This window comes from Arachis hypogaea, chromosome 3 (assembly GCF_003086295.3).
Source record: "Arachis hypogaea cultivar Tifrunner chromosome 3, arahy.Tifrunner.gnm2.J5K5, whole genome shotgun sequence".
In the NCBI taxonomy this organism is placed as follows: Eukaryota; Viridiplantae; Streptophyta; class Magnoliopsida; order Fabales; family Fabaceae; genus Arachis; species Arachis hypogaea.
Genome location: NC_092038.1, coordinates 124,931,619 through 125,075,797, shown reverse-complemented (window position 1 = coordinate 125,075,797; position 144,179 = coordinate 124,931,619). Strand labels below are relative to the sequence as shown.

The window sequence follows — 144,179 nt, the reverse complement described above, 5'->3', positions numbered from 1 at the left end:
GAAATTACACACACCAAGTCCAGACTCCATGAAGTTTTCAAAATTAAAGACATTGGGGAGCTAAAATTTTTATTGGGACTCAAAATTGCAAGGAACATCAAATGTGGCAGTACATCAAAGGAAATATGTTCTAGATCTCTTAGATGAGTATGGTATGACTGATTGCAAACCAGTGTCAACACCAATGGAATATTGCATTAAGTTAGCAAAGGACTCAGCGCCACCTTTTAACAACATTTCATCATATAGAAGACTAATTGGGAGACTTGTTTACTTGACAACTACAAGACCTGATATCTCTTATGCTGTTGGAAAGCTCAGCCAATGCCTTAACTACCCCACCATTGCGCACTATCAAGCTAGTCTCCGCGTGCTCGAGTATCTTAAACAATCTCCTGAATCCAAACTTTTCTTCCCAACCACTTCTGATTTGGCTCTCTCAGGCTATTCAGATGCAGACTGGGGGCATCGTGCACAAACACATGACGTTCCATTTCAGGCTACTGTTTTTACTTAGGTGCTTCATTAATTTCGTAGAAGAGCAAAAAACAACCAACAGTGGCAAGATCCTCCTTTGAAGCTGAGTATTGAGCTTTAGCACTAGCCACATGTGAAGCACAGTGGATCTCTTATTTGCTCTCTGATCATGGCATTCAACTCTTTAACCCAATTCTTCTATATTGTGATAGTCAATCTGCTTGTTACATTGCAGCCAATCTTCTTGCACCTGGACCCTTTCAGACATGCTTCACCAAACTTGGCCTCGTAGACATCTTCAGTCCCAGCTCAAGGGGGAACGTTAATTCCTAAGCATGATCTTTACTACAATTTTATTTTTTTACTGTACTTAATTTTGGTTGTACCAACTTCACAAATCGGGACTTGCTTAGCAAGCTATCATTTTATCTTAAAATGTAGTCTAAGGGAGAATGTTACTGATATGTGAATGTTACTAATATAAACATATAAATATAGTAGAGTAGAAAGTTGGTTACATATTTTTAGCCTAATCTCTAAAAGCTTCAGTTAGTTAGACTCAACTCTTTACACATGTGTATATAAAAAACTCCAATGTATTGTTAGAGGTTGAGGATTCTAGCTCCATCTCAGATCAATAGATGAACATCACTCTCTCCCGTTCAATCTTTGCTTTCACCTTCTCTCTAACTTCCTTCTTTTATCAAGGGACGAATGTATTGACAAAATGGTTGCCCAATACATGGAGTAATGATGGTGATACTATAAGATTTTAGTTTATATTGTATTAACAACAATGTTACGTGACTAGCAAATATTATCATTTTGGACTAACATTTGGCAAGCATTATTTAGACTCATATTTGCAGGTATTTGCATATAAGAATTAATACAATTTGTACCCATATTTTTATAATTTATACAAATTAATTAATAAAATTTATTTGTTGAAGATAATTTTATTAGTCAAATGATGGCCAAAATTACTAAAAACTATTGACCCCAAAGAGTTTCTGTTATATTAATTATATCAAAAGTTTTTTTATTTGCTATAGCTAAAAGTCATGCTTTGTTATAAGATCGTTCATTTTAAAATATAAAATAAAAAAATACTTAAACAATTAGAGAATTAGAGAAAGACCGGCCAAAAAGTGATTCAAAGTTCAAATCATTCATTTGGGATGTATATTGATTATAATTACAATCTTTACTTTATTATTGTTGTATGCTTTAGTTACTCTTGAATTTAAATGATCCTATATTGTTTTTTGAAATATAATATTGTGAAATGAAAAGGTCAAAAATATAAATATTTATATTTTTTTATTAGTTAAATTTTTTAATAGAAGTAATTTGATAATATGGTATCAAAATTTTTATAACCTAAAGATTTAAAACTTGATCTTTATTAATCTAAAAAAAGTATTTCAATATAAGGCCAATAAAAAAAATTCATATGCAAAGCATTCTCCTCCTATCATTTGACTCAAAAGCCATCTAAAATATTGATTTCAAATGTATATCAATGCTCTAATTTGTGATCAATACTATGCAGGGATGAATTTACTCATATAGGCGTGGGACAAGTTCCCCCAATAAAATTTTAAATATTACTTAATAACTCTCAATAATAAAATTTAGTTGCCCCCACTACAAATCTAATTTTGACCCCACCCTCAAATTCCAAACCCTTTTTTCCTTTTCTTCAATTTTCTTTCTCTGTAGCTCTGCCCTACTCCAAGCCTCCAGACTTACTATTGCCACTCCCGCCAGCTTCACTACCGTTAACGTCGCTCAACACTACCCCGTTCTGGCGTTCTCCCCGTCAAGCTTCTTCAACACCTGCGTTGCTGCCATTCGACATTTCTCCTTGCATCATTGCTCCACACTTCCACTGCCATTTCTGTTCTGCACTTCTGCGTTCCTTTTTGTCGATGTATCTCACCACTTCATCTTCGTATCTCGCCACTTTGTCTCTCGCCATTCCGTCATCTCCAATTTCCTGTTACTTCAGGCATTTTCCGCATCGCACCTCTTCGGCTCTTCAGTCTCCACTCTTCAGCCTTTTGAGTAAGTATGTTCGTCCCTACTGCCTGTTGGGCGTCACACCGTTGCTTGTTGCTGCCTCCTGGAGTCTTGCAATCTTGGTACATTCATTAATCTGTGACCTGCTTGTTTTATTGCTTAGATTTAGCAATTTGTTTGGAGTCTTGATAAATTGGTATCATACTTGATACTTTCATTGTTTTGTTTGTTGATTGTTTGTGTAATTATGTATTGACTTATTTTAAATTAGAAATTTAGGATATTATTCTTCTGTTCTTCACTTTCTTATTGTTGTTGAAAATTAATTTGAGTGACTTGTTAATTGTGTGTATCGACTCATTTTAAATTAGGAAATTCAGATATCGTTCTTTTGTTCTTTACCTTTTTAAATGATCGTTTAGTGACATATATTGAAAGAGAGATATTTAATTGTATTAAAAATAAAAATATTATTCAATCTTTTTAAAATATGAAACTAAGAAGGATGGAATTATAAATTATTTGTTATTATTTTGATTTATTATTTTAGTTTTTAGTTTGTTGGTTAGATAATTTAAAGAGTAATCATATTTTACAATATCATAATACAATAATAAAAAATTATTATTATATTATGTATATTTTGTCCCACTGTCAAAATTTTTTGAATTCGTCACTGACACTATATTCATTACAAAAAGGTTTTACTACAAAATTTTTTAATTAAAATGGTAATTTATTTTGTTAATTATGATGATTTTAATGGCCATTGTCCCCAAAAATTAAATGGCGTATGCAAGAAATGCTATAATCCTGGATTATGGTTATTTCGGTGGTTTCCAAAAATGGCCACAATTACTATAGTTAATATGATGATTTTTACCATTTTAAAATGGTTTTGAAATCATAGTTGTCAGAAGTGAACCGGTAATTAAATTGGTTAGTTATTGATTTACTGGTTTAATTGATAAGTTATTAGTCCAACAGTAAAATCAGTCATACATAAATAAAAAATAAAAAATAGTTAAAAATTTAAAATTAAAATTTAAAATATATATTTTTATAACATTTTAAGAATAATTAAGTCTTGAATTCTAAAAATAACTAATATAAAGATAAACATAAAATTAGTTAGTACTATTATAATTGTATCTTAATTGAACACAATAAGAATAACAATTCACAAACTATCACTACAACAATATAGATTATTTTTTAGGGTTATAATGTGTAAAAGAAAATTAAAATTTGTCAAAAAATCAAATTTTGACACTATTTTAACTATGAAAATATGTTAATAAAAGTTTTGTCGAAAATAGTATTTTTAACATATAAGCGATTGTGAAAAAAATTTAAATCTTATTTTGATAAATATTGGCTGTAAAAAATAATTTGTTAGAAAATTTTGAGAACATATTTTCTGTGTACTTATTAATTGTCAAAAATACTATTTATTTTGACACTTATTGACTATAAAATATTTTCAACAAAAATTTTAACAAAGAATGAGATGTGATCTTGAAACTAAAGAATAAATTGAGATTTTGAAGATAAAGAATGAGTAGTATAATCCTAAATTGAGAGAAGTGTGATGTCAAAATTAACAGAGCCCAAAGAAGAAAAAAAATAGTAGAGTAAATTGAAAACAAATGAATGTCAAAATTGAGGAGTAATTTTCTACGGTCAAATTTTTCGTCAAAAAATATAGAAAATTTGACATTTGTGATATTTGTCAAAAATATATATTAATTTTGACATTTAATTATGGTGTTAAAAAATAAAGTGTCAAAATAATTCTATTTTCTTGTAGTGTATATCCAAATAGTAATTTCAAAATCTAGATATCTTTACATAATTAAATAATTATATATAAGTTTATTTTTCTTCACAGAATAAGTAATTTTTATTTTATTTTTATATCAATTATTATTTTTATTTAAAATTAATTAATTTGTACTTCAATTAAAAAACTAATTAATTTAAAAAATGTTGAATATAAAAATTAATAGTGAGAGATCACACTTTACTCCTTCAATTGTTAAAAATATTGAAAGGATCCATTCTCGTTGTCAGCATGCTCTTCATATAAAAGAGTCAGCCCCACCTCAGTTTAATGTGTTTTTACGAATTTCTCAACCCCGTATTGACGTCAGCATGACATCATTAGCGCACGAGTTGACCTTGCTTGATGACTATTTGACCGGATCGATTCGTACTGATTTTGATTAGTTTATTTCCTTAAACGGTTAGAACACTAACTCGAACTGATACAAGATCCAATTTATTGGCTTTTCAGTTGAACCGATCGATTCGGTCCAGTTTTAACAATTATGTTTAAAATTATCGTTTTAACCAGATAAAACAATAGTTTTTGTTGTTTAAATCGAAAATTCAAATTGACCCTTTTTACTAGTATAATTTTTTATTTAAAACGACATTTAAAAGCGTCATTTTATTGAGTAAAAACAACAATTTTAATCATTTAATATAACAGCTAAAATGCAATTTTTGTCATTTAAAAAAAAAGTTAAAACCATCATTTCTATCTAATTAAAATGAAAATTTTTTGTTCATTCTAATTGATTACATTAATAGTCATTTTTATGATTAAAATGGTGGTTTAATATTTTTTTATAGTTAATATTCACAAAGACTCAAACATCGACGTGTAGTACAACCAACCACAACAATTGAACAGAAAAATACCACATGGAACTCATCACCTCAACAAGAGTTACAAAAGAATCGACACGTTAATAAGTTTATTTGTTCATTAAATGTCACTTAGAATTGATAAATTTTTTTTGTTAAGAATCTTATTATCTTTTGAGATAATTTTTAAAAATATTTAAAATTTTTTTATTTTTATTTATATTTTTATATACATTAACTAAATTTATTGTGTAAATATTGACATTACTAATTGTTGTTATCAATCTTATTTATTTTTACTATTTATTCCAAAATTTTGTACTTTGAATCTTTAATTTTATATCTATTTAATTAGTCGACATAAGTATTTTCATTTGTTGTATTTATTTTAGATAAAATAGTACATCAACTTTTTCATTAGCTATTTTAAAATAGAATATGCACCTCTTCTAATAATAATAAATTTATATGAATTAAGATGATTAATTTAAATTGAATACACCTAAGATTTAATATAATTCTTATAATATAATATCTTAACAACTTTTCTAAGCAATAATAAAAAGATTAAAAGAAGAATATATCTTCTATTTAATTTCTATAAGTAAAAAAAGTTAAAAAAGGTACTAACATTTTTCAGTTTTTACATAGTGAATTTAATCAATGTATATAAAAAAGATAAAAAAAAAAATTTTAAACAATTCCTGACAATTATCCTAAAAGACAATAAGATCCCCAATAAAAAAAATTGTCAATCTTAATTGATACTTAATAGACAAATCAACAGTCCTACGTGTCACATATGTATGTATTTCATTAACCTAGAGTGAAAACATTAACGAAATGCCTAACCACTCTTACGGAGGTAAATATCAAAGGTTGAAAAATAGCTTTTTTTTTATTGGTGCCTCATTATCTTTCTGAATAATTATTAAAGGCCGTTTAGGAAAGGAAAAGATAAAGAGGGTGGATTCATGAAAATAAACTTTTTTCTTATAAAATATGAAGTTTAATTTTGATATGCTAGTTGTGTAAAATATTTTATATAATCGTATAATTTTATCTGTTCTTTTAGATAATTATTTATACTATCAATATAAAAAATAATTATTTTTGTTGATATAACATTATATAATTGAATGTACATATAACATTATTTTACACTGATAATGTATCAGATCAATAAAATACATAAATTGTTTTAAGTAAAAAAAAATATATTTTATATTCATAACATTTGTATTTTTAATTTTACTCTTAAGTTTTATTTTATTTTAATTTTACTTTAAAATTTTAAAATAATTCTTAATTATTATCTTTATATCAAAATATTTTCATAAATAATCACCTAATTTTAATATTTTTGGTTCTAAAATAGATCAGGCAACATAGTGTGAATCATAAGCTAAGCAAACCAATTTGGGCTAGCCTTTCATTAGGCCTATATTAACGTGAATTAAAAGTCCACTTTCTACCTTATGAAACATTTATATAAATGAGCCTCTCATTTTGGCTCATTTCTTCGTACCTCTACTAAATTATTTCATTTTATCTTCATGCTTCTGCATGCATAATAGCATAGTTTCTGTTGGCTAGCGGCATACTAAATTCGCGACGGATTATTCTTTGACCTGTTGGGACTAGAAATACTGTGAACCAAAAAAAATATAGTTTCTATTGAAACTTGAGAATGAAAAGAACAATAACAATGTCATAATTAGGGTTTTTTTTTCTCTACTGTTTGGCACTGACAAAGAAAAAAGCTAGCTACTAATGAAGGTAAAAAAATCTATATGTAGTAAGAACTATTAACTACAAGCAAGAAAAAAGAAATCAAAACACGAGTATGTACACACATTTATATTTAATTCTTCTCACATTGAGAAATCAACATTTTTTTAATTTCTATTTAGCTTTCAAAATTCATAATTTTAAAAATTCTCAAACTTGGCTCAAGTATCAATATTTTGTTTTACCAAAACTATTTTCTCTCTTCTTGCTCTCTTTTTCTGGAAATTTTTTTAAATTATTGCTTTGTGTTAGATCAGTATTAGGAACTTGTTCACTTTTATGTAATTTTTTATGAGGATGTTTGTATGTATTTATTATGCATAAGTGAATGTCGAGATGTAATGTAATTGGAGTGAAAATTTTATATTTTTATTTCAGATATTTTATACTAGATCATCAGTTTGATATATGAATAATGGATTACGGTTGAAAAAATTGAATAAAAAATTTTCTAGGGTTAGGACTTCAAGTTACTATTTAACTTTGCTTTTGTCATTTTTCTTATTTTAGTGATATAATTGATTAGATTGATGCCACAACACAAGAAGGAGAAGAGAAATAATTGGTGAAATTGGGATCACTAAAATGGCAATAATTATAATCTTCATTTATGTATCTTGCTATTTAAGATTTAATAAAGACTAGACTTCAATGCTACTAGAAGGGTGATGATTAACAGAAAAGAGAAGAAATGGATTATTATTGCCATAAGAGAAGTCTATGAATTACAGAGAATAAGAAATGGGAAAATGAGTGTCATAAACTCTAACTTGCATGCAAAGAAAGTAATATAACAGTAAAGTATGAAGTTTATGTGAGGAATAGAAAGAATTCAGGAACCTAACATCGGGCATGAGAACCTCTCATAGAAGGAAGGAGAAGAATTCTTAGAAGGGCCAAAGAATGCAGAAGAAGAATAAAGGAGAGAGAGAGAGAGAGAGAGAGAGAGAGAGAGAGAGAGAGAGAGAGAGAGAGAGAGAGAGAGAGAGAGAGAGAGAGAAATTGTTAGAGAGAAAAAGGAGCAATACCAGTAATTTAATGCCAAGCATAGTCTTGTAGCCTCCTATTTAATATTCTCTCTCTGTTGCTTTTTGTAGCACCTGAATTATTTTGATCGGCTGCCATGTGTCTCTTGCCTTCAACTGATCTTTCTTCATTAGTTAATTTCTCACTATTTCCATCCTTTCCCTCAATAATCTCATCGGCAACAATTTTCTTCCTTACATTACTTCCCTCTTTCACTTCGACCTTGCCCTTAAGGTTGAACCGGAAAAAATTCTTGGTGAACTTTACTGCACTTTCTCAAGTGACCTCAGCTGCTTCACCAATGCCCCACTTTACTTTGAGTTGTCTTTCCTCCTTTCCATGCTTAAGAATTGTCTGAGAATCTAAAACTGCTGCGAGCTCCAGGATGGGTCCTAAGTCACTTGATTGCAATGGTAACGGTAAGTAATATGCCTGAGAGTCACCATTAAACTTTTTAAAAGTGCTATATAAAAAACATCATGAATCCTAGCCTCAGAGGCCAGTGCTAGTTTGTAAGAAACAACACTTAACTTCTTAATGATTCAGAAAGGGTCAAAGAACCTCATTTCCAGCTTTTGACTTTTGCATAAAGCCATTAAATGCTGCCAATGGGATTGGAGTTTGGCTAGAATGAGATCGCCTTTCTCAAATTCAGCATCTCGGTGAATCTTATCAACATAAGCCTTCATGAATTGTCGGGCCCTTGTGAGATTAGCCTTAACCTATTCCAACAATTTGTCTCAAGTTAGCAACAAATCTTGAATGGATGGCTCGTCGTGGGAAGAAAATTCATAATAAATGAGGCTAGGAGGATCGTGGCCATATAATGCTTTGTAAGGAGACGTCTTAATAATGTTATGTTGAAAGGTGTTGTACCAATATTGCGCCTACAGAAGCATGTTACCCCATTTCTTTAGATTCTTAAAGCAAAAGCATCATAAGTACATTTCGAGGGTTTTATTCAACACCTTACTTTGTCCATGGGTTTGAGGATAATACGCAGATCTTATTGCCAAGGTCGTGCCCTGCATTTTAAATAATTGTTGCCGAAATCTACTAATGAAAACTTGATCCCGATCAGAAATTATGGTATGAGAAAAATCATGTAACTTCACAATATTTCTGATAAATGCTTCCGCCACTATTCTACGACAAAATCCCTCTTTAAGGGAATAAAATATGCAAACTTAATAAGCCTATCAATGATTACCATGACCACAAAATATCAATGGGAGGGGGGAAGAACAGTGATGAAATCCATGCAAATTGTTTCCCATACTTCCTACGGTACTGGGAAAGGGTGTATTAACCCAGCTGACAACTTAGTATCTACCTTGGCCTGCTAACATATGGTTCAAGAAAGAACATAGTCGCGGATATCGTGTTGCATATTCGGCTTATAAAAATTTGAGGCAATTCGTTCAACTATCTTAGCAACCCCGGAGTGCCCACCAATCACACTATCATGGAACTCATGTAGAAGTAGCTTGATCAAGGGGCTTGCCAAAGGTATCACCACCCTATCACTCCACAAGAGAATTCTATTCCTTATTGAATAATGACCAATGTCATGCCTTCCCTCCAAAAAGACTGCATGATGGACCTGAGATTCGGATCAGCTTCAACATCTACTTTGAGATTACATAACCAATCTACTCTTGGACAAGACCATGCTCTAAGGAAGCTCTGAAATAAGGCGTCAGTAGCAACATTATCAATATCCAACATGTATTGAATTTCAAAATCACAGCCAAGCAACTTATGTAACCACTTGTGTTGCTTCAAAGTATGCAGATTTTGATGGAATAGTGATTTCAAGATTTGTTGATCCATCTAAATAATAAATTTTTTTCCAAGCAAATAATGGCAAAATTTAGCAATTGCCTCAATGATGGTGTAAAACTCCTTTGTGTAGGTGGATTGACGTGGCATGGTTGGAGAGAACTTCTTGAAAAAATAAGCAACATGGTGCTTCTACTGAATTAAAATAGCTCCAATCCCAAACCCTGAAGCATCCATTTCAATGATGAAGGGTAAGTCAAAATTCGGTAGGGCCAATACCGGTTTGGACGTAATGGAAGCCTTTAAGAGGGTAAATGCAGAAGCTACTTTGGCACTCCACGTGAAAGAATTTTTCTTCAAAAGGTCCGTGAGAGGGGCAGTTATGGAGGCATAATTTTTAATAAAGCATCTATAATACCCTGTGAGATCCAGAAAACCTCGAAGTTGTTTCAAATTTTGAGGAGCAGACTAATCAATTATGGTTTGAACTTTCATCTTATCCATGTGAACACCCGCCTCGTCAATAGTATGTCCCAAATAGTCAATCTCATTGACACCAAAGGAGCATTTGGAAAGCTTTGCATATAAAGTTTCACGTTGGAGGATCTGCAACAATAATTCAAGGTGTTGTAAGTGTTGAGGCCATAAGAGACTATAAATTAATATGTCATCAAAGAAGACCAACACAAATTTCCTCAAATAAGGTCAGAATATGTCATTTATTAGGTTTTGAAATGTAGCCAGGGCATTCGTAAATCTGAATGACATGATAAGCCACTCATAATGACCTTAGGGAGTGATGCGTGAGCATCTTTTCTATCTTTTCTTAGTGAATTTGTATTTAATTTATTAAGTTTAATCAAGAATTAATTATCTTTTAGCCACTATGGATGCTACTTTGAGTCTTGTGCAATTCTGTTTATTTTAGGTAGCATTCGGCTGGATTTGATGAAATTTTTGTAGCACAAGAATTAAAGGAGAGGACAGCAAAGAGCGACGCACCCGCGTACCCGATGCATGTGCGTAATTTGGAGCTTTCCATGGCGACGCGTGCGCGTACCTAACGCGTGCGTGTGAATTGGAGATTTGTGCAGCGACGCGTACGCGTACGTGTGACATGCGAAGAAGACCATCGATACGTACGCGTGACATGCGCCACGTGCAGAAAATGCAGAAAATGCTGGGGGCAATTTCTGGGCCCCATTTTGGCACTCAAGTAAGGCTCAGCTCTCTGCCAAGTTAGGTGCAGATCCAGTGAAGCCAAGTGGTCCCCACATTACAAGGCGTGGATTATTTAATTGATTTTGATTCAAATTTGAATTTTAAAATAGGAAAAGATATTATTTTAATTTTAGAAATTTGATTTTAAATTAATTAGGATTAGTTATAAAAAGGAGAGACTTTTCTTCTAGTAGGGGGATTCCATTAGGAAATTCTATACCAATTTACATTCGGTACTCTACAGTTTTACCAGAATCCTTATTTTCTCTCTGAGCCATAAGCAACTAAACCTCCATCGTTAAGATTAGGAGCTCTGTCCATTGTATGGATTGACATTATTACTTTTCTATTCTAATTCATGTTTTGATTTATATTTCAAGAATTGTTTTCGTTCTTTATTTTATAAATTTGGTTGGAACGAAAGTATGACCCATGTTCTAATTGAGTTCTTGTATAACTTGAAAAAGTTCTTTACTTAAACAACAGCTTGAAAACATATTCTTCTGAATTTCTAATTGTTTGTATTTAACGGGATACGTGACATATAATCCCCTTATTTTTAGATAATTAGGATTCTTGTGGCATATAAACTGGAATTTGATCATCACCCTCTAATTGGAATTAATTGACCAAGAAATTAGCAGTTAATGAATTTTAGGGAGATTAGGAAGGTCTAAGGAATTAGGGTCTAGTCACATATAGTTTGCCATGAATTAAATCTTCCATGATTAAAATAGTTAGTAAGAAAAGTCAATCCAAGAAATAGATAACTCTGAAGCCTTAACTATTCTCTCATATTTTATTCCAAACTTATTCACCTGCTGTCTTTAAACTCTTAATTTACTGTTTAATACTCTTTGAACATCCAACACTCTTTTTTTTGTTTGCCTAACTAAGTGGTTTAACCAACCATTGTTGCTTGATCCATCAATCCTCGTGGGATCGACCTTCACTCACCTGAGGTATTATTTGGTACGACCCGGTGCACTTGCCGGTTAGTTTGTGGGTTATAAATCCCGCACTAGGGAGCCTGGAATGCCGTTTTGAACCTATCCTCAAACTTTACTACAATTTGGTGATAACAAGACTTGAGGTCCAACTCTGAGAACACCCTCGCACCAAACATCTCATCAAGAAGCTCATCAACTGTTGGTATAGGAAAACTATCCTTCACAATAATATTGTTCAATGCGTGATAACCTATGCAAAACCTCCAAGACCTATACTTCATTTTTACTAATAAAATAGGGGATAAAAAGGGACCCTTGCTTGGTTGAATAATGCCTTCCTCAAGTATTTCCTAGACTATAGCCTCAATTTGAGCCTTTTCACTCTGAAGATAACGGTAAGGTTTCACTTTCACAGGGACAACCCCTGGAATCAATGGAATGCTATGATCTCGGAGGCGTTTCGGGGGTAAACCTGAAGGGTGTTGAAAAACCTTCGCATATGCATGCAATAATGTTATCAGTTCAGGCTCAATTTGTTCTGACAGTTGAAAGGTAGGAGAGGATTTATCGGGTGGTTGATGTAATTCCAAGGTGAAGACTTTAGCAATGGCATCCATATGTAGTAACCGTCTTATGTGATGAAATTGGGCCTGCTATGGTAATGCTAGTTTTTCACCATGCACCGTGATAAAATTTTCTTCATGTAGAAAGCAAATAAAAGATGCATCATAATCCACAATATGAGCTCGCAAATGCCTGAGCCAAGGTGTGCCAATGATTAAGTCACCACCCGCTACATGCAGCACAAATAGACCATGGAGTTAAACCTTGCAACCAGTCAACCACCCATTGAAATTTCAATAGTAGGAATATATCCCTCCACAATCATAACAACAAAATTACCAACTATTACCTTCACCACTGGTGCAGGTTGAATAGACAGATTTAAGAATTTGACAATTCATAGTTGTATAAAATTGTCAGAACTACCTCCATCAATGAAGGCTTTAACTTCCAAGCCTTGAATGAGAGTTATGAGTCCATATTTTCTAATATATTTTGACTTGATTTGAATGGATTCTAGCATATGAACTCACACTTAAGCACCAAAATAGCATACTTTTGTGTTTGATCCCTAATTTGATCCTAAATGTGAAAACATACAATTTTGTGCTTTAATAAAGCAAATTAATTCCACTTTTATGTCATTCGATGTCGTGATGTGGTTTGTGAGTAATTTCAGGCCTTGAAGGCAAGAATGGATGGACAAAAGTGGAAGAAAGCATGTACAAGGGAGAAAGCATGAAGAAAACAAGAAAAAACACACATAGCGAAGTGTGTGTGTGCACATCCCTGCATGCATACGCACAAGCAAGGATTTTCATGTGTGCGTGCACACGAGAACCTGTGCGTACGCACAGGAGCCAAAATAGCAAAGTGTGCGGACGCACACATCTGTGCATTTGCACAGGACCCAACACGTGATTTCATTAATGAAACACGTGCAACGCGAATTTTTGGGACTTTTGGCCCATTTTGGCAGGCTGAATTGCTGAATTGAAGTGCTATATAGGGGGAGAATCAACACATATGAAGGGAGCTCACTTTTATTTTAAGTAGTAGTAGTATAGGAAGCTTTCATAGGAGTAGGAGTAGTGTAGCACTGCTCTCTTAGGGTTTATGCAATCTCAATTATTGCATTTTATAGCAAGCTTTAATTTTAGATGTTGATCAACTCTTTTGTAAGTACTCTTAATTTCCTCTTTAATTACATTGTCTTTATTTTCATTACCTCTTGGTTCAAGTGCTTGTGGTTTGAGTTCTTAGGATACTAGAGTCATAATGCACAGGTCACTTTTCGAACATTAATTCGAAAAGAAAGGGGACTCGCGCTTCAGTTTCCTCCCACCACCCCAACCCTTTCCTTCTCTTATCTCTGAACCCACACCACCACCTAACCCCTCTCAGCCTTCTTCCTCCACTCCACAACCGAACACCACCGGCGAACACCACGCTGCCGTCATCCTACTCTCTCTTCCCTTCTTTCTTTTTCTTTCCCTTCTCTCACCTACATTTCGCCCTCCTTCTCCCTCTGCCCCTATCTCTGCCTCTGCGCCAGTGCCCAGCCATTGCCGCGCCCTTCTAGCTCCGGCGACACCACCAGCAGCGGCGGACCCCTGTGCCGTTGCGGCCCCCTCTCACCCTTACCTTCCCTCAATCCCTCTCCTTCTGCATTACAGGTTTTGACCCCTGTTTTCCCTTGCCCTATTTCCTTTCTTTTCTGCTTTTTTTTGTTGCTTATTTTTACTTCTGCTTTTTAATTCTGCTTTAGTTCCTAGGTGGTTTTAGGTTAGATGACTTCTAATTTTCTAGATTGAGTTTATGTTATGCTAGTTGACTGTTATTGAATGTTGTTGAGACTGATGATGCTGCTGAGTCTGAGCCTAAATGCTTTGGTTCTTTTGCTTGATTTTGAATGCTGTAATGCATAGTGAACTATGAGTGATGCTGCTTGTAACTTCTGCACATAATATGCTTCACAAATTGCTTGAATGGAATTTTTTATTAAACTTCTAGGTCTGATCATCTTAGATTTTAAATTTCCCTCCATTTGGCATTGTTACTCTCTAATTGTGCATGTGATGAGCGGATAATTTGTACGCTTTTTGGCATTGTTTTTAGTATGTTTTTAGTATGATCTAGTTAGTTTTTAGTATATTTTTATTAGTTTTTAGTTAAAATTCACTTTTCTGGACTTTACTATGAGTTTGTGTGTTTTTCTGTGATTTCAGGTATTTTCTGGCTGAAATTGAGGGACCTGAGCAAAAATCTGATTCAGAGACTAAAAAGGACTGCAGATGCTGTTGGATTCTGACCTCCCTGCACTCGAAGTGGATTTTCTGGAGCTACAGAAGCCCAATTGGCGCGCTCTCAACGGCGTTGGAAAGTAGACATCCTGGGCTTTCCAGCAATATATGATAGTCCATACTTTGCCCAAGATTTGATGGCCCAAACCGGCGTTCAAAGTCACCCTCAGAATTCCCAGCGTTAAACGCCGGAACTGGCACAAGGATGGGAGTTAAACGCCCAAACTGGCATAAAAGCTGGCGTTTAACTCCAAGAAGAGTCTCTACACGAAAATGCTTCAATGCTCAGCCCAAGCACACACCAAGTGGGCCCGGAAGTGGATTTTTACGTCATTTACTCATCTCTGTAAACCCTAGGCTACTAGTTCTCTATAAGTAGGACCTTTTACTATTGTATTGATATATCTGGGTAGCTACCTTTGTTCTTATGCTATCTTAGATCATTGGGAGGCTGGCCATTCGGCCATGCCTAGACCTTGTTCTTATGTATTTTCAACGGTGGAGTTTCTACACACCATAGATTAAGGTGTGGAGCTCTGCTGTACCTCGAGTATTAATGCAATTACTATTGTTCTTCTATTCAATTCCGCTTGTTCTTGTTCTAAGATATCACTTGTTCTTCAACTTGATGAATGTGATGATCCGTGACACTCATCATCATTCTCACCTATGAACGTGTGCCTGACAACCACCTCCGTTCTACCTTAGATTGGGTGGATATCTCTTGGATTCCTGATACACGATGCATGGTTGATCGCCTGACAACCGAGCCAGCCATTCCGTGAGATCAGAGTCTTCGTGGTATAGGCTAGAACTGATGGCGGCATTCAAGAGAATCCGGAAGGTCTAACCTTGTCTGTGGTATTCTGAGTAGGATTCAATGATTGAATGACTGTGACGAGCTTCAAACTCCTGAGGGAGGGGCGTTAGTGACAGACGCAAAAGAATCACTGGATTCTATTCCGGCCTGATTGAGAACCGACAGATGGATAGCCGTGCCGTGACAGGGTGCGTTGAACATTTCCACTGAGAGGATGGGAGGTAGCCACTGACAACGGTGAAACCCTTGCATAAGCTTGCCATGGAAAGGAGTAAGAAGGATTGGATGAAGACACTAGGAAAGCAGAGAGACGGAAGAGACAAGCATCTTCATACGCTTATCTGAAATTCCCACCAATGAATTACATAAGTATCTCTATCTTTATTTTTATGTTTTATTCGTATATCACCCATATCCATTTGAGTTTGCCTGACTAAGATTTACAAGGTGACCATAGCTTGCTTCATACCAACAATCTCTGTGGGATCGACCCTTACTCGCGTAAGGTTTATTACTTGGACGACCCAGTACACTTGCTGGTTAGTTGTGCGAAGTTGTGTTTATGCCATGGTATTGAACACCAAGTTTTTGGATTCATTACCGGGGATTATTTGATTTGTGAAAAGTATTGATCACAATTTCGTGCACCAAGTTTTTGGCGCTGTTGCCGGGGATTGTTCGAGTATGGACAACTAACGGTTCATCTTGTTGCTTAGATTAGGTGTTTTTCTTCAGATTTCTTTAAAAATGAATTCTAGAGTTTCATGATGATTTGTTGAAATCTGGCTGGCTGAGAAGCCATGTCTAATCTTATTGGACCGAGGTTTCAACTTATCATCACAGGAGCTTGTTGATTTCTATCAAACTTGCTATTGGAGCAATGATCTGCTGAGGCTTGGCTGGCCATTGGCCATGTCTAGTGTTTTGGACCGAAGCTTTCTTTGAAAGCTTGGCTGGCTGTGAAGCCATGTCTAATTCCTGGACCGGAGTCTTAGACTAGCATTGCAATGATTCCTGGAATTCAAATTAAGAATTCTGAAACCTTTATTTTCTGTTTTCACATAATTTTCGAAAAAAGCACAAAAAAAATTATTACAAAATCATAAAAAAAACCAAAAAAAGATTTTATGTTTCTTGTTGAGTCTAGTGTCTTATTTTAAGTTTGGTGTCTTGCATGCATTGTTTATTTGATCTTGGTTCTATTTTCAAGTCAATAGTACAGGGAACTGAAGATTCAGAACATGCAGCAGAAGAATTACACAGAAAAAGCTGGGCGTTCAAAACGCCCAGTGAAGAAGGACAGACTGGCGTTTAAACGCCAGCCAGGGTGCCTGGCTGGGCGTTTAACGCCCAAAAGGGTAGCATTTTGGGCGTTAAACGCCAGAATGGATACCATTCTGGGCGTTTAACGCCAGGATGGCACAAGAGGGAAGATTTTGTTTTCAAATCAATTTTTTTTCCAAGTTTTCAAAGTTTTTCAAAATCAAATTTTTTCAAATCAAATCTTTTCAATCAAATATTTTTCAAAGTGTTTTCAAAATTCTTTACTTAATTTTCGAATACTACTTCCCTTCTTCTCACATCCTTCTATTTATGGACTAACACTATTCCTTAATGCACAATTCGAACTCCATCTCTATTGATAAGTTCGAATTTTCTACCTCTGCCTTCTATTTTTCTTTTCCTCTGACACCTCAAGGAATCTCTATACTGTAACATAGAGGATTCCACATTTTCTTGTTCTCTTCTCTTTCTTATGAGCAGGAGCAAGGACAAAAGCATTCTTGTTGAGGCTGATCCTGAACCTGAAAGGACCTTGAAGCAAAAATTAAGAGAAGCTAAGGCACAATTCTCTGTAGAGGACCTAACAGAAATCTTCAAAGAAGAAGAACACATGGCAGCCGAAAACAACAACAATGCCAACAATGCAAGGAAGGTGCTGGGTGACTTTACTGCACCTACTCCCGATTTCTATGGGAGAAGCATCTCTATCCCTGCCATTGGAGAAAACAACTTTGAGCTTAAGCCTCAATTAGTTTCTCTAATGCAACAGAATTGTAAGTTCCATGGACTTCCATTGGGAGATCCTCATCAGTTTTTAGCTGAATTCTTGCAAATCTGTGACACTGTCAAGACTAATGGGGTTGACCCTGAGGTCTACAGACTTATGCTATTCCCTTTTGCTGTAAGAGACAGAGCTAGGACATGGTTGGACTCACAACCTAAAGAAAGCCTGAACTCTTGGGAAAAGCTAGTCAATGCCTTCTTGGCAAAGTTCTTTCCACCTCAAAAATTGAGTAAGCTTAGAGTGAAAGTCCAAACCTTCAGACAGAAGGAAGGAGAATCCCTCTATAAAGCTTGGGAAAGATACAAACAATTAATCAGAAAGTGTCCCTCTGACATGCTTTCTGAATGGAGCATCATAGGTATTTTCTATGATGGTCTGTCTGAACTGTCCAAGATGTCTTTGGATAGCTCTGCTGGAGGATCTCTTCATCTGAAGAAGACACCTACAGAAGCTCAAGAGTTGATTGAAATGGTTGCAAATAACCAATTCATGTACACTTCTGAAAGGAATCCTGTGAACAATGGGACTAGTCAGAAGAAAGAAGTTCTTGAGATTGACACTCTGAATGCCATATTGGCTCAGAACAAAATATTGACTCAACAGGTCAATATGATTTCTCAAAGTCTGTCTGGAATACAAAATGCACCAAGCAGTACTAAGGAAGCTTCATCTGAAGAAGAAGCTTATGATCCTGAGAACCCTTCAATGGAAGAGGTGAATTACATGGGAGAACCCTATGGAAACACCTATAATTCTTCATGGAGAAATCATCCAAATCTCTCATGGAAGGATCAACAGAGACCTCAACAAGGTTTCAACAATAATAATGGTGGAAGAAACAGGTTTAGCAATAGCAAGCCTTTTCCATCATCTTCTCAGCAACAGACAGAGAATTCTAAGCAGAACCACTCTGACTTAGCAACCATGGTCTCTGATCTAATCAAAACCACTCAAAGTTTCATGACTGAAACAAGGTCCTCCATTAGAAACTTGGAGGGACAAGTGGGTCAGCTGAGCAAGAAAATTACTGAACTCCCTCCTAGTACTCTTCCAAGCAATACAGAAGAAAATCCAAAAGGAGAGTGCAAGGCCATCAACATGGCCGAATTTAGAGAGGAGGAAGAGGTAGTGAACGCCACTGAGGAAGACCTCAATGGACGTCCACTGGCCTCCAATGAGTTCCCCAATGAGGAACCATGGGAATCTGAGGCTCAAAATGAGACCATAGAGATTCCATTGAACTTACTTCTGCCATTCATGAGCTCTGATGAGTATTCTTCCTCTGAAGAGGATGAGTATGTCACTGAAGAGCAAGTTGCTAAATACCTTGGAGCAATCATGAAGCTAAATGACAAGTTATTTGGAAATGAGACCTGGGAAGATGAACCCCCTTTGCTCACCAAAGAACTGGATGACTTGTCTAGGCAGAAATTACCTCAAAAGAGACAGGATCCTGGGAAGTTGTCAATACCTTGTACCATAGGCACCATGACCTTCAAGAAGGCCTTGTGTGACTTAGGGTCAAGTGTAAACCTCATGCCTCTCTCTGTAATGGAGAAGCTAGGGATCTTTGAGGTGCAAGCTGCAAAAATCTCACTAGAGATGGCAGACAACTCAAGAAAACAAGCTTATGGACTTGTGGAGGATGTTCTGGTAAAGGTTGAAGACCATTACATCCCTGCTGATTTCATAGTCCTAGAGACTGGGAAGTGCATAGATGAATCCATCGTCCTTGGCAGACCCTTCCTAGCCATAGCAAAGGCTGTGATTGATGCTGATAGAGGAGAATTGATCATTCAAGTGAATGAGGAATCCTTTGTGTTTGAGGCTCAAGGATATCCCTCTATCATCATGGAGAGGAAGCATGAAGAGCTTCTCTTAAAACAGAGCCAAACATAGCCCCCACAGTCAAACTCTAAGTTTGGTGTTGGGAGGCCACAACCAACTTCTAAGTTTGGTGTTGAACCCCCACATTCAAACTCTAAGTTTGGTGTTGGGAGGTTCCAACATTGCTCTGAGCATCTCTGAGGCTCCATGAGAGCCCACTGTCAAGCTATTGACATTAAAGAAGCGCTTGTTGGGAGGCAACCCAATGTTATATTTTATCTATTCTCTTTTGTTATTTTATGTTTTCTGTAGGTTGATGATCATGAGAAGTCACAAAATCAATTGAAAAAGCAAAAACAGAAAGAAAAACAGAAAGAAAAACAGCACACCTTGGAGGAAGAACCTGCTGGCGTTTAAACGCCAGTAAGGCTAGCAGATGGGCGTTTAACGCCCAGTCTGGCACCATTCTGGGCGTTTAACGCCAGAAAGGGGCACCAGACTGGCGTTAAACGCCAGAAAAGGGCAAGCACTTGGCGTTAAACGCCAGAAATGGGCACCAGCCCGGCGTTTAACGCCAGAATTAGCTCAAAACACATTTTTGCATGACATTTGGTGCAGGGATGACTTTTCCTTGACACCTCAGGATCTGTGGACCCCACAGGATCCCCACCTACCCTACCACTCTCTCTCTTCTTCACCCATTCACCAATCACCTCAACACATCTTCCCCAAAAACCCTTCACCTATCAAATCCCATCTTTCTCTTCACCACTCACATCCATCCTTCATAAAACCCCACCTACCTCACCATTCAAATTCAAACCACTTTCCCTCCCAAACCCACCCATACATGACCGAACCATCACCCTCTCCCACTCCTATATAAACCCATCTTCACTCCTTCATTTTCACACAACATAAACACTCTTTCTCCTCCTTTGGCCGAACCACAAAGCCTCCCCCATCTCCTTCATTTCTTCTTCTTCTACTCTCTTCTTTCTTCTTTTGCTCGAGGACGAGCAAACCTTTTAAGTTTGGTGTGGTAAAAACATTGCTTTTTGTTTTTCCATAACCATTTATGGCATCCAAGGCCGGAGAAACCTCTAGAAAGAGGAAAGGGAAGGCAAAAGCTTTCACCTCCGAGTCATGGGAGATGGAGAGATTCATCTCAAGGGTGCATCAAGACCACTTCTATGAAGTTGTGGCCTTGAAGAAGGTGATCCCCGAGGTCCCTTTTTCACTCAAAAAGAGTGAATATCCGGAGATCCGACATGAGATCCGAAGGAGAGGTTGGGAAGTTCTTACCAACCCCATTCAACAAGTCGGAATCTTAATGGTTCAAGAGTTCTATGCCAATGCATGGATCACCAAGAACCATGATCAAAGTGTGAACCCGGACCCAAAGAATTGGCTTACTATGGTTCGGGGGAAATACTTGGATTTTAGTCCGGAAAATGTAAGGTTGGCATTCAACTTACCCATGATGCAAGGAGATGAACATCCTTACACTAGAAGGGTCAACTTTGATCAAAGGTTGGACCAAGTCCTCACAGTCATTTGTGAAGAAGGCGCCCAATGGAAGAGAGGTTCAAGAGGAAAGCCGGTTCAATTGAGAAGGCATGACCTCAAGCCTGTGGCTAGGGGATGGTTGGAGTTTATCCAACGCTCAATCATTCCCACTAGCAACCGGTCCGAAGTTACTATAGACCGGGCCATCATGATTCATAGCATCATGATTGGAGAAGAAATAGAAGTTCATGAGGTTATATCCCAAGAACTTTATAAGGTGGCGGACAAGTCCTCTACCTTGGCAAGGTTAGCCTTTCCTCATCTCATTTGTCACCTCTGTTATTCAGTTGGAGTTGACATAGAGGGAGACATCCCCATTGATGAGGACAAGCCCATCACTAAGAAGAGGATGGAGCAAACAAGAGACCCCTCTCATCATCAAATCCCTGAGATGCCTCAAGGGATGCACTTTCCTCCACAAAACTATTGGGAGCAACTAAACACCTCCCTAGGAGAATTGAGTTCCAACATGGGACAACTAAGGGTGGAGCACCAAGAACACTCCGTCCTCCTCCATGAGATTAGAGAAGATCAAAGAATCATGAGAGAGGAGCAACAAAGACAAGGAAGAGACATTGAGGAGCTCAAGCACTCCATAGGATCTTCAAGAGGAAGAACAAGCCGCCATCACTAAGGTGGACCCGTTCTTTAATTTCCTTGTTCTTTATTTTTCTGTTTTTCAAAAATTATGCTTATGTTTATCTATATTTGTGTCTTGTGATCATTAGTGTCTTAGTGTCTATGCCTTAAAGTTATGAATGTCCTATGAATCCATCACCTTTCTTAAATGAAAAATGTTCTTAATTGAAAAAGAAAAGAATTGCATGAATTTTGAATTTTATAACAGTTTAATTATTTTGATGTGGTGGCAATACTTTTGTTCTCTGAATGTATGCTTAAACAGTGCATATGTCTTTTGAATTTGTGGTTCATGAATGTTGGCTCTTGAAAGAATGATGAAAAAGGAGACATGTTACTGAGGATCTGAAAAATCATAAAAATGATTCTTGAAGCAAGAAAAAGCAGTGAATACAAAAAAAAAAGAAAAAAAATTCGAAAAAAAAGAGAGAAAGAAAAAGAAAAAAGAAAAAGAAAGAAATAAAGTTGTGATCCAAGGCAAAAAGAGTGTGCCTAAGAACCCTGGACACCTCTAATTGGGGACTCTAGCAAAGCTGAGTCACAATCTGAAAAGGTTCACCCAATTATGTGTCTGTGGCATGTATGTATCCGGTGGTAATACTGGAAGACAGAGTGCTTTGGGCCACGGCCAAGACTCAATAAGTAGCTGTGTTCAAGAATCATCATACTTAACTAGGAGAATGAATGACACTATCTGGATTCTGAGTTCCTAAAGAAGCCAATCATTCTGAATTTCAAAGGATAGAGTGAGATGCCAAAACTATTCAGAGGCAAAAAGCTAAAAGCCCCGCTCATCTAATTAATACTGATCTTCATAGATGTTTTTGGAATTCATTGCATATTCTCTTCTTTTTATCTTATTTGATTTTCAGTTGCTTGAGGACAAGCAACAATTTAAGTTTGGTGTTGTGATGAGCGGATAATTTGTACGCTTTTTGGCATTGTTTTTAGTATGTTTTTAGTATGATCTAGTTAGTTTTTAGTATATTTTTATTAGTTTTTAGTTAAAATTCACTTTTCTGGACTTTACTATGAGTTTGTGTGTTTTTCTGTGATTTCAGGTATTTTCTGGCTGAAATTGAGGGACCTGAGCAAAAATCTGATTCAGAGACTAAAAAAGACTGCAGATGCTGTTGGATTCTGACCTCCCTGCACTCGAAGTGGATTTTCTGGAGCTACAGAAGCCCAATTGGCGCTCTCTCAACGGCGTTGGAAAGTAGACATCCTGGGCTTTCCAGCAATATATGATAGTCCATACTTTTCCCAAGATTTGATGGCCCAAACTGGCATTCAAAGTCACCCTCAGAATTCCCAGCGTTAAACACCGGAACTGGCACAAGGATGGGAGTTAAACGTCCAAACTGGCATAAAAGCTGGCGTTTAACTCCAAGAAGAGTCTCTACACGAAAATGCTTCAATGCTCAGCCCAAGCACACACCAAGTGGTCCCGGAAGTGGATTTTTACGTCATTTACTCATCTCTGTAAACCCTAGGCTACTAGTTCTCTATAAGTAGGACCTTTTACTATTGTATTGATATATCTGGGTAGCTACCTTTGTTCTTATGCTATCTTAGATCATTGGGAGGCTGGCCATTCGGCCATGCCTAGACCTTGTTCTTATGTATTTTCAACGGTGGAGTTTCTACACACCATAGATTAAGGTGTGGAGCTCTGCTGTACCTCGAGTATTAATGCAATTACTATTGTTCTTCTATTCAATTCCGCTTGTTCTTGTTCTAAGATATCACTTGTTCTTCAACTTGATGAATGTGATGATCCGTGACACTCATCATCATTCTCACCTATGAACGTGTGCCTGACAACCACCTCCGTTCTACCTTAGATTGGGTGGATATCTCTTGGATTCCTGATACACGATGCATGGTTGATCGCCTGACAACCGAGCCAGCCATTCCGTGAGATCAGAGTCTTCGTGGTATAGGCTAGAACTGATGGCGGAATTCAAGAGAATCCGGAAGGTCTAACCTTGTCTGTGGTATTCTGAGTAGGATTCAATGATTGAATGACTGTGACGAGCTTCAAACTCCTGAGGGCGGGGCGTTAGTGACAGACGCAAAAGAATCACTGGATTCTATTCCGGCCTGATTGAGAACCGACAGATGGATAGCCGTGCCGTGACAGGGTGCGTTGAACATTTCCACTGAGAGGATGGGAGGTAGCCACTGACAACGGTGAAACCCTTGCATAAGCTTGCCATGGAAAGGAGTAAGAAAGATTGGATGAAGACAGTAGGAAAGAAGAGAGACGGAAGAGACAAGCATCTTCATACGCTTATCTGAAATTCCCATCAATGAATTACATAAGTATCTCTATCTTTATCTTTATGTTTTATTCGTATATCACCCATATCCATTTGAGTTTGCCTGACTAAGATTTACAAGGTGACCATAGCTTGCTTCATACCAACAATCTCTGTGGGATCGACCCTTACTCGCGTAAGGTTTATTACTTGGACGACCCAGTACACTTGCTGGTTAGTTGTGCGAAGTTGTGTTTATGCCATGGTATTGAACACCAAGTTTTTGGATTCATTACCGGGGATTATTTGATTTGTGAAAAGTATTGATCACAATTTCGTGCACCAGCATGTCTTCTGTTGAATGTAACTGCTGCCTGAGATGATATAGTTATGCACTTTGTGTTTTGCTGAAACATCAAACTAAACTTCACATTAGCTATGCAATTATCTTGTTTGAAGTCAATTGTTGATGTGCATAATATTCTCAGCCTACCAACCATGCACTTCATTGTTGATTTTGTTCTCGAGACAAAATTGGATTGAATTTGATAGTATTGATTATTCTGTTTGGTACCTTTAAGTGCATAGCATGCTGATTCACTGCATTATATGTGAATGCCCATTCCTTTTTTTGCTCACACACCAAACTAGCATTAAACTTCCAATTTTGAAATCTATTTGGTGCTTTTTGTCAGCAGTACATATGATGTTTGTTTGGTGAACTGACTAACTGCTTATTCATGTGTTCTTGACCATAAATGATCATGTACAATTACTTTTCCCTTGTACATCTTTTTTAGCAATGAATCTTATTCCAACTGACATTGCTTTTGGGAACAAGGATTGACTATGTGACCATTTTACCACTTTATTCCATGAATAAGCAGGTGCTTTAAATTGTCAAGTTGATCATTGCCTTTTGTGTCAATTTTTACAAACTTTTTCAATCCTCAAGGCATAATCTCAATGAATCAATTTCTTTTAGTTCAACTCACTTACATAATGCACCTAGGAAATGCACATGCTTTCATCGTTTGACCAATTCACTGCTGCATACATGTTTTTCCCTTGATTTAGTATCTGTTTACCTCACTGGCTCTTAATTAATTGTTTGATTATCTCCTCTGAATTTCTGTGACTTTTATCTATTCTCCTGAGTTGTATTCTATTTTTCCTTATTCAGGATGACTTGCAAGGGGAAGAAAAAGCCAACCCTTTGGCAAATCCTCCTCCTGTGCCCCCAAGTGACCAACCAGACACGTTCATTAACTCGAAAGCCCAAGAGCAATACAAGAAATTAGAAAAATGTGCCTGTCATTATGAGAGAAAGCTAAACCTGCATAAGAAATATGCGGATGCAATCCTTAACCGACTTGATTTTTATCATTGGGGATTCGTAAAATCTGACCCGGTGGAAGTAAATGAACACCACGTCAAGGAATTTTATGCAAATCTCCTAAAGAGGGATGCCAAAACTGTTTTTCTAAAAGGTGTCACCTTGGACACCTCTGATACTACTTTAGAGGCCCTCTTGGATATTTCGCATATTCCTCTGGCTCGCAATGCTTACACTCAAGTAATGAGGGACGTCTCAACGGGCAAGATTTCTTTGGATGTGGTCCTAGAGAAGATAAGCCAGCCTGAAGCTAGATGGGAATACAGTAAAGGGGACAGTGCGGTTCCGTTGAGCATTGCGTGCACTGACTGCAACCCAGAGGCAAGGATCTGGCAGCAGATTATCGCTAACTACATTCTTCCGAGCACGCATGTCACGCATATCAGAGTCCAGGTGGCAGTGTTACTTTGGGCTATTCTGGAGGGGAAGAGAATCTCTGTTCTTCCCCTTATCAAAGAGTCGATGATGAAGGTGAACCAACAGCTGAAATTCAACGTTTCCTTCTCATCATTGATCACCAGATTTGCAGCCTTATTTGGTGTAGAGAGACATCCAACAGACCGGACGTCTGTCTACAACAGTAAGCAGCCCTTTCTGCCACACAGAGACTTTGAAGGACCACCTCAGAAAAAGAGGAAGACCTCTAAGCCTACATCAGCAGCAGCAGAGCCTTCAGCACCTCCTTCAACACCCGCACTCGTACCCTGACTCCAGTCACCTCGGTCAAGAGATCTTGCAGACTCTGCACCACATTGAGCGCCACAACTCTCGCTGCTTCCAGTGAATAGTGGTGAAGTTTGACGGTCGCGACCCTGGGCCACCTCCTCCAAATACACCAGAGCCTGAGGCCGAGGAGGCTGCACCTGAGGAACCAGCAGCTGAAGCTGGCCAGGTAGCCCAGACACCTGAGCATAGAGCAGAGGAGCCTATAGATGAGATGGCTGATGAGCCTGCGGATCACATGATTGAGGAGCCGATAGTTGTAGCCGAGCTGATAGCTGAGACAGCATCAGAGCCAGCTGGCCACACAGTTAAGCAGCCGAGAGCTGAGACCACCACACAGCCATCTAGTGCCATCATTATTTACCAGCGTTACCACCACCCACCACCATCTCACGGTGGAGTTTCTCATGGTTGATTCCCCCCTATTGATTGACTATTATGGGCACTGAGGACAGTGCATGACTTAAGTGTGGGGGAGGATCTGCGATATTTTTGGTGTAAACATTCTCTCCTTAACACTTTCAATTAGTTATTTTTAGTTTTTACTATGCTTTTGTGGATACTTTTAGTACTTTGACTTATGCACTTTTGCTTGGGTATATATATCAGTTACTTATAGTTATATCTAGTATTGTACTTTTCTGTTGGTATATATTTACATATTGCATTTGATATTGCATGGTACATAGTATAGATGTGGATTGTGATTGGATGTTATGAATAGCTTATGCCTAGCTCATTTTGATCCTAATTGTTCATCTTACTTTTTACTCGTTGAAAATTAGGAGAAGAACTAGGAAATTTTGAAAAAATTTGCATCCATCACAACATACATACATACATACATAGGAATAATTTTGGTGAAAAACAACATGACTTTCCAACAATTTTGGGCTTTCTATTGAATTGATTAGAAAACTATTTTTAAACTTGCTTGAATGAATTTTTATGGAACATAGAAGAGTAAAGAACAATTACCTTGTGAGATTTGAGCCATAATGAGTGGTTACACATTTTTAACCACTAATTTTGTTCATTGTGTGACATACCTCTTTTATGATTGTGATCTTGGTTTTGCTTGATTCTTTATTTCCAATGATTGATATTTTGAATTGCATTGAGCATGATTGAGGTCATCTTTGTTTAAATATTACTTTTCCCATATAGCCTACCCTTTGCATATACCATTGTAAACCCTTTTGAGCTTTATCTACCCCATTGTTCTTAATATCACCACATTAGAATCATAAGTGAAAAACCATGAATAACATTGGATTGTATCCTTGATTAGCTTAGGTTGGAGAAGTGTGTTTCATTTAAGTGTGGGAGAATGTTGGGAAGCATTGGTAGTGATTGAAAATATTACTTTTGGGTATTTATTAAAAATCTTGGAAAATGGGTGCATTCATGTATGAGCTACTAGAACCATATGCATTTTCACTTTCATTTCAAAAAAAAAAAACATTATCATCACAAAAAGGGGATGAAAGTACCCCTAAGTGAAGGAAAATGAATAAAAAATGCATATGTGATATGAATGATGAGCCATACATGAGTGATTGTGAAAAAAAGAATTGATGGAAGGTTAGGATTGCCTTTTGTTTTGATTTGGTTGAGATAGGTTGATGTGGAGACTTAAACTAATCAAGGATTCAATCATTCTAGTCTACTTAGCCATATCTATCTCACCTTTACCTTAACTCCATTACAACCGTGTGAAGTCCTCATGATAATTGCATTCATGGATCACTCATTGTTGATTGTTAGATGAAAAGAAATTCATTGAAAGTATGATTAGAAGAGACTTGAGTGATTAAAACCCTAAACACCTAGTGATTAAAGTGTATACACACCTAGTGAGGGTTCAATTACTCAACTCTATGTTTCCATGCTTCTTATCATGCATTCTTGCAAGTTGCTCCGCTTTAATGAGTTGGATCAATTCTTTAGATTTTTTGTGGCACCGGATTATTCCTTTACTTTGCCCTAATTGTCTATACTTACTTGGAAATTTGATTGTTTGTTTTCACCAATTTTATATAGATAGTATAGATAGATATATAGGTATAGATAGTATTTACATACTTGCATGCATATAGATAGTTGCATTTAATAAGTTGATTACCCCTTTTGATCATTTTCCTTGTTGGTTTAGCATGAGGACATGCTATTGTTTAAGTGTGGGGGAATTGATGAGTCCATATTTTCTGATATATGTTGGCTTGATTTGAATGGATTCAAGCATATGAACTCACACTTAAGCACCCAAATAGCATACTTTTGTGTTTGATCCGTAATTTGATGCTAAATGTGAAAATATGCAATTTTGTGCTTTAATAGAGCAAATTAATTCCACTTTTATGTCATTCAATACCATGATGTGGTTTGTGAGTAATTTCAGGCCTTGAAGGCAAGAATAGATGGGCAAAAGTGGAAGAAAGCATGTACAAGGGAGAAAACATGAAGAAAACAAGGAAAAGCACACACATCGAAGTGTGCGTGCGCACAACCCTGCATGCGTACGCACAGGAGCCAAAACAGCAAAGTGTGCGGACACACACATCTGTGCATCCGCACAGGACCCAACACGTGATTTCATTAATGAAACACGTGCAGCGCGAATTTTGGGGGGTTTTGGCCCTTTTGGCAGGCTAAATTGCTGAATTGAAGTGCTATATAGGGGGAGAATCAACACATATGAAGGGAGCTCACTTTTATTTTAAGTAGTAGTAGTATAGGAAGCTTCCATAGGAGTAGGAGTAGTATAGCACTGCTCTCTTAGGGTTTATGCAATCTCAATTGTAGCATTTTATAGCAAGCTTTAATTTTGGATGTTGATCAACTCTTTTGTAAGTACTCTTAATTTTCTCTTTAATTACATTGTCTTTATTTTCATTTCCTCTTGGTTCAAGTGCTTTGTTTATATTTGCAATTTTGAGTTATTGAAGTTTTGATTGATGAATTTAGTATTTTATGCTTTCTTTATGCTTGATTGTTTGTTTATACTTGGTTTTGTTGATAGTTGGTTCTAGTTTTCTATTCTTCTTTGCAATTTTCCATACTTTACTTTTATGCACACAAGGTGTTTGTGAAAATGCTAACTCTAGATTTTGAGTAAATTTTCACACCTTGGCTTGTGGTTTGAGTTCCTAGGATATTAGAGTCATAATGTCTGACATTTAGTGGTAATTCTTGGGGAGTTAGTTGCTCTTGTTTCCATTGACGCTAGCCTTTTATCAACTAGTTTGGGAAGTTGGCTAGGACTTATGGATTAAGGTCAATTATGCTTGCTTGACTTACTCCTTGATGGTTGGGGTTGACTAGGCGATACTAACTCATGTCAATTATCATAGTTGTAGTTATGGCAATGATAGGATTCTTTGGATCCTCATTCCCAAGTCAAGGTTTCTTTTACGCATTAATTCACAATTTTGTTCATTCCTTAGTTCTTTGATTTCTTAGTTCTTTCAATCTTTAATTTCTTGCTTGAAAACCTTCTTTTTTGTCTTAACAACCAAGGAAGTAACACTTCAATTGCGTCCTAGGGAGAACGACCCGAGGTTTAACTACTCTCGGTTTAATTAGAAATTGTAAACTTTGACCGAGCATTACTCGTTGGTTGAGAGCTATGCTTACAACGAGGTTATATCTCTCCTTTACCAAGAAGGAATTCTTAACCGACGGTTTTGACCGCATCAGAGAGCATTGATGCAGATAGTGGCTGTGCCTGAGGTCCCACGTATGGCATAGTAAGACAAGTGGTGAGCCATGACCTACAGCTCTAACTGCAGTAAGGAATTTTTTGTACCTACATCATCAGTACTAGGCTCGACAACACTTTGCTCTTCACCCTCATGAAGTTGATATAACAACGAATGTTTGTTAGAATATTTGTGAAAGGTTGTGAACTTGTCATCATACCAAAAACACAAATCCTTCTCCCTTTTGGCCTAAAGTTCAGTAGGGGAGAGCTTCTTCCTAGATCCCAATTGGTACTAGTAGGGTGTCAAAGGTTTAGCGAGGGCAACGAAGGGGATAAGGAGTTACGTTGCGGTGCTCTAAATTGGGTGCCATTGGCAGAAGGCTGAGCACGATAAGAGCTAGGACCCCAGGTGTTTTGCGAAACTATGGAGAATTTATCTTCATATAACCGGGCGAGACTCATAGCACATATCAAGGATTGGGAACGTTGTGCCTTAAGCTTCCGTTTAATATCGGCTCAAACCACACTAATGAAGTAATCACCTAAAGCATCTAGAGGATCTATGCTAGTTCTATTAGCAAAAGTCACAAATTTAGAATAGTAATCAGTTATTGACCCGTTTTGCTAGAATTTAAAGAGTAATTCACGAGAAAATTAAAAAAAACGATCCAAACTCTAGTTTGATTGCATGCTTCAACTGATTCCACGAACAAAACTGACTTGTGCGTTTCGACATTTGAAACCACAGAACGATCATACCAGACATGTGGATGGAAGCAACTTGATTTGCTTCTCCTCCAAAATGCGAAAGAAATCAAAATATTGATCCACAGCAAAAATCCAACCTAGTTCATCTATGTTGTCGAATTTGGGAAGATCGAAGCTCACCCTTCAGTATGTGGGTAGATTGCGCTAGACTGCACTGTGGATGGTCAGCCCCTGAGTGCAAACCATGGGGTGAGTGTAATTCATGGAATGACTGCGGCAAGGGTCACTGAGAATTTGTAACTCACCCTTCTTATCAGTAGCTTCCATCACTCGTATGCGTTCCACTCGGGACTCCCCCATCACCAACTCAAGCATTTGGAACAAGCGTTTAATGTATGTCTCCATACTCTTCAAGTGAGTGTTATCCACCACTGCCATGGTCAATGAGAGTACCAAATAGAAGGGTGAAAATTAACAGAACAGAGAAGAAATGGAATATTATTGCCACAAGAGAAGTCTTAGTCATAGTTATAAAAATTGGATTGGACCTCTTAGGCCTCTTTATACTGTATGCTCCCCTTGCCACCAGGGACGGATCTACTTATATTGTAGTGGGGGCAAGCACCCCACTACAATTTGAAATTATTTTAAATAGTACATGATAATAATATTTATTTGTTCTCATTAAATTATTAAATTTGATCCACAATAATTTTTTATTCAATTTTTGACACTTGATAATCAATTTAAAAACTTCATATTAGATGTGCATTATAATGATAAATTCTCAAATTTAAATGAGATTGGTGTTCTTTCTTAAAAATTAACTTGAAAGAATATTATCTATCCATTAGTGTTTTTTTCTTTTGAAATTAGTTTTAATTTTTTTCATAACGATTACACTAATTGAATGAACTTTTTCAACTATGATATCATTAAAATTAGAGCTAATTGTATGAAAGGTGGGATTTAAATATTTTTAAATAATTATTTAACAACATATATATAAAAAAGAGACATTTTGATTGTATTGTTAATGAAAAATTATTCAATCTTTTTAAAATATAAAATACAAAAAAATAAAATTTTAAATTATATGTTATTATTTTAGTTTTTTAATTTGTAATTGGATATTCTAAAGACTAATCATATTTTATAATGACAAAATATAATTATACTAACAATTTGTTATGTATACATATAATTATTTGTACAAAATAAATTTTAAAATACAAAATATATATTGAAAATAGGTTAAATAATATATATATATATATATATATATATTTATACACAAATTTATAGTAGATAATTTGCTAACTAATTTTTTATGTAAACATAATATTTTTATTATAAAAATTATCATGCTATATATTTTACCCCACAATCAAAATTTTCTGGATTCGTCACTGCTTGCCACTTAGTTATGTTATTCCTTGTTATTTTATATACTACTTATTAATTATATAGTAAAATCGTATAATAATTTTTTAAATATTATTTTAATTTTATACTCATTTATATTTAAATTAATTATATTTTTTATTATTTATAATCATTAATATAAATGTTATTAAAATTGTATAAATAAAAAATATCAAATATTTTTCTTAATTAGAATATAATTATTTTTTATGGTTATATAATATTTATTAGTATTATTTTTCAATAAATACATATAGTATATAAAAATATTTTAATATAAAAATAAAATTAAAAAATATTTATTATGAAAAAATATTAAAATTTTATATACTTATTTAATAATAACCAGATTATAAATATTAGTAAAAAGATATGTATTTTAAATTTTAATTTTAGGTTTTTGATTATTTTATATTTTTTATTTATATGGGACCGGTTATGTCAGTTTATCTTAGGAATACACATAGATCGGATAAAACCGGGTTTGATGTGATCCAGACCCGACCCAAAATATACACTGGGTCTATTTATTAGACCCGAATCTGGCCCTAGATCCCATGAAACTAATACACTTTTGGGTTATAATTATATCGGGTGAAAATCGGACCGTTAAAATTACATTACGTTGATACCTTCTTGTAAGCTAGCATGTAAAAATATCCAAATTTTCAAGACTCCAACTATTATTTAACATGGTAAAATTTACTTAGAAAAATATAACAAGAACCAACCCTTCTTCAAAATTAAAGCATAACCACAATCAATACTAAAGCATAACCACAATCAATACTAATATTGTCTAATAACACCAAATATTTAAATCAATACAAATAACACAATATTATGCATTTGTCTAAAGTCTTATGTATTCTAAACATAAAACATTAACTTATAGTCTTATAATGACTAATAACAAAATATTAAGGTTTACAATACTTAAATTTCACATAAGAATAGTCATGATCCATCACTAATAACACAAAATATTAATTGTGTATGACCGGACCACCGGGCCGACTTCGGATGACCCGAGCTATGGCCTAGACTTGACCCGAAATAATGACCGGGTCTATTTTTGAGACCCTTACCCGACCCTAAACCCGATGAAATCACACCAAATTAGCCCCTAAAGTGTTCGGGACCAGGTCGGGCCTTTGGGCCGGGCCGGGTCATGTGCACCCCTAGTTCATCTAATAACTCATCGGTTGAAACAATAAATCAATAAACCAATAATTTGATTAGTTCGATCTCTGGTTCGATTCTAACAAATATACTATGAGTTACAGATAATTAAAAATGGGAAAAACAAAATGCTGTAAATTATAACTTGCAGGAAAAGAAAACAATGTAACAGTAAAGTATGAAGGTTATGTGAGGAATAGAAAAAATTCAAGGACCATCATCATGCATGAGAACCTATCATAGAAGAAAGGAGGAAAATTGTTATAAGGTAGCCAAAGAATGCAGAAGAAGAATACAAGAAAGAGAAAAAGAAAGGTCATAATAGAATTTGTCAGAGGGGAGAACGAGCAATACCAGTAATTCATTGTCAAGCATAGTTTTGCAGCCTCCTATTTAACATTCTCTCTCTGTTGCTTTTCCTAGCACCTGAATTGTTTGGATCAACTGCCACGTGTCTCTTGCTTTCATCTGATCTTTTCTCATTAGTTAGTTTCTTATTATTTCCATTCTTACCCTCAACAATCTCATCAGCAATAATTTTCTTCCTTGCTACTATCTATAGAATTCTATTAGCTTTGACATTCTTAGTTCATTCTACAGAAATAAAAGTTTCTATAAATTTTATCTGATACATATATTTAGCATTAAAAGTGACATAAATTTGAAGAGTGGAACTGAGTTGAAACAGATATAAGAAAGTAACTTATGTCGCTGCCAAATTTTTGCTTTAGAATATTGAGGTCTAAGATTAATTTTATTGCCACTATAAAATCTTTTTGCCATTCTTCCTATTGGTTTTGTTGTTTACTTGTTTAAATCATTCAACTTCTCTCATCCCTGCCAATCTCACATTATTACCTCCTCAACTTAGTAGATTTTTTGGGCTACCAATATGTTCATTCAATGCTTCGACGAATCAAAACCAATGAATCAAAACCAATGATAGATTGGGGACACTTACTGCTGTTCTAATATTCTATATGGTTAGTCTTACAAACATTTGCTTATGAAATCTTGTTTGGATTTTGACAATGCAGTATGCAAGCATATGTCATTGGAATTTGTTTGGACGTTATTTCTAAAAAAGATTTTTTTAAAATAATATTTTTTTAAAAAATCTTTTATAAAAATAAAAGTGATTTTATATTTGGATATCTCATATAAAAAGATCTTTTTATTTATTAATTATGTTTGGATAAAATAAAATAAAAATATTTTTTTGTTTATTTATTACGTAAAAAACATCTTTTTTTAGAAAAAAGATCTTTTAAAAAAAGATATAAATTGTAACTTTTCAAAAGAGATGTTTTTTCTTTTTTTTAGTGTCTTTTACTATTAGAATTTTGCCAAACACATTAAAAAAATATTATCGATTTAATAGCACCAAACCAAATACGAATAAACATAAATAAAACCTTTGACATTTCCATGACTAAAATCATATAAATTCATTATAATTAGAGTATTACTGTATTAGTATATGCTTAAATATGCTAGCTATTATGCGATTTCTTCTTGTTTTCTTTCTTCTTCTTCCCCTTCCCCCTCCCCCTCCCCCTCCCCCTCCCCCTCTTTTTTTCGAAATCATACAGAAATGATTTAGTACAAATTATGCAAAGATTCCTGAATAATCCATTTCTTTGGTTACAAGATCAGTCACTCGACTTTTATGCAATGTGTTGTTACTGGTACTCAAATCTTCTACCATAATATAAAGATTTATCCCAAGCTATATGCTTATTTATTTATTTTCCTTGGTAATTATATTTTTAACAGCCAGGAAGTATGATATCTATCTGGTGAATGATCCAAAGTTGAAAGTTGCTTAACTTTCTCTGTTCTATCCCCAATTCTAGATGCTTACTTGCTCTGCTCATAACATGCATCTTGTTGTAAGTGTAGGGACACATTGACCCTATTCATTTCATATTTTATGAAATTGACAATTCCATTCAATGTTGTTCTAGATGTTAAATTAACGAAATAATCAACCTCTTGAAAGAAAAATATTTGTTATCAATGAGTAATGTGAATATTGCAATTGTCGGAAATCAAGTAAGGAATCATCATCATCATTCATCTAATCGTAAAAGATACAATAACACAGTAATTTCAGTGAAACTTAGATAACGTAAATTCATGATTACTCACAAAAATTCAGGATCGTTTATAGTTAGCATAGCACTTCCCCATGCATGCCAAAATCTCCCAGATGTCACCTCTGTGCTTTCTCAGACATGAGTCCAGACACTTGTCTAGTTTTGTTTCATCATCATATGAAATATAATTAGATTTATCCTGGAATTCAGCAATGCCATAATAAACAATTGCTCCTATCATTAACATTGTTGATAATGCATTTCTCACAATATTTCTACCCATGTTTCTAGCTTGATCCTTATACTGAGACTGGTTCCTTACCAATATATATAAACACAAAAAAAGGAAAAATTCTCATCATAGCTTAAGTGTTAATTTAGAGGGAGATGCTCCCATAAAACGTTTATTTATGTGTCCCATTATTATTGGACGTATTAATGAATCGATTATTTTTTAATTTTTTAACAAATTAGAAAAAACTGATTTTTTATAACAATAACAATAAATCTAAATTTTTTTTAAAGATTTAATTGTATTTTTAAATTTTTAAGAATTTAAATGTTTGCAAAACAAAAAATCAAGGATATATTTATCTTTTTATCAAAAAATTTAAAGACATCCGGTTTAGATTATATAATTCGATCGAATCAAATTGGGTCTAATAATTATAATGCAGACAATTAAATTTATTATTATTGTTATAATAAACTGATTTTATTCTGATTTATTAAAAAATAAATTTTAATTAATTTAATAAAGATGTCTAATAATAATATAATATATATGAACATCTTAAAAAAATATTTTAAATATTTTTATTGAAGTGGTCTTCTAATTTAGAATAGTTTATTATTATTATTTTTTTTTTCGGTCATATACTGGCACACATTTGCACTCTCTCAGACACTAATTTCAACTACAACCGAGCTTTTGTTGGATATCGATGTGGTAATTTAAGAGGCCAATACATCAGCCCCTCTTACCCATGTCTCGACCACGAATAGTTTATTATTTCGGTTAAGTTTAAATGTCTTTTGAATTTGATGAATATTCGTTATATAATGATTCTATTTAATTATATTTGTTGTCATATATCGTATTGAATATTAAATATAAGCCACTATTTACACTCAACTGAAAAGCTGCATACTTGATAGACAGAAGAACGCATGCAACATATAATATAGTTGAGGCGAATTAATTAATTAATTAATTACTTCAATTAAAGGCGAGATCCAACTATAGTCTTTTATGTCGTGTAACCTTAGATGCTTTTTTGTTTTTTTTTTTATAGTATCAAATATGAATATTCATATATGATAATCAACTTTGATAGATTCAGAAATTTTAAATAATTGGAATAAATATATAGTATATAAAAATAATAAAAAAATCTTATAAATATATTAAATATATAAAATAAATAATATGAAAATATTAAATATTAAATAATTTTTATTTATTTATTATTAATATTAATATATTAATAAAAAATAATATAATTATTAATTTATTTTTTTATAAATTAAATATATAATAATGATAATAATAAATGAAACTAATAATCAAGATATAAATAGATTATTTTTTTAATTAATAATAAAAGTAAAACATATTTTTTTATGAATTATGTACGATAAATAGTATTTTAAAAAAAATTATGTATTAAATTTCTCATCATATCATCATTATATATTTTATAAATTATTTAATAATTATTTAATAAAAGAAAGACAAAAGTTAATTTCAAAAAAAAAAAATAATAATAATAATAATAATAATAATAATAATAATAGAGTTAGTTATTTAAATAGATAAAAATACAAAATACGTTAATGTTTTAATTTATTTAGATAGATAAAAATACAAAATATGTTAATGTTTTAATTGATTTTTATTTTAATTTATGTTTGAGAACTAATTATCAAAATAGATATTCAATACAAAATTTTTTAATTTACTAGTAAATAATGCTACAATAATATTTTTTTATTATGATTTAATATATAATTTTATCTTATATTTTTAGATAGAAATTAGAATTTAATTTTAATGTATTAATAGTATAAAATATTTTACATAATTGTCTAATTACGTCTATTTATTTTAGATGATCATATAGATAAATACAATTAATATAAAATATAGTTATTTTATGATATAATATTATATAATTAAATACATGTGTAAAACTACTTTATACCAACAGTGTATTAAAATTTAATTCTAAAAGTTTAGAAATATATATAAGATAAATATTTTGACACAAAATTAATATGTATTTAAAATGTTAGTGGGTACGTCCTCATAACTTAACACATGCATTCGTTTTTGTTGATATTTGTAAACTAAAATTAGTTATTAATATAAAATATATATTAGAATATAAATATATATTAAAAATAAATTAAATTATATATATATAAATATAAATATATTAGTAGTTAATTTTAGTATATAAATATTGAAAATATTAACTCAACAAGATTCACAACAATTCAAAACTATTAAGATATTTACCGTTACTATCGAGCCTTATACTATTAAGAATTAAGATGGCAATTCCGAATGTATGCCATCATCTTCAAAAAGTCATGTGCAAGCATTCTTTCGCATGAGCTGATACACTTTTTCAGCTTTCTCTGATTATTAATAGAAGATGCAATAATACTTTCAGGATTAGTGTTAGAGAATTCAGCCATGGTGGAATAAATAGCCACTTCAATCAATAATACTTCTACACTTGCAAGTATAACGCCATTCTTAGCCATATCTATTTCTCTCTCACACACACACACGAGGTTATAATAGATTAAGTTTTATATAGATTTATAATCTTACTTAATATCATTTTATATGATTATAAATTAGAATATTTCTTGCATAACTTGTGGTCTTTTTTCTTACACTAAGCGACACATTACAAATAAGAAAACAAAACACTTCTTATAACAAATGATGTTTTAGGATACTTTACTATTTCGGTTAAGTTTTATTTCCTCTTGCATTCTATGGGTTTCGGAGAATATTCATATATAACAATGCTATTTAATTGGGTAAGAACATATTTGATACATTGGTCTTAAATGGTGTCTGATAAATTTAGGATACAATAAGGAAGTGAAAAATTGCATACCTAAAATCATTGCAAACAAAATATGGAGGCAGAGTGCCATGTCTAATGGATACACATGTTTCGTTTATATCTTAGCTTGTTTATTTGTAATCGGGAGATGTATATATCTATTTAGATTATAATGGCAAAAAGATAAGCAATAAGTGTACAAATATCAAAAACTTGCAAAATGCATGTAAATATAGAAAGAAATACTAGAAGATTAATATTTTTTATCAATATTAGCTTAATATTTTGGGTTAATATTTTAGTTTTGTATTATTAGAATTTAAAATTTAAAATTCAATCTTTAATATTTAGTATTTAGAATGATCAAGAATTAGTAAAAAATAATAAATTTTATTAGTTATATAATATTATTTAAATATAAATATAAAAGTTGAACTTTTTTTCTTTAAAAAAAATCCCCAATGAATTGAACAACATTCAAGGAGAAAACATGTCTTAATGCATTTGTCTCTCACTTTTAAATCATGTGCATAATTCTGCAAATTTTATCACAATCTTCATTTCAGATGAAAAATAACAAGTTTATAGAACAAATCATTATTTTCAATAGGTATAAAATTTTTAATGAAAAAGAGAACTGTTTCAATGAGAGTTGAAATTAGTGAATTAGTTTTATAGGGTGCTACAATCTGTCAATTTAACATCTGAGAGAGAGGATAAGATAGTATGAAAATTTAATAGATTAGACATTCTACTAACTCTTTTATACAGGTTTTGCAGGCTGAAATATTATCGGAGGACATTTTCAGTTATCGCTTCACTTGTTCTATTTGGAGGGGTTGGTTCCACCAAGAGTGGAATTGTTCACCTGATTTGCATTAGTTAATAGAGTCAATACTAAGAACAGATTAAGTAAATTTGGCATTGTTGGTCAAAATGATACTGATTGTGTGTTGTGTAAAAAAGATTCAAAGAATGTTTACCATTTATTCTTGAGTTGTGAGTTTACTTGGTAGGTGTGGTGTGCTTGGTTGTTCGCTTATAAAAAACTATGGTCTATTCCAGGAACAATTAAGTAAAAATTCGAGAGTTGGACAGACGCTCCTACTAAGAAGGACGAATACAATAGGTGGTTGATTAGTTTTTATGCTATCATCTGGAATACTTAGCTGGAAAGAAATGACAGAATACTCAGAAATCAAGAAGCAGGTGTTGTGGATGTTATCAACTAGTCAATTAGGAGCTACAAAGAGTAAGCTGATTTTGATCCTTCTAGTTGTTGATGACAATGTCGAAGATGACTACAGTTTAATTTTTTATTTTGTTATCTAGTAACATTGTACTTTCTAACTGTTCTATCTTATTATGTTGAGCTTTTTTTCTTCAAAAAATAGAACAAATCATTACTCCAATCATCAATAATACAATTGCATGTGATCCACCATTCTTAGCCGCAAGTCTCTATTTTTTTCGGTCTTGCAAACATAAGACTGACAAAGTATTGGTGGGTCTCCAACCTCAAGTGGGACTCACACATATTAAAACAAAAAAAAAAGAAAGTGGCATAAAGCCACGAGGAAGGGAGAGAGAGAATTGAAGCCTCGTTCATTTTTGAAGGAGAGAAAATGAAGTAGAGCTTCGGCGTGAGGGAGAAGAAGAATTTGGGGAAAAAGGGCAGTTACAATTTGATCCGATTGAGCCGGTAAATTTGCTCCATTTCTTATGAAATTTTAGTATGTTACTCTTAGTGTAGAGATGAACATTAAGATATAACTTGCTAGTTGTATTGCCTTCTCTTTTACCTGATTTTAGATACCCTCTTTGTGGAGGGTTTATGTTGATTCCATCAGTTTTGATGATGTATTTTGTTGATTGTTGAGATGTTCTAGTGTCACTAGGAAGACTGTTTGTGTACTCATTATTCTGATAGTAGAAGATTTTACTGGACTAAGTCCCGTGGATTTTTTGTCCCTCTTTGGAGATTTTTCCACGTTAAAATTCTGGTGTCTGATTATTTAATTTCTGCCATTATATTTGCTGCTTGGAGTATCTTTGATATTGCCTATTTAATCGCACAGGTTGTGAAAAAATTATTTTTGGTACTTTCGCTGTTAAACAGGTTCTTATTTTGAACCTTTGTTGAGTTTTCCCAACACAAGGCTAGCTTTATACGCAATATGATTATAAAATTTAGGGATAAGTACTGAAATCGTCCCTAACGTCTTGGGTCAAAATCAAAATCGTCCCCGACCTTTTTTCGTTATTAAAATCATCCTCAACGTTAAAAAACGCTTTAAAATCATCCTTTTTACCAATTTTATTTTTTATTACCAAACTACCCTTATTAAAAAATTATAAAATAAAATAAATATAATTATAAAATAAAATAAATATAAAATAAATAAAAGAAAGGAAAGAAAGGGATAGATAAGAGAAGGGGGTGGGGAGAGAAAGAAAGAGGGGGCGAAGGGGAGGGGCGAGGGAAGGGGACCGCCGCACCATCGCCTTGCCGCCCTGCTACACCGCACCACCACCACCTTCTTCTTCTTCTTCTTATTCTTCTTCTTCTTCTTCTCTCCTCGTCGCCGCCACCGATCTCTATTACCGCCACTGCTCTTCGTTGCCGCCACCACTCTATTCCTCGGGGAAAGGGGGAAGGGAACACGAAGGGAGAAGATGTGGGAGAGGGGTTTCGGGAAGAAGAGGGGGAAGGGGAAGGGTCCTCGCCACCGCCACTGCTGTTTCTCGTCGTCTCTGCTGGATCTCCGCCGTTTCTGCTCCTCCTCCTTGCTCGGCCGCCGGTGTCGCTACTCCTCGCCGGTTTCTGGTTTCTTATGGTTTCTTCTGGTTCTGCTGCTTCTGCATGCTTCTGATTATCAATCTGGTTTCTGTGTTGTTGTTCTTTTTTTATGATTGACTGCCTCTGCTTCTCCTTCTGCTTCTGCTTGAACTTTTTCCACTGGTGAAGAAGATTCAATTTACTGGATTTGTTGTTGTTGCTGGTGAAGAAGAGAAAAAGAATTGTTGTTGTTGCTAGAATTGTTGAACTGCTAGATTTGTTTTTTCCCCATTGTGTCTCGATTTTGTTAATTGGACCAGTGATTCTAGATTAAGTATAATTGATTAACTTGCTGAATTGGTTTTCATATTTGAGGGAGAAAAAGAAGGACCTTGCAAAATTTTTTACAGAAGTTGTTCTCCCAAGTTATTGGTTTATTCATATGAAATGAGCTTGTTCTCAGCTGGGTTAGATTCATTCATGCCCCCATTTTTGTTCTTGGTTCCATCTGATGGTTCTGACTCTGATTATGATTATGATTCTGATTGGTCCATTGGGTGGTTGGAGCCACTTGGTTCTGATTTTCAGAGTAGTGATGTTGATGATGATGACGATGATAGTTTTGCAGTCCTGGTTCCTTGCTATAGACATGGCTGCAAGGAGGTGGAAGAAGCTTCAAACAACGTGTGGGGGTGGGGGTGGGGGTGGGGGTGGGGGGGAGGAGTTTTTGTTTTTGTTTTTGTTTTTATTTTTTATTTTTTTATTAATAGTTAAGGGTAATTTGGTCAAAAAATAAATTGAGATAAAAAAATATGATTTTATAACGTTTTGTAACGTTGGGAATGATTTTAATAACAAAAAAAGGTTGGGAACGATTTTGATTTTCACCCCAGACCTTAGGGACGATTTCAGTACTTATCCCTAAAATTTATTCATTGCCTAGCTTATGTATGCCCTCTTTTTATACCGAAAATTGTAAATTACCAATATAAAAAACAAAAATTTCTATGTTGATTCATGCTCTTTAGCTAATTTTGTAGTTATTCTTAATAAAAAATTAGATTAAGACGGTTAAATTAATTATATTATATGGTATAAATTTAAAAGTATTATATTATTTAAAAATTGAACTATCTATTTGTTTGTCGATACTTTTCAAAAAATGGTGTTCTTTGAGGTCATTTAATTTTGAACCTTTTTCTACACTACAAGAAATTACTAGAATAGCAATTAATTTAGCGACCGATTGTGATGGTCGTTAAAACTTTGGTCGCTAATTAGAAAATAGCGAGTCGCTAATCGTTAGTGACTTATTTTCAACCAATACTATCAAACTAGTACCAAACGATATTGGTCACTAAATCGATCGCTAATAAAATTGGTCACAAATAGCGACCCTTTTTTTTGTTGCTAAATTGGTCGCTGAAGAAATTGGCCGCTAAATAGCGACTAATTTTCGGTCACTAAATCGGTCAATGATAAAATTGGCTACTAAATTGGTTGCTAGTGTCTGGTCTAAAAATCTAAAATCAATTACTAAATCAGTCGCTGTTACTAATTTTCTAATTATAGATTTTTACTAATTTCACATATACCACTATTAAAACTTGATTTTCATAAATAATTTACTTAGTCAATTGTTAATTTTTTTTATAAAAATACTAATTTATCCTTGTCTTTTCTTATAAAATTATAAATTTATCCACACTCTCTCCCATCGTTACCTACCACCATTCCTCCATCCTTCATCCATGTCACTGCACATCCTACCCCTACTTCCACTTCTGCTTCCAGCACCACCATAACCAATCTCCAGTTCTCCATTACCTCAACCAAAATGAATAAAATATTAACTTAATAACCACCACCAAATTAACCAGAAAAATTCCAAATAGCAATGAACAAAACAAAGTCCCAAAAACTGATTTCATATTAATTAAATAATGGGTGATCAAATCTAATCCAATAATTAAATAGGAGAAAATTAAAACACAATAAACTCAACAGCAAAGAGTAGTGTGAGGTGTTGTGAAATTAGATATCTATAATCGCAAGTTAAGGAAAAACCAAGAATAGATATTGACCCAGAATTTCAACAGAAAACGATAAAGAATTCAAAGATGGGGAAGATGAAGACAAAAAATAAGAAACAGAGGAAGAAATACCTGATGAAAAAGAAAAATAAGATTGTTTTCTGGATGGTATGGAAAATGAAAAAAGGTATGGGTTTTGCAGAATTTGGTTTCAATCAAATTCACTTTGCAACTTCCTCGAAATGAAAGTGGTAGATGATGAAGAAACACGAGGTGATAAAGAAGCACGACGAAGTAAAGTGAATCACGGCATAGAGAATGATGATTAAAGAGAGGCGATGATGAGTCATGAGGTGAGGCTGGCGATGAAGTGGGGGTTCTCTTGCAGTACCGACCATGGCGACGACAGATGAAGTGGGTGTTCTTTTTGCAGTGGTTGTGGTTGGTCGTAGGAGAGAGAGAGAGAGAGAGAGAGAGAGAGAGAGAGGGAGAGGGAGTCATGGCGATAGCAATGGGAGAAACAGAAGAAATGGAATTAGTAGCAGAACTTTTCTGCTTTGGGAAGATTGGTATTAGTGTTGAGTTGTTGATGAAAACTACTGCAATGGTGATATGGTGGAATAGTGATAGACTGACAGTGAAAAGAGAGAATTGAGGAAAGATTAATAACTTTACAATAAGTTAACAGTTAACTGTTGACTTAATGTTAGGGTTAATTTGTCAAACATAATATATATTATATATTTATGAAGAGATTAGAGAAAGCAGGGTTTTCTTGACAATAAAAGAAAACGAAAGAACTTATATAATGTACACAAAAATATAGTAGTGATGGCTATAAGAATAAAATCTATTAGAATAGAAAATAGATTTTATCCCCAAAAACAGGAAGCTCAACAACAACTCTATGTAACAAATTAACTATTTTTGCTAACCAACTCTTCATTTTCACTAACATCCTCCCTCAAACTGATTGCTGGTCATTGAACAACTCTCAGTTTGCATCGAAGCTTGACAAAAGATGATATAGACAATGGTTTAGTTAGCACATCAGCAATTTGCTCATTGCCTGGGACATGAACCACATGAAGCAGCTTTTGACAAATCAGGTCTCTTACAAACTGGATATCAATCTGGAAGTGCTTGGTTTTTCCATGAAGAACAGGATTGGACGTGAGAAGTACTATACTCAAATTTTCACAGAAAATTGTTGGAGAGGTTTTAAGCTCAACTCTAAGTTCAGACGACAAGTTCTTGAACCAGATGACCCCAGCTCCATAGTTTGCTAAATTCTGAAATTCTGCTTCAATGGAAGACCTGCTGATCGTGCTCTGCTTCCTGCAAGATCGTGAGAGAATATTAGTATTAGAAAACACACAGAACCCCGAGACATACCTTCTACCTTCAAGATCTGATGCCCAATCTACATCAGAAAAACCATACAGCCTAAAATCTTGACACTTGTGAAGCATAAGACCCTGATCCTTGGTCCCTTGTAAATATCTAAGAATTTTGTTTAACTGCTTTCCAGTGATCCAATTTAGGAGCATGCATGTATTGGTTGATTTTACAAACAGCAAATGACAAATTTGGTCTGGTAATTGTGGCATAATGGAGAGAGCCTACGACAGATCGATACAACTTGACATCTTCGAAATCTTCAGACCCAATTCTTGTTAAATGCAAGGAGGATGACATAGGAGTTGGCAGAGGGCTAGCACAATGCATCCCTACTTTAGATGGAAGATCAGTCATATATTTGGTCTGATACAAATACATCCTACCTTTACAGTCCTCAAAACTTCAATTTCTAAAAAATATTTCAAATTCTTAAGTCTTTTAAAGAGAAAATGTTATGAAGTCGTTTGATCATTAAATCAATTTCAATTGCATCATTCTCTGTTATAATAATATCATCAACATAGCAAAGAATATAGATTACATAAGTAGTAGCAGTTCTAATAAATAAAGACATATCAGATTTAGAATTAGAGAAACCAAAAATTTGAAGAGTAGAGCTTAGTTTAAGAAACCACTCCCGTGGAGCTTGTTTTAGACCACAAAGAGATTTGTTAAGTTTGCAAACCTTTGATTCAGTATCTATTTCAAAACCAATTGGTTGAACCATATAGATTTCTTGATGTAAGTCTCTATTGAGAAAAGTATTGTTGAAATCAAATTGTCTCACCACCCAATATCTAGACAGAGCAGTGCTAAGGATTAACTTCACTGTAGCTGGCCAAATTGCAGGACTAAAAATTTGATCAAAATTAAAACCTCACTTTGATAAAAACCTTAAGCTACCAAATGAGCTTTATGTTTTTTAATCTATTAGTTTTTTGTATTTGGAGATAATTAAAGAAAATAATTAGAAAAAATTGATTGAGAATAAAAATACAAAAAAATATAGCATAAAGTTATAAATAAATTTTATTAATCATGATATATTGGAATGTCTAAACAATAAGTAGATGCTGTTATGCTAAAGTTGAACATGGTTAAAGATATTTTGAATAATTTATTTTCAATAATATATTATATTAGAAAGAAAAAAGATAGCAATAGAGAAATTATTTATGTCTATTCAAATTGTATGGAATGATACAATATAGAAGGGTATCTATAGGTGCTAAGAAAATCGAAATAATAAAGATGTAATATCTTATAGTAAATATTCAAATATGCTAAATAATTTTAATGAAAGCTAATTGATCCTAATATATTTTAATATCCCCTCTCAAACTCAAGTGAAAACTTAAGTTTGAAACTTATTTAAAATAGCAAAATTAAAAAAAAACTACATAAATTAATGGAACATGTACATACAGGACTGTCGCAAGGAAGTGCAGATGGAACTGTCGAAAAGATAGTGAATTACCCAAAAACTGCCCAAAAAGTGACTAACTACAAAGAGATGGTAAAATGTTGGAGGATGACGAAAAATATTTGGTTTCTCCATGAGAATAGGTTAGTAGTGAATAACATTGGTGTTTGATTTATTAGAGTCGGAAAGACACAAAACAAAGAGGATAGGCTAATCAGTGAGGTGAAAAAGCATTAAAGGAGTGACAAAAGGAAAGAAAAATGGCATAAAGAAAAAGTGTAAAAAATACGGTGATTACACTAGAAGAAAAATAACCTATTCTCTTCAAGGATGATACATAACTCTGAGACCATGTTAGAAAAATAAGAGAGAGCAGTAGAGAAAAGGCTTGTGCCTATTCAAATTGTATGGAATGATACAATATAAAAGAATATTTATAGATGGTAAGAGAATTGAAAAAATAAAGACGTAATATCCTATAATAAATATTCAGATATGCTAAATAATTCTAATAAAAACTAATTGATTTTGATATATTCTAACATATTAAATGGAGTAATAATAGCAACAATGTTACTAATAAACATGTTTATTGTACTTTGAGTATTTGTAACTAAAAATTGTTATTATTATAGTTTTAATATAGATGTTAATTATATATAATAATTATTTTTTAATTTAATTGAGTAATAATAGAGATTAAATTTAATTGATTAGCATGCTTAAAGTTTTATATTATTTTATATAGAATTCCATTATTTTTATATTGCAAAATTGTTATCTATGCAAAGTTATTAATATGACACAATTACTAAAATATATGGTATAAATTTGTTTATATATATAGTATGCTTTTTTTTGTGAGAGAATGGATCAAAGGACCCAACAAAATAAGAAAAAGAAAAATAACTAAAATCTCTAGACAGTGTAACCGAAGCTACATCAGTTACAAGCAAATGAGCAATATCATCAAGGGCATAGTCAAATATATGTAAATTAATGAAAAGATGTTATCTTTTTTTTTTTTTTTTGCTAAGTGGTCAGCCACAAAGTTTGTTTCACGTGGATCATGGGTCCAGAACACATGAGAGATATGGATTCGCTTGTAGCTTTATGTATTCAATGAGAGAGGAGTATGGGTGTTCAATTGGATAGTCTTGGATAATGAATTTCAGAGCTGTTGCGAAATCAGATTCCGCAATTATACAAAGAAAATTCAGAGCAATAGCAACCTGAAGGCCATGACTAATTTTTTAAAGTTCTAAATTTAGGATAGAGAAACTTCCAAGGTTGTAGGAGAAACCTTTGACAAAACCTCCGAGGTGGTTTTTAACAATCCCAACGCAAGCAACATTATTGATGGGCGCCATGTAAGATCCGTCTAGATTCAATTTGACATCTTCATTGGGGGCCTCCTATAAAATCTGGTAAATTAATTATGAGTAAAAAAAATAGGAAATTAAATTTTATAATTTGAAGAAGTAAAAATAATTAAAATGCGAATTAAAACACTAATTTTAAAGATTTTAGCCTGAAATTGAACCAACAGACTAAACCGGTTGAACCAAGCTCATGTTAGACCAAGCCCAACCCTTAAACCATCACCCCTTTAAGCATTCATCCTTCTTCCCTTCCCTATTTCGTTCCACGGTGAGATTGAAGAAAAGAGAGCAAAAACCTAAAACCATTTTCTTTTCCAAATTTCAATTGCTCATTATTTTCAATCCAAAGCTCCGATCGTCGCACCATTTGCGGCCATGCGTTTATCTCACTGAGCTCTTCAATTCTATCTGAACAAAGTGGCAAGGCACTTGAGTTTTTTGCCCAGTTCCCTCTTCCATTTTGATTTCGTGATTTTGGTTGTGGCTATTGAGGATTTTCATAATTTTGATGGTTTTGGTGTACTCTAGTATTGGGTAATTGTTGGATTTCGTCCCAATCATCCGTGGGTAAGGTAAGAAAACTCTAATCCTTGTGGTTTATGGATAATTGTAAACCTTATTATTGATTTTGGAATATTATGTGGAACTAGATTGAATTTCGTATTGAGTTGGTATTGAATTGGCAATTTGAGTATTTGGAACTAAGCTTCGGTGGCCGAAAATTGTTAAATTTGGGTTGGAGTTTTGGAAGTTGGTGAAAAAGAGGTTTGGTGGTGTCTTAAAGCTTGGGAAAAATCGGTCAAGGTATGGTTTTAGTTTCTTGTAATTAATATATAATATTGTGTGAATCTTAGACTAGTTGCCTTAAGATAGGTTTGAATCATATGAATAAGTAAGTTTGATTGATTAGATATGGTATGTGCATGTAATGTGAATTGTTGATGTTTGATGTTGAAATTAGTGGAAATTATGAGTGAAATTTGTTGAATAGATTGAAGAATTTATGTGTTTATATGTTTTTAGAGTGATTGAGAAGTATGTGATAATGGTTAGGAGTAATTGGTATTGATTTGGTTGTGGTTTGATTGGTTATGAATTGAGAATTTTGGAAAACTAGGGGATTTGTAAGTTTTGGTAAAAACTGATTTTTTACCAACTTCTGCAAGAGATAACTTGACTTTCGGACTCCTAAATCTTGTGAAACTTGTCTTGAATAAAAATTGGGTTCGTGAAGTTTATAACGCCTGAAGAATGGATTGAAAACTATTTTTAACGGAAAAGTTATGTATGTTTAAAATTTGGTGTAAAAAACTGATTTTCTAAACTTAACAGATTTTTTGAAAAATCAAGCACATGCGTATGCAAAAGGTTTCATGCGACACGAGTACTGGACTCTGCCCATTACTCCCGCATACACGGATGGATGCATGCATACATGGCACTGTTAGTTTTTCAAATCGCGCGTACACGGGTGGCATGCATACACATGACCACGCTGTTTTGCCAAATCGCGCGTACGCGGGTGGCATGCGAACGCCGGACCACCTTGCTTTGCCAAAGTTATATTTTTTGTATTTTTAACCATTTCTCTAGTTTTCAAACCTCTGTAAACACTGTTTAAGATTTCCTAGTTAGTGCTTAGGCTTTAGGACGAGCGAGAGAGTATTGGGTGAAATAAAATGGGTATTTTTTATTATGAATTTAGAGCCGGTGACTTACGATTGTAAAGTATTGTGGATGGATTAGCTAGAATATTTTGTGGAGTGTACTAAGTAGATTAAAGAAGACATATCGAAGTATAGTGAAGATAAGTTTGAAGAAGCATATTTTGATTATGAAACTATATTTTGATTGTGAAACTGAATTGGGAATGATTGTTTCATCTTGAGCACTCTTTCTAGAAAGTGCGACCTTATTGAGATGGTGGAAGGTGAGGATCCCCTTCTTTGTTCGTCCTGATATTGTAAAATCATCTCCAATGACATGGTGGGAGGTTAGGATCTCTTCCCTTATTTCTCCTGGATATATGAGAACGTACCTCCTAGGTAAACGCAAGATGTGGTTTCGCCCTACTTGCTCCAGGTTGGTTGTTGAGGCTTCCCGGATAGATGCAATGGTGTGGTTCATCCCACTTGCTCTGGGTTAAGATTATTTGAGCTTCCTAGGTATATGCAAGGGTGTAGTTCGCCCACTTGCTCCAGGTTGGTAATTATAATTTATCTGCATCTCTCTGGGTAGACGTAATAGCTCGCCCCCACTTGCTCCAAATTGAGATTTGAGATTCCCTTGTCCCTGCGTCGCAAGTGTGGCCGGACACTTATACCTTTCCGAAAGATCTCCTCCAATGAGATGATAAATGAATATATATATATATATATATATATATATATATATATATATATATATATATATATATACCCTTGGGGATGCGCACACGTAGGGACTGTCCAGGGTTTGCTACCTGACATGTCAGGTTTAACTGGATAACCGACATATGAGACTAATCAGCCATAGGACAGACATGCATCATGTGTATTTATATGATTTGTTTGAGTATGCATATTGTGTTTGGGTTTGCCTAATTATTTATCTATATTAATATGCTATGTGACTTAAATGTTGTATCTATTTTCTTAACTGTGTATTACTTGTATGTCTTGTATATATTTGCTTTGAGAGATCCCTCATGCTGGTAGAGGTGACGGTGAGGGTTGTTCCAAATTGAAAATTGGAAGGTTTGTAGAGAACTGGAATTGAAGAGATAGATTAAAATCCCCAGGTAGAATTACCATATTTTTTGTTAGTGAGAACTCTAGGGTTTGATTTGGGTTGTAGATGTTTAGGATTGCCTTTGGCTGTCCAGAGCCTTATATCTTATCTATTGGGTACAGTTACAATACTGAGAATTTTCGGTTCTCATTTCATACGTATTTGTTATTTTTCAAATGCAAAACGTAAGGCACCTCGCTGAGCGTGCTGGAGACTCCTTCAGAAGTGAATGTCTATTTTGGGGCTTTCATTTTATATACTTAGTTTGTGTGTGTATGTGTGTGTATTCTCCACTCTTGTATTAAAATTTGTATTGTATTAAAATTTGTATTGTCCCTCCTAGAGATTGATTCGGAGAATCAGCATTGATATTTTATCTTTTGGTTTGTTTTTTGATTGTATATATATATTTCTAGCCAGCCTTTGCTTTGCAGGTTGAGTTTAGAGCTTGATTATGTATTTTTGTATTAGAATTATATATATATATATATATATATATATATATATATATATATGTCTTTTCGATTTTTGTGTATAAGTCTTCTATCTTAACGCCTTTCGAGTGTGACGCATTTTTGGTCTTGTTTTGTTTATCTTTTTCTTCCAAGGCTCCTAGATATACTATCTTTGCTTTATGTATGTATGTATGTATGTATGTATGTATGTATGTATTTTTGTTTTAGAGGTCGTAGCGTCTCACCACCTTTAGTTTACGACCTAAGCGTAAAGCTCTGTGTGGTAGGATGTTACATCTCCAGCAAATGTTTCTATCAAGGCTCAATAAAGGTGTTTTAAGGCTCAATTTAGACTTTGAGTATCTAAGAAATTCATCACAACAAACTCGAATTTGAACAAAGGTCGAAAAAACTAATGTGGCACTTCCTTCGAAGATCAACCCACTCCGAAAGAACCACAAGAAGGACCTTACCACCCCAAAAAGGCACTGTCAATTGCTAGAGTTGGAGAGATTGGAGTTAATCTATTCCTGCAAGTTACGTCTGAAGAAACTTTGTCTCCACATCGGGGGTAGCAAAGCTTCCCAAATTTTGGAAGAAAAGTTACAATCTCTTAGTACATGCAATACATATTTGGTCTGATTGTTGCAATGAGGGCATATAGCATGATTTGACAGATGTCGTTGTTGCCTTTTTTTATTAGTTAGAAGTGCATCATCTGCCGCTAACTAAAGGAAAAATCTTATGCTTTCGGGTCTGCACCAATGCGAGATTTGGTTGAAGGTTCCAATAAACTTAGGAGTAGTGTCACACAACACTAGGTAAGTTTGTTTTAAATTGAAAGATCCATCATCTGAGAGGTTCCTGCCACATAATTCGACATCTTCTAAGGGGACGAAGGGGAAATAATGATAGCAATCTCCTTAACCACATTCTCTAGCAGTCATTGGTTGAGTTTATAGTATGCCTTTATGAATTTCAATATTTAAAGTTGGAAATCTAATTTTTGTTACAAACTACATTATCATTAAAATTAGACATACAACACATTTGAAAGTTTTTTGCATTCTTCAATCTTTATATAATATATATAAAGTGTATGTGGAGTATGGTGATTCTTTTACTCTGTTTGTTGAGTGATAGATTTTATTATATCTTTTTTCGTTTCAATACTATTTAATTTAGGTGAATTTTATTCAATTCTCTCCGTTTTAAAGGATAAGTTACTGTTTGTTATATATCACAATATTATTGATTGAAATAGATTAATTTATTATAATTAAATTTAACCATTCATCTAACTTAAATTTTGATAACTTAACTAATGAATTATAGTATAATTCTTTTTACAATTTATGAAAATCATTGAAAAAGTTATATTTTGTAATTTTTTTTTCAAATCACATATTTATTAATCATTTTCAACTAAGTAAATCTCAAAAAATAAAATAAATAGATAAAAAAAATTAAAAAATATAAAAAATTCTCATAACGCTATCGCTTGATAATTCTATTTTACTTTTTTCGTTTTTTTTTAAATATATTTTGCATATAGAACTTCTTCGTCCAGAGACAGACAATTTGAGAATGAAAAAATGATTATATTTGAGATTATTGACATAAGAAGAAAAAAATGGAAGAGATAAAGAATTATGCACTCTACACGAAATTTGAAATTCAAATTCAATTGAATGAAATTAAGGGAGTTTATTTTATAAAATGTTTTATTATTTCAAATTTTTTTATGATTTTACGTGCTTATATATATCTCAGTTTATTTATTCAGTAAGTTCATTCAACATACACAGCTCTAATTGAACTATAATTGAAAATAAACTTTAGGGTAAAGTATATTTTTTATCCCTGAAATTTGGCAAAAATTTTAAAAATATTTCTAATTTTTATTTTGTTTCAATTTTGTCCTAAAAGTTTTTAATTTGCATCAAATATACCTTCAACAGCTAAATTTTTAAAAAATTTAAGACCAATCTAATAATAATACATAAAAATTATACTTAATTTGCTTGTGTTGAGGGTTGTTCTTATAAAATTGTTGATGAATCAGTCTTAAATTTTTTGAAAAATTAGCCGTCAGGGGTATATTTGATGCAAATCGAAAATTTTTGGAACAAAATTGAAACAAAATAAAACTTAGAGGTGTTTTTAAAACTTTTATCAAACTTCAAAGACAAAAAATATACTTTACCCTAAACTTTATTAGATCGAAGGATTTTGTAGTAACTAAATATACTATATATAAAGAAGTTTTTTGAAAAATATGAAAGAAGCAAGAGAGAATTATCAAGATATAGTGTTTTCAGAAAATTTTAATGTCTCTTGAATTTTCTATGAACTTTTTTGAAAATGATTAATAAATATGTGGATTGAGAAAAAATAAATTACAAAATGAGATTTTTTTAATGATTTTTATAAATTGCAAAAAGAATTATATCATAATTAATTAGTTAGGTTATCAAAAATTATATTAAATAAAAATTTAAATTTAATCATGATAAATTAATTTATTTTAATTAATAATACTGTGATATTTAACAAGTGATAATAATTTATTTTTTAAAATAGAGAAGGTTAAGTAGAATTCACTTTTAATTATTTAATGTCAATTAGGATGAACATGTAATTAACAACTTCAAGTAACAATTATAGAGTTTCAAAAGTTGGACGATTATTTCATATCACAACACAATATTTTACTACATTTGATTGTAACTCAAGTAGTTATTATTATTATATATTGTCTTATAAAAAGTAAGATTAAGTTGTTGAAACTTAAAGATAACTGAAGCACAAAAAAAACCCATAAATACATGCATTAAATGAAACACCTAATTAAAATCAGCCACATGGATCACTTCTTGATCTCAATAAAGAGCTCAGATCTTCAATTCATTGGAAGATTTATATGAACATTGTCTGGTAAAAAAAAAAAAAAAAAAAAAAAAAAAAAAAGAAAGAGGTTTAAGTCTTAAAATACTACAAATTACATAAACTAAAATATTCACAATAAATTAGATACATACGTTACTTGTTACTTAAGGAGGTAGTCGCCGATATTGTTCATAGCATTGTGCAATGCAAAATGCCTTACTTATTGACTCATGTGGAAACTGTCTTCGACATCGAGCGATGCATATATCCAACTCAAATGCAATATAATAAGACCTAGTCCAACGTTGTTTAGAAATAGTGTCATGTAAATTGGTAATGGCAGAACATATAACTACTCCTATAATCAACAATATTGTAATTGCATATGACGCACAATTTCTAGCCATAGATAGATTCTTCTTTTTGGTTGTCTTGAAATCATAAAGTTTATCTTGGAGTTTTATAGAGGTTTTAAAGTCTTCAATAATATTTTTATATGCAATATAATTCTAGAATTGTGTCCCTTCGTTGCACTAAGAGATACAAATTACCGTTAAACAAAGAAAAAGTTTTTATATAAATTATTCACTTTAAATTTTGCTACGTTAAAAATAATTTTTCAATACATACATTAACTTGAGTTAAAGTTAAATGAATAATTTATACGAATTTAAAAATAAATTTAAATCGATGCAATGCAAATTGTAATTGTTCGAATCAAATTGGATAAGATTATAAAATAAAATCAAAGCAATATAATCAGAATCGTATGGAATTATATTGATTTTACCTTTTAAATTGGCTAAAACTAAATTATAAATACTTATTCTTTTAGTTATTTAATAATTTTATCTCATTATTATTGTAAAAGAGATATATATCTACATATATTATTTACTGTAGAAATGAGATAAATAAGTTACTAGAATACTGTAAGAAAATTAAATTTGTGCTTTTTACTCCTTTCCTTCAAATCTTGGTCAAATGTCCTTTTTATATAATTGATTGTTTTCAAAATTTGAAGCTGTCTTTAATGACAATTTCTGGAGCATAAGAACGAGAATGTGATTGCATTTCTCCTTCAGCAAATGAGAGCAGCAGGGGTAGTGGAAGTGCAAAATAGCATAAAAATATTGTTGTATATGATAGAAGATTGTGAGAGGAGTGTGTTGTTCTTGTTCTTTTTTCTTCTGTGTTGGTAGCACATTGTCATTTGTTGTACTAATCAAATTCGCACCATTAATTTTTAACTTTAGCACAAAATTTTATTTTATTTTTTTCTCTATCAAAATGATGAATAGAAACAAGTTTTGCTTCTTAGCTTTTACCCAAATTGTGTGCATTTTTTTTTTTTTGGTTTAGGCCTAAAGCCACAAAAGGAAATCGGATTGGAAAAACAGCCTCAGTTCCACAATGTACGCTGGACCTCTACAATTAACGAAGAAGATGAGACGGATGAAGAGCCATGGTGACCTCCAATGCATGGTATCTGAAGCCACTGTTTATAGCTCTTGTGATTGCTGTCATACTTCTCTTGAGACCATGAACATTCAATGATGATTCGTCTGAACTTCTCATTCGTTGTAGTTCAGCACGATTTTCCTAGGCTCATTGCCTTGTGTCGTGGAGCTGCCTCTTAAATTCGAGACAGAGTGAATAATCTCGAGAGAGAAAATCTATGTTGCTTCAATTCAATTGCGAGCTGGTCTGTGGCTTGATTTTGGTTCTCCATGTGGATCTGCTGCTCCTACCTTGTTCTATTTCTCTCAATTTTTTGCCTCGTGGAGTTTCCTCGACTGATTGAGGTTAGGTGGTCGAGACCAAAATTGACAGTGCAACCCAAGTAAATTTGTGTGCCATTTCCCCGAAGCCCCAACATAAGTTTTTTTCCTCGATTTGTCTGCTACTCATTGATTGTTGAAGGCTGCGTCAACCTACAGATGGAATCAATCCTATCCTGCTAACTAGATGAGCCTCCTTCCCAAGTATGTCCTGTATCGGTTTTGGCAGGTTCTCGGGCTAATTCCTGTCCAGCTTTCGATCAGCTTCCATTGCCGCCGTGTGTGCCAGGTGGTTCCCATCCCTGGGAGTCTAGGTGAGTCCACAATTCTTCACTTTCTTCATCCTGTCTAAAATATCTCTTAAAATGGGTTTTGCTTCATCTCCTATGTTGTTTGATTTTAGAGCTTGTACCATGAGAAGACTGTCTGATTCAACTAATACTTTTTTAGGCTAAGATTCCTGGCTATGATGACTGTATTTCTAATTGTCGTTGCCTCTACTGTTAGGACTGGTCTTGCCATGATTCTGTTCGTAGTACCCACGAGAAGTCTCCCCCTACTGCCCCAAATTATGGTTGTTGTTGCTCATTCTCCTAAATTGCAGTTGAAAGCTACATCCACATTGGCTTTAATCCACTCCCCTGGTGGTGGCTTCCAGCTGGTTGCTTTTCTTTTCCTTACGATGTTAGTATTTGTTACTGTTTACTCCTCTTTGGTTGCTGCTCTAAATTCTTTCTCCATTGCGATGGCTCTTCTGATTAGGATCAGCTACTAAATTCTGAAAATAAGTTTTCTTTTTCGCTTTGCAGATTTTTTAACATAAATAAATAAGTTTACTGATCATTATATCCTGATTCTTGTCATTGTTTGCTCTAATTTTTCTCACATTCATAAGAAACCAATTCCCAAAAGTAGATATCATTTCTGTTGATTGACTGAGCTGGTATTGGGCCCTAAACCAGGCGGTCATGGTCCAGGAACATAGCAAGAGGGTATGTTCTATAGTTTCGACGCTCTCATAGCAAATAAGGCAGATGGGATTCCTTGTTAGTTTCCTTTTGAATAGGTTGGCCCCCACTAGTAAAATATTCTGAGCTGCCCTCCACTTAAACATTTTTATTTTCTTTGGTACCTGAAGCTTCCAAATTTCTATCCAAACCTCCTTGTCTTCTCCACTTGTCCACGGTGCATTCAGATTTTGTTCCTTTTCTTCCTTTCTAGCAGCATGATAGCCCAACCTAACCGATTAGCATCCGTCTGACTTATACGGCCATTTCAGAGTGTCCTTTCTAGCTATTAAGCTTATTAGGGTTCTGAGAATCATGTTGGCTACATCACTCGCAAAAATCCATTTGATCTTTACTTCATCCCAACCTTCTTCCCACTTTATCAGCTCTTCTACTAAGTTTACCTCCTAGTTTTTCTCTCTAAAAATCCTCCACATGCCGTATACCTAGAAATCCTCCCAAATATTGATAGTTATGTCATTACCACCCATCCACCTTCCCTTTCTTCTCAAAAAATCTCTCCTCTGTATGATGCTTTTCCATACCCAAGATTCTCTTTCTTTTTCTCTCTCCTCCCAAAAGCTTTCACTTGGGAAATAGATGGCTTTGATTATTTTAACCCAAGTTGCTTCTGGTTCTTGTAAAATCCTCTAGGCCTACTTTGCCAAAAGGGCCATATTTTGGTGTTGAAAATATTTGAAGGCTAAACCCTTTCTCTTTTTCTTTCACAAATCTTTCTCCAACTTCTCCAATGGATGCTAGAGTCCTTTTTATTAGAACTCCACCAGAATTTTGTAACTTTGGCACTTAGTTTTTTGTAGAACCCTTTAGGAAATAAAACCACATTTATAACATAAGCCGGAATGGCTTGAACCACTAATTTGATGAGGGTTTCTTTCCCAACTTAATTGAGTAAATTTTCTTTCCATCCTTCCAGTTTGCTCATTACCCTCTCTTCTATCCAAGCTAAAGCTTTGCTCTTTGATCTCCCCTGATATGCTGATAAACACAAATATTTGCCCGGGTTGTCCCATGTGCTCATGCCCATAATCTTCTCGATGTTGACTCTAACTTGTAAGGCCACTTGCTTGCCAAAATTGATACCTGATTTCTGGAGGTTTATTTTCTGTCTTGATGCCTCAGTATATTGGTTGAGGATAGAAATAATTTAGTATGCCTCCTCGACCTTTGCTTCAACCAAAACAATGCAATCGTCTGCAAAAAGTAGGTGTGTGAGCATGAATGTCGATGGCGTTATCTTGAATCCTTTAATCCTTCCTTGCTCTTGTGCTTCAATCATCAAAATAGTGAGAACTTCCGCCACTAGGATGAATAAGTAAGGAGATAACAGGTCACTCTATTAGAGCCTTCTGCTAGGAATGATTTTTCTTGATAGAGTCCCATTCACTTTAAACCGGTAGGATGTCAAGCTGATGCACTCCATAACGAGCCTGACCCAGTTCGGATGAAATCCAAAGGCTTTCAGCACCGCTTGAATAAAATCCCACTGCATCCGATCATAAGCTTTATTCATGTTGAGCTTAATCACCATATTCTCTGACCCTCCACCTCTTTTTTCCAACCTATGATTCACTTCTTGTACGATTATTATGTTATCTTGGATGATCCTATTACTCAAAAAAGCACTTTGGATAGGTGAGACAATGTCATTGAGCATTTTTTTCAGCCTTGTCACCAAAATCTTAGTAATTACTTTATAGATGAAATTACAGTAACTAATAAGCCTCACTTGATTGAAATTTTCTGGTCTCTTAACCTTGAAAATGAACACAACTGTGGTTTCACTTATGTCCTAATAGATCTTTCCAATTTCAAAAAAATCACTCACCACCATAATTAAATCCTCCTTAACCACTTTCCAGTGGCTTTGGAAAAACTTTTCATTTAAACCATCTGGATCCAGGGCTTTGAGGCCTCCCATATTGAAAACAACTTCTCTTCTTTTTTCTCTACCTCTCTTGTGAGTTCCTCATTCTCTCCTATGTTACTCTTTTTGGCACTTTTTGGATGCACTAATCAACTCCTCTTATGGACTTAAAGAATAGGTTGGAGAAGTGATCTTCTATCATTTTCATGATGGCATAACTGTCCGTCACCCAGTTTCCATTGCTGTCCTTTATTCTCTCAAGTATATTTCTATCCCTTCTTTGCAGAGTTGTAGCGTGAAAAAAGGTCTTGTTTGCTATCTCCCCATTTTAACCATTTGAGTCTTGATCTCTTGTCCTAATATTTCTCTTCTTGCTTTCATAGTTGTTCTATCCTCTTTTTTATGGTCTGCAATAGTTCCTGCTAATGCTTGGTTATGCTTGAGTTTTGGAGGTTTTGAAGTTCTTCATGTAGTCTTATTATTTTCCTGTCAGCTTTAGCAAAATTTTTCTGCTCTAATTTTTTAGCTCCTTTTTAAAACCTTCCACTCTCTCTATCAAGTTATTCCATTTGTTTTCTTCTCTTTTGCTTCTATTCCAACCTCTTCTAATCACTTCTTCGCATTCTTGGTGATCTTTCCAATATACTTCATACTTGAAATATCTTGTACATTTTTTCTTTGACTTTAGAGTGAGAACAAGCGGCCAATGATATGAGCTTATATCTGGCCTAGTTTCTAACCTAGCATGTTGATAAATAAGCCTCCATTTCCAGTTTGCTAGGTCGCGATCAATCCTTTCTTTGGTAATAAAGCCATTCTTTGGGTTGCTAAACTAGGTGAATCGCCTCCCTTTCAATTCCAAATCCATGAGAGAGTTGGCATCAACAAAATTTCTGAAATCGACTATTTGACTGCTTGGTTTGGGGTGTAGACCTTTTTTTTCGTCTTGGCTAATAATATCATTAAAATTCCAAATAAACAACTGCGGTATTTGCTCACCGTCTCAGTTTTCAGCCATTTCCTTTCATAGAAGCCTTCTTTGAGCGAATTTTGGACTACCATATATAAATTTACATTTTCATTTATTGCATTTCCTGTCATTCATATTAGTAGCAATAATATTATGGGACCAAGAGTAAACATCAAGATCAATACTTTTATTCCAAAATAAACAAAGGCTTCCGGACAATCCTCAGAGTTCCACATTAAAGTAGTTAGAAAACTTGAGTTTCTTCTTAATGCTCCTAATTCATTTCTCCTTAGCTTTGGTTTCCATTAAAAACACAATGGTTGGCTTTATCTATTTGCATAGATTTCTTAATTCAAAAACTGTCGCGAGCGCCGCCAACCTACGACAGTTCCAGCTTAAGATGGTCATGGTTGAGGGCGGGGCATGGTAAAGCCTGCCTTCTCAGCCATCATTTGGTTGTCGGCCACCCTTCTGATATGTTGAATCATTCTATTCTCCGCTCCCGTGGCTCCATCCATTAGTGTTCTTCCTTTCTTGCAGCTGCTCATTTCTTCTTCTTCTTTTGTTGCAACTCTCTGGTTACCATTTTCTATCAGCATTTGGTTTGCTCTCTCTCTCTCTCCCTTTTGAGCTTTAGTCTGGCCTTGATGTTTTGCACTAGTTCCAGTTCCCAAGCTTCTGTCATGTTCTTCTTCTCATAGTCTTTTTCTTTTTCTTCTCCCTCCTCCTCAGGTAATTCAACGAAGTACATCTCGTCTATTACAGAGTTATAGATTTGGGTTTCTGTTTTGTTGCATTTCTCTAAATTTCCAGTTGCTCTTATTTTTTCTAATATCCTGTGTCATCCTTTTGCTTTCCTCTTCAGCCGCTTCTTTTCCTTTTCCCCATCTTATTAATAAAATCTGATGTACAGTAAGGGCCTTAGATTGACATTCATCGCTTACTTCGTTTTCTGTCATGTATTGTTACAGAGGCCCACCGTGTTGATGTTTTGATCCATCTTGGGACTTTCTAGTTTGTGGTTTAGAATCTCTCCTTAGGTGTCCAAGTTTTCTTTTCATGGCCAGGCCTATATAGTTTCCTTTCCTTTTTCCTTCATATTCAAACTTTTTTTGTTTTGGGCCAGTTTCATGTTGGCCCATGTGCTTGGCCCTTCTTTTTTCAAATAGGTTATGTAGAATGTTTCCAAGTTTCTCTATGATGACTTTTTTTTGTCGACAGCTTTTTCTCCTTTTCCATTCTAATTTTTCGCAATTTTCTCTCCTCTTTCTTTCACCGTATATTCAAGGATTCCACCGCCATTCTCATCTCTCCCCAATGCTTTCAGTCTTTCAGCCTCTTTCCTCCCGTAAATTCCTCCTTCTCTGACTCTTGATGTTTACTTTTGGATTCACCTACTTTTCTGCTTTCTATATTCCTATTTTCACTCTCCATATTGTGATCGTGTTCTTCACGCGCTTTTTCTTTCACCTCTTGCCCTTCTGAATTTTCTTCTCTATTCCTCCTCGTCCTTCTATTGAAAACTACTCTAACTGAGCTCACTCCCAACCCTGGTTCATATCTGGGTCTCAAAGGATCCCAGCTAAACATTGTCAGCTCGTTTTTACATTCTTTTTTTTTTCATGTCCTATGATACCACATCTCATGCACTAGCAATCTTGGAGTCTTTCATAGTTGAACTCTATCCATATTTTTTGTCGTTGTTCTCTAGTCATCTACAAACCCGTAGGAAAGGATTTTGAAATGTTTATGGCCACTCTAAATCTTAGGAAGGTTCTGACAAAGACATTTTTCCTTTTCGGATCCTCCACTATTCCAAGCATATCGCCAATGGTCTCTGCAGTATCTCTTTTCATGTATTTGAAAGGACCTCCATGTATTTGTATCCAAAAATACATAAACTCGTGACTAACTTCATAAATTGCCGCATTTTGCCCCCATAACTGCAGGTTAAGGAGGTGGCCTTTGACACACCAAGGCTCCTCTTAAGAATTCGCAACCCTCTTTCCTAGTCCCTGAAGCTAACTAGTAGTTTGTTCTTCGGTACTTCAGAAATGAAGATATCCTCCAGGTTTTTTCATATGTTCAGAAGTGCATTTTTACTTTCTTGAAGTTGATTTTTCTATCTGCTTCTATTTTACCCACTAGGTTGATGCAGTCTTATCTATATTCCTTCTTTTCCTTTTTGTTAATTGTGATAGTCATTCTTGTAATCTGTTGTAGTTCATATGTTGCCTTTGCTATGACTCTTTGCTAGCTTGCTGACCCTTCTTCGTGATGTTGTAGGTTACTGTGGGATTTCATGTGTTTGGTTTGATGGTGTAAAAGAAAATCTGGTAGTTATGTGTTACATTGAAGTGGAGAGGCTAGTGTTTGTTTGTATAAGTGAAAATTGGGGGTAGAAGGTTTGGGATTAGGTTGGATGATTGATGAGCGGATATTTTATACGCTTTTTGACATCATTTTCATATAATTTTCATTATGTTTTGTTTAAATTTTATTCTATCTGTGTAAATATTGCGCAATCAATTTCGTGCACCAATGATATATATTGGGAGTAAAATGAAAATGTTGGTTATTGAAAAAATATTTTGATGAGGCTAACCTCACAAGGATTAGAACCAGAGTTCTACTTCAATCTCCCTGAGAGAGAATTGACTCTAAACACATCTTAGGACCCACTATTACTTCCACATATCAGCATGTTTATCTTTTATGAAGTTTGTTTGACGTGTTTGAGGCTTGTCCAAGTACTTAACCTAACCAATCACAGATCTGCACCAATAACACCATTAATGCACTATGGTGTTGCCATTAGCTCATTGCACTATCAAAATGGGCTTATACAATAATATGCTCAATAAACAAACATTTGAGTTTTCAGATTTAATCAAATAATATTTGTCACCATAAAAAATAAATATTTCTTAAAGTCAATAATAATTGTATCTCTAAGATTGTTTTGCTAATTTTATTACGTTCAAATATAAGATATCGTCGTTTATTGAGATTGGAACACCAACCCGAGTTGCACAAATTGAGAAAAGAGTTTTCTGTTCAATGCAAGAGAATTTCTTGAAAAAGACTCAATACAAAATAATTTGAGATTAAAGTTCTTATAGAGATTTTTATACATTTTGATTAAATTATAAAATTTTATTATACATCTGTTCATACCCTTCCCCAACAGTAAAGGCCCAGGTCCAAACAAAAGGCCTAATCCCACGGATTGAGCCTTACCCAATACCAACCTTCGTCCTATGAAGTCGGTTCTCACCACGACTTGCTCTAAAGAAGTCGGGCACAAGGATTAGCTAGCAGATAAACACTCATTCAAATGAGTAACTGCCCCTAGAATCTCTCTAACCACTTCCAAGAGCCATATCCTAACCTCCCTAAGATAATGGGACGGTTAACACCCTAAAAAGCTGGCACTACTCCAACGGTGGTTATTGGTTCACCACTATAAATACACTGACACCCCTTAGGTATCTCCAAGTCCCAATACTCTCTAGACCTGCTCACACCCTTGCTGACTTAGGCATTGGAGGGTCTTTGCAGGTACCACCCCCATTCCTTCATACGCACAAGTCGGACGGAGGCCCCCGAGTAGCAGATCCGCTTGAAAGCCTCCTCCTTCATACGTTTGGGCCAACCAACGCCATCCACCCCATTAATCTCCGGTTACCCACCGTAACATTGGCGCCGTTGCCGGGGACCCGAGAGATCGACCAGTGATGGCGGATAGATCCCCCGAAGAGGGTCATGTGGAATCAGATTTTGAACAAGAGAATCTTAACACCGGAAACAATGATGCAGACTTGACCCTTCACCAGGGAACCAACGATCAGCACAGAGAAGGTACCTCCGGAGTAAAAAATCCGAAGGCGAATTCTTCAGAGGGGCGCGAATCAGAGAAAGATGGACCATCCCATGCAACTGAACTCATGGGATTAGTCCACGTCCACCAAAGTCGCCTAAAACAGTTAGAACAGGAATGGGAGCGACAGAGGGAGACTGAAAAGAACCTAAAAGAGGAGATGGAACGACGAAAAGAGTTAGAAAGAAAACTCTTGCAGTTAGAATCCTCCCTCAAAGGTCGAAACTCCCGTGACGAACGAGAAAAACCGCCCCTAGGAGGAGAGGATCCTTTTAGTGAGGACATAATGAGGGCAAAAGTTCCAAGGAACTTCAAAAGCCCCGATATGGACCTCTATGACGGAACCACGGATCCGAAGCATCACTTAAGCAATTTCAAAAGTCGGATGTACCTAGCTGATGCTTCTGACGCTACGCGATGCAAAGCTTTCCCGACCACCCTATCGAAAGCAGCGATGAAGTGGTTCGACAGCCTCCTTCCAAGGTCGGTCACCAGTTTTGAAGACCTCTCGAGGAATTTTTTGATGAGGTTCTCTATCCAGAAAGACAAGGTGAAACATGCGCCGAGCCTCCTGGGAATAAAGCAGGAGGTCGAAGAATCCCTACGAGCCTATATGGAAAGGTTCAACAAAGCATGTTTAGAGATTCAAGACCTACCCACCGAGGCAGTAATAATGGGGTTAGTCAATGGGCTTAGAGAAGGTCCCTTCTCACAGTCCATATCCAAAAGACACCCCATCTCCTTAAGTGATGTGCAGGAAAGAGCTTAAAAGTACATCAACATGGAGGAAAATGCTAAGCTAAGAGACCTGAGTTGGCGACCTGGGCACCCTCCCTCAACAAAAGAGAGGGAGAGGGAAACTAAGAAGAAGGAAGAACTCGGTCTCGATAGACCAAGGAAGTATCACTCTTATACTCCTCTAAAAGTTTCTATAGTGGATGTATACAGAGAGATCTGCAATACTGAAAGACTGCCACCTCCCAGACCCATTAAAAACAAAAAAGGGGGGAGCCGCAGCGACTACTGTGAATACCATAAAATATATGGTCACTCCACAAACGACTGCTACGACCTTAAAAATGTGATAGAAAAGCGGGCTAGAGAAGGTCGGCTTGACAGATATCTCATAGAAAGGTCGGACAGTCATGGGAAGAGAAAGCGAGAGGATATGGACAGAAGAGACCCACCACCACAGACTCCGGAGAGACATATCCATATGATCTCAGGGGGGTTCACAGGAGGGGGACTCACCAAATCCTCTCGCAAAAGACATCTCAAGAGAGTCTACCAGGTCGGAGGAGAATCATCCGACCTCCCTACCATTTCATTCACAAAAGAGGATGGGCAAGGAATAATCCCTGGACACGATGATCCAGTAGTAATAACTATGATCCTAGCAAATGCCCATCTCCATAGAACCCTAGTAGACAAAGGAAGCTCAGCGGACATCCTTTTTAAGCCCGCTTTTGACAAACTAGGGTTGGATGAAAAAGAATTAAGAGCCTACCCCGACGCCTTGTACGGATTAGGTGACACGCCAATAAAACCACTGGGATTTCTGCCCCTCCACACCACTTTTGGAAAGGGGAAAAATCAAAGACTCTGAGTATAGACTTCATAGTCATCAATGTGGGGTCAGCATATAATGCTTTAATCGGCAGAGCCACCCTTAATCGACTCGGAGCAGTGGTATCTACTTCCCACCTTTGTATGAAATTCCCGACTTCAGCGGGGATAACAACGATAAGGGGAGATCAGAAGTTGGCTAGGAAATGCTACAATGAAAGCCTAAACCTGAGAGAAAAAGGCAGAGAGGTTCACACAATAGAGCTCGGTGGTGCAAGGGCTAGAGAAGAACTGCGACCACAGCCGGGAGGAAAAATCGAAGAGATACAGGTCAGCGAAGAGGAAGGAAAAAATACTCACATAGGAGCCAACCTAGGGGGAACCCTAAAACAAGAATTGACTAAGCTCCTAAGAGACAATTCCGACCTCTTTGCCTGGAAGGCCTCCGACATGCTTGGGATAAACCCCGAGCTCATGTCCCATAAGCTCTCGATCTACCCAGGGTCCCAACCTGTACAACAAAGAAGACGCAAGATCGGCCCAGAACAAGCCCTAGTAGTAGAAGAACAAGTACAGGCGCTCCTAGAGGCTGGCTTCATCAGAGAAGTCAAGTACCCAACATGGCTAGCCAATGTAGTGCTAGTCAAAAAACAAAATGGCAAATGGAGAATGTGTGTCGACTATACCGACTTGAATAAGGCATGTCCTAAGGACCCTTATCCACTGCCAAGTATTGATACTCTAGTAGACTCCAGCTCGGGGTATCAATACTTGTCGTTCATGGACGCCTACTCGGGGTATAATCAAATCCCGATGTATGAGCCAGATCAGGAAAAGACATCCTTCATCACGCCCAGAGCAAATTTTTGCTATGGGGTCATGCCATTTGGATTAAAAAATGCAGGGGCCACATACCAAAGGCTGATGAACAAAGTGTTTGCTCCTCACCTTGGGAGCCTAATGGAAGTATACGTCGACGACATGCTAGTGAAAACCAAGAAAGAAGTCGACCTCTTATTAGACCTCTCGCGAGTCTTTGACACCATAAGGTTACACGAGATGAGACTAAATCCCGCAAAGTGTGCCTTCGCGGTAGAGGCAGGAAAATTCCTAGGGTTTATGCTAACACAAAGAGGGATTGAAGCTAATCCTGATAAGTGTAGAGCTATCCTGGAGATGAAAAGCCCGACTTGTTTGAGAGAGGTCCAGCAACTAAATGGCCGACTTGCAACCCTTTCCAGATTTTTGGCAGGATCAGCACTAAAATCCCTTCCACTGTTCTCCTTATTGAGAAAGGGATGTCAGTTCGAATGGACTCCTGAATGCGAAGAGGCGTTCCAGGAGTTCAAAAGATTCTTGAGCCAACCTCCTATTTTGACTCGACCTATAGCTGGAGAAGACCTCGTCCTATACTTATCTGTAGCAGACAAGGCCGTCTCATCGGCCCTGATAAGAGAAGACGAGGCCGGTTAGTACCCAGAATATTTCATTAGTAAAGTTCTACAAGACCCCGAGCTAAGGTACCACAAACTAGAGAAGTTTGCCTACTCCTTAGTAGTAGCCTCACGAAGGCTACGGCCTTACTTTCAAGCTCACACAATAAGAGTCCGCACGAACCAACCCATGAAGCAAATCCTCCAAAAGACGGATGTTGCAGGGAGAATGGTTCAATGGGCAATAGAACTCTCCGAGTTCGACTTGAGGTATGAAACTCGGACGGCAATTAAAGCCTAGTGCCTCACCGACTTCATTGCAGAATACGCAGGAGATCAAGAGAAAAAGCAAACTACGTGGAAACTCTATGTAGATGGATCCTCAAACAAAACAGGAAGCTGTGCAGGCATAATATTGGCAGATGAAAGAGGAATCCAGATAGAGGTTTCCCTCAAATTTGAATTCCCAGCTTCAAATAATCAGGCAGAGTATGAAGTCTTGATTGCTGGATTGAAGCTGGCGGAAGAAGTCGGTGCTACAAAGGTGATGATATACAGCGACTCACAAGTGGTGACCTCCCAGATAAGTGGAGGGTATCAGGCAAAGGACCCAAATATGAAGAGGTACTTGGAGAAAACTCTGGAGCACCTTGGGCGCTTTGCAGAAACCGAGGTCAAACACATAACTCGGGATCTAAACAGCAGAGCAGACGCCCTATCCAAGTTAGCAAGTACCAAGCCAGGAGGGAATAACAGAAGCCTGATCCAAGAAACTCTCCAGGAACCCTCCGTGGTAAAAGTAGAAGATAAACAAGAGGTCCTTGAGGTAGCCAGATTGAACCTCGGATGGATGAACCCTTTGGTCGATTACATAAAATTTGACATCCTTCCAAAAGAGGAAAAAGAGGCCAAGAAAATCCGGAGGGAAGCACAACACTACACTTTGGTAAGGAATATTCTCTACAGAAGGGGGATATCAACACCATTGTTAAAGTGCGTACCAACCTCAAGAACCACCGAGGTATTAGAAGAAGTTCATAGTGGGATCTGCGAAAACCATCTCGAAGCAAGGTCACTAGCCAAGAAAGTGATCCGAGCTGGATTCTACTGGCCGACCTTGCAGAAAGATGCCACAGAATTTGTGAAAAAGTGCCAACCATGCCAGATGCATGCAAATTTCCATGTGGCTCCCCCGGAGGAGCTCATCAGTATCACTTCTCCATGGCCCTTTGCAAAATGGGGAATGGATTTGTTAGGTCCTTTTCCCCAGGCGCCAGAACAAGTCAAATACCTGATCGTGGGAATAGATTACTTCACAAAGTGGATAGAAGCAGAACCATTGACCACCATCACTGCTCAAAGAAGTCGGAGGTTTCTCTACAAAAATATCATCACGAGATATGGAATACCTCATTCCATTTCTACAGACAATGGAACCCAGTTCACCGACTCTACCTTTAGAAGCCTAGTAGCCAGTATGAAAATCAAACACCAGTTCACCTCGGTGGAGCACCCGCAAGCCAATGGGCAAGCCGAGGCAGCCAACAAAGTCATACTGGCAGAGCTGAAGAAAAGATTACAAGATGCAAAAGGAGCATGGGCTGAAGAGCTCCCACAAGTGCTATGGGCTTACAGGACAACCCCCCAATCCGCCACTGGAGAAACGCCCTTCCGACTGGTCTATGGCGTAGAAGCCATGATACCAATAGAAATCAATGAACAAAGCCCAAGGGTGACTCTCCACGACGAGATCGGGAATATACAGGGGCACAAAGAAGAGCTCGACCTGCTCCCCGAAGTACGAGAACAAGCTCAGATAAGAGAAGCAGCGCTGAAACAAAGGATGACCAGAAGATATAACAAAAAAGTCATTCGAAGAACATTCACCCCAAGTGACTTGGTCTTGATCAGAAACGACATTGGAGTCAACAAATCAGGGGAAGGAAAGCTCGCTGCAAATTGGAAGGGACCATACAAAATCGATGAGGTCTTAGGAAAAGGCTATTATAAAGTGACCGACCTGAACGGCACCGAGTTACCGAGGTCGTGGCATGCTTGTAATATGAAAAGGTACTACAGTTAAAAGCGAACTCTACTCCCTGATGTACTCTTTTCCCAACTTCATGATTTTTTCCCCAAAATAAAAGGGTTTTTTCTGGAGATGGGTTTTTAACGAGGCATCATAGTAGGGGCTAAGGGAGATAGATTGTCGAAAACCCTTAGTAGCAATAAAGTACCTTCCCCAATTAATAAAGATCTTTTTCATCTTACAAATATCTCTTATAAATTCATTTCTTGTTTTCTCTTTCTTTCTACGAAACGTGCCGACTTAAGCTCGACAAAACGTGAAAATCCCATGAACCGACCTAGATGGTCGTCAAGATAAAACGACGAGGTACAAGTCGGCGTAAAGATGTTATAAAAGTTGATCGTAAGAAACTCGGAAACACTCCGACCCATAAGTCGAAATGAAAAACTGAGTAGAAGAAAAAACGCATCACAAAAATAACCTAAAGTCATAAAAACTCAATAAAATCACAGAGTTGAGTATAGAGGAATAAGCGAAAAAAGAGATCAAAAAACTATTGAAAAGACTGTCCAAGGTTCTTAAAGCGAAAAAAGCTCAGAAGAACAGACAAGTCAAATAAAATGTTTTTAGGAAAAAGTCGAAAAGACTTCCTAAAAATATCAAAAGCAGAAAAGCATGCACGCATAAGGTAACTTAAACCCTTATCCAAAAAAGTGTATTTATTTTTTAACTTAAACCCTTATTAAAAAAGGGTATTTTTAGCGTTTTGTTTACGGCCTTAAAAGGCCAAAAGTAAATTGTTCAAACACCACCAAAAACAAATAAAGAGTTCAAAAAAAGGGGGGACCCACAGGCCAGGCCCCCAAATAGCAAACAAATTACTTTTTTGGAAGAGGAGTAGACGGATCACCACCACCAGAGTCAGGAGGAGCGCCACCAGGACCGAGAAGAGAGGCATCCATAGGAGATGAAGAGGAAGTCGGAGGAACCTAGGAAGAACCCGAAGCGTCATTCGAGCGAGGAGGGGACTCAATAATCCTCTGCCCCCGAGTCTTCAATTCTGACTCGGAAACGATCAGGGAGCAGGGGATCCACTATGGCACCGTCGATAACAACTTTGTCAGGATCCAAAGGAGAAAGATCCAAGTCAGGAGCGATGACTCCGACTTGCTCCTTAAAAATCCTCCAAGCCTCCTCGGCCCCCTCAGCAATAGAGTCCTCCAACTCGGCATATGCATTCCGAGAATTCAGCAGATCCTTCCTCACAGACACAAGATCTTGAAATAAACTCTGGTAACTCTCCTGTGCTGCTTTCCTCAAACCCGCCTCCATATTGCATTGGGCCTGCAACTTACTCTCCTTCTCCCGAAGGCTATCTCTCTCCTCCCTCAGCTTGGCGATCTCCTCCTTCAACTCCCTCTCCTGCTCTTGATAAGTAAGAAGCCTTCCTTCCAGCTCCTCAACCTTCGAGGTTAACCCCAAAGAGCTGAGAGGAGTCTTCTCAAAAATATCTAAGAGTTTGCCACAAACACCCGCCGCCCTGAGACTCTCCTCAGCCAGAGTAGTAAGGTGGTTCCGAACAGAGACATCATCCATACTTATATGAGGGTAGATGTTCTTTTGGACGAATGCAAGAGCATCCGCCTTAACCCCACCGTCAAAAAAAGAGCCAGACTCTAAAATCTTGCGCTTCTTCTTCTCTGGCTCAGGAAGAAGTCGGGCGGATGGGAGCGGCCGAGACAAAGCCGAAGAATAAATCACAATGGTCTGGAAAGGAGTCCCCGTGTTCTGGGGAGGAGGAGGAGGAGGAGAGACGATCGCCCTGGCGCCACCAGTCCTGGCCCGAGACCTTGCCTTAGCCTCCTGGACTCTCTGGTAAGATTCCTGAGCATTCTTCCTCGCCATATCTGCAAAAGAAATAATTAGCAAAAACAACAAGTCGGCACACCTCAAGTCGGCGGATATAAGTCGGAAATAAGAAATATATATAAGCTACCTAGTTGCGACCGAACAAAAGTCGGCGATCCCTGGAGAAATTTTCTAGTATCCAAGTATGGGGCCCTCCCCCACACTTCTCGGAAAAATCCCACAATGGCCGCCTCCACCTCGTCCAGGTCGTCCAGACCATACTTCTCACAGGGGGAGGCCTCCAACCAATACAGGGAAAAGCGAGGGGAAGAACTCTCATCCAAGAAAAAGGGGTGGTGACCCTCTACAGCTTGAACTTTGAAAAAATAATTTTTGAAGTCATGGAAGGATTCGTCAAAAAGGGTGAAAATTCTCCGACCTTGTATGGCTCGGAAAGACACCCATTGCTGCTTGTTATTTAGCCCACTGAAGGGCTTAGTCATGTGGAAAAGATAGAAGAAAATCCTCAAAGAGGTTGGAAAGTCCAAAGCGTGACTAATAAATTGGTAAATTTTCAGAAAACCCCAAGAATTGGTGTGAAGTTGAGTAGGGGCAACTCGGCAATGACGCAACACAGACATCTCGAAATCTGAAAATGGAAGAAAAACACCCAAACGGGTGACCATGCACTCATACATAAAGAAAAAATGAGGGGCCGCCTCATTGGCCCTCCCGAAGCAAACCCGGTCTTCTGGACCCGGGACTACCAACTCATACTTCGGCTCATCCTCCTCAGAAGTACAAATTCTGTGGCGGGTACGAAGGTGGGTGATAAACTCAGTATCAACCGAAGGTTCCTCCCCTAGGACTGTGACATCGACCCACTGGGAAAGGATATCTACGGAAGCCATTTCTTTTCTTAAAAAAGGTGACAAAAACCTACAAGGAAAAAAGAAAAGAAAAATCAAAAAAAAATTACGGTCTCTAAAGGGAGGGAATACGGAACCAAACAGAAATCTACAAACCAACCTACTTATCTACAAAATAAAAGCATGCAAATATAAGGCATGTTACAGAAGAAGAAAAAGCTAACCTTTATCTGAAAATGAAGGTTGGAAGAAGCGAAAGTCTTCGAACACAAGAATGCAGCACGAACAAAGGAAGAAGAAATTTGAAAATCGCAAAAACGAAACAACGAAAGAGAGGGAAAGTATTTATAAATATGCTAGGGGCACAATGGTAAAAGCGGGGCAGTCATTAATGAGAATGCACCGTTACCAAGACCATCAATCCCTACGTACATTCCTAACGAACACGACGCTTAAGGCTACGAAAAGTCACGTCGGTTTCAGACCATCATGTCGGTCCTCCAACAAGTCGACTACGACCCCAAGTAGAACACTCGAACCCACATCTTGAAAAGAAAATTGGGCTCGAGTAGGGGCACTGTTCATACCCTGACCCAACAGTAAAGGCCCAGGTCCAAACAAAAGGCCTAATCTCACGGATTGAGCCTTACCCAATACCAACCTTCGTCCTATGAAGTCGGTTCTCACCACGACTTGCTCTAAAGAAGTCGGGCACGAGGGTTAGCTGGCAGATAAACACTCATTCAAATGAGTAACTGCCCCTAGAATCTCTCTAACCACTTCCAAGAGCCATATCCTAACCTCCCTAAGATAATGGGACGGTTAACACCCTAAAAAGGTGGCACTACTCCAACGGTGGTTATTGGTTCACCACTATAAATACACTGACACCCCTCAGGTATCTCCAAGTCCCAATACTCTCTAGACCTGCTCACACCCTTACTGACTTAGGCATTGGAGTGTCTTTGCAGGTACCACCCCACATTCCTTCATACGCACAAGTCGGACGGAGGCCCCCGAGTAGCAGATCCGCTTGAAAGCCTCCTCCTTCATACGTTTGGGCCAACCAACGCCATCCAGCCCATTAATCTCCGGTTACCCACCGTAACAACATCATTTTTTTAAAAATGTAATAGTTTGGTGACACTATTATAATTTAAACTAAAAAAAGTTGGGAAACAGTTTGTGTAACCATTGAAACACTGAAAGGATTTTATCCTGGAAAAATCTTGGAAGTACACATTATTCCACGTTCATAATTTAAGAATATCTAATTTATTGAGGCTTTTTACTGATTTTAAATTATTTATTATTTATTTGAAAACAATTACGCATCTAATTTTTCAATATAATGTTATTTCATATCATTATAATAGTATTTGATAACAACAAACTAAATTATTGTTTCAGCAACATATTAGAGATGTGTTATTTACAGTTTTTTGTTTTGAGTTGATTTTGTTCTGATTTTTTTTTAAAACTAAAGAAACATATAAATATTTGATTGTGGATTTAATTGTTACTCACTGATTTAATTTGGCATTAGATATATTATATCTAACTTACTGAACAAAATAGATTAATTAAAAATATTAATAACCATATTTGAATTAATACCCTTAACATTAGATTTAAAAAAAAAAGAACAATACACATCATGTCACTTGTTTAAAAAAATTATTACAATTCACATCAATTTTTAGTTAAATAACTTAAAATTATAATTTCAATTTTATCGTGTGCATAATACAGGTTATTACACTTGTTGAAACTTAAAAATAACTAAAATTCATGACAAGAAAGTAAATATCACATTATACATTCAAAGAAAATAGACAATAATAACTTAAAAAATTATCATTACTAAAGTATAGGAAGAATTTTAAATATTTCTAGAACATTGATGTTTTAATAATTTTAGCCGTTGATCTCAAATATAAAAAATAGATAATATAAAAAAAATTAAATATTTTTAAAATATCAGTATTCTAGTAATTTTAATCATTAATTTCAATTAATATATTATGTATATTTTTTTATAATTAAAATCAACTGCCAAAACTAATGAAATACTAGTGTTTCAAAAATATTTAAAATTCTTGCTATAATATATATTAATTAAAATTAACTATTAAAATTATTGAATTACTGTTCAGAAATATTTGAAAATTTTTCCTAAAACACTAACCATAAACAGCATAGCAATGTTTAGCGCATTCCTATTTTTCTGGCTCGTTATTTGCATAGCGACTTCGGCATTCGGCGAGACAATGATTAAGGCGACATTGCTTTTTGCAAGATTTCACCTTTATTGTATCATTTGCATACATTTTCTCGCATTTTGCAAGGCACTCTCGGAGCTTAGATGATGTAATATGATAAGACATTTTAGTCCAAGGACTTTCAACAGCAGTGTAATGAAATTCAGCATTTGCAGAACAAATAATTATTCCAATCATTAGCATTGTAATTGCTTGTATCACACCCTTTCTAACCATTGTTCTTCCTTTTTTGTCTTGCAATCACAAGTTACAATAACGTTTGTTATGATCTTATAATTTTTCTTAATATTTATATGCAATTAATTAATATTCCTCACTTAATTCATATCCCTTTTCTACGTTCTAAGAGTTGTATCAATATGAATAAAAGGAAAGCGGCGTTGTGAACTAATTTATTATTTTGTTAGTGTTTTTTCGTCCCTTGAATCCAATGAATTCAGAAGGGAAAAGAGTTATTATATAATAAAAATAATACGTAATCACTAATGGATTTTATCTACGAAATTATATAATATATTCGGTATATTCGATATCAAAATATTCTAAATATTGGTTATACGCTACAAATAAATGAAAAGTTACATCGTTGATAAGATTAGTGAATATGAAAAATGGGACCGCTGGTACCTTGTATAATGATTATGGGGAAGACAAAGAAACTATACAAATTATTTATTGCGATTGGAGAAATTAGAATCTCGAAAACAATTGGTGACAACCTTCTTTCAAGTTATCTACTCCATATATCTTTTTAAGATTATTGATTTTAGTTCAAATGTAAGTTCTTGTATGTCAATTATTAGGCTTAGCTTTCTTTCCTTTATGGCTCCTCTCTTCATTGGGAGAGTACTCGACCGAGAAGAAAGGAAGAAAGGAAGAGAGAAGAAGAGGGGAAAGGGGTGGGGTTCACTCAAAATACAAACACAAGGCATTACGTGAATTAAGAGTATTTGTGGTAGGATTTAGATCAAATTTGAGTCAAAAATTTATTCGAACACTAATTATGGTTTGGATGGGATAAATTTTAAAAAAAATCCAATTCGATCCCATCTAATGTCAAACAGTTTAGATCGGATTAAATTTGTAATTTTGTAAAAAGATTATATATATATATATATATATATATATATATATATAACAAATATCAACACCAAATTTTAAATAACTAACATTGATATATATAACAAATATCAACACCAAATTTTAAATAACTAACATTGACATAACAAATCTTAATAATATTTTAAAAAACAATGATAACATAACAATAAAAATAAAATTATAAATTAATTAAAATAAATAATTACATTTTAAACATAAAATATTTATTAAATAATAATATATAATAATATAAAAATATATAATAAATTAAATATATTATAAATATAATTATAAATATAATAATAAAATAATATTATAATAAATTAAATCCGTTATAAAAATAAATCTAAAATTTGATTCAATCCAACGATTTATAAAAAATAAAATTCAATCAAATTCAAATTAATAATTACAAGAGTCAAGACAACAAAATCACCCTTCAACAAAGCAAGAACTTTTGTTTTTTTATATGGAGAAGAGGTTGTTTTTTTATATGGAGAAGAGGATGCAGTAATACAACAATGTGGAGAAGAGAGATATTTTATATATATGTGGTGTTAGCAGAAAACGGATCCTCCGTTTTCAGTTAGAAAAAAAAATAAAAAAAGTTAAAATTACAATACGGACGGTCCGATTTATAAAAAAAAATTTAAAAGTTAAAATCGGACCGTCCGATTTCCATTTCAACAAATTAAAAAAAATAAAAAATACAAATCGGACCCTCCGATTTCGTGTTTATTTTATTCTTCAAGCAAATCGGACCCTCCGATTTGTGGTTTATTTTTTTTATCAAACAAATCGGACCGTCCGATTTGAATAAAACACCATATAAAAAAAAACACCTAATTTTCCCATAAGAATGTATTACACCTATATTTAGCCAATATAAAAAAAATTAGCCAACAAAGCAATCAATCAAGATAAGTATTGTCCGTCTAGAAAATTTTACTGAATATCAATAAGATCAAATTTTATGATTATTTTAAAACAAAAAAATTTATTCAGTCAGATGTTAGTATATAACCTGATATTGATAGGGTACAAGAATCTAGTAATATATATATATATAAACCTAATTTTTTTTATTTTACCAAAAATGGAAAAACTCGATACCATTTGAGCTGTAACATATATAAACCTAATTGAAAATTACAAAAACCCACAGAATAATTAATAATATAATTCCAGTCATGTCCCACTAACTAGACAGACAGCACATTCCATTTTTCTCTCGTCAAACCTGAGAAAATTCTCCTGAATGTGGAACGGGTGAATTTTGGTATCCTGGTCAGTCCTTGCTTGATTTTCTTTCTTAGGTGCTTTCAAGTATGCACCCTCTAAATAATATAGCAAGGAAGATCTTTTTCCATAAAAGTAAATAGATGAAATAGCAAACGGTGTAAAAGGAAAGGTCGGAGTCCTACTTGAATTAGTAAATACTACATAGTGCAAACATATCATTTCCTCAGTATCAAATAATCAAATGCATGTATTTCGGATTTTTGGCCCAAAGAAAAACTAGAAAACTTAAAACACTATAGTTAAGTGCATCAAATGGTAAACTTTCATAACCATAAAAAGATTGTCCACAAGCATTCTTCCCCCAGGAAGAGCAAGTCAATCATTCAAAAGGAGAGACTTTCATCAGACTAAATTAGAATTGAAAACAAAATAAGAAAAAGAAAAAACAACTATATTTCAATATTTCCCACCTTGCTCCTAACTCTCTTGTAAGTAACAGAAGCAATCTGCTGCTCTGCAACAAAGTAGATCTAGATTTACAAGATAGGAAACAACCAACCAACCAAAGAAAAAGAGATAGAGAGAGAAGGGGAAAAGAAATTTAAAAAGAAAGAGGAAAACAAAACCCAAAAGATATAAACCACCTTAAGCAGAAACCTAAAACCCAAAAACCCTAGGAGTAAGGAAACCTGTTAGGAGCTAACCACTGTAGAGGCAAAACCCAGCGAAAAGGGGTTGCTGCTAGCATTCTATGAACTAACTCTGCCAGACCAATCACAATTTGGCATGACAGACCCATTAAAGGCGGAACAAGGTAGCAATGTCGTATTGCTAAACATCAACATAGGCCATTGAATTCAGGGTTGGACCGCCACCGTCAAATACAGTAGAGCTTAGCAACCATTAGCAACCCCATTGGCTACAATCTTGTTCTCAGCTACAACAGGCTTAGCACCCTTTGCTGCATCACCAGCTTTAACAACAGATCCATTCTCAGAAGGTTTGTGGCCATTGTTGTCCTTCTCCGCAACACTAGACTCCTTCAGTAATTCCGAGGGAACATCAGATTTTTGTGCTTTAACTTCTCCATTCACCTCAACCTTCTCCTCAGTAGGCTTCCCTTCCCACACCTGTAGTAGGTTCAAGGAAAAATAAGAATATGCAAAAAATAACAAGTTATATGCAGACATGTTCCAAAACCAACACATAGTAGAGTAGCAGACAAGAATGCTAGAAAGATGCCTTGCCTGCTTTGGGAATTGTTGTTTCGCTTTCTTCTCCAAAATCGTCTTCTGACGGGCCTCGTAGAAACCAAAATCATCCAGAATGCACGTCTTGCTTGCGTATTCCTTGAAAATTTTGATCAATTTCAGCCCGGGCTCCAACATTACCTGCATGAGGAATGATTAATCAAAAGGAGCAAGCAAGTAATATAAGCTCAAATCTAAGAGAGAAACATTATCAGAAGAAGCTCATCAGTAACAATATATAATGAACCACAATTACCTCTTGCGTATCCCTACTGTTGGTGACAGGTTTGTTCTCATTGTTATCCAAGGTTATGTGCCTTAACAAATTATTAGGAACATCCTTAACAATATGCCATTTGAGAGGGAAACAACCATTCCACTTGTCTTGCTGCCAATACTCTACACTCTTGTTAAAATCAACAGGACCAACCATCTCTGCAAGCCCAACGAATTGCCCACTGGTATTAACCTGCAAAAGAATTTAACATAAGATAGAAGTTGCAGAGCAAATAAAGAAATAATATTGACAAGACCAAGATGCTTACCGAGAAAAAAAGGAACACAGGGCAGCCTGGATGTTTCTGCTGGGCCTCTTGGTAAGCAGCATCAAGCTTCTTGTTGCCATTTTGTGTACTGGCCCAAACATTATACTTAATGCTCTTATGGATATCATCCTCACTGTAAGACTTGATGATGAAAAACTTGGCATCAGCATATTCCTCTGGAAAATCAGCTTTGTTGTATTGCTCACGGTCTGGAACACCACTGGTTTTATCTTTTTCCTCATCTGTGCTTAGATTTGTTGGCAGATTCTGCCCCTTGACTGCCAAAATTGTTGGAGTGAAACCCTTTTGGTTCTTGTTGCCCTTGGCCCTAGGGCCTCTGTTCAGTTCATTCAAACCATCCATGTTCTCGCTGCCATAACCAAAGTAACCACCACTTCGTCCTCTAGTTTTGTATTTACCATCAACAGCTAACCAGGACCGTCCATTGGTGCGAGAATCATACCCATGTGTTCCGTAGCCCATTCCCGATCTAACAGTGTTTCCATACTGACCATACAATTTGTTTGGATTTGGATACATCCTGTTAATGAAACCATGGGTGGCTCCAATGGCGGGCATTGGTCTTGGATGGTGCAAACCCTGAAAGGAGAATTCAAAACATGCGATAAGAATCAATAGAACAGTTAACCGGAATAACACCTCTGACTAATCAGGTAGACAAGCACCAATCCAAACACACTTGAAAGATATCATGCATACCATAAACTGTGAATTGGGGCGGAAAGTCTGGTTCCTCGAAGCATGATTATTTCCACCGGATACTGAGGAAGTCACTGTCGTGCTGCTAACAGGTCTTGCCTGCCCATCTGAAAATAGTGGGGCATCAAGCCAGGGAATAGGGGAACGAACTCCATCAAAGCCAAATCTTGGATCCTGATAACCTGAAGTAGGTACACGACCTGCCACAATGCCAAATTCACATGAAGGACTTGAACTAAACACAATATTTAAGTGTTATCCTTAGAAAGGAGCAGCACCTTTGTTACCTTTAGTGCTTCCACCATTAGCAGCACTGTTAGAATTTCCATTCGCTGCTTCCACAGGAACAGGAAGAGGTTTCTGATCGGCAGCTACAGAGGTGGGAACATCACCTTGAGCAGGGACGGTAGCAGTAGGTGTAAATGGTCCACTGGTTGGAGTCAATGGCTGAAAATAGGGAGGATACTGATAGTGTTGAGGTCCATACAATTGGCCATCATTTCCCATGGTTGGAACTGGGGAGCCTGCTGGTGAATAGGGACTGTATGGCGCATATCCATATCCATGATGATACAATAGAGAACCGTTGTCCCCATAAACACCCTAGCGGAAAACAAAAATAAAATTGATGTTAAAAACATAGTAATTTTATCAAGTATTTCCACATTAATATAGTCATCCCACTTACAGAAGAATGATAGGAGGAACTTACAGAAGTCATATCAACTCCTTCAGTATTCACATATCTGGAATAGTCATCCCACTCATTACCAGTCCCATCATAACCTACAAGAAAAACAGAGTCAATAAGAATTCTAATTATTCTGTTCTATTATCCATTTTACAGATTTCAATCAAAATTTCACAACACATCCAAAAGTCAACATTATGAAATAACTATAGACAAACCTACCGCCATAGTAGTAGGCAGTGGACGGGTAACCATTCGGAAGGTAACACAAGGTGGGATCCATGAAATCTTGTAACACGGGAGTTACAGACCGATCATATGAAGGGATCTGGCCGTTTGCAGCATTCCCCGAATCAACTGGTCCATATTGATTGCCAGTGGCCTATAGAAAAATGGTTAGAAAGTCAACTCAATTTACCGAGACAACACAAAACCTGCCACGCACATGTTTCAATAATCTTATGACATAGCTGTAAAAAAAAATCAAGTTTTTTACCTTCTTGGTAGGCTCTGGGATTTCCAAGGCCTTTGGCTGGGTATCTAACGATAACTTCTGCAGCAAATCAGTTGCTTCTGTGTAACAAGAAAGTGAAGGAACACAAGACACTCGCAAAATCAAAGTTTTAAGCGCGAATACCTAAGAGCCACAAGTTACAAGCACAATAGAAATCAAGAAAACCCCCAATACCGACAACCCTAAACAACCCAATTCAACCAGGATGTCAATTAGTAAGCCGTAGAAAGTCAATACTAAATAGCTAGCAGAAATTCCGCCCATGTATAATCAATAATATATACAAACCCACAAAAGTGCCAGAAAATCTTTACGAACACAGAACATATCTCAAAATCGACCACCAAGATTCAAAACCACAAGAACCCTAACACACCGCAGCAAAACAAAAACTCTCCGATCCCAATCCAGAGCATACGAAAATACAGATCAAGAACAGAAACAAGAAAGAACAAGAATTTCACAGCTGAGTCGAACCAAAAGCAGATAAAAGGATACGATCCGCGGGATTAGCAACGGTGGCCATGCTTCCAAAATAAAAAACCACTGAGATCTTCCCTCGGTTCTTCGGATGCAGAACAACAAAGATAGAAGAAGTAAGGCGCTCCCAAAATCCGAATCTGAACCCGAACGGCGCGAATCGAAATCGAGGGTTTTAGCCCCAAAATCGAAGAAAACCCTAAAGGGGAGAGAGAAAGAAAGAAAGAAAGAGAAAAAAAAGAAAGAAATAGAGAGAGGGAGAACAACGGGTCTCGCAGCCGCCAAGGGTTTGGGTTTTTGGGAAGAGAGGGTTTTGTTCATCCAAAAGCGGTGATTCAAATAGCACCACAACGCTCTCTATTGGCACTCTGAGCTTCGTCACCCGCAGGTCACAGTTGTGATCTCATCGGGGCTTTATAATTGGTGAATATGAACACGTGGTGGAAGGTCATTGGGCCTCTGTCTTGTTAAAAGTGGGGCGGGCTGGGGTTCTTATTGGTCTGTGGCGGGTGTTGGTGTAAGTCGGTGGGTGAGGTTAAGAAGTGTTGGTGATCTGAATCTTGGAGATGCACCCTTGGGCGAAAGATGGAAACCCTAATTGGAAAATGACACGGATGTCCTCGTCCAGCTGGACTTGTGGTAACCCCTTCCTTTGGTTTCTTCTTTTGGCACCTTATGTGAATCACTTCTAATATCATGTTTTCCTCTATTCCAAATTCACAAATATTCAACATATTTAGCCATTTAAATTTTTTTAATAAATTACTTATTTTATTTTATTCTTGGATATATGTGTAAAAGGCTAAAAGCATTGAATACTAAATTGGATTAATTTGTTATTTCGTTAGCCTTTTTCTCCTTTCTATCTTAATTCTTAAGTTTCTTAACAATTTGAAGAACTGTTTGAGCAAATATTTGAATAAGAATCATTGAACACTATTCATTTTAAATTATTTGATCTCTAAAAACGTCAACACCAACAATAATAGCCGTTTCGTAATATTTTATTAAATTTAAAAAACATATGTCAAATAAAATGTCCAACATACTATAAAAAGAAAATGATATAATTTTTTATTACTAATTAATAAATTGGAGAGACTATTAAAGTATTAGTTTAATAGTTTTGATAGTCAATTTGAATTAGTCCAATGATTAATTTATTATTTAGTATTAAGATTCAAATTATATTTTTATATTATATCTTTTATATGTCAACAATAAATTTTTAAGAATTTATTTGGGTGAATTTTTAAGAAAATATTTTTTTAAATTATCTTTTTTTAAATATCTTAAAAAAAAGTAAGAACTTATTTGAGTGAGTTTCTAAAAAAAATATCTTTTTTCACGTTATCTTTTTTCAAAAGATCTTATAAAAAAATAAAAATAATTTTATATTTAGATATCTCATATAAAATAATCTTTTTATTTATCAATTGTATTTGGGTATAGCCATATTAAACTACTTTTTGTTTATTTATTACATAAAAAATATTTTTTTAAAAAGATATCTTTTAAAAAAAGATATAAATTGTAACTTCTCAAAAAAAATATTTTTTTATTTTTCTAGTACTTTTATTTTTACTACTAAAAATTTACCAAACACACTAAATAATAAAAAAAGAATCTTTTTTTCATTGAAAAAAAAATTTATTCACTTAATGATACCCAAATAAGCACTAAATAGAGTTTTGAGTATATTATTAATTTGTCAATTTAAGAAATATTATGTGAAACCAAACTCAATAAAAAAACTTAATAATATAAATTATATTTTATTATTTATATTTTGAAAAAAAATAATTCATTCTCCTAATTTTTCTATAAAGAAAATTTTTAAATTTTTTTATATTTTTTAAAAATAATATATATTTAAAATTATTATTCTTTGAAATATTGAAAAAGTAATTAAAAAAATTAAAATTCTCAATCATTTATCCAATCTTCGTGGTTTATTATATCTTATTATATCTAACATAAAATTTTCGCGGTTTCGATATATTTTTAATTTGGATTTTAATTAGATTTACAGTTGCCATTGAATTTTATTCAATGTAAACACTAAACACTATGTGTATAGAAATAGAAAAATTAAATATTAAAAATAATTTTATTAATCACCTACATCAGGGAGTGTTTTTCGTTATCACTCCACTCAAAGATATTGATTGAATCTTTTGCCAATTGCCACTGACCAACTCTCAGGTCAATTTTCTTCATTGACCTTTCTTATCTTCAAACTTCTGTTATATATATATATATATATATTATATATATATATATACATATTGTTAGACAACTTCAGTTCAACTAAATTAAAGAAGAGGGAATAAAAAATCGTGAGTTTTATGATCAGTGTCGGATTAGGGGTCAAGCCCATCATCCAATAACAATGGACCATATGTGTATGTTTCGTTTAACCCTTTTAGTCCATTAACATAAGGCGGATTTCGATACTGTTTAGGAACATCATCTATTTCTCTAGATTTTTTATTTAAATAAATATATTAATTATTAAAATAAATAATTTTAAAAATTATTACCAAAATTCGTCTCCAAATCTTATATTATTTATAGTGTAAATGAAGTAATTTTGCACGTATTTATATTTCATTTACGCTGTAAATAAAATAAGACACATGTGTATATCTCGTTTACAGAATAAATGAAATACATTCAAAATTATCTGTTTACACTAGATAAGACTTGGGGACGACTATAAATATATATGTCGTTGACAGCAAGATTTTGGGTCCAGTTTAAACCTTTCGACCCCTTTCTATCTATATTATCGAGTAATACAATGATGACTCGCGCAAAAGGTAGTAATCGGAACATCAACCAGCTGAATAAGACTTGGCATTACGCGGGGGTAGAGGACTTTGAGGTTAGTTTTATTATCTTAACTTTTATGTAATCCCGTATAAATATATATGTATATATGTAGCCATGGTTAGAGTACTTGCCAATAACTAGAATACAAATTGTATCACTAGGAATAGGTCACTGATTGAAATTTGGAACTCTAGTTTATTTTTTCTGTATTAGGTTGTTACTATATAATTTTTAACTTAGTTAGTAACTAGCCAAGTTTAATAATTAGATTATTAAGTTAAGTTAGACTTTGTTGGTTACATTGTTAATGGCTTTATTGAATGTTTTAAATTCACGTAACGAAATGAGGAAATATGTATTAGTTAAGAAAGTAAACAGTCACTGACAATGTCGTATCTGTATAACTCCAGCTAGTACATATGTGTAAGATTCTGTTAGGATTATGTGTAGAATAGTGAAGACAATTTGTTATGTTGATGGACCTATCCAATTATTTATTTTTTAAAAATTGTAAAAATTGTCAGAGGCTTCGTCTTCTCCTTCCTCAGCGAGTGAATCATATCCTTCCTCCACCCGACGCTATCGTCCCGTATCTGCAAGACGTGGCGTACCACCTCGAGCTACGCTCACACGGAGACCCAATTGGGGGTGTTTTCGTGATTTCTACAGGTGGTACTGCATGGAGACGTAGGAGTTGGTGGAACGGCTACTCGGTGTCAGGCCTCTGGTGGTTCCACAGCAGGCAGCGTAGAAAAAGGATTCGTTCTCGCTGAAACTTGTATGGCTGCGGGATCGTGTCCGCTAGATGGCGCCGACGGACTACCCAAAGACCCTCCGACAGTATGCTAGGTGTTAAATCATGTTACTGATCAGATGCTATCTGATGACGGACAAATCGAACAACTTGGTCCATCTGCGTTGGTTGCCGCTGCTTCAGGACTTTGGGTAGTGCCGGGCATTGTCTTGGAGCTCGGCTGTGTTGGCTTGGACGTACCAGTCACTGTATTCGGCAGCACACCAAGGTGTCACGGACATCGCTGGCTGTACTCCGCTTTTGATGTCCATGATATACCAAGAATTTTTCAGTGGTGTCCACCAGAGTGAGGAATTTTCATGTATCTTATTGCTGTGAGGTAACAACTGTTTATATTTTTACTGTGTTATCAATTTATAACTTTTTTTCTATTTTTCTGCATAATGAACTGTTGTTATTCTATTGATTGGTGTCAAGTTGATAGGATTGCAGCAGCAGAACAGAGATCAGCATGAGAGGAGGGTTCTGCATTGGAGAGTGGTGATAGATCGGTTATGATTTAATGATGTTAGCACCACGGTTGACACCACCTCTTTTTTAATTTAGTCCTCTACTTAGATTTCGTTTTTTATGCAAACTATAAGTTAGTACGCACTCACTGAATTATTAGGTTTCGAACATTATTTACCTTTTGTGATATCAAAAGTTTATACATTTATAACTGTTTGTTCAGTTTGTTTGGACGTCGTACGACGACCCTGCTCTGCAGGCTCTGTGCCCCTCTTAGTTTGTCGAGGAGGAAGAGTGGGAGACATGCATGTCAGTTGTATCCCTCGTCTGCTTCAACATCATCCAGTTTCACCAGGTTGATCGAGTGAAGTGTCAGTTCAATGGCGAGCATCCGGTGCCTGGTGCTCCCGTGAACCTTGACATGTTCCGACTTTTGTCTTATTTATCCCTGTTTTTTCTAATTGTCGACTTAATTTATTACAATCATAACTTTTCTATAGGTCGAGTGTACAGAACCACCACCATCAACATCTCCAACATCGGCGAACAGCTCCATCACTTGTTGCCATGATTTTTCCGTGGATGTCAAACATGAGTCACACGTGCTCGTCCCCCAACGGTGCTAGCAACCTATATCCCACCCTTCCGACCTCCCTTATCCCTGTGCCACCAAAGTTGTTCAATAGCAAACTCTTCAACTTGGACAATGAACTTACACACCAAGTGTGCAAGAGTATCGGATTCTCACACTCAAATATCACCCCATTGTCGCCATTTCTCATACGACAATTGGGGTAAACACACACAACTATGTATAAGCTATTATTGGTCATTTTTGCCTTCTTTTTGTGAGAAAAACGGGAGGAAAAAAGATGTGAAATATATGTGGAGAATGTTAAGAGTTGCACATCCTTTTATAGATTTTTAAAATTTGTCTTATTGTATTTTGTTTACACTGTAAATGCAATTATTGACATGTATCTCGTTTACAGTGTAAATGAAATAACTTTGTACATATCCCGTTTACAGTGTAAATGAGATAAGGTACGTGACACGTATATATCTCGTTTAAAGTATAAACAAAATACGTGCAAAATTATCTCGTTTATACTGTAAAAATGATAAAATTTTGGAATGAATTTTGATAATAATTTTTAAAATTATTTATTTTAGTAATTAATATATTTATTTAATTTATTTAAATAAAAAATCCCTATTTCTCTTGTCGCAATTTTCTTCTTTTATTTTATTTTATTTTATTTTTTTGGGGACAAGATGCCAATTATCTTCTAAAACAGTATATAATACTGCCTCCTTTGGAGTTGCATCAAGACAAAAGGGACTATCACTAAACTAGTAAACTTTCACGGTGCCTACAACAATGTTACGTGACGTTTTAAGAAATCATAAGGTGTACTAGTTTGTTCCATTGGAAATTACGAACGAAAATGTTATTCATGACGTTATATGATTAAGTTATTTTAATAATTAAGTTAGCCTAATAACTTATTGATATAATAAAAATCAATTAAAAAATGAGACGCACAAAAGGAAAAAAATTTGCTTAAATTTAGTTTACAAAAATAACTTGTTTATTCATCATTTTTCAAAATATCATGTGTTAGTGTGTATATATTTCGTGTGATAGCATTAGATGTTATTAAATGCGATAAATAGAGCATTTTATATTTAAACTAGTAAAATGATCAAACCTTTAACGGTAATAAATTAATAATAAAATTTATTTATAGCGGTATAATAAAAAAATTATGAAACGCCAAATATATATTTTTATTTAATTAATAGCTGATTTTTTAAATATAGTTAACATGATTTGTTTATGTTATGTAATATAATCATAACAAATTTGGATTTATTCCATACTATGGTGCCAAATTTCTAGATCTCTCTCGTCTGCTTATGTATATGACATAATTACAAAATGTCCCTTCTTTTCCTCTTCCCCGCAAAAAAAAAAAGGAAATTATGACTCACATTTATTGGGTTAAATGTTGACAGCAATCAATAGCTACCCATTATACATGAATATCCAGTGATATAACTGATATTACACTATAGATAAGAATATTATATATTATATTAGTGAAAATAAGAAAGACACGTACACATTAGGAAATGTTGTACTGTACACAAAATAGTCCACATCATCATATCTCATCTTCACTGCTATAAGGCCCTTGTAAGAATCCAATTATCCTTGAAATGGTAACTTGGATCTTTTTTATCCATCGTATGCATCGGCAGAAAAATTGTTGCTTCTCAATTAGGAAATGTTGCACTAAATATAATCAACTATAAACTAGTATAATGATGTGTACGAGTTAATTAACAAATTTTGGTTGGCCATTTCTGATACCAAATTTTTCATATATATTTTGTTCAAACTTCGAATGTTTTGTTCACTTACATTCACCATTATCTCTTTTTGTTGTTTTATTTAAAGCTTTCAAATCCTAATTTGAGCAAGAAACACTGCTTGCCTTAATAAAGCTTTTGGTGTCATTCGAAAGTGTATACATATAAGCTAAGCCATTATCTTTTTTTAGAGACTTATGCTACGGGACTACCTAACTAACTAATAAATTTATTGTCTTCAAAGAAAATTTATCATTAAACTTATTCAATTTGGTTAAATAGCTTAATTAAGTTTTTTTTTAAAAAATAATTTAAACAGTAAATGACTATATTAAAAGTAGTTTATAAATAAGTTATTTTGTGTTTAGATTTTTAGTTCTAAAAGTACTTATTTTATAGAAATGTGATAAAAAGTAGTAGTATTATGAGAGAAGTTATTTTTTAACTTCTCTATAAGCTCCTAAATAGCTTCTTAGAAAGTTGCAATTTGATTTTAAAAATTGTACCAGACATTAATACTACTACTTTTTATAAGTCAAAAGTTCAAAAAAATTATTTTTGAAACTTCCCAAATGGGCCCTGACTAATGTATAAGCGGCTTTTGCTGCGACAATTATTTTTAAAAGATTATGGGATGTTTAAAATATCTTTAGTTGCTCAAACAAAGTTTAGAATAATAGCATAAGAATAAGGATATTGAGATACTGTAAAATATAATATTAAGTACAAGTTCTTAGTTAAGAGAGAGTTTCTTAGTATGAGGTACCTTCTCCGTAGAAAGATTGGGTTTTAAGTTGTAGTTTGTTCCATTTGGATTCTGAACTTTATATTTTCGTGAGATGGAGCAGTAGAAACGTAGCTTTTGAGTTTGACTCCACCCTCTATTATTAGGATCAGCTATCCAGTAGACGACCAATTTTTCTTTTCTTCTCCTAGCAATATGCTTAAATAGTGGCCTCATGAGAGGATACAAGTACCAAGCTAGGAGAAGATACCAGAACCAAGTTTTCACTTAGCTTTGATACCAACTTTTATTAGGATCTTATAAATAATGTAAATATGTAGTTCTATTAGATATAAATTAAAAAGGAGTAATATCAACAACAAAATAACATTTAATAAACTAATACTGAATAATAATACTCACAATATGATCGAATAATATGAACTTGTATTGTAATTCAGAAACTTGAACGAAATACAAGGATGTTTATTCAAGATACAAAGATTGCAACGAAAGTTTAAATGTGTTTCAGAGTATGAGAGATAGATTGTACAATACTTCATTGGTACGGGTAGAAAGAAGGATCAAGGACTCGCCGGTCTTGGTGGTGACGGGATCGGACTTCTAGAGCGGCAGAGGGTGATACCTGCAAAGACATTCCAACGACTAAGTTAAAATGGATCTAAAGAGTACAGGTGAGGATTAGGATTATGTAACGTACCTGAGAGAGCTCTTGATTTTCTTTATATAATTTATGTCATTATCTTATTTTATCTTATTGGCTAAGATAAAAAAATTATTTGAATTTGAATATTAGTTAAGAATTTTGGATCTCCAGACTCGTTTTTTGGGCCGTGTGGCGAGAACCTAGACTCGGGAAGCCAGGTTACTACTTGGCCGTTTAGGAGATCCAGAAACTAGGGCCAAAATCAAGGGCGGAGCTAGGCTAACTATTTAGGGGGGCGGTGTTTAATAATTTACTAAAAATATTTTATATTACTATTTCTATTGATAAAATAATATATATATATATATATATATATATATATATATATATATATATATATATATATATAATCTCAATCAAAGTAAGACAATAATATATAAAAATTACCACTTACAGTTTTGTATCATAAAAGGCTATTCGACATTTTTTTCTATTTTCAAAATCATCAATAATTGAATTTGTGTCGAAAATAGCTGCTAGTTCTTTTTCTATATAGATGACCAAATTGTCTGCAAGAAATTCATCAGCCATCTTACTTCGGAGTCTTGTCTTAATAATTTTCATTGCTGAAAAAGCTCTTTCTGTTGTTGCTGTAGACACTGGTAGAGTCAAAACAAGACATATTAATCTATCAACCATGTGAGAAGTTCTTGATTTTTTCGTTTCTTGCAACTTGTTGCACAATTCAGAAAGTGTACCAATGCCGTTCAAATGATTTGGTATATCATGCTGATAATGTTGCAACTAAGATTTCAAAATATTTAGCTCATTAAAAAGAAACTCAAGGGGATAAAAATTCTCTGCTAACTTGCTAATTTCTTCAATATTAAATGATTTGAAATTGTCCTTAGGATTCAAAGCACAACTCAGAGTCAAAAACTCTATTGTTTGCTCATTAAATCTACTATTCAACTCTTGTATTTGAGAGTCAATTATTGCCAAGAATATATCTATTCGATAATGATGCTCAACTGTCACACTTGGTTGACGAGATCGACCTCTTCCAAAAACATATTGTGCACTCATATTAGGGACTTCAATTTCATGCTTTTCACAAAAATCTTTAACATTTGCTAGAAAATTTCACCATCCACCATCTCTTAATTATTGAAGAAGTAACTTTGATGTAGAAACAATATGCATTGCATTAAGAATATCTTGAGATTGTTGTTGCAGTGCTTGGCAAAGAACATTAGTGATTCCCATAATCTCTTTCATCAAGTTCAAAGTGAAAACAAATTCAAATGACAATAATATTTTACTAACACCATAAGCCTCACCTCTTTGTGCATAAGTTGTCCCGTCTTCAATGATATTATTGAGAACAATGTTGGTAGCAGTAAACATTTTTACCAAACTGTAAATAGAATTAAAGTGAGAGCTCCATCGAGTATCCCCAGCTCTTTGTAAAGTGCTTATTTGATTCGCACATTTGCCTGTTTCTAATTCATTTTGAGCAACTAAGTTTACATTTTCAATTGTTTGAACTTCTTGTAATTGATCATGTCTTTTTGAAGAAGCACTAACAATAGTGACAATAGAGTTTAATTGAGTAAAAAATTCATGAATTTGAAGTACCTCTCTTGAAGCTGTCACCAATGCTAATTGTAACCTATGAGCAAAACAATGTACATAGTATGTGTTCATGCCCTAGGTCGAGCTGTACGACCCAGGCTGATTGACGACAAATCAACCGACCTGTTTAGATCAGGTTTACCCGACCTCTTCATAAAAGAGGTCGGCCAAAATGCTACAGAGGCCCAAGAAGGCCCAAATAGAGGAACATGACCCAAATCTAAAGGCAGCCCAAAGCCTAGAAAGATGAAGGCGGTTCCCTTAAAGATAAGATGACTTCACTCAAAGATAAGATAAGATAACTATCTTATCCCAAGAGAAGATCATTTCACACCATTATAAATACACTGGAGCACCCAGATATAAGTCATACTCTGATTCTACAAAAAACCTGCTTAATACCCTTGCTAACTTAAGCATCGGAGTCCCTTGCAGGTACCACCACCCTCCGGTGACAAAGGATCGGCACCACCACCAAGTCCAACAAGTCGGACACAACAGCTCCGACCAATACAGAAGATCTCATCTGAGATCGACCTACAGTTTCAGGTAACCCTCAGAATATTGGCGCCGTTACCGGGGAAACTGGAAGTCATCCCATCATCATGGCAGACAACCTTGACAACGACCACGACTCTGATCTAGAGGACAGGACGCCGCACAAGAATGCAGATGCCACACCAAAGGATACTCCTCAACAAAACAAGGATAAGAGTCCACCAAATGCAGAAATCCTAGAGGCACTTCATGCTCAACAAGAACGTCTCAAACAACTCGAAAAAGAGGCCAAGTATCAACGAGAAGCCGAGAAGGACCTCAGAAGGGAAAATAGGAGACGCAAAGAGCTGAAAGACAAACTATTACAGCTTGAAGCAGATCTAAAAAAGACTACTCGATCCAATCACGAGGATAATCCCCACAAGGATCAAGACCCATTCACTAAAGAAATTATGAAAGTCAAAGTCCCAAAAGACTTCAAAGCCCTAGACATGACCCGTACGACGGCACATCAGATCCAAGGCATCATCTCAGTAATTTTAGAAGCAGAATGTATCTCACCGATGCCTCGGATGCAATCCGGTGCAAAGCCTTCCCAACTACCTTAACTAAAACGGCAATTAAGTGGTTCGACAGCCTACCCCCGAGGTCCATCTCAAGCTTTGACGACTTAGCAGAAAAGTTCCTTGCTAAATTCTCTATCCAGAAGGACAAAGCCAAGCACGCCCCAAGCTTATTAGGGATCAAGCAAGGAGATCGAGAAAGTCTTCATAGCTACATGGAAAGATTCAATAAAGCATGTCTGGACATACAAAGTTTGCCAATCGAAGCAGCCATCATGGGTCTCATCAATGGCATGCGAGAGGGACCTTTCAGTCATTCCATATCAAAGAAATATCCTACATCCCTGAATGAAGTACAAGAACGAGCAGAAAAGTACATCAACATGGAGGAAAACTCTCGACTAGGAGAGACCTCAAAATCCGGATCTTTTTACTCCTCCCGAGATAAGGATAAAGAGTCCAAGAAAAAAGAAGATCAGCATGGAGAGAAGATCAAGAAATACCATAACTACACCCCTCTCCAGGTGTCTCTCGTAGAAGTATACCGAGAAGTATGCCACACTGAAAAATCCCACTACCTTGCCCACTTAAAAGCAAAAAGGGAGGAGGAAATCAGACAGAATACTGCGAATACCATCGAATCTATGGACATCCCACCAACGAGTGCTTCGACTTGAAGAATGTCATAGAGAAATTGGTAAGAGAAGGGAGAGTAGATCGGTACCTAGCCAGCAAGACAGATGAGCCCAGAAAAAGAAGAAGAGATGAAGAGGGCGGGTGAACATAACGACCACCTCGTACCCCAGAGAGACATGTTCACATGATACATGGAGGATTTGCGGGAGGAGGAATCTCCAAATCATCTCGCAAAAGATATCTCAAAGAAGTATATCACGTCGAGGGAGGAGAAGGAGCACCCGACCTCTCTACTATTACTTTCACTAAAGAGGACGCAGCTGGCGTCATCTCAGGACATGACGATCCCATGGTCATCACTATTATATTGGCCAACGCTAACCTCCACCGCACACTGGTGGACCAAGGAAGCTCAGCTGACATCTTATTCAAAACCGCCTTCGACAAACTCGGCATGGAAGAAAAAGAGCTCCGAGCATATCCAAACAGCTTATTCGGATTAGGAGACACTCCAATCCAACCACTTGGATACATCTCGCTACACACAACCTTTGGAAAGGGAAATCGGTCAAAGACACTCAACATAGACTACATTGTGGTTGATGTGAGCTCAGCCTACAATGCCTTACTAGGTCAGACAACGGTAAATCGGCTCGGGGCAGTAGTCTCAACTCCACATCTATGCATGAAGTTCCCAATTACAGAAGGGATCGCTACGATAAAAGGAGACCAGAAAATAGCGCGTCACTGTTACAATGAAATTCTGAACCTTCGAGGCAAAGGAGAAGAAATCCACACCATCGAACTTGGGAGAATTCGAGGTTGGAAAGAACTCCATCCACAGCCTGAAGGCGAGACCGAAAAAGTCTAGATCGAAGATGTCCCAGATAAAACCACCAATATCGGCACAATCCTAAAGGGAGAAGTAAAAAAAGTCCCTCATACAGTTCTTAAAAGATAATAACGACCTCTTCACATGGAAGGCCACAGACATGCCAGGCATAGACCCCAAGCTAATGTGCCACAAGCTGGTAGTATATCCAGGATCTCGGCCAGTACAGCAGAGGTATAGAAAGCTCGGACCAGAAAGATCCCAAGCTGTGGAAGAATAGGTACAAGCTCTACTAGAGGCAGGATTCATTAGGGAAGTCAAGTACCCACTATGGTTAGCCAATGTTGTCTTGGTCAAAAAGTTAAATGGGAAGTGGCGGATGTGCACTAATTACACCGACCTCAACAAAGCTCGCCCAAAAGATCCTTATCCACTCCCAAACATCGACACTCTAGTAGACGCCTCCTCCGGATACAAGTACCTCTCATTTATGGACGCCTATTTAGGATACAATCAAATCCTGATGTACCCACCTGATCAAGAAAAAATCTCATTCTTAACACCCAAAGCGAACTATTGCTATGTTGTCATGCCATTCGGACTCAAAAACGCAGGAGCTACCTACCAAAGGTTAATGAATAAAGTCTTCGCAGATCACATTGGAAAACTAATGGAGGTATACGTGGACGATATGTTAGTAAAGACACAACGCGAGGAATCATTACTGTCTGACATCGTCCAAGTATTCAATACCATAAGAAAGCATGGCATGCGACTTAACCCTGCGAAATGCACCTTCGCAGTAGAAGCTGGCAAATTCTTAGGATTCATTCTCACACAAAGAGGAATCGAAGCAAACCCGGACAAATGTCAGGCCATACTCAACATGAAAAGCCCTACATATGTCAAAGAAGTGCAACAACTCAACGGGCGACTGGTAGCCTTGTCCAAATTTCTAGTTGGATCAGCCATAAGATCTCTCACCTTCTACGCTACACTAAGGAAGGAAAGAAGTTTGAATGGAGGTCAGAGTGCGAGCTAGCTTTCCAGGATTTCAAAAGATTCCTGGGACAACCACCCGTTCTTACTCGACCTCGGGAAGGAGAAGCACTCATATTATACCTAGCAGTAGGAAGCCGGGCAGTAGCCTCCGCACTATTTCGAGAGGATGAAAGTGGACAGCAACATATATACTTCATCAGCAAAGCGCTACAAGGGTCCGAACTGAACTATCAAAAGATAGAGAAGTTTGCCTATGCTCTCATATTAACCTCTTGACGACTTCGTCCATACTTCCAGGCTCACACCATCAAAAGGCGTCCATAAAAGGCAGTCGAGTTGATTGTATCAGGATACAATCAAATCCTTATCCAACAGCCCATAAAAGGCATTATGCAGAAAATAAATTTAGCAGGGAGAATCCTACAATAGGCAGTCGAGTTGTCCGAATTCGACCTCCAATATGAAGCTCAGACAGCGATCAAATCACAGTCTCTGACCAACTTCATTGCAGAGTACACTGACACCCCCGACAATCCCTATAAAGTGGAATCTTTACGTGGACGGCTCTTCCAATAAAGCCGGGAGCGGAATAGGCACGATAATAGAAAGTAATAAGGGAACCCAAATCAAACTCTCACTAAAGTTCGAGTTCCCTGCTTCCAATAATCTGGCTGAGTATGAGGCACTATTGGCTGGTTTGAAGCTGGCTAAAGAAGTCGGAGCCCAGAAACTTGTCATCTTTAGCGACTCACAGGTTGTCACCTCGCAAATAGCAGGGACCTACCAAGCCAAAGATCCGGCTATGAAAAAGTATTTGGACAAAACCAGGGAACAACTCGGGTAATTCCAGGAATATGAGATCCAACATATACCTCGGGAACAGAATGCTCGAGTTGACGCACTCTCAAAATTAGCCAGCACCAAACCAGGGGGCAATAATAGGAGCCTCATCCAGGAAGTACTACAGAACCCGTCCATCTCAGAAGAAGAAAAAATATTAGCCATATCAGGCCAAGATCAAGGATGGATGACTCCCACAATTAACTACCTCAAATCAGAGATACTCCCTACAGATAAATAGGAGGCAAAGAGGTTAAAACGGGAGGCACAGTATTACACCATCATAAACAACATTCTATACAAGAGAGTAATTTCGACACCTCTACTAAAATGTGTACCGACCTCTAACACAAAAGAGGTATTGGAAGAGATACACAGTGGCGCCTGTGGGAACCGTCTCGGAGCACGAGCCCTTGCTAAAAAAGTACTCCGAGCCAGATTCCTTTGGCCGAATTTGCAAAAAGAAGCCACCGAGTACGTTAAGACGTGTCCACCATGTCAGAAACATGCTAACTTCCATGTCGCCCCACCAGAGGAGCTCATCAGCGTGACATCACCTTGGCCATTTGCAAAGTGGGGACTCGATCTTCTCGGGCCCTTCCCCTAAGGGCCAGGACAGGTTAAGTTCCTCATTGTAGGGGTAGATTATTTCACAAAATGGATAGAGGTAGAGCCCTTAGCCAATGCCACATCTCAAAGAAGTCGAAAATTCCTATATTGGAACATTATCACGAGATTTGGGGTTTCTTACTCCATCACCACAGACAATGGCACTCAGTTCACAGACGCAGGCTTTAGAAAATTGGTAGCCGACTTGAAGATAAAGCACCAATTCACATTCGTGGAACACCCGCAGGCTAATGGACAAGCAGAAGCTACCAATAAAGTCATACTAGCCGGGTTAAAACGGAGGCTGCAGGACGCAAAGGAAGCCTGGGCCGAAGAGCTCCCACAAGTCCTATGGGCATATCGGACAACTCCACATTCCACCACAAAGGAATCACCCTTCCGATTGGCTTATGGAATGGAGGCAATGATACCGGTAGAATTTGAAGAAGGATCTCCCAGAACGATCCTCTACAGCGAAGAAGCTAACTCCCAACTCCAAAGGGAAGAGCTCGACCTACTCTCAGAAGTCCGAGAAAGGGCTCGGATCAGAGAGGAAGCCCTAAAAGGCCGCATGGCCTTAAGATACAATCAAAAGGTAGTACAGCAAAGCTTCGCCAACAACGACCTCATCCTAATTCAAAATGATATCGGAACAAGTCGACCCGGAGAGGAAAAGGTTACTACAAAGTGTCCGAACTCGAGGGCCGAGAGCTACCGAGATCATGGCATGCCTGCAACCTAAGAAGGTATTATAGTTAAAAGGTAATAAAAGATCTTAGGACAAAGGTGCATTCTTTTTCCTAAAAAAGGTTTTTTAATGAGGCACCAAGCCAAGATCTACAAAATTACCTAGGGTAAGCACCCACATGTATATATTTCACATATTTTCTATTTTGAATAAAGTTTTTCAGATTTCCTACAAAATCTCTATCAAGATGCATTATTCTGAAAACGCAAAATTCATCGCCCGATTATAAAGCTACAGATCGGCAAAAGTGAAAACCAAATTCACTGCCCGACGAGATTGACAAATAATGAAAACCGAATTCATCAAAGATCAACCAAGCAAGGACCAAACTCTACAAAATCGGCAAAGATGAAAAGCGATAAAAACAGAACAATGCAAGAATTTATAAAAAGCAATCCATGAATAAAGGCCTGACGAGGTCTGAAACAAAAATGGATTGCTAAGAAATAACTTGGAATGGACCGACGCAAAAAAGTCGGACCAGATCAAAGTGACAAAAAGTTATAAAATGTAATCCCTAAAAAGAGGCCTGATCAGCCCTAAAAAGCGGATTACTAAAAATAACTTACAAAGGGACCGACATGAAAAAGTCAGACTAAAGCTACAAAAAGTTATAAAAAGTAATCCGTAAAAAGAGACCTGACAAAGTCCAAATAAAACGGATTACTAGAAATAACTTCGAAGGGATTGATACGACGAAGTCGGCCCAGAAAGCTACAAAAGTTATACAAAGTAAATCCATAAAAAAGAGATCGGACAAGGTCCAAATAAAATGGATTACTCAAAATAACTTGGGGTAGACCGACATGAAGAAGTCAGCCCGAGGTGACCAAAAGCGACAGAGTTATAAAAAGTAAACCCAAGGGATTACTAGAAATAACTCAAGAAAAGATCAAGTAAGAGAATCAACCAACAGAATGCGCACGTCAAAAAGGAGACAACTCGACCCGAAAGACCACGACCTCGCCAAAATCAATTTACAAAGTATTCTATCAAAGAATACTTAAACAAACAACTAGCCTTAAAAAGGACACTTCAACTAAGGCAGGAAATAAACAAAGCACAAAGGCAATCAAAAGAGGTCGGACAATAAACACTCTGAATATTCCCGGAAAGTGCTAAAGAAAGCTACAGGCAAGCATATTACAAAGAGACAAGGCAGTTACCATAAAACAAGACTCAAGAGGCCGCTTGAAGCCGACCCCAAGAGCAAGAGAAACTATTGTTGTTTTCAAAACAAAGTTGCTAAAATAAGCAACTGGAGTATCCAAAGGCAAAAGATCACAAACTTACAAAAATAACGAGTTCAAAAGCCCATAAAGACCGGGCCATACACAAATACATCAAAGAAATTATAGAGGATCCAAAGACTTTCCAGTAGCAGCATCTCGGGGAGAAGGAGGGCGAGTCTGAAGGGGAACTGCGTCCACTGTCCCGTCATCCCGGTTCAAAATCTGGACGTCTGGATCATATTCTGGCTGACTGGCTTCAACTACCGGAGTTGGGGAAGGCGGGACAATAGAGGCTTTGGCAGAAGTAACTGGAGGAGGGACGACATCATCATCATCATCAGGGTCATCAGGAACAATCTTACCATCTTTTACAATATTGTCCAAACTAAAAAGGGTAAGGTCAAGCTCGAGCGCAAGAACTCGGACCTGATCCTTCAGATTCTCATAAGCAGCATTCACACTACGTACAAGATGACCCTGGAGCTCGGCATAGTCAGCTCAGACAGAGTCCAAACTCTTCCAAAACTCTACCATCTCTCTATAGGTCCGGACATAGCTATACTTGTGCTTCTGGGCCATCTCCTTAGATAGATTGTAACAGCCCAGACCACCCACTAGCACGATATTATCCGCTTTGGGACATAAGACCTCATGGTTTTGCCTTTGATGATAGGGATGATGGCCAAAGCCCCCCACACGCACTTGTCAAAACGCGTCATGCTAAGGAGAGGTATCCACACCCTTATAAGGCATTCTTCGTTCCCCTCCTCAACCGATGTGGGACCTTACAATCCACCCCTCTAAGGGAGCCCAGCGCCCTCGCTGGCACATCGATCCGGGTTCTGGCTCTGATACCATAATGTAACACCATACCATACAGAGTCTTATGCTTAAATCATAATTCAGAGATGGCAATGTATTACGACCTCTAAAATAAAAATTTAGTACGATTAGTATTGTGAAGAATAATTATAACTAGGAGCCTTTTTAGAAAAAGGGGTAAAACAAAATTCGTAACTCGAAAGCACAACACTCCGATCGATAACGTAACGAACAAGGATAAACTAATGCGAGATCATATATATACAAAAGAGGGTCAAGAACAGGAATATCAAAACTCAAAATCCGGTTGCAAAGATAACCGGTCCGAGCATAGCAATATATACATGTAAGTAAAATAGGAAACCCCAAGGAAACCCAAAGGGACACAAATACAGGAAACCTATTCTCCAAAATCTCCTATAAGAGGAGTCATCACAGTTTGTATTATTCAATGGAGATAAAAGTATCTAAGAGAAATCATAAAATCAAAACAGAGTCCCGAGAACAAAGGATCTTCGCTAATCCAGAAGTCTCCAGCATGCCTCAGCGAGAAACCTCACGTCTTGCATCTGAAAACCACAAAATCCGTATGGGTGAGAACTAGAGGTTCCCAGCATGGTAACAGCTTCCACATATATAATATATAATAATAGAGGAAAGACGAAGGCAATCCTAGAACTTCCTCCAGATAAAAATCAAAGCTTAGAAACAAGCTAAACCATAAAAGGGCATCTGACTAAAGATTCTTCAGTCTAACTAATACTTTCCTTTCCAATTCCTTCAGACCACCCAACCACCAGTAGGAGTATAATGTAGCAAACACAGTTATTTCAAACAAGAGATATACAAATAGGAACAAATAAGGCATTTAGGCAATTAGCAAGTAATATGCAGTCAATTAGGCAATCTCAAACAATTCACATAGTATGCATATGATGAATGCCTGTCTCTAATGGCTGATGATATTATCTGTCGGTTATAGAGCCAACCTGACAAGTCCTGGTAGCTAACCATTGGACTATCCCTCTGTCGCGCATCCCCAACTCGAGTTATACTCATCATAAACTTGATCATAATCATGATCCATTTCCATCACCCTCACTGGTGAATATTTACAAGGGCGAGCTCATCCAGGACTTTCACAGTGCTCGGCCACACTTACGACATAGGGTCAAAAGAGCTTCGAGTCTCAACCTGGAGTACGTGATGGCTAGCCACTGCTTTCTCCCAAGGAAACTCTCATCTCCAATAGTGGAAGTGCAATATTCACAATTCATTCAACATCATATATGCATTTATTCTTAGCCATAATCATGGCTCCGCCGTAACACGGCAATAATCTAGCCATCCGGCTCACGGTTAAATCCATAACCAGCTAATTCATTAACAATTACGGCCCTTCGGCCCATGGCATAACAAGCACTTCCACCGCCATCCTCCGCATCTCACATAATCATCTTTGATCCTCATTGATCATTCATTTTACCCTTGCTTCACTTGCAAGTTACCACATCCCCTAGCTCCTTTCCTCATTGCTAGGCTTATCATAATGATTTAAGACACAAGTGGTGAGATTGGAGGCTTAGAAGTGTGAAATTTGGCTTTTAAAACTCAAAAATCAACTTTGGGATGAAAACAGGGCCACGCGTACGCGTACTCCACGTGCACGCGTGGATGGCCACAAAGCTCATCAGCGCGCAAGTGTCATACACGCGGACGCGTGGATTGAAAAATAACCAACGACGCGTATGCGTCAGCCACGCGCACGCGTGGGTGCATTTGTGCCCCAGACACAAAACTGACACAACTTTGGCACAACTCTCGGGAAAAAGGCTGCACAATTCGCGTGGATGGTGCCTTCTTGAAGAACGACGCGCACGCGCCAAGTGCGCCTACGCATGGGGAGTCATTCTGCTAAAAATTTTCTAAGTTAAAAGCTGCAGAATTCACAGATTCAACCCCCAATATTCTGATGGACATAACTTTCTCATTTTAAATCGTTTTTTGCCCGTTCTTCGAACGACATGGACATCCCGGATCTAATTTCATTTCTAAACAAGTTTGGTACAAAATAGGGATCCGTAGTTCAAGTTATATCCCGTCAAAGTATGCCCAAAAACCATGTTTTCATACAAAACCACCAAGTGCCATTTTCAAAATAAGCCAATTTCATCCCCTTTCAAAATTAACCAAAACATGCCAATTTTAACCATTTTTGAAATCAATCAAAATATACCAAAATCAACAGTAAGCCTCCTCAACTCACATATTAACACTTCACCACAATTCACAAAGCATCATCCCACTAATTTAACCCTTCTCAATCAAATGGCTAAGAGACAACACATAAACATGTCATACATACTTTCTCATCCCAATTTTCAATAATACCATTTCCAATTAACCATCATTACACATACTCACCATTAACATGGTGTCACCCACAATTCAACCTCAATTACTCATCAAGCATATATCACAACATGCATAATTCTCATACATCATACCATCAAGGCATCAATAATCATCATCACATATTTGACCACATTATATATCTCAACCATTCAATAACATCAACAATTCAATGCCTATCTTAGGGTCTCTAGCCTAAGTATTTCCTACCACATTACATATTAGATACGAGAAACTGAGACCATACCTTAGCCGATTTCCCAAACTCAATCGGAGCACTTCCAAACCACTTGTCCACAAGCCCTCTAGGTCTCAACACCTCCAAGAACATATTTTTACCACCAAAAATCCCTTTTCAAACTTTCCAAGGTCTCAATCAAGCCACAACATTCACATATACACAGCCTAAGCCACAATTATCATACCCATACACAACATCTCAATACCCAAACATTATAGAACAACAAATTATACTAGGATTGAGAATCTTACCATACCCAAGGTCTAAGGAGACAAGATTAATCTTCTCCTTCAAGAGAGTTGGGTCCTATAACATCAAAGAGCCCAAAATCTCAACATTTTTGCTCATGAAACTCAAAATTAAAGCTGGAAATTCGAAGAGCAAAACGTGGCTTACTGGTGGACGAAATTGTGATTCCCTTTTTTCTTGTAATTGGATTTATAAAAGATGTATACTCTGAGGGCATTGTTTATTTTCTTCACAATCTCGTTCAACTAACCAGCAAGTGTACTGGGTCGTCCAAGTAATAACCTTACGTGAGTAAGGGTCGAATCCACAGAGATTGTTGGTATGAAGCAAGCTATGGTCACCTTGCAAATCTCAGTTAGGCAGATTAAAAATGGTTTATGGGTTTTCGAATAATTAATAATAAAAAGAAATAAATAATAAAAGGGATAGAACACTTATGCAGATTCATTGGTAGAGGTATCTTTTAAGTATATACAGCTGCTGCATGGCTCAAGGACGCCTGCTCTCCTACTCCTTCTACTCAATCCTTCTTACTCCTTTCCATGGCAAGCTTTGTATAGGGGTTCACCATCAACTGTGGCTACTTTCATTCCTCACGGGGAAATAACCTGTGCGGCTGTCACTCGCACAGCTAACCAGTCTGGAGGCATCACCCATGGCTGATAGCTACATCCCATCCTCGCAGTGAAAACTATGCAACGCACTCTGTCACAGTACGGCTAATCACCGGTTGGTTCCCGCTCCTACTGGAATAGAATCCCTCTTTTGCGTCTGTCACCAACGCCCAGCAGGTTAAAGTTTGAAGCACGTCACGGTCACTCATGATCGGAATCCTACTCGGAACACCACAGACAAGGTTGGACTTTCCGGACTCCCAGGATCCTACTCGGAACACCACAGACAAGGTTGGACTTTCCGGATCCAGATGAATGCCGCCAACTATCTAACTTATACCACGAAGATTCTGTTGGGGAATCTAAGAGATACGCATTCAAGCTCTGTTGCATGTAGAACGGACATGGTTGTCAATCACGCGCATTCATAAGTGAGAATGATAATGAGGGTAATCTGACTCATCACATTCATCATGTTCTTGGGTACGAATGAATATCTTGGAATAAGAATAAAAGAGAATTGAATAGAAGAAGATAGAATTTCATTAATACTTGAGGTACAGCAGAGCTCCACACCCTTAATCTATGGTGTGCAGAAACTCCACCGTTGAGAATACATAAGCAAAGAGTTCAGGCATGGCCGAATGGCCAGCCCTCTCTAACGTGATCAATGATCCCCTAAGATGAAGAATAAAACAAAACTGAGATCAAAGATGTCTAATACAATAGATAAATGTCCTATATATACTAGACTAGCTACTAGGGTTTACATGAGTAAGTATTTGATGCATAAATCCACTTTCGGGGCCCACTTGGTGTATGCTTGGGCTGAGCTTGATCAATCTATGAGTAGAGGCATTTCTTGGCGTCAAACTCCAGGTTATGACGTGTTTTGGGCGTTCAACTCCGGATCATGACGTTTTTCTGGCGTTTAACTCCAGACAGCAGCGTGTACTTGGCGTTCAACGCCAAGTTACGTCGTCTTTCTTCGAATAAAGTATGGACTATTATATATTGCTGGAAAGCCCTGGATGTCTACTTTCCAACGCCGTTGAGAGCGCGCCAATTGGAGTTCTGTAGCTCCAGAAAATCCATTTCGAGTGCAGGAAGGTCAGAATCCAACAGCAGCAGCAGTCCTTTTGTTAGCCTTCTTCAGAGTTTTGCTCAAATCCTTCAATTTCAGTCAGAATTTACCTGAAATCACAGAAAAGCACACAAACTCATAGTAAAGTCCAGAAATGTGAATTTAACATAAAAACTAATGAAAACATCCCTAAAAGTAGCTCAAACTTACTAAAAACTATATGAAAACAATGCCAAAAAGCGTATAAATTATCCGCTCATCACAACACCAAACTTAAATTGTTGCTTGTCCCCAAGCAACTGAAAATCAAATAGGATAAAAAGAAGAGAATATACTATAAAGTCCAAAATATCAATGAATATTAATTTAATTAGATGAGCGGGACTTGTAGCTTTTTGCTTCTGAACAGTTTTGGCATCTCACTTTTTCCTTTGAAGTTTAGAGTGATTGGCTTCTCTAGGAACTTAGAATTTCAGATAGTGTTATTGACTTTCCTAGTTAGGCATGTTGATTCTTGAACACAGCTACTTTATGAGTCTTGGCTGTGGCCCTAAGCACTTTGTCTTCCAGTATTACCACCGGATACATAAATGCCACAGACACATAACTGGGTGAACCTTTTCAGATTGTGACTCAGCTTTGCTAAAGTCCCCAGTTAGTGGTGTCCAGAGCTCTTAAGCACACTCTTTTGCTTTGGATCACGACTTTAACCACTCAGTCTCAAGCTTTTCACTTGGACCTTCATGACACAAGCACATGGTTAGGGATAGCTTGATTTAGCCGCTTAGGCCTGGATTTTATTTCCTTGGGCCCTCCTATCCATTGATGCTCAAAGCCTTGGATCCTTGCTACCCTTGCCTTTTGGTTTTAAGGGCTATTGGCTTTTTCTGCTTGCTTTTTCTTTCTATTTTTTTTTTTCGCCAAATTTTTTTTTTTTTTGCACAAGCTTTTGCTTTTCACTGCTTTCTCTTGCTTCAAGAATCAATTCATGAATTTTTCAGTTCATCAATAACATTTCTCTTTGTTCATCATTCTTTCAAGAGCCAACAATTTTAACACTCATAAACAACAAGATAAAAAATATGCACTGTTCAAGCATTCATTCAGAAAACAAAAATTATTGCCACCACATCAATATAATTAAATTAAATTCACTAATAATTTCGAAAGTTATGTACTTCTTGTTCTTTTGAATTAAAACATTTTTCTTTTAAGAGAGGTGAAAGACTAATGGATTTTATTCATAGCTTTAAGGCATGGTTACACACTAATGATCATGAAGTAAAGACACAAAAACATAGACAAACATAATACTTAAAAACAAAAAACAGAAAGAAAATAGAGAACAAGGAATGAATCCACCTGAGTGAGGGTGGCGCCTTTTTGAAGGTCCAATGGTGCTTTTTGAGCTCCTCTATGTCTCTTCCTTGTTTCTGTTGAATGATTCATAATAATTTTGGTGTTTCTACCCTTAGTTGCTTCCAATATTTGTGTGGAGGACAACTTATCTCCTGAGGTATCTCAAAGATCTCTTGATTTGTAGCCACATGTTATGCCACTGAGCTATGACGGCTTATATTTTTCCATCTCCCAAGACTCAGAGGTGGAAGCTTTTGTCTTCCCTTTGAGGTTTCTTTGGCCTTAGGTGCCATTAATGGTAATGGAAAAGAAAAAGCTATGCTTTTACCACACCAAACTTAAAATATTGCTCGCCCTCGAGCAAGAAAGAAAAGAAAAGTAGAAGAAGAAGAAGAGAATATGGGAGAAAGGGGGAGAAGTAGGTTCGGCTATGTGGGTGGGATTGGGTGGGTAAGAGAAGTTGAATTGTAGAGGTAGGTGGGGTGTATAGGGAAAAGGAGGTTGATGTGAATGGTGAAGAAGATTGGGAATTGTGACATGGAGAATTCAAATCACAAAAATAGGATTAGAAGGTAAGGTGGGAATATGGTAGGTGGGGATCTTGTGGGGTCCACAGATCCTGAGGTGAAAAGAAATACCATTCCTTCACCATATAGGCATGTAAATTGCCTCCATGCATCATTCTGGCGTTCAAACGCCCATTGGTGCATGTTCTGGGCGTTAAACGCCCATGTGATGCATGTTTCTGGCGTTGAACGCCAGTTTCATGCTTGTTTCTGGCGTTCAGCGCCAGATTGTCCTCTGTGTGCACATCCTGGCGTTAAACGCCAGGTTGTTGCTTGTTTCTGGCGTTCAGCGCCAGAATGGTGCTCTGTTCTGGCGTTGAACGCCGGCCAGATGCACCTTCTGGGCGTTGAACGCCAGCCCGTGCGTCCTCCAGGGTGAAAAAATTTTTTTCTTCTGTTTTTGACTCTGTTTTTAATTTTTTTGATTTTTTCGTGACTCCTTATGATCATGTACCTAATTAAACACAAAAATAACAAAGAAACAAAATAAAATAAAATTAGATAAATAAAATTGGGTTGCCTCCCAACAAGCGCTTCTTTAATGTCAATAGCTTGACAGTGGCTCTCATGGAGCCACAGAGCAATCAAGTCAATGTTGTCTAGTCCCAACACCAAACTTAGAGTTTGGATATGGGGTTTGAACACCAAACTTAGAGTTTGGTTGTGGCTTCACAACACCAAACTTAGAGTTTGACTGTGTGGGCTCTTCTTGACCTTGAACTGAGAGAAGCTCTTCATGCTTGCTCTCTTTTGTCACAGAGGGATTTCCATGTGCTTGAAACACAAGGTATTCTCCATTTAATTGAAGGACTAACTCTCCTCTGTTGACATCTATCACAGCTCCTGCTGTGGCTAGGAAAGGTCTTCCTAGGATGATGCATTCATCATCTTCCTTCCTAGTGTCTAGGATAATGAAATCAGTAGGGATGTAAAAGCCTTCAACCTTTACTAGCACGTCCTCTACTATCCCATGAGTTTCTCTCATGGATTTATCTGCCAATTGTAGTGAGAACAAGGCAGGTTGTACCTCAATGATTCCCAGCTTCTCCATTACAGAGAGGGGCATAAGGTTTATTCCTGACCCAAGATCACACAGAGCTTTTTCAAAGCTCATGGTGCCAATGGTGCAAGGCATTAAGAACTTGCCAGGATCTTGTCTCTTTTGAGGTAGAGTTTCTTGAATCCAAGTATCCAAATCACTAATGAGCAAGGGAGGTTCACTTTCCCAAGTCTCATTACCAAACAGCTTGGCATTCAGCTTCATGATAGCTCCTAAATATTGAGCAACTTGCTCTCCAGTCACATCTTCATCCTCTTCAGAGGATGAATAATAGTTAGAGCTCATGAATGGCAGAAGGAGATTTAGTGGAATCTCTATGGTCTCTAGATGAGCCTCAGATTCCTCAGGATCCTTATTAGGAAGCTCCTTCTTGCTTGAAGGACGTCCCAGGAGGTCTTCCTCACTGGGATTTTCGTCCTCCTCCTCCTTTGTGCATTCGGCCATGTTGACTAAGTCAATGGCTTTGCACTCTCCTTTTGGATTCTCTTCTGTATTACTTGGGAGAATACTGGGAGGAGTTTCAATAACTTTCTTACTCAGCTGGCCTACTTGTGCCTCCAAATTTCTAATGGAGGATCTTGTTTCATTCATGAAACTGAAGGTGGCCTTTGACAGATCAGAGACTATATTAGCTAAATTAGAATTATTTTGTTCAGAGTTCTCTGTCTGTTGCTGAGAAGATGATGGGTATGGCTTACTATTATTCAGCCTATTGCGTCCACCATTGTTAAAACCTTGTTGAGGTTTTTGTTGATCCTTCCAGGAGAAATTTGGACGATTTCTCCATGATGAGTTATAGGTTTTTCCATATGGTTCACCCAGATAATTAACCTCTGCCATGGCAGGGTTCTCAGGATCATAAGCTTCTTCAGAAGCTACCTCTCTAGTACTGTTGGATGCATGTTGCAATCCATTCAGATTTTGAGAGATCATGTTGACCTGTTGAGTCAACACTTTGTTCTGAGCCAGTATGGCATTCAGAGCATCAATTTCAAGAACTCCTTTCTTCTGAGGGACCCCATTATTCACGGAATTCCTCTCAGAGGTGTACATGAACTGGTTGTTTGCAACCATGTCAATGAGTTCTTGAGCCTCTTCAGGCGTTTTCTTCAGGTGGATAGATCCACCTGCAGAATGATCCAGTGACATTTTCGAAAATTCAGAGAGACCATAATAGAATATATCTAATAAGGTCCATTCTGAAAACATGTCAGATGGACATCTCTTGGTCAGCTGCTTGTATCTTTCCCAAGCTTCATAGAGGGATTCACCATCTTTTTGTTTGAAGGTTTGAACATCCACTCTCAGCTTGCTCAGCTTTTGAGGAGGGAAGAATTTATCTAAGAAAGCAGTGACCAGCTTATCCCAGGAGTCCAGGCTATCCTTAGGTTGTGAATCCAACCATGTTCTAGCTCTGTCTCTTACAGCAAAAGGGAAAAGCATGAGTCTGTAGACTTCAGGATCAACTCCATTCGTTTTTACAGTGTCACAGACTTGCAAGAACTCAGTTAAAAACTGATAGGGATCTTCAGATGGAAGCCCATAAAACTTGCAGTTTTGTTGCATTAATGCAACTAGTTGAGGCTTAAGCTCAAAGTTATTGGCTCCAATGGCAGGAATGGAGATGCTTCTTCCATCAAACTTGGATGTTGGCTTTGTGAAATCACCAAGCATTCTCCTTGCATTATTATCATTATTATTTTCGGCTGCCATCTCCTTCTCTTGTTTGAAAATTTCTGAAAGGTTATTTCTGGATTGTTGTAATTTAGCTTCTCTTAATTTTCTCTTCAGAGTCCTTTCAGGTTCTGGATCAACTTCAACAAGAGTGCCTTTTTCCCTGTTCCTGCTCATATGAAAGAGAAGAAAACAAGAAAAGAAAAAGGAATCCTCTATGTCACAGTATAGAGATTCCCTTATGTTAGTAGAAGAAGAAAGGGGTGAAGAATCCAAATACAAGGGATATAAGAGGTTTGGATTCTTAGATGAAGAGGGGTGAGAAGAAGTGTTAGTAATTAATAATTAAAATAGAAGAAGAGAAGAGAATAGAATTTTCGAAAATAATTTTTGAAAAAGAAGTTTAGTAATTTCGAAAATCAGAAATAAAATAAGTTTAAAATTAAAATTTAAAACAAAAAGAATTTTTGAAAAAGAGAGGGAGAATTTTCGAAAATTAGAGAGGGAAAAGTAGTTAGTTGGTTTTGAAAAAGATAAGAAAGAAACAAAAAGTTAGTTAGTTGATTGAAAAAGATCTGAAATTACATTTTGAAAAAGATAAGAAGATAAGAAAAAGATAAGATATTTTGAAATCAAATTTTGAAAAAGATAAAATTCTTGAAAAAGATAAGATGAAAGATAAAAAGATATATTTTGAAAAAGATATTTTGAAAAAGATTTAATTTTAAAATTGACTTAACTAACAAGAAATTACAAGATAAGATTTTAGAATTTAAAGATTGAACCTTTCTTAACAAGAAAGTAACAAACTTCAAATTTTTGAACCAATCACATTAATTGTTAGCTAATTTTTCGAAAATTGGATAAAAAGATAAGAAAAAGATTTTGAAAATATTTTGAAAAATATTTTTGAAATTTTCGAAAATTAAAAAAAAAATGAAAAAGATATGATTTTTGAAAAAGATTTTGAAAAGATAAGATTTTTAAAATTGAAATTTTGACTTGACTTGTAAGAAACAACTAATTTTTAAAAATTTTTGACCAAGTCAACCCAAAATTTCGAAATTTTGGAGGGAAGTAAGGAAAAGATATTTTTGATTTTTAAATATTGAATGAAGAACACAAAAATGACCCAAAACATGAAAATTTTGGATCAAGACACAAGTTGCATGCAAGAATGCTATGAATGTCAAGATGAACACCAAGAACACTATGAAGATCATGATGAACATCAAGAACATAATTTTGAAAAATTTTTGATGCAAAGAAAACATGCAAGACACCAAACTTAGAAATCTTTAATGCATGAAAATTATGAATGCAAAAATGCACATGAAAAACAACAAAAGACACAAAACAAGAAATCATCAAGATCAAACAAGAGGACTTGTCAAGAACAACTTGAAGATCATGAAGAACACTATGAATGCATGAATTTTCGAAAACAATGCAAGAAAAATTTTAAAAGCATGCAATTGACACCAAACTTAAAAATTAACACAAGACTCAAACAAGAAACATAAAATATTTTTGATTTTTATGATTTTCTAATTTTTTTGTATTTTTATTGATTTTTTTCGAAAAACATTTTTGGAAAAACGAAAAATAAAAGAAAAATTTTGAAAAATATTTTTGAAAAGAAAATTACCTAATCTGAGCAACAAGATGAACCGTCAGTTGTCCATACTCGAACAATCACCGGCAACGGCGCCAAAAACTTGGTGGACGAAATTGTGATTCCCTTTTTTCTTGTAATTGGATTTATAAAAGATGTATACTCTGAGGGCATTGTTTATTTTCTTCACAATCTCGTTCAACTAACCAGCAAGTGTACTGGGTCGTCCAAGTAATAACCTTACGTGAGTAAGGGTCGAATCCACAGAGATTGTTGGTATGAAGCAAGCTATGGTCACCTTGCAAATCTCAGTTAGGCAGATTAAAAATGGTTTATGGGTTTTCGAATAATTAATAATAAAAAGAAATAAATAATAAAAGGGATAGAACACTTATGCAGATTCATTGGTAGAGGTATCTTTTAAGTATATACAGCTGCTGCATGGCTCAAGGACGCCTGCTCTCCTACTCCTTCTACTCAATCCTTCTTACTCCTTTCCATGGCAAGCTTTGTATAGGGGTTCACCATCAACTGTGGCTACTTTCATTCCTCACGGGGAAATAACCTGTGCGGCTGTCACTCGCACAGCTAACCAGTCTGGAGGCATCACCCATGGCTGATAGCTACATCCCATCCTCGCAGTGAAAACTATGCAACGCACTCTGTCACAGTACGGCTAATCACCGGTTGGTTCCCGCTCCTACTGGAATAGAATCCCTCTTTTGCGTCTGTCACCAACGCCCAGCAGGTTAAAGTTTGAAGCACGTCACGGTCACTCATGATCGGAATCCTACTCGGAACACCACAGACAAGGTTGGACTTTCCGGACTCCCAGGATCCTACTCGGAACACCACAGACAAGGTTGGACTTTCCGGATCCAGATGAATGCCGCCAACTATCTAACTTATACCACGAAGATTCTGTTGGGGAATCTAAGAGATACGCATTCAAGCTCTGTTGCATGTAGAACGGACATGGTTGTCAATCACGCGCATTCATAAGTGAGAATGATAATGAGGGTAATCTGACTCATCACATTCATCATGTTCTTGGGTACGAATGAATATCTTGGAATAAGAATAAAAGAGAATTGAATAGAAGAAGATAGAATTTCATTAATACTTGAGGTACAGCAGAGCTCCACACCCTTAATCTATGGTGTGCAGAAACTCCACCGTTGAGAATACATAAGCAAAGAGTTCAGGCATGGCCGAATGGCCAGCCCTCTCTAACGTGATCAATGATCCCCTAAGATGAAGAATAAAACAAAACTGAGATCAAAGATGTCTAATACAATAGATAAATGTCCTATATATACTAGACTAGCTACTAGGGTTTACATGAGTAAGTATTTGATGCATAAATCCACTTTCGGGGCCCACTTGGTGTATGCTTGGGCTGAGCTTGATCAATCCACGAGTAGAGGCATTTCTTGGCGTCAAACTCCAGGTTATGACGTGTTTTGGGCGTTCAACTCCGGATCATGACGTTTTTCTGGCGTTTAACTCCAGACAGCAGCGTGTACTTGGCGTTCAACGCCAAGTTACGTCGTCTTTCTTCGAATAAAGTATGGACTATTATATATTGCTGGAAAGCCCTGGATGTCTACTTTCCAACGCCGTTGAGCGCGCGCCAATTGGAGTTCTGTAGCTCCAGAAAATCCATTTCGAGTGCAGGGAGGTCAGAATCCAACAGCATCAGCAGTCCTTTTGTTAGCCTTCTTCAGAGTTTTGCTCAAATCCTTCAATTTCAGTCAGAATTTACCTGAAATCACAAAAAAGCACACAAACTCATAGTAAAGTCCAGAAATGTGAATTTAACATAAAAACTAATGAAAACATCCCTAAAAGTAGCTCAAACTTACTAAAAACTATATGAAAACAATGCCAAAAAGCGTATAAATTATCCGCTCATCACTTACCTCAAGATTGATTGTATGGGTTTTGTAGAGCTCTCCGCGATGAACGCGTGACTGCAAACGATGCGGCAATCGGAGCTCTAGATCAAAAGTTATGGTGGTTTGAAGATCAACCAAGAGATAGAACTTGAGAGAGTGTTCTTTCCTTGCTCTCCACCATTTCAGCGTGTTTGAGTGATTAGTGAGGAAAGAGAGTGCTGAAATGAGTGTTTTAGGATTTAGTTATGTTGGGCCAAGGGCCCACTTTGGGTCCGGTTGTCCCGGTTTGGCCCGTTCGGTCCAATCTTGGTCACATTTCTATAAAATTGGTACCGAAATTCTCGTCTTAATCTCCTCTATCATATTAAGCCATAAAAATATCATTTTTGGCTTTCTAGAATAAATTATCATTTATAGGTTAATTAGCCGTTAATTAACCGGGTTTTACACAAATAGCAGCTGTAGCCCGAACCTTTTTGTTCATACCCTGGGTCGAGCTATCCGACCCGGGATGTTCTACAGGCAAAGCGACCGACCTCTTCAGGTTAGGACAACCCGACCTTTTCTTAAAGAGCTCGGCCAAGTTACAGGAAAGCCCAAACAAAGGGCCCAAATAGAGGAACACGCCCCAAATCCTAAGGCGGCCCAAGCCAACAGAGAGAAGGGCGGTTCCCTTAAAGATAAGATGACCTCACTTAAAGATAAGATAAGATAAGATAACTAACTTATCTTATCCACAGAAGGCCACATCTCACCATTATAAATACACTGGAGCACCCAGATATAACTCATACTCTGATTCTACTCACTACCTGCTTAATACCCTTGCTAACTTAAGCATCGGAGTCCATTGCAGGTACCCCCCACCCTCCGGGGACGAAGGATCAGCACCACCACCAAGTCCAACAAGTCGGACACACCAGCTCCGGCCACCGTACACATGCCAGACACGTCGGCTCCGACCAACACAGAAGATCTCATTCGAGATCGGCCTACAGTTTCAGGTAACCATCGAAACATTGGCACCGTTGCCGGGGAACCTGGAAGTCATCCCATTAACATGGTGGATGACCATGACAACGACCACGATTCAGGTTTGGAAGACAGAATGCCGTATAACAATGCGGACACGATACTTAAAGATACTCCAGAAACCAACGGAGACAAAAATTCATCAAATCCAGGAGTAATAGAAGCACTTCAAAATCGATTGGAGCAACTTGAGAAAGAAGCCCAACATCGACGTGAAAAAGAAGAAGATCTACGCCGGAAAATAAGGCAGCGCCGAGAATTAGAAGATAAGCTTATAAAACTCGAAGCTGATCTCAAAACTAAAGCTACTCGACCATCCACAGAGGATAACTCTCAGAAAGATCAAGATCCATTCACCAGAGAAATTATGAAAACCAAAATTCCAAAAGATTTCAAGCTTCCGGATATGACTCTATATGACGGCACCTCGGATCCCAACCATCATCTCAGCAACTTCAGAAGTAGAATGTACATCACTGATGCCTCAGATGCAGTTCGCTGCAAAGCCTTTCCAACAACTCTAACCAAGACAGCCATCAAATGGTTCGACAACCTACCTCCGAAATCCATCTCGAGTTTCGACGACCTGGCCAAGAAGTTCCTGGCCCGATTCTCCATACAAAAGGATAAAGCCAAACACGCACCTAGCCTACTAGGGATCAAGCAAGGAGATCGGGAGAGCCTTCGCAACTACATGGAAAGATTCAACAAAACATGCATGGACATACAAAATCTTCCAACAGAAGCTGCCATTATGGGCCTCATAAATGGCCTACGAGAAGGACCATTTAGCCAATTTATATCAAAGAGATACCCGACATCCTTAGACGAAGTACAAGAACGGGCACAAAAATACATCAACATGGAAGAAAACTCTGGACTTAGCGAAACCTCAAGGTTCGGTTCTGCCTACCGAGATAAAGAATCCAAGAAAAAGGAAGATCGCTCCGGAGAGAAAATAAAAAAATATCATAACTATACTCCTCTTAGGGTATCCCTGGTAGATGTTTACAAAGAAGTCTGCCATACAGAGAAAATCCCTCCAGCTCGGCCACTTAAAGGTAAAAGAGGAGGAGGAAATCAGAATGAATACTGTGAATATCACCGACTTCGAGGGCATTCCACCAATGAATGCTTCGATTTGAAAAACATCATAGAAAAACTAGTAAGAGAAGGAAAACTAGATCGGTTTTTGGCTAATCGGGATGACAAACCAAGAAAAAGAAGAAGGGATGAGGATGTTGGACGATCTGAACGATCACCTCGCACACCGGAAAGACACGTTCACGTAATACACGGCGAATTTGCTGGAGGAGGAATCCCCAAATCATCTCGCAAGCGACACCTCAAAGAGGTATACCACGTCGAAGGAAAAAAGGAAGCCCCAGACATCCCAGCAATCACGTTTACCAAGGAAGACGCATCCGGAATCATCTCGGGACATGACGACCCCATGGTCATTACGATCATACTGGCAAACGCCAACCTTCACCATACACTAATTGACCAGGGAAGCTCTGCCGACAAACTCGGTCTAGAAGAAAAAGAGCTAAGAGTGTACCCGAACAGCCTATTCGGACTAGGAGATACCCCAGTTCAACCGCTGGGATACGTATCGCTGCATACAACCTTCGGAAAGGGGAACCAATCCAGAACACTCAAGATAGACTACATCGTGGTCGACGTAAGCTCAGCCTACAATGCCTTAATAGGACGGACAACGTTAAATCAACTCGGTGCAATAGTTTCAACTCCACATCTATGTATGAAATTCCCAACTGCGGAAGGGATAGCTACAATAAAGGAAGATCAAAAGATGGCACGTCGCTGTTATAATGAAAGCCTAAACCTCCGAGGTGAAGGAGGAGAGTTCCACACAATCGAGCTCGGTGGAGTTCAGAGGCGAGAAGAACTCCGACCACAACTCGAAGGAGAAGTAGAAAGAATCCAGATCGAAGACACCCCGGATAAAACAACTAATATTGGCACGATCCTAAAAGGAGACATAAAAGGAATCATAATACGGTTCCTACGAGATAATGTTGATCTTTTCGCATGGAAAGCCGCTGACATGCCAGGTATTGATCCCGAACTAATGAGCCACAAATTGGCAGTCTATCCGGGATCCCGGCCGGTACAACAAAGACGAAGAAAACTTGGACCAGAACGAGCTCAGGCTGTAGAAGAACAAGTACAAGCGCTACTTGAGGCCGGGTTCATAAGGGAAGTCAAATATCCACTATGGCTAGCAAACGTCGTCTTGGTGAAAAAGTCAAATAGGAAGTGGCGAATGTGCACCGACTACACCGACCTTAACAAAGCCTGCCCAAAAGACCCCTACCCACTCCCAAGCATCGACGCTCTAGTGGATACTTCATCAGGATATAAGTATCTCTCATTCATGGACGCATATTCAGGGTACAATCAAATCCCCATGTATCCACCAGATCAAGAAAAACCTCGTTCCTAACACTGAAAGCAAACTACTGTTACATAGTGATGCCTTTTGGTCTCAAGAACGCAGGAGCTACTTATCAAAGGCTAATGAATAAAGTTTTCTCAGATCACATCGGAAAAATTATGGAAGTTTATGTAGACGATATGTTGATAAAGACACAAAGCGAGGATACATTGTTATCCGATCTGACTCAAGTGTTTTACACTATCAGGAAACACAACATGCAGCTCAATCCCGCAAAATGCACCTTTGCAGTAGAAGCCGGCAAATTCTTGGGCTTCATGCTCACACAAAGGGGGATTGAAGCATATCCAGACAAGTGTCGAGCCATACTCAACATGAAGAGCCCAACCTGTATCAAAGAAGTACAACAACTCAACGGGAGGTTGGCGACTCTATCCCGATTCTTAGTAGGAGCTGCGATAAAATCTCTTCCCTTCTATGCTACTTTAAGAAAGGGAAAACAGTTCGAATGGACGACAGAATGTGAGCAAGCCTTCCTAGACTTCAAGAAGTTCTTAGGACGGCCACCTATGCTATCTCGGCCACGAGAAGGAGAACCGCTCATATTATACCTCGCAGTAGGGAGCCGGGCAATAGCCTCAGCACTAGTCAGAGAAGACGAACATGGGCAAAAACCCGTCTACTTCGTTAGCAAAGCACTACAGGGATCCGAGCTGAACTACCAGAAAATAGAAAAGTTTGCCTACGCCCTGATCCTCACATCCCAGCGGCTTCGCCCATATTTCCAAGCGCATACCATTAAAGTTCGAACCAACCAACCCATAAAAGGGATATTGCAGAAAATAGATCTAGCAGGAAGAATCCTACAATGGGCAATCGAGTTGTCCGAATTCGACCTCCAATACGAGGCGCGTACAGCAATCAAATCGCAACACCTGGCCGACTTCATCGCAGAATTTACAGACATCCCAGAAATTCCCATAGAATGGAACATATACGTAGACGGATCCTCAAATAAAACAGGAAGCGGTGCGGGTGTGATACTTGAAAGCAACCAAGGAACTCAACTGGAGCTCTCCCTTAAATTCGGATTCTCGGCCTCAAACAACCAGGCAGAATACGAAGCACTATTAGCTGGTCTGAAGCTGGCTAGGGAAGTTGGAGCTCGGAAACTCAACATTTACAGTGACTCACAAGTCATCACCTCACAAATAACAGGAAGCTACCAAGCTAAAGATCCGACCATGAAAAAATATTTGGATAAAACCAAAGAACAGCTCGGACAACTCGGGGAATATAGGATCCACCACATACCTCGTGAGCAAAATGCCCGAGCTGACGCCCTTTCAAAATTAGCCAGCACCAAACCAGGGGGCAACAACAGAAGCCTCATCCAGGAGGTATTACAGAACCCGTCAACAGCATAAGAAGAAAGAATCCTAGCCATAATAGGTCGGGATCAAGGATGGATGACCCCCATAATAAACTACCTCAAAACAGAGGAACTCCCTACAAATGAAAAGGAGGCAAAGAGGCTGAAAAGGGAGGCACAGTACTACACTATCATAAACAACACGCTGTACAAAAAAGGGGTATCAACACCTTTACTAAAATGCGTACCAACTTCCAACACAAAGGAAGTCTTGGAGGAAGTACACAGCGGCATTTGTGGTAATCATCTCGGAGCGCATGCTCTCACCAAAAAGATACTCCGGGCGGGATTCTATTGGCCAACTCTACAAAAGGAGGCTCCAGAATTTGTAAGGACATGTCCACCATGCCAGAAGCATGCCAACTTTCACATTGCCCCACCAGAAAAGCTCATCAGCATGACCTCACCCTGGCCATTTGCGAAATATAGACTCGACCTTCTTGGACCCTTCCCATAGGGATCGGGACAAGTAAAATTCCTCATAGTAGGAGTAGATTATTTCACAAAATGGATCGAGGCAGAACCCCTAGCCAACGCCACCGCTCAAAAAAGTCAAAAATTCCTATATAGGAACATTATTACGAGGTTCGGGGTACCATACTCCATCACCATAGACAACGGTACCCAATTTACAGAGGCAGGCTTCAGAAAACTAGTGGCCGACTTGAACATAAAACACCAGTTCACCTCCGTCGAACATCCCCAAGCCAATGGACAAGCCGAAGCGGCCAACAAAGCCATATTGGCCAGATTAAAGCGGAGGCTACAAGAAGCAAAGGGAGCTTGGGCCGAGGAACTCCCACAGGTCCTTTGGGCATATCGAACAACCCCTCATTCCACTACAAACGAATCACCATTCCGACTAGCATACGGAGCGGAGGCAATTATTCCAATAGAAATCGAAGAAGGATCTCCCCGAGTAGTCCACTACAATGAACAAGCAAACTCCCAACTTCAGAGAGAAGAGCTCGACTTGTTACCTGAAATCCAAGAAAGAGCTCGGACCAGGGAAGAAGCCCTAAAGCGACGAATGGCTTCCAGATATAATCAAAAGATAGTGCCGAGAAGTTTTGTAGAAAATGATCTCATCTTAATCAGAAATGACATCGGAACAACTCGACCCGGAGAAGGAAAGCTGGCAGCAAACTGGAAAGGACCCTACCGAATCATTGAAGTACTGGGGAAGGGCTACTATAGAGCTGTCCGAGCTTGATGGACGAGAGCTTCCCCGATCATGGCACGCCTGCAACCTAAGAAGGTACTACAGTTAGAAAAGGTAAAGGATCTCACTAAATGGATGCGCTCTTTTTCCTGAAAAGGTTTTTTAATGAGGCACCATATCGAGACCTAGATCGTACCCGACTTAAAGGGACAAGGAAATTCCCACATGTATATATTTGCATTTTTTCTTTTGAATAAAGATTATTTAGATATTCTACAAGATTCCAAGATGCATTAATCTGAAGTATTCATCGTCCGATTATAAAGCAACAGGTCGGCAGAAAGTGAAAAACAAATTCACTGCGCGACCACGATAAAGACAATCGTTCGATAAAGGTGAAAACGCGATTCACCCAAAAGATGATCTAAAGACGCCAACCATTTTCTACAAATCGGCAAAGATGAACACAGAATAATGTAAGAAGTTATCGAAAGCAATCCAAAAAAAGAACCTGACGAGGTCTTACGGATAGCTAATATAATAACTTAAAAGACTGGCCGACGTTCAGAAATCGGACCAAGTCAACCCAAGTTATAAGTAAAGCCTGGAAAGTGGTCTGGTCAACCCTATTAAAGAGGATTACTTTAACTTAGAAGGGCCTGACATAACAAAGTCAGCCCAAAACTAAAAAGTTATACAAGTAGCCCCTGAAAGAGATCTGACAAAGATCCAAAAAAGAGGACTACGAAAAATAACTTAAAGGAGACCGACATAACCAAGTCGGACTCCTACCACTAAAAAGTTATACAAGTAGTCCCTGAAAGAGATCTGACAAAGATCCAAAAAAGAGGACTACGAAAAATAACTTAAAGGAGACCGACATAACCAAGTCGGACTCCTACCACTAAAAAAGTTATACAAGTAGTCCCTGAAAGAGATCTGGAAAAGATCCAAAAAAGAGGACTACGAAAAATAACTTAAAGGAGACCGACATAACCAAGTCGGACTCCTACCACTAAAAATGTTATACAAGTAGTCCCTGAAAGAGATCTGACAAAGATCCAAAAAAGAGGACTACGAAAAATAACTTAAAGGAGACCGACATAACCAAGTCGGACTCCTACCACTAAAAAGTTAAACAAGTAGTCCCTGAAAGAGATCCGACAAAGATCCAAAAAAGAGGACGACGAAAAATAACTTAAAGGAGACCAACATAACCAAGTCGGACTCCTACCACTAAAAAGTTATCAAAATAATGCCTGAAAAAGACCGAGTAAAGGCCCAGAAAAGGGGATCACAAAAATAACTTTTGAGGGGGACCTACATAAAGAAATCGGTCATAAGGCGCTAAAAATACAAACAAAGAGCGAGGAAACCGAGAAACAAGTCGGACCCCCCACATGCACGGCCTCAAAAGGATCCAAGCTACAAACGATAAGGCACGCAAACAACCTAAAGAGGCCAGAACAGCAAAATTTCAACAGATATCATGCATAATACGACAAAAGCTTCAAGAGGTCACCACAAAACCAACCTCAGAAGCTACTTTTGTTTTTCAAAAAGAGTTGCAAGACAGATAACTAGAAGCGTCAAACAAAACAAAGTTCAAAACCCACAAACTGGGCTATTTACACAAAATATCCAGAAAAAGATCAGCTAAAGATCGGGAGCTTTCCCGGCAGCATCAGTATGAGGAGAAGGCGGACGAGTCTGAAGGGGCACGGCATCTACGGTTCCATCATCCCAGTTCAGAATCTGGCAATCCGGATCAGATGTAACGGGAGGAACAGAGGAGGTCGATACCTTAAGAGAAGGCACTGGGGGAGGATCAGTCTCTTCATCATCCTGGTCATCTGGGACAATCTTACCATCTCTCATGACATTATCCAGGTTGATGAGAGTCAACTCGGCATCAGGAGCAACAACCTAGAACTGCTCCATCAGGTTCTCGGAGGCAGCAGTTACGCTACCCACAAGGTGACCCTGAAGCTCACTATAATTAACCCGAGCTATTTCCAACTCCTCCCGAAGACGCATCAATTCCCTATAAGCCGAGACATAGCTATCCTTATGTTTCAAAGCCATGTCTTCGGCCAGCTTCAGAGAAGCGGCAAGGGCAATAGAGCTGGCCTTCTCACCCTCCAGTTCCTTCTCCACCTTGGCCAACTTCACCTCCAACTCCTCCTTCAGACCCTTGATTCGATCAAACTCTGACTTGGCCTCCTCCATAAAAGATTTGGTAGCATGAACCAGAATCCCCTGAATTGTTCAAAAAATAGCCGCACCTATGTGGGCCATCTTCACACTATTTTGGGTAATAAAATACAAATGCTTTAAAAGAGACACGTCGTCCATAGAAAGCCCACCATAGGGGCAATTTGCTGGTCAACAAATTCAATGGCATCAAAATCCGGGGCATCCAAGTTAAAAGGCTCAGATATTTTTTGCTTCTTGCTAGGAGGGGCACCAGGAGCTGCTGTAGAAGATTGTGGAGGATCGACCAGACGAACCAGAGGAATAGGAATTACTTTCGTCGGCCCGGGAGAACTCGGAATATGAGGTTTAACTGGAGCCTGGGAAGACCCCTCGCCGACCACTTTGGCCGAAATGTTTAAAGCAGCAATTGCCTTCTTCGCCTTCTTGAAGGCCTTCATGGAGTCATTGTTCTTAGACATCTCTGCAAACACAAAACAACCACGACAAAGAGTTACAAAAGAGGAACAAAAAAGGAAATAAATATAGAGGCAAGTTGGGCCAATAGACAAACAAATACCCAAAGCAGGCCGAACCAAGGACGGATCATTCAGAAATCTCTTCGTATCCAGATGGGAAGGCTTCCCCCACAAATCTTCAAGAACAACTACAAAAGCCCGCTCAACCTCACTAAGCATTTCCCATGTGTAACGTGGCACTCTTACATTCTTTTGCCACTCTAGAGGAAAAGCAGGCTCGTCATTTTCATCAAGAAAAAAGGGGGCGGGCCCCCTCAACAGCTCGAACTTTAAAAAAGTAGTTCTTGAAGTCCTTAAAGGACTCATCAAACATTGCAAACACTTTATGGCCCTGGGCGGTCCGGAAAGAAACCCAAGAAGCTTTCTTTTTTGAAGAACCGCCAGGCTTGGCAGAAACAAACAAGTAAAGAAAAAGAGTCTGGGAAGGTGTTACATCTAGTTCACTATAGAGAAGTTGGAAAATTTTAATAAAACCCCAGGAATTGGGGTGAAGCTGGGATGGAGCAATATTACACGACCACAACAGATCAGTCTCAAAAGCAGTAAAAGGAAAAGAAACATTCAACTGGCTAAAAAAGTATTCATAAGCATAAAAGAAGGGGGGTTCTCCCTCAAAAGAAGTCGGAAAGCACACTCTCTCGTCAGAATCAGGGGCAACAAGCTCGTAATCCTCCTCACGGGCAATGTTACCACAAATCCTATGGCGCTTCCTCAGCTCTGTGCAAAATTCAGCATCCACAACAGAAACACACAACAAAACAAGGGAGTCCAGTCAATCAGACATCCCCTCGGGAACTCTGGAAGACATCTCTACAATGTTATTGCGAGAAGACATGAGGCCAACTAATCCTACAAAGTAAGAAAAGAAGATAAGGGTTACTACAAACATCTCGGACAAAGGGAGAAAACAACTCGGTCAGTAGATGAAACAGCGAAAAGGAAAACCCCAGGACTCAAACCAAAAGTCCTGGGGCATCCTTTGGAGGCAATAACAAAGCAAGGTTTTTCAGAAATACTCTACAGCTTACATCCTAGCATTTCTCAAAAAGGATTGAAAACAACAAACGCTTTTCACCAAAGAAAAACACAGCAAATCATTACAAGCCTGCCAAGCAATCCCAAACATCAAACACGCCAAGCAGAGACCATTAAAGATGCAACCTTTTTTCAAAGATCAGGCAAAAAGCAAACCTCCAAAAACAAGGAACAGATGCAGATTCTCTGTCAGAAGCAACAAAATCCTAGAAAAGCCTCGACGAAAATGCCAAAAAGAGCATGAAAGAAAGCAAAACACGTTTACAGCGAAGGAAACAAAAGCAGAGATCACAAAAAAGTTCAAAGCTTTCAAACATGCGAAAACAGAACTTCACCAAAAAACTAAAGACGAAGCTACGAAAGAAGCAAGAAAGCTAGTACCAACCTGGAAAGGGCAGCGAGCTTCAAAGAAACTGAAGATGGAAATCTGGGAACAGCTTCTCACAAAGAACGCGAATAAAGAGCAATGTCGCAGGGAGAAACGTAAAACTCCAGGCGAAAACAGAAGCTCCAGAAACGCCAAACGACGACGCGAACACAGAGAAAAGGAGAGGCGTAAAACAAGAAAATAGAAGAGCGGAGAGAACGGAGAAGAGAAGTTATGAAAAGGGCAAAAGAAGAGAAACCATTTCTGGGCTTTCAAAAATCAAAATAAAGAGCCAAAAGGAAACAGGGCAATTAATGCTAAAATTAAGGAAAGCATTAAACTCTCGCACGTTCCCAAAACGCCGATATAAAAGCGCGTGCCTTTAGAGGAAACATTCTACATTCAAAAGCTGCTGCAAAGGAATTGACAAAATGCTTGAGTTCGGCTTCACCGAAGAAGGACCGAAGTCAAGGACTCGGCCTCAAAAAGAGAAGACCGAGCTCAAGCAGGGGCACTGTTCATACCCTGGGTCGAGCTGTCCGACCCGGGATGTTCTACAGGCAAAGCGACTGACCTCTTCAGGTCAGGACAACCCGACCTCTTCTCAAAGAGCTCGGCCAAGTCACAGGAAAGCCCAAACAAAGGGCCCAAATAGAGGAACACGCCCCAAATCCTAAGGCGGCCCAAGCCTACAGAGAGAAGGGCGGTTCCCTTAAAGATAAGATGACCTCACTTAAAGATAAGATAAGATAAGATAACTAACTTATCTTATCCACAGAAGGTCACATTTCACCATTATAAATACACTGGAGCATCCAGGTATAACTCATACTCTGATTCTACTCACTACCTGCTTAATACCCTTGCTAACTTAAGCATCGGAGTCCCTTGCAGGTACCCCCACCCTCTGGGGACGAAGGATCAGCACAACCACCAAGTCCAACAAGTCGGACACACCAGCTCCGGCCGCCGTACACCTGCCGGACACGTCGGCTCCGACCAACACAGAAGATCTCATCCGAGATCGGCCTACAGTTTCAGGTAACCCTCGGAACACTTTTCACCCTCCAACTCTTTCTCCAGTTTCGCTACCTTTTTTTCGAGCTCCTCTGTCAACCCCTTGATCCTATCATACTCCGACTTGACCTCCTCCATTAAAGCCATAGTGGCATGAATAGGAACATCCTGAGCAGTCTGGAACAAGGCCGCTCCCACGTGCGCCATTCTCACACTATTTCGGGTAATGAATTCCAGATGGTGAAGGATGGATACATCATCCGTAGGCATAATACCGTAAGGAGCAATTTGTTGGTCAACAAAACCTACGGCATCGAAATCAGGAGAATCCAAATTAAAGGGCTCAGCAGTTCTCGGTTTTTTAGGAGAAGGGCTGGCAACAGACGGGGAGGCAGCACTGGAAGACCATAGAGGAGGAACAGAGGAGGCCAGCCGGACGTTAGGAGTCGGGATGATCTTTTTGGGACCAGAAGCGTCCGAGGTCGACCTCTTCAAAGAAGCCCTAGACGACCCCTCCTCAGGAACCTTGGCCGAGAGGTTTAGGGCAGCAGTTGCCTTCTTCGCCTTCTTAAAGGCCTTCATAGCATCATTATTTTTAACCATCTCTGAAAAAAAAGCCAACAAAGAAACCAAGTTATAAATCGAAAAGAAAAGAGATAAACTTAACAAAATAGAGCAACACAACAGATACAAAAGAAGTCGACCACTACCCAGCTCAGCTCGGAGAAGTTAAGGATCTCCTAGAAATTTCTTGGTATCGAGATGGGGAGGCTGCCCCCAGTTCTCTTCCAACATAGTTACAAGGGCTTGTTCGACCCCATCTAACATCTCCCAGGAATATCTAGATACCACTACATTTTGTTGCCACTCCAAAGAAAAAGCAGGTTCATCATTCTCATCCAGAAAAAGGGATGAGCCCCTTCAACAGTTCGGACCTTGAAAATATAGTTCTTAAAATTATAGAAGGATTCATCATACATGAAAAAAACTATTTTTTCCTGGAAAGCTCGGAAGGAAACCCAGGCGGCCTTCTTCTTAACCACACCAGGCTTTGTCAGAACAAAGAGGTAAAAGAAGAGGGATTGGGAAGGTTGGACACCCAATTCATGACACAACAATTGGAAGATTTTTATGAAATCCCAAGAATTGGGATGGAGTTGGGACAGAGCCACGTTACAAGACCACAACAGGTTGGTCTCAAAAGGAGTAAAAGGAAGGGTAATATTCATTTGACTAAAAAAGTAGTTATACGCATAGAAAAAAGGGCGATCTTCAGCAGCCCGAGTAGAAAAACAAACTCTCTCTTCAGAAGTCGGGGACACAAGCTCATAGTTCTTCTCATCACTACCATTACTACAAATCCTATGAAATTTCCTAAGTTGCTCACAAAATTCAGAGTCAACCGGCGAAATACATAAAAGAACCATAGAATCCACCCAGTCGGCCATGCCAGCAGGAACTTGGGAGGATGTTTCGACAATATTCTTATGGGAAAACATGGATCAACTATTCCTACAAAAAAAGAAAAAAAAGAGGGGGTTACTAATCAAACAGCTCGGGCAAAGTAAGGAAGAACAGCTCAGACAGAAATGGATCAAACTCAAAACTACAGCATACAGAATATCAGAAAAAACAAAAAAGGAAACCCACCCCAGGACACAACCCAAAGTCCTAGGGCATCCTTTGGAGGCAGTAACAGAGTACGAACTACAGCCTATGATCAGATGTCTCCTAGCAAAGAGAATAACCTTCTCCTCAAAACAAAGCGACATCCCAAAAAGAACTTTCGTAAACCAGAAAAACTATCAAAATCACCTTTCTACAAAGAGAAATATTATGCGACAAATGTATGCCAAAAAGCAACCTTTTTTCAGAATCAAGCAAACTCATCATTCCAAAAGCAATAAAACCGAAGATACAAGCAGAACGGTAGCTACATGTAAAACCCTAAAAGTGTCAATTATCAAGAAATGCGACGAGATTCATAAAAAAAATGAAGAGACTCCCAGAGCACACATTATGGCAGCAATCAAAGACAATAAAAACAGAGAAAAGATTCAAACTTTCCAACACAAATGCAAGCAAGATCAAAGCTTTTCATGACCAAACAGAACTTTAAAAGGAAAGAGTGTAAAAAAGGGAGAAAAAGAAAACCAACCTGTTAAAGAAGAAGGAGATGACAAAAGAAGCAATGAAGAAGCCGCAAAAGCACGAAGACGGAAGAACTTGAGAAACGAAAGGGTAAAACGCCAACAGTCAAAGAAGGAGAAGCAAAGAGAGAAAAAACTGAAGCTTTGAAAATTCAAATGATACGAAGAGGGAAGCGAAAGAAACGGCAAAAGAGGAGTTAAAAGAGTCTTTAAAAACCCTCGCACGTTTCCAAGAAAAGGCATGGAGAACAAAACCCACGTACTATTAAAAGAGGAGAGAGGAAAACGTTCCGCATTCAAGCTACCAAATAAAAGCTCTACGATGAGTTCGATAAATGCTCGAGCTCGACTTTTCCAAATAAGAGATCAAAGTCTAGCAAAAAGACACAATCTCAAGGGAAAGACCTAGCTCAAAGCAGGGGCACTGTTCTTGCCCTGGGTCGAGCTGTACGACCCGGGCTGATCGTTGACAAATCAACCGACCTGTTCAGATCAGGTTTACCCGACCTCTTCGTAAAAGAGGTCGGCCAAAATGCTACAGAGGCCCAAGAAGGCCCAAATAGAGAAACACGACCCAAATCTAAAGGCAGCCCAAAACCTAGAAACATGAAGGCGGTTCCCTTAAAGATAAGATGACTTCACTCAAGGATAAGATAAGATAACTATCTTATCCCATGGGAAGATCATTCCACACTATTATAAATACACTGGAGCACCTAGGTATAACTCATATTCTGATTCTACAAAAAACCTGCTTAATACCCTTGCTAACTTAAGCATCGGAGTCCTTTACAGGTACCACCACCCTCCGGTGAAAAAGGATCGGCCCCACCACCAAGTCCAACAAGTCGGACACAACACCTCTGACCAATACAGAAGATCTCATCAGAGATCGACCTACAGTTTCAGGTAACCCTTGGAATAGTATGTTTGTGGAGAATCTTTAAGAAACAAAGCTTGCAAACCATTCCACTCACCCCACATGTTGCTAGCACCATCATACCATTGACCCCTAATATTTTCAACTTGGAGATTATAATGAGAAAGGACAGAAATTAATTCTTTCTTTAAAGTTGTTGCACAAGTATCAGTGACATGCACAAGATCAAAGAATCTCTCTTTAACAAAACCATCTAGGGTAACAAATCTCAAAACAATGGTCATTTGCTCCTTTTTTAGATTCATCTCTAACTTCATCAACAATAATACAAAATTTGGCATCTCCAATCTCTTCCCTAATTGAATTTCTCACCTTGGTAGCAAGAATATGTAGAATTTTTTTTGGACATCATTTGAAGTATACTTAGCATTTTTGGAGTATTTTCCAAAACATTCTTTTTCACTCTTTCATTGTAAGATTCCAAAAAATTTAACATTTTCAAAAAGTTACCTCTATTGCTTGAACTTTAGCTTTCATCATGTCCTCTGTATGCGCAACCTTGAAATGTCAACCATCTAATACAATCTATAGATGCTCCTAGTCGAATTCGATTCTTTTCAATCTCTTCTGATGTTTGCTTATGAAGAAGTCTGTCGATGTGTTGTGATTATTTCATCAAATCATCACATGATTTCAGCGCCTTATGATGGAATGAGTTGGGACCTTTACCAATGTGATTCAAAAGAGCACATTCTTTTCCACTATTTACTTTCTTCCAATTCCTGAAACCATTCTCAATAAAAGCATTTGAACCCGTATTGATTGAAGGTTCCTTAGCAAAAAGAAAGCACGAAAAATAATATATAGCATCATCTTCTATAGAATATTCTAACCAAGATGGGAACAATTTAAACCATGAAGCTTGAAAGCGACAATGACTTTTATCACCAGAAAATGGATAATTATCAAGAATTGGTTGATTTGGCCCAACTTTAATATAGGCCCGACGGATTTCATCTCTTTTATTTGGAGGAAACTTCCAAATCATTGGTCGCATTCCAGGATCTCTTTCCAAACGAAAAACATCCAGTTGATTTGGAAGAAGTCGTGGACGCTTTGAGCTATTCAATGGAGAACTTGAAGTAATGAAATTTGATGACCCCTCAAGTATTGGAGTAGTAATAGTAGAAGCATCTTCATTCTCTTGATCTTTTCTTTTAAAAAATGTATCAATAGTTTTGAACTTACTCATAATTCAAATGGCCAAATAAGTTCCTATAATTAAAAATATATTTAGCAAAAAGTGTAAATTACAGTCTAAATCTTTATAAAATATAAAAATTATATTTCAATTCAAAATAAGATATTAAAATTCAAAACAATAATACTAACATCCTAGTATAAATAATATAAAATTATAATTAAATAGTTAGCTAATAAAAAAACTAAATATACAAACTAACATATAATAACATAAACTTAATTAACAAATAATAATAAATTAAGTAAATAACTAAATATATAAAAAAATTAGACAAGACTAACAGAAAAATAATAAAAAAATATAAAAAAATTACAATGCTAGATTAAATACAATTCATTTGTTCTATTTTCGTATGACTATGTCTCTTTATTATTAGTTGATTTAGTTCAATAATTTTCTTGAAATAAAAAAGAATAAAAATAGAACTTTTTTGAGAAAGAGGAGTGAAGAATCACTTGTTGAACTACTATATTTTTTTTAATCTGCAAAAAATAAAAAAAAACAAGAGTCAAAGAGGTAAAAGATAAGAAGATTAAAGAGATAAACAAGAAGAAGAATAAAAAAAATTGTTACCTGAAATTCTGGAAAGTGAAGGCGAAAAGGGAGAGACTAGTTGTACGAACAAAATGGAAGGACTCAGGAGAGGCTGGAAAATAAAAAAAGGGATAGGGAATAGGCTATTGGGCTAGGTTTTTTGTATGAATTAGAAAGGGGCTGAGAAAGTTATGGAACAAAAAGGGAAGGGGGCTGAAAAATAAAAAAAGGGGGGCTAGACTATTTTTATTTTTGGAGGGAGGGGGAGCATTGCCGCCTTTAGTTGTATGTACCTCCACCCCTGGCCAAAATGCACACACACGCACACACACGCACACACACAGAGAGTCCGTCTCTAAGGGCTTATCACTTTCACTTTTTTCTTATAGCAAAAAAAAAAATAAATTAAAAAAAAGACTAAATAGTTAAATATAGAATTAAAAAAAAGACTAAATAGTTAAATATAGTAGCAGTAATAAATATCTGTAAAGTCTAAGAAAGAATGTCTCAAAAATAACTATATAGATGGGAAGAAAATAAATTTTTCAAGTAAATGCTTACAGTATGTTTAGATGCAAGAAAGAAAATGGGAGGAAAGGAAATGAGAGGAAATAAAATAGAAGAAAAAGTTAATTTTTTTGTGTTGTTTGGATGAAGAGAAAATGGATGGAAAAAAATAGAAAAAAAATTCTTTTGTTTGGATAGAAGAAAAAGTACGAAGAAAGAAAATTATACTCAAATAAAATTACATTAATACCCTTACCTATATTGGTAGCTGATTTTGATGTACAAATAACATTTTTGTTTATTAATGTATTCAACTCATTTTTCTATTAAAAAAAAAAGTCATCCAGTATTTCAAGATTTTAACATATTATCTTTGTTAACAATAATATTTTTTTAAAGTTATCCTTTTTTATTATCTTTTAAATGTCATAAATAAAAAAATATATCATTATTTTTTAAATATATAAAAATAAATAATTTTATAAAAAATAATAAAAATTATTCATAGGTTCATATCATTAATCTCTTTAATCATATTTAAGGAAAAGTTTCACTAAACTGTCTTTATAAAATAAATTGTTAACATCAGAAGTGGCTAGCATTTCTTTCTTATTATATGTGAAAAAAAATTATATACAATTTTTATAAACATATAACAAAACACCAAAAGAGTAACAATGACAAGGACTCCAGAAGAGTATTATTTTATTACCACACACCAGTTTCAAAAAGAGTAATTCTTCATAGTCAGAGTCATCATCATACGCCTACTTCAAAAAATTCAATTTTACATAGCTGGAGTCATCTGTACATATCTAATTCAAAAAAGAAGGTTTTACATAGTTAAAGATATTAACACATGATCAATTTCTACTTGTACTAAGCAGTATACTCGTTGTTTCCAAATATTTTCAAGTATTATGATTCCTGCACAAGTATATACAACAAATATAAATTAACACAAAGATCAAAGTTGATCATAATAAACTATTTTTTTGATATTTTTCTATTCAAACAACCAATCAATCTCAAAGTATTAAAAAAAAGTGATTTGTAACCATGTGTTAATATAAATAAAACAGAAAATGATATCTTGTTCAAATACATGAAGATATACTCATGCTTTGCAGCAATAAAAATCACATAATCAATTGTTAAAAATAATAACCTCAAATTAACCAGAAATTAAGTGTATATAAAAATTATACCTGTAATGGTGAATATTTTCTGGAAGTACCATATCTCTTAAACAGATACCAGCAGCAGTCATGAAGTGAAAAAGAGCATCCAGTCGTATTTCAGGTGGGATACCAAAAAATTAGCGCTTTTTTTGCTCATTTTCACATAAAAACTGATAACATTGCATCCGATATGAACCTACCAAATCTAATTCAGTCAACATATCTCAGACATCTTATTTGCTGTAAAGGCGATACCTACTTTGTTGCATAATAGCTAACATTTTTCAGCAATTGCAACTTGTCTTTCAATTAATGAGACTTGTTTTTCGGCAACCGAAACTTGCCTTTCAGCCACAAAAGCTTGTCTCTCAACTAATTCAACTTGCCTATGAGCCACGTCATGTAGCTTGCTAGAACAATAATTACCCTCTTTTACAGCATTGGCTATGGTAGTGATTCTCAACGTAACTTTCTCATATTGTGCCTCCAAAAAATCATTCATAGGAGACTTACGCTTTGTACCTTTTGAAGTTGAAGTTCCTTCTAATTGATTTGGCTAACTATGAGGAGTACTTGGTGAATATAATATTTTCAAACGAGTTATTCAAGTCAATTGAATCTCTATTAAGTTGTTGAATCTTTTCTCGTGAAGTAGCAGCCTTTTTACCATTAGTTTTATCAGCTCCGAACAACTCCTTCAAAGTATCATAATGCTTAATTTGCATTTTTTTATTTTTTTGCATGTGATTTCTCCTACATAAAGACATGTTGAAATTATTTTGTGACTATCTTCATCAACAGTATAAGTAATAAAAGCAAAGCTTAAGATACTTTAATAAAGTCTTGCCTGACTTTTTCAGCTTCAAACTTTTTAGTAACAGGATTCCATGCAAATCTACTTAAGTGATGAAATAAGTCATATGCCTCAACAAAATGATCTTTTAATGTCTTCATTCTATTCTTGATGTGGTTCTTTGTTATGTGCTAGCCTATTGCTCTACTTAAAGTCTTCACAACATTGGCATATGCTTTAGTTGTTCATGAGCCATCATGTCTATTATCTTTCAATGCTTCTTTTGCTAACGTATTCAGCAGAACATCATCTATATCATCAGACCATCTTAAGTTGTCGTTAGAAGCTTGATTAGATTCTGTTATTTTATTTCCTTTATTTGGCATTATTTAACCTATAACTTTTCCTTAAAAAATCCAATTAAACAATTCTGACTGTAAACTACTCATATATATACATATTCATATATAAAATGTATAATCACTCATAATGTTTGATATATATTTCATATTTCAGTGGCAATGTTATCTCATGACAATACTGTATGTCTATATTCCTCATCACGTTGTTGATTTGATTGTGATCTATCTATGTTGTTTTCTTCTAGCAATTTTCGGTCAATCGCATCAATTATAGATTAATCAACTCCGACATCCATAAAAAAGTTATACAGTATATAATATGCCAAAAAAATGTCTCTAATAGTTTCAAATGAATAATAAAGTTCAGTGTCACTAGCTATAATTAAGAATCTTTTCTTTAGGACTCCAAAATATCTTTCAATGACATTTCTTAATGAAAAATGCCCGTGATTGAATAGCTTTTTAGGATTTTATGGCTCACGTACTGAATAATCTTTCAAGTGATACCAAACACCTCTATATGGTGTAAGTATCCTAGGCTTTAGCATAAATCCAACATCGCCTAGATAAAATTTTCCTATAACAGTTGCATACACAAATTAAAGTGTAACATAATGTGACTATAAATTTAAGTTTATGTAGGCGATTTCATGAATTACATTATCACGGACCTTCGGGAATTCAAAGTGAATATTCCCTACTTAAAGCATTTTTCAAAATACTTAAGTCAGAGGCAATTCTTTCCCAACTAAACAACACATAAGTGAATTTCATATCAAATCCACAGACAACTAAAACATCTTGTGTGGGGTGATCTTTTCTTCTGCAAAATGAGGGACTTCCAACTTTGGTACCTTCACATGACTATGAGTTCCATCTATGACTCTAATGTAATCCTTTTTTGAAAAGTATATTGACATATTAACATAATAGTTTTATAATTATTTCATTGACAATTACATAAATATCACTAAGTAAATTAAAATAGTTAGTACCTTAAAAAACGGATAGAATAGACTATTATTAAGTATTTCATAAGGAACATCCGCACCAAATGGTTACTTGGAGAAGTCTCCCTCTAGCGATAGAATAGCATGTAGGACATTATGAAAGTGACGATTAATTGTCTCCCCTAATCAGTAGAAGAAGAAAGACATAGTTTTAATTTTCACATTATGCCTTATAATATATAGAAATTTAGTGACTTGTTCTTTAACCGTAGAACGAGGTGAATCTTTTACTCCACTAGTTCTTCTTAATTTTTAACACAACTGCCTAAATACTTTAGGGCCCATACGTATGACATCTCGGCATTTTTCAGACTTTAATAACCGTGTCATTAACTGAGTGTGCCTAATTTTCCTTTCCAAGGTGTCGTCATGAATTTTCCTAAGCCTAAATTGTTATAATAATTCTAAAGTATACAACGCATGCACTGTAATATATGAAAGAGATGTGACATAGATATGTTGTCTCTTTTCTAACTCTCTCCCAATACGACACAAGTTAAGATTTATATTGGCTTAGGATGGTATTGGTCAGTAGAAGTGATTTCATTTACTTGAAAGTCAGAGTCATGTATGACATTCGTTCTATCTTTGACATTCGTATATTCGACATTTTCGTTATCTATTTATGAAAATATAATGTTTAAGATATACACATCAATAATAAAAGCAACTAGAAAGTTGTATTTTTTAGTTACAGTATAATAATTCATTCATTAAAACAAAACAAAACTAAAATTTTAAATAAAACTTTAATTTCACCTTATGCAATGTAAAAATACCTTGTTTTGAGGCACTTATCTCCAATTTTTAATGCAAAACTAGATTTCAAAACTCACGGTTATAAACAATAAACATAAACTCTAAATTACATGATACATTATTTACACTAATTTGAACAAAATTTTAAAAATATAACCTTGTACAACTAAAATTACATAATATGTACATGTATGCAAAAAATTATTTTATGTAGACAGATTTATAACTACAGTAAAATTATTCTACATATTAAAAAAATTGAACTGAAACTGTAATATTTTTTTTATAAAAATCAATTTATTAAAAACATGTTTAATAGAGGCATATTTCTCTCTAGTTTAGTCAAAGATTTGCTTTTTTTAATCTCTAAATATAGCTTAGTTAATGTCTCACAATTCACAGATAACAAAAAAAGCCTTCATATAAAATAGTACAGCCAAAGGGTTTTGCAACTCAAATACGAACATTTAAGAATTCAATTTCAAAAATATAACTTTATACAACTAAACTTATATGATAACTAGGGATACTCAGAAAATTAGTTTATGTAGACGGATTTGTAAATGAAGTAAAATTGTTTTATATATCTTAAAAAAATTGAACTGAAATGGTAATTTTTTTTATAAAAACCAATTTATTAAAAATCTGTGTAATAGTAGTATATATATTTCTCTCTAGCTTATTTAAAGATTTTTGCTTTCCTAACCTCAAAATATAGGATAGTTAATGTCTCACTTTACTATTCAACATCACTTCTGTTCTACTTACTTTAAAGATAGTAATAGCTACAATAATAATTAAACTTTGTTACAAAATATATAGAACATTTCATACAGATAATCAGGAAAAAAAGCTTTTATATTGTGTAATATGCTAACTTTCACTCAAATTTTTCATATAAACTAATAGTCAAAAGATTTTACAACTCAAATATAAATGATGAGCGAATAATTTATATGCTTTTTGGCATTGTTTTTAGGTAGTTTTTAGTATGATCTAGTTAATTTTAGGGATGTTTTCATTAGTTTTTATGCTAAATTTACATTTCTGGACTTTACTATGAGTTTGTGTATTTTCTGTGATTTCAGGTATTTTCTGGCTAAAATTGAGGGACCTGAGCAAAACTCTGATAGGAGGCTGACAAAGGACTGCTGATGCTGTTGGACTCTGACCTCCCTGCACTCAAAATGGATTTTCTGGAGCTACAAAACTCCAAATGGCGCGCTCTCAATGGAGTTGGAAAGTAGACATCCAGATCTGTCTAGAAATATATAATAGTCCATACTTTATTCGAGATTTGACGATGTAAACTGGCGCTCAACACCAGTTCCATGTTGCATTCTGGAGTCAAACGCCAGAAACACGTCACGAACCAGAGTTGAACGCCCAAAACACGTTACAACTTGGCGTTAAACTCCAAGAGAAGCCTCAGCTCGTGGATAGATCAAGCTCAGCCAAGAACACACCAAGTGGGCCCTGGAAGTGGATTTATGCATCAATTACTTACTTCTGTAAACCCTAGTAACTAGTTTAGTATAAATAGAACTTTTTACTATTGTATTTTCATCTTTGGTCTCAGTTTTATTTTATTATTCATCTGAGGAGACTATTGATCACGTTTTGGGGGCTGGCCATTCGGCCATGCCTGAACCTTCATCACTTATGTATTTTCAACAGTGGAGTTTCTACACGCCATAGATTAAGGGTGTGGAGCTCTGCTATACCTCAAGTTTCAATGCAATTACTACTACTTTCTATTCAATTCCGCTTGTTCTTATTCTAAGATATTCGTTGCACTTCAACTTGATAAATGTGATGATCCGTGACACTCATCATCATTCTCACCTATGAACGCATGACTGACAACCACTTCCGTTCTACCTTAGACTGGGCGCATATCTCTTGGATTCCTTAATCAGAATCTTCGTGGTATAAGCTAGAATTGATGGCGGCATTCATGGGAATCCGAAAAGTCTAACCTTGTCTGTGGTATTCCGAGTAGGATTCCGGGATTGAATGACTGTGACGAACTTCAAACTCGCGATTGCTGGGCGTGATGACAAATGCAAAAGAATCAAAGGATTCTATTCCAACATGATCGAGAACTGATAGATGATTAGCCGTGCTGTGACAGAGCATTTGAACCATTTTCACTGAGAGGATAGGATGTAGCCATTGACAACGGTGATGCCCTACATACAGCTTGCCATGGAAAGGAGTAAGAAGGATTGAAGGAAGGCAGTAGGAAAGCAGAGATTCAAAAGGAACACAGCACCTCCATACACTTGTCTGAAATTCCCACCATTGAATTACATGAGTAACTTTATCTTTATTTTCTGTTTATTTATTATTAATATTCGAAAACCCAATAATCAATTATTATCCGCCTGACTGAGATTTACAAGATGACCATAGCTTGCTTCATACCAACAATCTCCGTGGGATCGGCCCTTACTCACATAAGGTATTACTTGGACGACCCAGTGCACTTGCTGGTTAGTTGTGCAGAGTTATGACTAAGTGTGATTCACGTTGAGAGCGCTACCAAGTTTCTGGCGCCATTGTTGATGATCACAATTTCGTCCACCAATAAACTTTTAAGAATTCAATTTTAATGCTATGCCCTCCTTTTCATTGTTCATAAAAACCCTAATCGGAGAAGCAACAGTCACTAAGGCTTTCTAATGCACACGCACATATCGAAGAGCTGAGTTTTTCTTCACCATCATGAGTGGTGGATATGTGAGGGGAGGAGCCTCTCGGTCACATAAGCCAAGGGAGTTATTAAGGGAGGAAGGGGAGCAGCTTCATCATGGAATGAATAAGGTAAGGAAAACCGGAGGTGAAGATTTTTCAGGGAGAATAGGACTGCCACCCAGGATCGAGGATTGGATGGTGGCGGAAGAAGTAACCGAAGGAAATGGATGCCAAGAGGGAGGAAACCCAAGGATAACACAACCAGATAAACAAAGGTGGGGGACAAACTCCTTTGCTAAAATTGCCAAAATAGGAAAAAGCACTTAACAAAGGGAGATGGAAGCCATGGTCACAGAAGAAGCTGCGCCAATCAATGAAGAAGGGGAAGAGGAATACTCAGAAATTCTTGTTAAGAAGCTCCCAAATAAAATTGACAATTTGGTAATCGGAGAGGGAGTACAATGAGAGCTGAGAAATAACTGGTGGGAAACATTAATCGTGAAGCTGATGGGAAGAAAAATTTCTTTGTTGGCTCTTAAAAGGAGATTGGAGATAATGTGGGGCAAGAACGGTAGCATTGATGTCATTGATTTAGGAAATGATTTTTTCCTAGTCAAGTTCTACAACTCAGAGGATCTGGACTTTGCGCTGATGGAGGGGCCATGGAAAATCTTGGACCATTACCTGACCATCAGGTTATGGAAACCAGATTTCAACCTGGAAGATGTTGCCATAGATAAAATAGCTGCGTGGATAAGATTACCTGGTCTAGCCATAGAGTACTACAATAGACCCATTCTTGAAAAGATTAGAAATATCGTCGGAAGAACGATAAAAGTAGACACCAACACAGCAGAGGTTTCCCGACACAAATTCGCCAGAATCTGTGTGGAGGTTGATCTAGAGAAACTACTGGTATCACAATATCAGATTAACGGTAAAACCCACCTAGTTGAGTATGAGGGGATCACCCTAGTTTGTTTCCATTGTGGAAAGGTAGGACTGATGTTAGGATTTTTGCTAGTAAAGAATTTATAAAAATATTTGCGTTGTAGATATAGCTTCTAAACTAATAGAAATCCCTTCGTGCAAAAGTTTTGGTTGTCACAAGTAACAAACCCCTAAATAAATTCATAACCGAAGTATTTAAACCTCGGGTCATCTTCTCAAGGAATTGCAGGGAGGTATGTTCTTATTATTGGCTATGAAAAAGGTAAAATTGGGGTTTTTGGAATTTGGGCAATGGGCACAGGTATATTTTCAAAGCAATAAAAATAAACAAATAACTGTAAAATAGACTCTTAGCAAGGTATAAGAACTGGAAGTCATATCCTTATCAATTGTGATGAGAATTGGATTTTAATCCCACTTAGTTAACCTTTACTAAACAAAGGAAGGTCAAGTGGACTAATTAATTTGATACCTAAAGTCCTAGTATTTCCTTTGGAAAGGCTAGAGTTATTGGAACTCAAATTAATTAGCAACTCCCAATTTCAACCACTGCTTTATTTGACAGCTCAAGAGTCACCAATTACTCAACCAAAGCCAAAAGGTTAATAGAAAAATCCAAATTGTTTATATAAATAAAAGACACAAATCATAGATCTGAAAATACCTCAAATTATATTTAAATAAGAAAATCAATCCAAATATGGAACATTGAAAATAAATAAATACCAAGAACATTGAACCTGGGATCGAGAGTCACTCCTAAAACTAAGAGAGGTCATAAATCCTAATTTCTAAAAACTCTACCTAAATCCTAAGAGAGAGGAGAAAACCTCTCTCTCTAAAAACTACATCTAAAACATGAAAAGTGAAGTCTGAAAGCATGCCCATGAATGGATGCATTCCCCCACTTTATAGCCTCTAATCTGTATTTTCTGGTTCGAAAACTGGGTCAGAAACAGCCCAGAAGTCACTTCCAGTGCTTTCTAATCCGTACAGGTCGCAGCCAAGTGACACGGAGGCGTCGCCCACGCGGCCGCGCGGGTTGAAGTTTGCAGATGCGACGCATCCGGGTGAATCACGCGTTCGCGTCGCCTAGCATCAGGTCGACTATGGCATATTATATATCAAATCGAAGCCCCGAATGTTAGCTTTCCAACGCAACTAGAACCGCGTCGTTTGGACCTCTGTAGCTAAAGTTATAGTCGTTTGAGTGCGAAGAGGTCAGGCTGGACAGTTTAGCAGTTTCTCCAACTTATTGTATTCCTTCCATTTTTGCATTCTTCCTTTCCATCCTCTGAGCCATTCCTGCCCTATAATATCTGAAAACACTTAACACACATATCAAGGCATCTAATGATAATAAGAGAGGATTAATAATAAGCAAATATAAGATCAAAAAAGCATGTTTTTAATCATAGCACAAAATCAGGAAGGAAAATGTAAAACATGCGAATTGTATGAATAAGTGAGTAAAGAGTTGATAAAAATTACTCAATTGAGCATAAGATAAACCATAAAATAGTGGTTTATCAACCTCCCCACACTTAAACAATAGCATGTCCTCATGCTAAGCTCAAGAGAAACTATAAAGAGATGAAGAGGAATGATAGAATGTATGAGATGCAACCTATGAATGCAACTAAATGCAAAAATGTTTCTACTTACTTGGTGAAAAAGTAAATAAATCTTTCAAGAATAAATATGAACTGGATTTCACTAATTCAAATCACAAAATACAATACAAATAACTTGCAAGAAGAAGATAGCTCATAAAAGCAAGGAACATAGAATTAAGCGCTGAACCCTTACTTGGTAGTGTATATCACTCTAACTCTCAAGTGTCTAGGGTCAATTCTCTCAATTCTCTACTAATCTTGCTTTCTCTAGCTTGCTCTTCATCTAACAATTAACAAAAATTTAATGCACCAATACACAAATCAAGAGGTCTTTTAAGGGTTATAATGGGGTTAGGGTCAAGGTAGAATTGTATTTGGCCAAGTGGACTAAAATTTGAATCCTTAATTAACATAAACTTCCCACCTAACTTAAGACAATCCATTTAATTAAAATGCAAAATCTAACTTCCCATTAACTGTGCTTTCCACATGTTCGTGCATCCTAACATTGAGTTTAGTACATATGCATTAATACCAACACTTACTTTGGGGCATTTTGTCCCCTTTTATTAATTGCTCTTTTCTTTTTTTTTTCTGAATGCATATGATTAAAGTATTGAATGCAATAATATGTGCTCAACTATTATTTTGCACATTTTCACTAAAATATACAACACCCAATTATTCAAACCAAATAATTTCAAACCCAACTTTCCCACACTTAAATCATGAGCGCTTTTACTAGTCTAAGCTAACCAAGGATTCAAATTAAGGACATTATTGTTTTCCGCTTAGAGTTAGTAATGAGCTAAAGTAAAGAACAAATGGGTATATTAGGCTCAAATTGGTTTGCAAAGGATAATGAAAGGGTAAGGCCATATGGGTATGTAAGCTTAGTGAAACAAAGGCCTCAATCATATCAGTGCATGCATACATTAAACAATGGAAATATAGAATTAAGCAAGACAAAGATCATAATTTTAGAGAGAAAAACACACACCAAAAATAAAATATTGGTTGATAAAATGCAACCAATCAAATAGGCTCAAAATCTCACTGGTTTTGTGTGTTTGGGCTCTAAACTATGTTCCAAAATAATATTTCTTCAAACAAGTTTTTCAAAAAGTTTTATTCAAATTAGTGAAATACTATAAAAATTTCTTGAAAAAGAAAATATTATTTTAACCAAGTGATAAAATATGCACAAAAAAATAAACATGCAATCAAACATGCAAATGCAACAATGAAAAACAAAAATTGGTGTTGAGAAGGGACTAACTAACCCGTGGAGATCGGTATTGACCTCCCTACACTTAAAGATTGCACCATCCTCGGTGCATGCTGAGATGTGCAGGTGGATGGGGTTGTTGTTCCTCAGTTGGTGCTCTCTTTGTTCCTTTCCTTGCCGGTGGTTTGGGAGTAGCTCTCTCTGTACCCTTCTTGGTGGCCATCCTGAAAAGGGAAAAAGAAAGTAACTTTTAAAGCTAAGGGTTAGAGTAAGAAAGAGAGCGGGAAATGTGGTAATCAATGCACAAGAAAGAAGAATGACGTTAACACATGGCCATGACTACATGTGAAAAGTCATCAATGGAAATATAGTAAGTGCATGTGAGGACAGTTAAATGCAAGATGTTTATTGGCATGCTGGCAAAGGCATGAGTAGCATAGATCAAGCATTCAATGTCCAAGTTAGATTACTAAGTCTTTCAAACTAACAATCATGTTTGTAATAACAATTATATTTGATTAATAAAATATAAAAAGGGTTTTGTGAAAAGCAAGCATTTATAGTAATAGATTAAAAGAAATCTTAAAAAAAGTGCACAATGCCATACGGGCGTTTTCACAAACACATAGCATGCATGGTGAATAAGCTATTTGAAAGTATTAAATTGAACATGCAAGCAACCCTTTAAAAAGTAATATATAATTGTCAAATAATCCACAAAAATATAGAAAAAAAATAATGACCCAAATAAAATTCCTAACACCAATGAAAATAATGCAATGAATTAAAGTATGCAAATAAATTAAATAAAATAAGAGATAAGAAGAATGAGAAGTGAAAGAAAGGAAGAAGAGGTAAGTAAGAAAGAAGGGAGGAAAAATTAGGATTAGGGAAGAAAAGATAAGATATTTGGCAAATTAGGATAAGTTGTGCGGCGCAAGCGACGCGGACGCGTGGGGCACGCGGTCGCGTCACTTGCACTTATACAGATTGACGCGGTCACGTCGGTCACGCGGTCGCGTCGGTCACGCGGTCGCGTGACCTATTTTATGCCACTGGCGCGAGGGTAGCCTCGTGCTCGCACAACTCTCTGTTCAAAATCATTAATTGCCAAATATTGGGTGACGCGATCGCGTGGGGCATGCGATCGCGTGAGTGGGCTGCAAAAAGGAATGACGCAGACACGTGAGCCATGCGTCCGCGTGGATAGAATTGTGTGTTCAGCACCAATCCAGCACCATTCTCGCACAATAATTCGTAGTGCACCCTTTTTACGTCGAAAATTAGGGCACGCGGTCGCGTGGGGCACGCGGTCGCGTGGGAGGCCATTATTCCCATATGACGCGGTCGCGTCACTGACGCGGTTGCGTGGGACGATTTGTGCTATTGGCACGCCTCCAGCCACGCTCTCGCGTGACTCTCTGTTCATTTTTTATTTTCTCCCCTGTCCTTGCGACGCGGACGCGTTGCTGATGCGGTCGCGTCGCGTGGCATTTTTTTTAATATTAGATGCAAATGCAGATGCAATGAATGTTATGCAAAATTTCAGGTTAACCAAAACTCAATAATAGACTAAAATTTAAACTGAAAAAGGAACGATCATACCATGGTGGGTTGTCTCCCACCTAGCACTTTTAGTTAAAGTCCTTAAGTTGGACATTCTGGTGAGCTCCTTGTTATGGTGGCTTGTGCTTGTACTGATCAAGGAATCTCCATCAGTGTTTAGAATTCCAGTAGCCTCCGGGGTCCCAAACTAGGCGCAGAAAGCCTTCAAGTAAGTTAAAGCAAGTGACAAGGCCCCAAGAGTGGTGATTGGTAGAATGGATTCCGGGGTCCCAGACCTTGCCTTTGCACCCGTCTTTTGGTTGAGTAATATTGTTCCATCCGGGTGGCAAGCAGTCTGAATTCTCATGTAAGCGGCCAAACAACTTCCTAAACCCATTCAGTTGAGCTCTATACCAACCTTTACTCTTAAACTTAAAGCTTCCAACCATGATGAACCTTGCAGGACAATTCTTACCACTGGCCATCTTCCTCTTACTCTTAATGTCACAAAGAGCTCTAAGTTGACCATCCGTCTCCAGTAGCCCATATTCAAGTGGAATTAGAAAGCTAAGGGATATGAATTTTACCCACTTGAATGTTGTGAAGGATGATGGCAACTTAGGGGGAGGTATCTTTAATGAAATTGTAAGCTCCACTCCCTTGTGCTCTTTTCTGATAACTACCACCTCTTTGCAAGCTTCTTCAATTTCAACCTCTTCCTCTTGGTAGCTCTCTTCCAATTCAATCTCCTCTTCATTACTTACCAAGGGCATAGGAGGTTGTGCTTCTTCTTCTTGAATCTCCATCTCTTAATCAACCTCTTCAAAGTCTTTAGCTATGATATGCCTTGGAGGTTGTACACCCTCCTTAACATCAATTGCAACCGTCTTAGAAGGAGGCTCTATGTCTTGACTTTCCCATGGAGGTTCAGCATCTCCTAAGTCTTCAACCACTTCTTCCTCTGCAACTATTATGGCTTCCTCTACTTGTTCCAATACAAAGCCATGTTCCTCATTGTCCACTGGAGTTTCTAGTATCTCCTTCGTGCTGCGTTCTTCATTAGATTGTCTACATGAAGCCATGAGGGTTCCTTGAGTGTCCGAATGTCGGGAAGCTAATTGACTTATCGCTTGATTTAATTGGTGAATGGTTGCATGAAATTTTTCCATTGTTTCCTTGAGAGGATCCCTTGATTCTTGTTCCGCTTGGGTATCATAAGTAGGACCATAAGACTCTTGGATTGATGGATATGGAGATGGCAAATATTGAGGTAGTGGTTCTTGGGAGTAATTGGGTTGGAATTGGGGTGGTTCTATATATGGTTCATATGGCTCATAAGGTGGTTGGTATGGTGGTTGAGGGTTAGGGTCATATGGAAGTGAATGGTGAAAAAGGGCTTGTGAGTATGGTGGTCCAAAGCTATACTGAGGAGGGGGTTCATAGGCGTATGGTGGTGGTTGTTGATAATCAAAAGAGTGCTCACCATAGCCGTTATCTTGGTATGCATCACATAATGGTTGTTGATAGTCCATTGGAGGTGGTTGTTGCCATGAGGGTTGATCAAATCCTTATGGCTCCTCCCATCTTTGATTGTTCAACCATGGTGCATGTTGTCATTATAATCTCCTCTTCCTGCAACATAATTATAACCAGACTCATAGCCAAAGGGGTGAGAGTTCATAGTAGTGAAAGATAATAAAAACAAAAACTAACGAAAAAGGAAATTTTTTTTTCAAAAATATTTACAATAACCAATAATAAGGCACACGTTTGCAATTCCCCGGCAACGGCGCCATTTTGACGTTAGGATTTTTGCTAGTAAAGAATTTATAAAAATATTTGCGTTGTAGATATAGCTTCTAAACTAACAGAAATCCCTTCGTGCAAAAGTTTTGGTTGTCACAAGTAACAAACCCCTAAATAAATTGATAACCAAAGTATTTAAACCTCGGGTCATCTTCTCAAGGAATTACAGGGAGGTATGTTCTTATTATTGGCTATGAAAAAGGTAAAATTGGGGTTTTTGGAATTTGGGCAATGGGCACAGGTATATTTTCAAAGCAATAAAAATAAATAAATAACTGTAAAATAGACTCTTGGCAAGGTATAAGAACTGGAAGTCCTATCCTTATCAATTGTGATGAGAATTGGATTTTAATCCCACTTAGTTAACCTTTACTAAACAAAGGAAGGTCAAGTGGACTAATTAATTTGATACCTAAAGTCCTAGTCTTTCCTTTGGAAAGGCTAGAGTTATTGGAACTCAAATTAATTAGCAACTCCCAATTTCAACCACTGCTTTATTTGACAGCTCAAGAATCACCAATTACTCAACCAAAGCCAAAAGGATAATAGAAAAATCCAAATTATTTATATAAATAAAAGACACAAATCATAGATCTGAAAATACCTCAAATTATATTTAAATAAGAAAATCAATCCAAATATGGAACATTGAAAATAAATAAATACCAAGAACATTGAACCTGGGATCGAGAGTCACTCCTAAACACTAAGAGAAGTCCTAAATCCAAATTTCTAAAAACTCTACCTAAATTCTAAGAGAGAAGAGAGAACCTCTCTCTCTAAAAACTACATCTAAAACATGAAAAGTGAAGTCTGAAAGCATGCCCATGAATGGATGCATTCCCCCACTTTATAGCCTCTAATCTGTATTCTCTGGCCCAAAAACTGGGTCAGAAACAGCCCAGAAGTCACTTCCAGCGCTTTTTGATCCGTACAGGTCGCGGCCAAGTGACGCGGAGGCGTCGCCCACGCGGCCGCGCGGGTTGAAGTTCGCAGATGCAACGCGTCCGCGTGAATCACGCGTTCGCATCGCCTAGAGTCAGAGCAACTATGACATATTATATATCAAATGGAAGCCCCGGACGTTAGCTCTCCAACGCAACTGAAACCGCGTCGTTTGGACCTCTGTAGCTAATGTTATAGCCGTTTGAGTGCGAAGAGGTCAGGCTGGACAGCTTAGCAGTTTCTCCAACTTATTGTATTCCTTCCATTTTTGCATTCTTCCTTTCCATCCTCTGAGCCATTCCTGCCCTATAATATCTGAAAACACTTAACACACATATCAAGGCATCTAATGGTAATAAGAGAGGATTAATAATAAGCAAATATAAGATCAAAGAAGCATGTTTTCAATCATAACACAAAATCAGGAAGGAAAATGTAAAACATGCGAATTGTATGAATAAGTTTGTAAAGAGTTGATAAAAATCACTCAATTGAGCATAAGATAAACCATAAAATAGTAGTTTATCAAGGACATAAGAAGCAAAACTGCACACAAAGACAAAAGGAGATTCAAAGTTAGGAAAACCTCATAAATTATAAATAAAAACATCACAAAATCAATTTTCATTATTATTTGATACATTCTTTTAACGAAGAATTTGTATTATCTCAAAATAATAATATTAAAGGCCAAAGTATCATTTTTTATAAAGAAATACATTAGCTTTCATAAAAATAAATTAAACATGGACCGAATTAGATTTTATTCTTTTTCGAAGAAGATATAAATTTGTCTTCCATCAATACATACTATAATATATAAGCGATGAGAATAAATTAGATAGGGTTAAGTTTAACTTCATACCAATCTTATTCACAGATTAATCGACTTTATTCTTAATTCGACTTGTTGTACATTAGGTTCTCAACCCTACCTAAACGGGTTAGGATTGATTAGATACCTACAAATAATATTAATATTGCGAATCTTAGTAATTATTTTAAATAGAGTAAAAATTCAACTCATATTTTGATCTATTTTTACGAAAAACAAAATAATTCTTTAAAAAAAATTTTTAGCTCTGAAAATTATTATTTGAAGATAATACGAATCTTTTATAAAATTTAATTTTGTGATGCTATCTTTTTTTTTAAAAAAAATTTATACTGTAATTATTTTTTTACGACATTAATAATTTATTAAGATTTAAAACTCTATAAATTATAAATAAAAATATAACAAAATTAAATTTTATAAATTTTTTAATAAAAATTTTATATTATTTTAAAATAATAATATTAAGATTAAAATATTATTTTTTATAAAGAATTATGTTATTTTTCGTAAAAATAAATATGGACTGAATTGGGTTTTTTTTTTTAATACTCATAATAAATTTAATACTTTTCGACACCAAAAAAGGTTCCTTAATTCCTACTTTAATTTACAGGTCGGTCGATGCCTTAGCAAGTTAGTTTTCTAATCGAATTTTACATGGAACAATGGAAACAGTAGTATTAAAATATTTCTATCAAATCGTTGACCAAATTCAAGGGTTTAGGATGATCGCTTGCCTGCCGACTTAAGAAGAGTCTAAACTCTAGAGAGGCAAAAATTAAGAAAAGTTTCTCAAAAAAGGTTTAGGGTTAGAAAACATGTAAATGTATATGAGATTTTGGGAAAAAGATCTATTAATCCTAATATATATTTATTTTGTCGATTTTTAGTAAATCAAAATATATATTTATTTTGTCGATTTTTAGTAAATCAAAAAATAGTTTAATATTTAATGGTTTTGAAACGAAATCTACTTTTTTTTGCGAGTACCAATTTTTTTAAAATCATAAAAAAATTTTTGATCGGACAAAAATTTAAGAAAATCAGAAAACAGTAAATAAAGACTTTAAAAATAAATTAAACAAACTTGAAATGATTTGTATCAAATTTAAATAAAGCAGTAAAATGCATTCGATTAGATCATATTTGAAATGAAAAAATAAAAGTGCTGAAGTGTAAATTGGACAAGAATATTAAATGTTGCTTGAAAAATAAACTTACTTAAAAAGTAAAATTTGCAGAAAATGTAAATAAAAAGTAAAAACAAATAGAAGGAACCCTACAAAAAATTGACTCGAAGCATACTCAAAAGTTCGCTGGTATGTGAGTGTGCGTGAGTAATTTCTGAAGCAATGTTCCAACCCTTGCACCTTCGAGAATTCTCCTATTTATAAAAATCCTTGACCAATCAGATTAAAAGTGTAACTCCCACGTTTGCTAATCTATAGGTAACCGTTCCCGATTTTTTCGCTGGATAGAGGTAACATTAAAAAACAACCCTCAAATCTTGAAACATTCGGTTTAACATGTTGATCAGCTTGTTGACTGGTCATGACCGACTCTTGCTCGATTTTTCTTGCCAAAAGACTCTCTTCCGATATTCACTTCTCTTCGAAAAACACACGCCTATTGACTCTCGAATGCTACTTCTTTCGAAATAAATTATTTTCGACCGACAAATTGCCTCCTATGATTAATGTGTTATTTTCGATATTATCTTAGAATAATAACACTTAATACTAACATGCTCTTATTATATCATCATAAGGCATTAATTAATCATAAATAAAATTCACTTCTCTTCATTTACTCGTGCCTGTCCGACACATTTTTCATTATTCTTGATTTCTCTTTCCACCACTTTGCCTTCTTTGGGAAGTTACCCAATTTCAAATTTTGAACTTCCTCAGACGAAACGGCAGAACGCCTTTTTATTTATTGAATTGAATTTTTACCATCACTCACATTTAACCTTCTATTCTCGATCTTCGTCTTCTCATGTTCTCTGAATACTCTGTGCAATTCTGCCTTCTGCAATTAACTTCAACATCCTCAATTTCTCACATTTACACACCAATGGCTTCCTCTTCGATTCACAACACTCCCACTATCCAAGATAAGGGCAAAGGTCCTGCAGCTCAGGCATAAGAACCACTGACCTTACAAGTACTAAACTAAATCAATGATGAGATTATTGAAGATCCTCAATTTCAACCTGGTGATAAGAGAATTCTCATTCCTTTCACCATTGATGACGAAACATGCTGTTTTATTGGCCCCGTTCAAACCCTAGAGTGCACCAGCAAACGCCTTGATTTCTTCCCCAACGGTAACG

General features: G+C 36.6%; 2 protein-coding genes and 3 long non-coding RNA genes across 6 annotated transcripts; 2 read left to right on the top strand and 3 right to left on the bottom strand.

Annotated features, from left to right (window-relative positions):
• Positions 1–154: 154 nt before the first annotated feature.
• Positions 155–517, top strand: LOC140183579 (uncharacterized mitochondrial protein AtMg00810-like). The gene has a single exon (XM_072232037.1). It carries the CDS (start codon positions 155–157, stop codon positions 515–517), a length of 363 nt encoding a protein of 120 aa, XP_072088138.1.
• A 32,631-nt stretch (positions 518–33,148) lies between these two features.
• LOC112771298 (uncharacterized) lies at positions 33,149–34,277 on the bottom strand. The gene is made up of 2 exons (XR_003186996.2): positions 33,467–34,277; positions 33,149–33,346 (listed from the first exon to the last, which is right to left on the bottom strand). It is a non-coding gene; the product is annotated as an uncharacterized lncRNA (long non-coding RNA).
• Positions 34,278–37,730: 3,453 nt separating this feature from the next.
• On the top strand, positions 37,731–39,664 carry LOC112771295 (uncharacterized). The gene is made up of 2 exons (XR_003186979.2): positions 37,731–37,961; positions 39,069–39,664. It is a non-coding gene; the product is annotated as an uncharacterized lncRNA (long non-coding RNA).
• A 13,544-nt stretch (positions 39,665–53,208) lies between these two features.
• On the bottom strand, positions 53,209–53,897 carry LOC140182763 (uncharacterized). The gene is made up of 2 exons (XR_011878874.1): positions 53,581–53,897; positions 53,209–53,473 (listed from the first exon to the last, which is right to left on the bottom strand). It is a non-coding gene; the product is annotated as an uncharacterized lncRNA (long non-coding RNA).
• Positions 53,898–75,623: 21,726 nt separating this feature from the next.
• LOC112791287 (YTH domain-containing protein ECT4) lies at positions 75,624–80,237 on the bottom strand. Of its 2 annotated transcripts, none has more exons than XM_025834059.2 (10): positions 79,543–80,237; positions 79,027–79,103; positions 78,753–78,912; positions 78,552–78,625; positions 78,127–78,442; positions 77,840–78,039; positions 77,120–77,719; positions 76,831–77,043; positions 76,572–76,715; positions 75,624–76,454 (listed from the first exon to the last, which is right to left on the bottom strand). In XM_025834059.2, exons 1-10 carry the CDS (start codon positions 79,568–79,570, stop codon positions 76,218–76,220), a joined length of 2,049 nt encoding a protein of 682 aa, XP_025689844.1. In that variant the 5' UTR covers positions 79,571–80,237; the 3' UTR covers positions 75,624–76,217. The 2 variants fall into 2 exon arrangements, with proteins under 2 accessions (XP_025689844.1, XP_025689843.1); XM_025834058.2 differs by having other exon boundaries at positions 78,118–78,442; positions 79,543–80,231.
• Positions 80,238–144,179: the final 63,942 nt, after the last annotated feature.

Bases quoted from the DNA above. Each gene is read 5' to 3' on its own strand.
- LOC140183579 (XM_072232037.1), top strand. From the start codon at position 155: ATGACTGATTGCAAACCAGTGTCAACACCAATGGAATATTGCATTAAG.
- LOC112791287 (XM_025834058.2), bottom strand. From the start codon at position 79,570: ATGGCCACCGTTGCTAATCCCGCGGATC. The intron at 77,044-77,119 runs GTAAGCATCTTG...ATTCTTTTGCAG, and splicing joins CTGTGTTCCTTTTTTTCTCG to GTTAATACCAGTGGGCAATT. The intron at 76,716-76,830 runs GTAATTGTGGTT...TTCCTCATGCAG, and splicing joins ACAGTAGGGATACGCAAGAG to GTAATGTTGGAGCCCGGGCT.